This window comes from Chroicocephalus ridibundus, chromosome Z (assembly GCF_963924245.1).
Source record: "Chroicocephalus ridibundus chromosome Z, bChrRid1.1, whole genome shotgun sequence".
Lineage (NCBI taxonomy): Eukaryota > Metazoa > Chordata > Aves > Charadriiformes > Laridae > Chroicocephalus > Chroicocephalus ridibundus.
In genome coordinates, this window is record NC_086316.1 from 63,732,460 (window position 1) to 63,876,638 (window position 144,179).

The 144,179-nt window shown below is 40.1% G+C and overlaps 2 protein-coding genes and 1 long non-coding RNA gene across 4 annotated transcripts; 1 reads left to right on the forward strand and 2 right to left on the reverse strand.

Annotated features, from left to right (window-relative positions):
- Window positions 1-10,706: 10,706 nt before the first annotated feature.
- On the reverse strand, window positions 10,707-86,219 carry RNF180 (ring finger protein 180). Of its 2 annotated transcripts, none has more exons than XM_063321063.1 (7): window positions 85,897-86,219; window positions 79,039-79,174; window positions 76,676-76,771; window positions 73,175-74,125; window positions 34,985-35,210; window positions 27,808-27,933; window positions 10,707-13,847 (listed from the first exon to the last, which is right to left on the reverse strand). In XM_063321063.1, exons 2-7 carry the CDS (start codon window positions 79,138-79,140, stop codon window positions 13,648-13,650), a joined length of 1,701 nt encoding a protein of 566 aa, XP_063177133.1. In that variant the 5' UTR covers window positions 79,141-79,174; window positions 85,897-86,219; the 3' UTR covers window positions 10,707-13,647. The 2 variants fall into 2 exon arrangements, with proteins under 2 accessions (XP_063177133.1, XP_063177132.1); XM_063321062.1 differs by having other exon boundaries at window positions 10,707-13,850.
- Window positions 86,220-118,530: 32,311 nt separating this feature from the next.
- Window positions 118,531-128,199, reverse strand: LOC134508852 (uncharacterized). The gene is made up of 3 exons (XR_010069159.1): window positions 126,152-128,199; window positions 124,917-125,087; window positions 118,531-119,168 (listed from the first exon to the last, which is right to left on the reverse strand). It is a non-coding gene; the product is annotated as an uncharacterized LOC134508852 (long non-coding RNA).
- An 11,209-nt stretch (window positions 128,200-139,408) lies between these two features.
- HTR1A (5-hydroxytryptamine receptor 1A) lies at window positions 139,409-142,930 on the forward strand. Its single transcript, XM_063320974.1, has one exon. The coding sequence runs from the start codon at window positions 139,755-139,757 to the stop codon at window positions 140,994-140,996; it is 1,242 nt and encodes a 413-aa protein (XP_063177044.1). The 5' UTR covers window positions 139,409-139,754; the 3' UTR covers window positions 140,997-142,930.
- Window positions 142,931-144,179: the final 1,249 nt, after the last annotated feature.

The window sequence follows — 144,179 nt, forward strand, 5'->3', positions numbered from 1 at the left end:
GTTAAAACCATTACCCCTTGTCCCATTACTACACTCCCTGATAACGAGTCCCTCCCCATCTTTCCTGTAGGCCCCCTTTAGGTACTGGAAGGTCGCTATAAAGTCTCCCCGAAGCCTTCTCTTGTCCAGGCTGAACAACCCCAACTCTCTCAGCCTGTCCTTATAGGAGAGGTTCTCCAGCTCTCTGATCATCTTCGTGGCCCTCCTTTGGACCCACTCCAACAGGTCCGTCTTTCCTGTGCTGAGGGCTCCAGAGCTGGACGCAGCACTCCAAGTAGAATCTTACGAGAGTGGAGCAGAGGGGCACAATCATCTCCCTTGACCTGCTGGCCACCCTTCTTTTGATGCAGCCAAGGACGTGGTTGGCTTTCTGGGCTATGAGCACACATTGCCTGCTCATGTCCAGCTTTTCATCCACCAGTACCTCCAGTTCCTTCCCCGCAGGGCTGCTCTCAACACACTCATCATCCCAATATTTTTCCTTTTGACTAGTTAAAAGAGAAGTATCTCCAGAGTTTTGATCAGGCATTTACTTTGATATACTGCGGTTTAATATGATTAGTACTATAATTATACCTTCTCCCTATATATAGCAACATAGAAAAAAACCTAGTAAGCACAGTCATATCTACTATTTAATTAATTAAATATCAATTAAATATTAAGAGGTTTTGAATAGACAGTGGTTTTGGCTGCATTTAACTCTATTTCATTTTTATAGGACCCCATGGAATGTACTGAGGTCCTGAAGCTGTTGCTACTTTTATAACATTGAAAGTTTGGTATTTTTTTTCAGAAGTACAAACAGCTGTTTTCTAGGAGCTGGATTCATAAAGGATCATGACTAAAAAGGGCTCAAGTTATCAACATATTCAGATCTTCAAGTCAGGCATTTACCAAAGGAACTGAAATTCAAAATAGGACTTAGATAGAATTTCCTCTATCTAGAGTAGAGAAGATTAGATGCAGGGAATGGGATTCACAGTAGTCATATGCTGACTGGGGGAAACAGCCCCTAAAATGTGAAAGGCATATCCAAGACTACTATTTGCCTCTTTTCCCCTTCTCCTATATACCCCAGTCTAAAGCATGTAACTTAAAGAATACATTTCTGTGAAACAGGAACTTTGAAACTCCATCTTCTGCACTTAATGTATTTAAATTCCGATAGAAGCATAGATTCATTTAGGTTGCAATAGAGCTTTAATATCGAGTCCAACTGTAATATAGTATTTTTCTTTCACCTGACAGTTAAGCATTGCTGTCCCCTCACATGCCTACATAATCACAGAGCGCTTAGGGCATTTGCTGTGGACAAGGAAGATTTGGTTCCAGGAGGATATGTTTAAATCTTTTTCCCAGCAGCACTCTGGCCGCTAAACTGTAGAAAAAGATTACTGTGATCCGTGATAAGCACACGTACCATTATACACAGCAGATACTGCTATTCTAAGGGGAGTTAGGTGTCCAGGACCTTTGGACAGTATAGGGCTAATTCATTCTATGATACAGATCTTTCCTGGGAATAAAGGACAAACATTTGGAGAGACGCAGCTACCCAATTTCCACTTTTTTCACAGTCACCTGTTCTGGCAGTGCACGGGCAGTTTGCAGTGTCATCTGACCATGCTCCCTGCCATCTGTATGATTTCCTAATGCCAAGCGGTACTGCATACAGCCAGCTACGCTGGCTCTAGTCCATGTGAGGATTCCTGCACTAAAAGAGGCGTAGAGCACAGCAATTTCAGGTGCAGTATGGCTGTTGCAGTGATACAGAGAAAGGACTAGTGACAGGCTGGATTTGTGCATAACAGTAGTCTAAAAACAAGGGGCTGGTGGACGACTTTCACTGCTGAATAACGACTTCATCCTTACCTGTTTGGAACACTGTATTTTCTAGGACTTGACATTTCCTCCTTCAAGTCCTTTATTTTAGTTGGATTATAACTCGGTTACTGTGCAGTGGCTGGAATCGCTACTTTACCTTTCAGGAAGAAACATAAATGAATAACAGCTGTTGATGCATTTGAAGATTTAAAAAAAATACTATACCATACATTATGTTTGAAATTATTTGTTACCCTGCCTTTGAAATATACCTATTATTAATGTCTAAAAAGTAAGTAATTTCAATACATTTTCAATGATTTTTTTTTTATTCACAATATACAACAATTGCACTGTTTTTCTAATGTAATGCTTATATTATGCATTATAGTGTTTTTGAAAGAGACAGCTCAACAGTCTTTACAAGCAACCTTTTGTACAAAAAAGTTGTATGACTGCTATGATCACATTGCTGACCACTGATGCTGCTGACAATGGAAAGGTTTCTTGCCTCTGAGGTTTATGCAATAACTACTGGATTGCTTTACCTATTGGTTAAAAAGCCTAGACGTGAAATAAACTACTTTCTTCTGAGTAAAAAAACAGAAAAATGTTTAATAAATCACATTGTGATTTATATTTTGTTGCCTGAAGCAACTTGCTATCTGCTCCACTTAAAGGTCTAGGCATTTTCGCCTTTTCCTGCTGAGGGCACCTAGCTAAGCAGTACATGGAGGCTAGTGGGAAACTTCCAGAGATCTCCTTCTTCCCAATGGGTCACAGACAAATCCTGCAAAACATTTAATGCCAAACTTCCTGTAAAGCAGTACATGCTGTAAAGCATACTGCTTTTTGCCTCAGTCTCACACAGTCTCTCAGTTTCCCACACCTCTCAAGTGGGTGGCCTGCAAGGCTGGGACTGGGGCAGCAAAGTCCCTCCCACTGTAGGAGAAGATCAGGTTCGAGACCACCTGAGGGACCTGAACATACAGAGGTCTACAGGACCTGGTGAGATGCACACCAGAGACCTGAGGGAACTGGCTGATGTAGTTGCCAAGCCACTTCCCATGATATTTGAAAAGTCATGGCAGTCAGGGGAAGTCGCCGGTGACTGGAAAAAGGGAAAGGTTGCAGGGGAGAAAGGAGGACCCTGGGAAGTACTGACCTGTCAGCCTCACCTGTGTGCCTGGGCAGATCATGGAACTGATCCTCCTAGAAGCTATGCTGAGGCACACGGCGGACAGGGAGGTGATTTGAGAAAGCCGGCACGGCTTCACTGAGGGCAAGTCCTGCCTGACCAACCTGCTGGCCTTCTATGATGCAGTGACTCCATCAGTGGACAAAGGAAGAACTACAGATGCTGTCTATCTGGACTTCTGTAAGGACTTTGACCCACAACATCCTTCTCTCAAAATTGGAGGGACATGGATTTCATGGTGGACTGTTTGGTGGATGAGGAATTGCTTGAATGGTTCCATCCAGAAGGTAGTGGTCAACGGCTCAATGTCCAGATGGAAATCAGTAATGAGTGGTGTCCCCCGGAGTCCATACTGGGACGAGTACTGTTCAGTATCTTCATCAATGATGTAGTGGGATCGAGTGCACCCTCAGCAAGTTTGCAGATGACACCAAGCTGAGTGGTGTGGTTGACATGCCAGAGGGACAAGACACCATCCAGAGGGACCTGCACAGGCTTGGGAAGTGGGCCCATGTGAACCTCATGACGCTCAACAAGGCCAAGTGCAGGGTCCTGCATGTGGGTTGGGGCAACCCTCATTATCAATACAGGCTGGGTGATGACGGGATTGAGAGCAGCCCTGCCAAGAATGACTTCGGTGTACTGCTGGCTGAAAAGCTGGGCATAAGCCAACAATGTGTGCTTACAGCCCAGAAAGCCAACTGCATGCTGGGCTGCATCAAAAGAAGTGTGGCCAGCAGGTCAAGGGAGGTCAGGGGAGGTGATTCTGCCCCTCTACTCTGCTCTCGTGAGACTCCACCTGGAGTACTGTGTCCAGCTCTGGAGGCCTCAGCACAGGAAAGACATGGACCTGTTGGAGTGAGTCCAGAGGAGGGCCACAAAGATGATCAGAGGGCTGGAGCACCTCTCCTGTGAGGACAGGCTGAGAGAGTTGGGGTTGTTCAACCTCAAGAAGAGGAGGCTCTGGGAGACCTTATTGAGGCCTTTCAGTACTTAAAGGGGACTTATACAAAAGATGAGGACAAACTTTTTAGCAGAGCCTGTTGTGATAGGACAAGGGGTTTTAAACTAAAAAAGGTAGATTCAGACTAGATACAAGGAAGAAATTTTTTACTCTGAGGGTGATGAAACAGTGGAACAGGTTGCCCAGAGAGGTGGTAGATGCCCCATCCCTGGAAACATTCAAGGTCAAGTTGGACGGGACTCTGAGCAGCCTGATGTAGCCGAAGATGTCCCTGCCCATTGCAGGGGGGTTGGATGAGATGACCTTTAAAGGTCCGCTCCTACCCAAATTATTCTATGATTCTAAACCAGCTTTATTATTTATTTTTTTTTAAAGTCAATAAAGAATTTACTTAGTAGCTGCACAAGCCACGCATATATAATTTGTCTGTCCCTTGATTTAAATTATGATAATAATGATAATTTAGTTACTGTTGCCAAAGTATGTGCTAACCTGTTGGATTAACACTGTAATACTTGCATTTACATACCATCTTGTTCCTGTAAAAGTGCCTTTCACTTGAAAAGCTCTAAGTGCTTTACACATTGAGCATCATTGCTACTAGAGTCTGCATGGAAAATGTAAGTTCTGAAGAACTTGCTTCTAGAGTTTAAAAATAATGAGAATTTGACCTGCAAATCACTCTGAAAATAACACTCTTTAGTTCCTAATGCACTTAGGAAAGAGAAGGGTATCTCGATTTATGGTATTCTTATCATTACACTATATTCCCCTCTTAAGCAGAATTAAAGAAAAATACCAGTACAGCTTGGTAATTTAATGCCATTATGTCATTTTTTGGTAGTTTAGAATTTAAGTCACAGTCTACGTGACAAATAAAAGTGAGATTGTGAGCCTTAACTCCTAGGTGACTATAATACAAAACTATCAGACAATTTTGTAGGTCATGCAATTGCTGTCATGTAAAATTGCACTATATTCACTGGAAAAATCTGTGACCATACAGCTAATTATTAACTACTATGTTCATTTAATTCACAAGTCTTTAAAAAGATAAAAAGTGGGGTCCAGTTCTTTAAGACGGAACCAGATCCGGCTATAAATTGCCTGTAACGTTAACTTCTTGCAAGCATTCTCTCTCATAGCTTGATAAGCTATAAAATAAAATTACCATATTCTTTCTCCCCTGAAGTCTAATTCAAATTATTTTAAAACTAGTTTAACTTCTGACAGCTGAAATGCATACATTAGCTAGCTAGAGCCATCTGCAAGGCAAACACACTCTTACTTCATATGCTTCTAATTGGAACGAGTTGTCTTTCAGGCACCATCGGATGCCATGCTGTGACTGGTAACGAATTCTGGAATCATGTACATTCCCAAGCATTTATAATCTGCATGGATTAAGGACAGGCTTTTGTGAATTTCAGTTATTTTCACACTTTGGTTCTAAGTCTAAACAATATTTCTTGGGTAGCACCCTAACTACATGAAGAGTTAATACTCCCAAACCAGGGATTACTCTAGGGAGATTGCGATTACATAGGATTCATTAAAGTATTATTTTTCACTTTTCATTGAACAAGATCATCACCTAGATTTTTATGTCAATACGTAGCATCTTTTATTTTATACAGGTAATACAGTGAGGCTACAAAAGACTTCCCTTCTGAATTTCATTCTCCAGCTCAGAAACAGCGGAGTACATTATATGATTAGCATTTTAATAATCCTTTTTTTTTTTTTACAACAGAGTAAAAAGGATTTAGAATAATTAATTTTTAATGCTTGCATCAATATCAAATGACTTACCATGATCTTTTTATTGGTGGCATTTACTTTTTCTTCATTGTCTTGTTTGAGGATACAAGATTAGATGTGGGGTATATTTTAAGTGATTGCCTGATTACATTTTAATACCTTACCAGAAATGTTGAAATATTTTAATGAAATGTTGAAAATGTTTGATGGAAAATGAAATAGATTATGATTAAGTTAAAATGATATCTAGTGAAAAGTCAAGATATAATTACTGCAGTTTTCTCATCCTAAAACCAAACTGCAAATTTAAATAAGACATCACTAATGCAGTATCACAGTGATATGCATTGCTTGTATAACATCAACCTATAAATCATGGGAACAGTTTAATTTCACTTGTAAATTAGTATTGATATGTACAGGCCATGAAGCTGAAGGAGTCTTTCCAAATTTTGTAAACTAGATGGGACATTAAAAAATGTGGCTGAGGGAAGGCAGCACTGCTGATGGGTGCCAGAGGAGTATCTGGTTAGGGTATGCTGTAGCACTGAGGTCTAAATAGTCTTCAAACTCAAAACCTACCAAGTTAAGCACAGGATGCTGACCGCTGCTGCAATACTGAAGGAAGTATTTGAAATGTCAAACAATCCCATGGGGATTTTTTCAGCAGCAATATTTTTCATGTACGATGAGCAACCTTGAATGAAGGTGCATGCTTTCCTGCCCAAGGATTAATGTGTAAAGGCCTTATGCCTCTGAGAGCCCTTAGGAAACCAGGTCCAGGCAGGCTGAGCCAGGACCTTGAGGCCTTTCATCTCCACAGATACAATGGGCAAATAGGTTCATAAGCCACTTTTCTGTTCCTGTTCTCATTTCCTGTCAGCCTTGAACAACGCTGAGGGAATAGTCACCTGTCTTCCAGGAAGTGGTCAGTGAAATAGCTTTGTGCTCTTGACACCCACCTTCCTTTTTCTAGGCCAGACTGAAAGGCATCCAGTACCTGCCACTGCCACCCAGTACTGCTACCCAGTACCTCCCTGGCAGCGGCTGCTTTGCTGTCCTTTGCTTACCTGCAAGAACCAAACACGCTCTGTCTCCTGGAATCCCTTATAGAGAACTATAGAGAACTGGGACCCAGAAGTCACTTTGAAAAGATCTTGAGGTTTTGTTTATATTGAGTGCTACAAAGCGTTTCATGCACTTCTTTGGCAGGGTGTATCTTTTCCTTCTGTTTATGTTTGCCACAATTTTCATTAAAGGCTGTAAAATAAATTAGGTCACAGATTCTTCCCTGGGTATAAATTTGGCGTTTCACGGGGATATGCCATGCCTCAGCACATCAAATAACTGAAGTGCAAGAGCAGCCCTAAAGGGCAAAAATTAATGAAAAGTAACAGCACATCATCTCTTCTCCTTTGGGTAGAATTCAGCAGTCAGAGGTAAAGCAGGAAATCTTAAGAAAACTGGTAATATTCACAAATGTTTTAATGGAGAAGAAAAGACAAAGCAACGTCTGCCATCAGATGCCCATGTTAATTCCCAAGGTCTTGCATGGGCCACCTGTGCATTAGAAGACAAAAGCCGACCCTAAAGTGCCAGTGGAGACGGTGTATCTGAAGATGTAGAGTGCTCTGTGCAGCATTCAAAGGGCAAGGAAAACCATTTGGTCTTCTACATAACTCTGTCCTGCTGAGAGCCTTTCCTTGAGAAGGGAGCCCTGGGCTTTTTGTCCTACAGTGTCAATCTGACTTGCCCAGAAGTATTCCTGAGATCAAATGTGTCGGCTTATTCACAATATTGTCTCTAGTGTGGATCAGAGATGAAGTTTGTCCTGTAGGATCTGTCTGCAATAATTCTAGTGAAATCACAATACGCAATTACACATACCTTCAGTCTTCTTTTAGGAACTTTTTTTTTTTCAAATAAGAAATCACTTATCTGTAAAAATATAATCAAGCGAAAAGTGAAATGTCCTAAATTAGACATTACATTTTACAGTTAAACTTCCACAGCATAACACTGGAGAGTACTTTCAAATAGGATTACATTTTAGTGCCTTACCGGAAATGTAGAATTATTTCAATGAAAGAAAATGTTCAATGGAACACGAAACAGATTATTATTAAGTTATTTTTAACTTAACTTATTTTAAACTAAGTAATTTTATTAAGTTAATTTTGACAGATGTATTTTCCAGGATTGCGTCACAACAACAAAGAAATCCTAACATGTCTAAGACACTGGAGGTTTAGTTTACTTTCAATCATAGGGTAATCAAATGTGATTAAATATAACATTTGCACTTGCTTGTGCCACAAGAACTTCTGAAAACTCTTTCCAGAAATTCCATCAGAATATTTGTTACAGTGATGGAAAACGTTTGTAAGACAAAAATTCAGTTGCAGGTATATATGAGAAATGAGATCTTTACAATGATGGCTCCCATTGATTCTGCTGGGATCTGTATTACTGCTGAAGTTCATCATAAATAGGTGATTTTAAAGTTTATTGGGCTTTGGATCCCAACATAAGAAATCCTAAAGAACCTATTTCAGAGGAAGATGATCTTCAGTTCTGTATCAGGTCCCCTTAGACAAGAAGGCTTCACGTTGCAAATGCCAAACTGAGGCACCCAAAATTAGGAGGTACTTTTTGAAATTTGAATTCAAACCTTTACATGTAAAAAATCAGATTTTAGACTTTAAAATTTAAATAATAAATTCTGAATATCTATTTCTGACAGTGAGATGACTCATACTGAAATAATACAACTTGTGATTCCTTCCTTGGTCGTCTTCTGAACTTGACCATTAGAGGACTGCAACAAACACAGCTTTCAATAAGTAGGAGGAAAGATAACCCATTAAAGTTTGAACTGGTACTCAAAGGGAGATTGGTTGCATTGGCTCAAGATACCAGTGAGTGAAAAAAAATTATAATGAATTCTTCCAGACAATTATAGATATGTGTAGAAAAAACAGAAACGGACATAAGTGTGGGCCAAGTTCTTCCAGCATTGTACTGTTTTGTGTTGATAAGGGAAACCATGATAAGGGAAACTCAGAACTTTTTGGTTTGTTTGCCCATTATTGAAGGATCCACTTTGTCTAGTCCTCAACGTGTTAAGTGTTGTCATATGAGAGTTGCTCCAGCCCCTTAATCATCTTAGTGGCCCTTTGCTGGACTTTCTCTAGTAGCTCTGCACCTCTGTTGTACGGGGGAGTCCAGAACTGGACATAGCACTCCCAGTGCTAAGTAGAAGGGAAGGATCACCTCCCTTGACCTGCTGCAGCCCAGGATAACATTAGCCTTCTTGATGCAAGGGTGCATTGTGTGGTCATATTCAATCTCGTGTCCACCAGGACCCCCTGGTTCTTTTCTGCAGAGCTGCTTTCCAGCATGTATTGGGGTATGGGGCTGTTCCCAGGTGCAAGACTTTGCACTTCCTGTTGAACTTCATGAGGTTCCTTTCAGTCCATTTCTCCAGCCTGTTGAGGTCCCACTGGACGGCAGCACAACCCTCTGGTATACCAGCCACTCCTCCCCGTTTGTCCTCTGCAAGTTGCTAAGGGTACACTCTGACCCATCATACAGATCATTACTGAAGACCATGAACAGGATACGACCCAATTTTGACCCCTGGGGTAGCACTAGTTACTTGGGTCCAGGTAGACTTTGTGCCACTGATCAAAATTCTCTGAGCTTGGCTGTTCAGCTAGTTTTAAGTCTACCTCACCACCTCACTGTCTGCTATTACTGTCTGTCTTAGCACTTTCTGTTAAGTAAGGTGTACTTGGAGTGAGAGCTTATTGTCTTGCTCCACATCTAGCCCAGGGCCATCCACAGCATATCTTGCCTCCTTTCACAGAATCACAGAATGGTAGGGTTTGGAAGGGGCCTTTGGAGATCATCTAGCCCAACCTCCCTGCCTTCTCTCAGCATCTGCCTGGGTGTGGGGCTGAACACCAGCAGAATGCTCTTGATGTCCTACCTTTGTCTGTTCCGTCTGCCTGTGACTCCCCGTGTACAGGCTTGGAATTCCCCAGGGGAGACTGTGCATCCCACAGTTACGAAGTGTTCAGAATTGCCAAGGACAAAAGATGCTGAAAGCACATCCACAAAAGCGACGCTACACACCATCAAGATAGTTACTTGTCACATGATAGCTACAATACCTACTCTTCCTCCTAGAGGCTCATGTTATCAGCACTACTTTTCTCTAAAAATGACAAAATAAACCCCAACTCTGCTTCTTCATCATCTTTTTCCATCGGTGGTAATGCTGTTGTTGACGTATGGTAAATATTTCAGGTGTGTATGTGGTGTACCAGCAAAGGCTTAACATAGATTTCAGCTTCTGTGGGCAGGCACGCAGCTCTGAAAGAATCCGACGTGCTTCACAGCAGCTGCTCCATGTGCAGCTGTTGCTTGGGAATTTTTTATTTTTTTAAATTGCGTGAGGTAAGCAAGATGAGTGGACCTTTAGCAGGTAGGAGAGCTACAAACGTACCCACTGCTACGCAAGAAACTCATACACTTCAGAGTGTGCACAAAGTCCCTTTGCCCGATAAGGCCAAACTTAGTCTTGTCCTGGATTTATGCTGCCTTCAACAGTTAATTGGTCTGGATTAACAGCACAAGCACTTTGTCTTCTTCATTACCAGAATATGTTAAAATCCACACCTTGCCCCAGGATGATTTCTGACAAAAGCTGACCATTTCCTGGAAAGTACTGAAACAAATAAAAGGCTGCTAGTATGAAAAGAGTTAATCACAGTAGCAAAAAATTCACCAATCCCTAGATGCACCCCAAGCAGAAACAAAGCAGACTGGATAACAAACAAGATGTTGATTGAAAAAAATATTAAAATTTAATTCCACTGAGCAAAGTCTAGTGAAATGACTGCAAAATATTAAAAACAACTCATATTTTATTGCAAAAAATTTAATACTATTGTAGATAAGAAAGACAAGCTTACAGAGCTGGATCAATTTACTCAGAAAATTGCTTACAAAGGACTTGCTCTTGCTGCCACAGATATCAAAAGCGTTTTACAGGCAGACTTCAAAGAAAACCAAATTTGAGCCTTTGAATTGTTATTGTATTTTTATAAAAGTATGTATCTCAAAAAAGCAATACAGGACAAAAAAAGTGCCTCCACTCTATGCTGTTAGTGTTTTCCTATGGAGAATGTCTCTCAGAGTTGCATCAGTCCTCATTATGTACATTTGTAATCTTTTAAAACTAATTATCCCCTTGAATTAAAAACAACCAATATAAAATAAAACAATATAGCCCAAGAAACACTTAATTGTTTAGGCCTTGAAGAAAGGTTGAGTTACACAGTTAGAAATGCTATACAAGATTGTCACTCCTACTAAATTTAGGAAAATGCAGCAAACCATCAGTTCTTGCTGTACAAAAGAGGCCAATATTACACTGGATTTTTTACTCTCCTTTGTTGCCTTTTTCAGAATAAAACCATGGTAACATGCTATTAAAAATGATGTAAGTAACTCTTTCTCATATAATTAGTTAGTACCTATATTATGTTTCTTATGTCTCAATATATTTTTGATTATTTACTTAGGGATATTGCTTTAGCAGATATCCTAGTTAAATAATTTTAAATTACATTATTACTGGAATTTCAGACTACGTCAGCTAATTTAAAGTAATTTTTCATGACATCTTTTTATTTTAGTACTTTGTGGTAGAAGCAATTTTGGCTTAGCAGGTGAATCAGTCCCTCTCGTTGCTGAGATAGGAGCAGTAAATTCTTAAGATTAGAGAGACAAACAAAAATTGCAGCTAGAATCCCTGTCCTGGCATAGGTAAGAAAAATGTTTTAAATTATTGACCATAACACATCTACATATAGCAAAACATAAGCCTATGACCTAGCTTTTAAAAGACTTCACTGTATGAACCGAAAGACGAAAATTCACCAAGTGCTTTACTAAAACCTTAAAGCTTTTAAAACGTTATGCCTAATGCCACTAGTAATAGAACCAATCACCTTTAGGTAGCGACAAAGTAACTAGATATACTCTAATTACAGAAAATGCATTTCTGTCACAACCATGACTATGTGGTGATGGTGAATTTCAATTATTATATCCCCTTAAACTTGCATATATTAAAAAAAGATGGCAAAAGTTATTTAGTCCAATCAGTGTAGTTAGACTAATTGTAATTTTTAATTTACACATATATTCTCAAAGAGATTATTTTACGCAGCCTGTAAGAAAACCAAATATTAGTAGCTGATTTACTGCTGTTTTTCAGATTAAGTGAAAGTTTCTAGTCTTGGTCACTTTATAGCCTATAAGGGACTGACCAAGCTGGCCCTGCTCCAGTAAAGATGCAGAAGCACACGCTTAATAAAACCCCTGAATTCATTCTATTCCATCGCATTTGGCAGATGGCACCTTCCACAACACATTTCTCCTTGTTCTCCGCTAGAACAGGGGAGTACACCACCTACTGAAAAACCACAGGTCTCCCACACAAATCCCGATACCAGAGGGACTACATATATATATATACTCACATGCTTTTCTAGATGAAACCACAGTGTACTTTGCAGGGTCATGCCCTTAGAAATAAAAAATTCCTTGTACTTTCCTGAAAAGTAAGCCCCTGAACTACCTTGTACCATTCTTCGGCACCTGATTCCCACAGTAGTTCCTGACCTCCATTTTGCAATTTAATAGATGCTCTTTCACTTTCATTTGAAAATACTGTATAAAGCAGCAAGTATGGAACGATTGCTGAACTGGCTGCAGTTTGGTACTGTAGCTCCGCAATCTATATACAGGGTAACTATAAAGTGCTTTAGAATTGTTTCACATGAAAGGTGCAAATAAATACTGTGTCCTCTTACGTGATCTCCCTGGAGATGGGAGATGGTGAGCCCACGCTTGAGAGTATCCTAAAATTGTTACAGAAATTTAATAATGATACTGATTTCTTACACTGGAGAATACTTCTTTCTCCAATATTTACTGGGGTTAGCGTCTCAGCATCATAGCCAGCAGGCCTGCTGCTTGCCCTTCATTAGCTGTCTTGCTGGATCCAAACACACTCATCTGGATGGTTAAGAAAAGGTACAGTGCTACTCTGGGAATCTGCACATAAATGGTCCCTTTAATGTGCAGAACCTGGGGTTGTTACTTGATTCCTTCTGATTGCCATTTGCTGAAAAGATGAACTGTCAGCACACTGTGCAGTATCATTTCTCTTTTTGGTTAATAGGCTCAAAAGTTCAGGCACTGAGTACAGCACATCTCCACAGCAGAATGCTGACAGGTCTATCAATTGTCAAAATTTTCCAGGATTTGGATTAAAACATTCAAATAGCTCTAATGAATCCCTATAAAACTCATGGCGCAGCACTGCAGTGCTTATAATCTTCTGTTCCCAGAAGATCTGACTGTAAATGGGAAGCATCTTTATTGCTTTTATGTACGAGGAATTGAAGCACCAATGACTGAGCAAAGTGTGTCAACATAGAGTCAAACCCCAGAATGACTCTACGGATCATATTCTGTTGTAGTGCACAGAACTCCCCTACGAACAAGTAGTAGTCTACTTCTACACAGTAATTATTTTATACATTGGAGATAAACCCTGTTCCCACCAAAATCAAGGCTCAACTCCCACTGAAAGAAGTATGATCTGCATTTCACATATTTGGAACCAAACTCAAGTACTTTGTCACACATAGCAGAGGTATCAAATAGCCTCGCAGCATGCTTGATCACATTTCATTGTCTATTACAATTTTGAATTATAAAAACACATTATCAAACATTTCGCCTTCTTCAAGTCTTTTCTTTTCATGTTATTGTCGTTCACAGGACTGCTGTTTTCCTTAACTGTGATTACTACAGGCTAAAAAGGGAAAAAGAAGTAACAAAGAAAACAGAACACAATAAATCCTATTACCCAGTTGACTGAATAAATGTAGATTATCACCATGTCCATATCAAACCGCCATCCACGGCTATCATCCTCAAAGTCCATGTAGTCCATCCTGTGAGCAGCATGTGGGAAATGCCTCCTTGTTACAGTATGTGAGCGTCTTTGAAAACCTGCTGAAAAACACAGTAGGAGACAGAAATCTTTACAAAAGCAACCAGACTGAGTTAAAAAAAAAAAAGGTTAAAAAAAAAAAAAGGTTTAACCCTCCTTCCCCCAATTATTTACACAACAAATGGAAGCAGGAAATCTCACACCTCACTGCCAGGTTTCCTTGCTTTGTTGGGCAGGAAGCTCTCTGTGGACTTAATTTTGAAAGATTTAAAAAGTAACTGCCTCCCATGTCTGGAAAATAATACGTTTATTTGTTTGGATTTGGCACTCTTTACTATAGGAAAGTAATGCTATCTGCTTAGGTTATCCAGACTTACAAACAGCTCTCTTTTGCTGCCTTCCACTGAATTTGATTCAGTGATCTAGAATTGAAAGGCTGCATATCTGCAATTAACCTCGTGAGTAACTAATCTCTGGATTCCCTAAGTCTATTCATCTGAATTCTTCAGTAAATGAGACACATCCATATGTGTACACATATAGTTCAATAGTGCAAATACATCTGAATTTCTATTTCTAGTATATGAATTTTGTTCAAAACACTCTTCTAAATAAATCCTGCTTGCTTTAATATTAGGTCTCTATATGATACATACCAGGTTAAAATTTGATTTTTAAATTACTGTTTGTATGCTGATAGTACCTTAAAAGTATATAGGCAGATGCAAACACAGCCTTTCAAGTGGGTAAAAATCCTGTGACTCCAAGAATGGCCTGAGCTTGGGGTCCTGCCAAAAGGTCCTTCTTCTTCCTTCCTCCCCTGACCTCTCTATGTATAGGAGCATAGTTCTTGCATATGTCAAGATACGAGGTTAGAGGAGTCTCTGTGCAGCTGTGTTAGAGAGCAGGTTGTGCACAGGAAAGTCCGGGAGCTGCGCTGCAAAGGCGGAAGATCTGTTCCATTCTGATGAAGGACAAGGAGGGAATGCAGTTTTACTTGTCTGGTAAACTCTCAGGTTTTCAGGTAACTCTCAATTTTTATGGTGCATTCTATGATTTTGGAAATCAGGTCTTTGCTGAGCTTCCCAGACTCTTCTCTGCACTGACATCATGGCTTTTGGGGTCTCAAGGTGGGTAGGCAGTGTTCCCTTCAGTGGGCACCACCGCACACCAGTTTGCCTCAGTGTGCTTTCCTCAGTTTTAAACTACTACTGTGCTGTCTTCTAGTCCAGCTTAACTAAGCCTCCTTGAAGTTCTTCAGTCCTCTGTTTTTGACTAATATAAATAGTTGTGTATAATTGGTGTTCATGTGCCAATAATTTTCATTTTAACATTCTCAGACCTTATTCAAGATAATTGAGAAATATATTTTTAAAAGTGCCCCAATACAGAACTTTGTTGGAATTTCAATGTTTTTCCTTTTCAATGGTGGATATTGAGTGTTTCTTTGTATTTTTTCTGAATTAATATTTTGCCCAGAACTTTTACAGCACAATTGTTTCCACGCCTTCCAAATAAAAGTATTTTCTCTCTTTGGTAACCTTTTCTAAGATAGTTCATCAGAGACCTTTTGACTCCAAATTACATAGGTAAACTGGTCCTCCTCTATGTGTTTAATGTCTGCTTTACTTAGGAATTTGACTAGACTACTGAGTCACAGAAATTCTTCCTTTCATCCTGGTATGATTGCATTTCTTTTTACTTTTTATTTTTAATGACAATTTGTATTGGTTTGTCATGTACAGATACTAAGTTTCTAGATCTGTATACATCAGAATCTCTCTAACATTATTTATCTTATTTTGGAAACTATACATGAAATCTCCATGCTGGTTAAGAGAGTGGTCATGGTTTTGAGTGACTCCAAGTGGGCTCAGATTTGTCCCACAGCTAAATATGCTACACTGACTCTAGAAAAAAAAGAAGTAAAAATTCCAAGGATTTACTTTTAAAGATTTTTAGATTACAATACCACAAAATTTTATCCAAGTGTATGAGCTGAACATCTGCTTAAGGATGCTGAAGATCTGTTTAAAGTGTGATATGGACTTCCTTGTTCTTTATGTTATGCTTTAGATTATCTTAATTTAAAATTATGTTAATTTAAAACAGTATCTTTGATTACTGAAAAATAACATTAGTAATTCAGTAACAAAATTCTTAAAATATGTCTTCTTTAAGGAACTTACTTGAAAAATGCTCATTTAAAAACTTACCTCAATTTCAAACCTGTATCTTTCTTAATTTCTTTTCTAACACTTTATAAACATTATAGTCAAACAGAAACCTAAATCTATGCTGTTAAGTTCTACTTTTTAAATTTAATTTGCAAGTGACATAAAGTTTTGTCACTAGTGGTATATGATTCGCTTTGCCTTTTAAACATGAATTTTAGTGTCTATTATCCACTCTGGAGGGTCTTAGTGGAGACTTCTACCTGTGCTTTCTTTTTATTTATTTCTACACTTAAAGTAAATATAACACAAAATGCTAGAGGCTGGTTTTGGAGCAACAGGGATAATCAAGAAATTTTGCAAACATGTAGTTACATTAGTTTTAACTTGTTACTCCTTGTCTTCTAGAGGATTTGGGCAAATATTATCCTTGATTTGTATGTCTGCGCAGCTCACCTTAAGCAAACCTGCACTGAATTTATCACATATTCGACTTTGCAATGTAATCATTCCACATTCAAGACCAGCAGTTTCAGTATAGGAAACTGGCTATTCTCTAATTGGTCTTCCTACAGAAACCCACAGAAAAATTGTTGGTGCTGTATTAAACGTAAGTATACAATCAGGAACTGCTTACTATACATGATGTGTAGTCCCTGCGGCTTTCCTGAGTGTAGTAAAGCTATTGAAAGCTGACAGCCAGTTTTGTGGAAGAGATTTCAATTCCATTGCTGAAATAATCTCTTTTCAACCATCTGTAAATTGATTAAGCTTCAGCTGAAGTTGTCAATAGTACAACTATTATGTAAAATGAATTCTAGGACTTAACAGAGTCTAACAAAGAATGAGAACTGTTTCTTTTCCCTGAAGTATAGTACCAAGTAAACTTGCATACAGTAGTGAAACCAAGGATCAGATTTAGAAGCCCTCCATAATCATGCACAAAAGTTACTGCAGACTCTATGATCTGTACTGTGACTACTGTCTTTAGAAAATTCTGACATGAAAAGTACCTTCAGATGTCTATCTCTCCAGCTAGAGTGGGAATAAGCCATGTCTCTGCATCTGATTCTAGCCATCTGCAGATAAAAACTCAGAGCTGTTGAGTTCCTCAAAAACTGTACAGCAATATGGAGTAGGGGTTTGAATTATGAAACAGAAAAGCTGAGGGAGCTTCAAATCACATCTAATGTATTTGCTTCTTTTTTAAAAAGAAATCCTATTTTATCTGATGAATACAGTCCCTAAACAATTTCTACACAGGCACGTATTTGTTAAAACATATATTTTACTCAACTTTTTTGTGCATGCCTGTGTTGCTATACACTGAACAAGAACTTCCACTCAAATCATATGAATATGCATGCACAGTGCCCGTGGAGTCTGGCAGACTGTTAGTGGAAACCTGCTACTAGATAACAAAAACAATGTTGTGTGCAAATCACACTTTTATACCCACCAGAGCATGCAAATCAAAAAGGACTTTCACCAGAGCATCGACACACACATCTGTTGCATGTGTACCCGCCAAAGATTTTGCAAGCTCCTGATGAGGTACGAGAATACTCAAAATAAGACTACAAACAATTTAAAATATTCTCCCAATTTTATAAATTGACTGACCTCATTTTGCTATGACTAAAGAATATAAGATATGAGATGGAAAATTTTACTCTATAAGTGCGCTGAAATGAGTAATATGCAATCTGTAATAGCCATTTACATTACAAGTGCTCATGTAAAAATTAAATTACCTAAGAACAAGTGTTCTTAGGTAATCAGATGTACCAAGGTCACTTTGACGCTGTCTCTTCTTTCTGATCATGAGCTGCAACAGACAGATAGACCTACTGAAAGACTATAAGAAAAAAGGCAAGTACAGACTGACACCTTCACATATGTGCCCTTGCAACAACCAGCAGCTTAGGACAGCAGTGCTTTGGAAGCTGTGCTCAGAACAGTGCATTAAGACAGCATTTCTTTCCTTACATGTGTCTGTGCATACTTTTGAACCAGATCCCACACTGCCTCCACTTACTGCGCTTTGTGTCCCTTGGTGGAGTAGTCTTAGAGCAAATAAACTGATTTCCTTTCAGGTGAAAGTAAACCAGAAGATGAGCTCCAAGAGCTCTGATGTGTTCCCATAAGATGCTTCAACCACTAATGGGCATTCAGCCCTTGAGACTGGAAGTTGCTCCTGTTCCCTAAAATGCAAATGTGGACATCTGGCCCTCAGCGCCAATTGTTTTGCCCTATCTATTATGGCTGATATAATTGCTAATGAGATAATTGCTAATTGTTCACTGAGAGACAGTGAACAATCTTTCCTAAAACATCTTTATGCCATCCATAATTTTACGGACCTCTTCTATCTGTCTTCCGTAATATCCTTTCCAAACAAAAAAACCCTTTTAAATTTCTTTTGTATGGAAAATCTTCCATACTTCAGATCATCCTTTCTCCAATATGTTTCACCTGCTTTATCCTTTGAGATGATGTAATCTAAAATTATATGCAAAATTGGACAATGTGACATAATTGTTTCAGTTTTGTTATGATCCTAATAATTCCTTCTTACCTTTTGACTATGATTGTGCATTGAATGTTTTCAGAAAACTAATAGCTGTAATACCCAGCTCTCTTTTCTTAAGCGGCAATAGCTAATTTACAGCTCATTATAGTGAATATTATGTATTGCGGAAGTTGCATAGCTTCTGTGGGGAACTGCTCCACCACTTGACTGTCCTCCCAGTGAAAGTGTTTTTCTTACTTGGAGTCTGAACCTCTCATATCCATCATTGCTCATCCTCCTGCTGCACACCACTGTAAATAGCTGGTCCGTCCTCTTGGTGGTCTCCTGATAGGTACGGTGAGGCTGCCTGGAGATCCTCCCCAAAGCCTACCCTTCTCCAGACTAAACAAGCCAGTTCCCTCAGCCTCTCCTCACAGGTCAGGTGCTCCAAGCCCCTGAGCGTCCTGATGTCCCTTCGCTAAACCTGCCCTAATTTACTGCTGTCTTTTCTGTATTGGGGGGGGTGGAAACATGACAAAATGGCAGTATTTTAGATGTGGTCTGCTGAGTAGCAGGGGATAAAAACTTCCCTCATCTACTGCTGTTCACACATCATGCTCCTATTCATAAAGCCGAGGGTGTTGTTGGCCTTCTTTGCTGCCAGGGCAGAGTGCCAGCTCACGCACAGCTTGCTCTCCATCAGGACGCCCAGGTCCTTTCCAGAGGGCTGCTGCCCAGGCTGTCAGTGCCCAACCTGTCTCATTGCCAGGGGCTCTTCCTTCCCAGGTGCAGGGCTCAGCATTTGTTCTTGCTGAATTTCACAAGGTTCCTTTCAGCACGTTTCTCCAGCCTGTCTAGGTCTCTCTGAACAGCAGCCCTGGTGCTGAAGCTATCAACCTGTCCTCCAATTTGTTGTCCTCTGCAGACCTGATGAGAGTGCATTCTGTTGCCTCCTTGAGGTCGCTGATCAAGAGAACTGTTAGCTTTCAAGTTCGTATTTACTATCATCAGTGAACTGAATAATTTAGTATCACTAATAAACTTTATCAGCTGTATATGTATCACTTTTCCAAATGAATGTTCTGAACTACACAGACTGCTGTGGGATTCCAACAACAACCCAATGTAGTTTGCTAGATGCTCTTTTACATCATATTTTCCATCTTCTGCCTTGGTCTGGTTTTCTTTTTATGTGCCCTGCTGAAAGGGACTTTATCTGCCAACGCACCTGCTTCACTGTTTCAGTGCATTTCTCCAGCCTGTCTTTTTCTCTCTGAATAGCAGACCTGCCATTGAGGCTACGAACCAGTCCACCAATTTGCTGTCACCTGCAGACCTGATGACAGCATGGAGAAATGGGCCAAAAATTCCCAGCCTTCTATACTTTTTTGAAGGATACAGTGTTTTTATACTGCTTTCACAAATGAGGTATCATCCCAAACTTCTTGCATAAACACCAGCCTTCTCCCATATGCACATCACGTGGCATCATATTCTGCTTATAGTAATATAATAGCTAAATGGCAAGATTTGCTAGTTAAAATGGGCTATGAGATCTTTATTTCAAGAAAGAAGCTAGTATATCTTATCACAGAATCAGGTTATTGGAAAAGAAAAGAAGAGAAAGCTTTGAAAATGAATGATAAAATGCAAAAAGTCACATTAAATGCATGCATACATGTTTTACACTGAGTATTTTGCATAACCAACATTTTGATAATTTATTAAATATGAAATCTATTTACCAATTTTATGAAAATATTCAATGACTACTGTGCCCAGTCCCTCTGATAAATTGAAAGCAAAACTAGAACAACTCGTGTTTTCTATCTTGGGCTGTTTAATTCCCTGGAAGTAAATGAATCAAGAAGCAAGAGGACTGTGGGAGGGCAGAATACGCTTAGAAAACATATTCTGTCCAAACATTTGTGATTATTCTATAATTATCAATACTCACAAATACAAGCTAATTGGCTAGTTTAAGTGCTAGGAAGCATACTAAAGCAAGAGTAAGAAATCTCACATTTCACAATGTAAAAGTCATTTGACCATGGAAACCATGAAGAAATTTTGATAGCCAGCCTGCAAGAAGGGTTTTTTTAGGTAACCAAGCGAATTATTTTTTTGCTTTTCCTTTCTTCCTGTAAACCATAACACACAAAGTACGAAACAGGCAGGACATCATAGAACAGCTTTTTAAAAAGATTTATAGCAAAACCTACTCTCCTACTTTAAAACCACTTTATTTCAAAATTCAATTAAGGGTGACGAAATAAAAATATTATACAGATGAAATAAAAATAATATAAAGTAATTGAAATGCATGGCCTTATTTTTCAGGGTGTAAACTAGATCTGTGAACAAATGAAACATTTGCTTTTTAGCTGCCCTCCCCTTCACCATACCTGTTCTGACTGCAATCCACAGTCTTGATGACTGATACCAAGGAATGACACTGCCTGGTCTCCCCATGAGATCATGTCATGGATCTAAATGGACAGTTTGCATACATTCTAGACCACAGAATGTTTTCCTTTAACTTTAAAGGTAAGTTTTTTAAAGATAAGTTTTTGACACTGATGACATACATATTATAGTTATGATAATTTTCATACATTTACCTTTAAGATGGGGATTTGTAATCACTTTTGTTCTCATTTGCATGTAGGTAAACTTAACAGTGAATTTAACCTGTGGACAACTTTTCTCCTTGCCATGACAGTGCAGAAAATGAAAGTCAGGGAATCTCAAACAGCAACCTGAAGTATTTAACTTTCCATGGCATGTGCACCAATAATCTATATGAAAAAATTTTTAAAAGTATTCAGAATATTCTGACTCCATGAATTTTCTTATTAATTTTGTATCTATTTTCCATTTCTCTTCCACTGTCTCTTCACTAAATCGTGAACTCTATTCATCATCACCCTCTTCTGTTGTTCTTACTTATTATCACTGAACATTTCTAAAAGTCATGCTGCACGTTTATATTTTCTTTATATTTGTCATCTCCCCAGTTGATCAAATACTGTATTTCACTGCTAGCAACACTTGCTAAATTACCATCATAAGACCCTTCACCCTCTTGTACCATATTGCTGTAATGGTATCAGCTCCTGGTAGGTTTATTCTCCTCTACAACTCTTGCCTAACTTACATCCCTTCAGGCTCCATTTGTTCGGACTGCTACTAGACAAAATACGTAGAGGCAAAAGCCATTGATATTTATAGGTAGGCTTAATATATTAGCTCAAGATGACTGAATAAGTATAAAATAGCATTAAAAAGTATTTCATACCGTTGCTTGTCTCTAGTGGGAATGCTATTTCGTATCATGCTCAATTCTCTTTAGTTGCTTATTTCTTGATTTGCATGATCACTATATTTTGTTAAAAAAATAATATTAATTTAATACTAAGGATCATTTAACAAAAACTTTTCAGATTTTTGTTATACACTGCTGCCTACAGGCCTTTCAGTGCTTAAAGCTTTAATGTTTTAAGCCAATTTTAGTGGAACGTCGCAAGGTAACAGTAATGCAAATAGTTTCTTAAAACGACTTACTTAAAACTAGCATTATGAATTGGCTCAACTTGTCTTAAGACAGGGTCAGTCTGACAGCAAAGGTCAGAGCGAAAACACAAGACAGGCATGCCACGGCCTCACCACACCCCTCCGTAAGACATGGCTGTATGTATTTACACAAAGCATTTAGTCTATTTGCAAATCTAGCTGTCTGGCAACATGCCTCCCTTAATTCCTCCAGAGAAACTGGTGAATGACCTATCTTGGAGCCATGCCATCATCTTTGAGCAAATTCATATTTAGCTTTAGCTAATGGCAACCCCAAAAATTTCTACTTCCCCTCTGAGCAAAATATTAATTCCTCCAGAGAATGAAAAATAAAAAGCAGAAGACCATATCTTGAGAAAGGTGGCACAGTTTTTCTGAACTAAAAGTTTTCTGATGCTGACAGTACTTAACAAGTTTTTAGGAAGATGACCAAGGTTCTATGGAAAGAGCTGTCTGAAAAGCCTTCATATATGTTCAACAGAAAACTAAAAATAAATTTTCACAAAGAAAAGTTACTTAAAAGGTTATCAAGAAAGAAGCTATTTAAAATTTAAAAAATATGTTTATGAACTGTAAAAAAATCCGTCCTTTATCCTTCATTAAATGTGTAATTGTGGTTATCTCTGACTTTTTCTGATGCCATTTCAAACGTCCATCTTTATCTACTCAGCTTAGATATTCACCAAAAGTCTCCTGGCTTTACTCTGCTCTTTGCTCATCTCTTGCTCCTTTGAGAAGGTACGCTTAATCTGGCTCTGGTCTAATAAAAATACAATAACCTTTACTTGTTTATTATTCTCACATGTCACCTTGAGTGCTTTCAGGCTTCCTCTTTTGTCCTTCATCAAATTCAAATTTCAGCTTTTGTTTTCACTTTTAAGGGTCTCCAAAACTCTGCCTTGCCCAAAAAATGTTGCCTCAGTTTTTGTAATTATGCTATGCAAGTACCATACTCCTCCAGAAACCTTAGCAGTTCATGTCCAAATTTTGCAATGGCATGGAACTGTCTGTATCACTGGTATGAAACAGAAATCGTGGGCATGTTAAGAAGCAGAAACAATGTACAAGTTCATCCTACTTTCTTCTCTATTAACTCATTGATAGTGATGAAGCCAACTGATCTCTCTACAATCCATTCTCAGCCCAAAATACTTTATTATTCTTATAGCAAATGGCATCTCTATGAAGCATTGAATCAAACAACTGAACACCGGGCAAACTTAACTTTCAACGTAAGATGTGTTTACACCAGCAGAGTGGAGACTTCAGGGGCTACTTCAGTACAAACTGCTCTCCTATGCAGTGCATTTCAGTGCTAAGTGGATCGGGGAATTGTGCTGGGGAAGTGCGTCTGACAAAATGTTTACTAAACATAATTAGTTCATAGATAATTAGGAAAATAATTTTACTGGTCATTGCTCAGTGGACATGATCTATCTTTTTGCCATTCTAGTCGGCATAGCTGGCAAGGATCATTCCCCACTTCCACTAGAACACATAGAAAGATACTTGCTAATTGCTGCCAGTGATGAAGACCGAAAGTATCTTGGCTTCCACTTGTTCACAAAGACCCGTCGTAACTTGAACTAGTGTCTGCAGAATCTTACACAAAACATAAAAAATTGAGACCAAGAGATATTTTAGGCTCTAAATGGATTCTGTGACGAAAGACTACCACTTTAAAAGGCTAGTAATTCAAAGTTTACCTAGGGTGGTTTAACTATGATTATGTATTGTTCTCAGTTGTCTTTAGAGGGCAAATAATAAATACTTATGTAATCTTCTTTCATAAATACACGAAATCTTTTTACAATGCCTAAGTTAAAATTGTAATGGAAGACACGATTGTCATCAAATTGTAGGATATTTCATAAGGACAGGTATACAAAGAGTAGACTAAAGGTCTTCCTACTCTATCATTCTTTCTCTGACAAGGTCAAACAATGAGGAATTGGTGAATGGCAAGGAAAGAACATAAGAACAGGGCAAGCACATTGCAATACTTTTCCTGGTGCTCTCTCTGTTCCCAGGGACTTGCAGTTCAAGGATCTTCGCAGGTAAATGGGGTCTCTTTGCGTTTAGTATACTTTACTCCATTTTTCTTCCAAGAATTTGCTGTTATTTGAACCCATGCTCTGGGGTAATGACAATTTTATTTTATGTCCTCTACTTCTTTTATTATGAGACAGTGAGTAACAGCAGCCCATTCACTTTTGCCATGCCTCTCATGATTTTAATTACCTCTATCATCTTCCCTCTTTAGTCATCTCTTGTTTTGGCTGAAGCATTCTAGCCTATTTACATATTCCTCATCAGGAACTAATTTAAAACTGACATTCTTATTTATCTTCTCTGTACCCTTCCAGTTTACTACCTCCATTTGCACTGAAAGGAAAAATATGTAAACACTGCTAAAGATCACTCAGTACCACAAGTCTTCTGCCACTTCTTGCACTTGGCTTTCATTTTTATTATTCTGAATATTTCACTACTGTAAACAAACATTATGACCTCTGTTTCTAGTAATAAATACGCTGGATAGTACAAACTGTACCATATAACGCTCTAGGACCAGACTGCTAACGTCCCTCTGGTGAGAAAAATGAATCATTTATTTCCATTCTTTGTTTGGTATCTTTTAAACATCTATTAACGGATGAGAGGATTTTCCCTCCTATCCTGAACACAGCTATGCTTTTTCAAGCATCTTCAGAAAGGAACCTTCTCCAAAGACTTTTGGAATTTCTAAGCTGCGGGGTTAAAAACGTGATACCTCTAATTCCCCTACAAGTTCATTTGGATCCCTCCAGCATAGCTGTGGGACCGTGTCTGCGTAAGAGGTCTAAAATATTCCTAGTTTGTCTTACCAGCCAGTATGAACACTTGGTTCTCTAAGCAGAACTAAAGATGCCAATCTAACATCTATTCAGGGATATGTCAAGAAATACATGGGAAAAGGCTACAGAATGCTTTTTTTGCCATGGCCATTCTATCATAATCCTTGGTGTTGCATAATTATAGCTATCAATATTCCTGGTACACCAGTCTTATCACAGCTAAATGGAAACAAGCAATCCTGATGACACATACAGATTAGCTAGAATTTTATTCCCTTCAATGCACGGATGAACCAATAGAGATGACTGAGCAGCCATAATTTCTGAGAGTTACTTCACTCTCCCCTACACAGGCTAGCTCTGGATGCAGTCCTCAGCACTGGGAAAAGGCTAGAAAATATCTTTTCCAGTGGGACTGTGGCTATGAAGAAGTCTCTAAAGAACAGCCTCTGCAAAACAGCTTAAAAGATAAACAAGGCTATTGATACTTACACAACACTTTGTACTAATGCTGTTGGCAAAACAGCAGGGACAGAAAGTGGCAGTGATAACACAGCTGAAGCTTAAGACATCTCTGTACCTTAAATTTTCCATTCCATTTTATTTTATTTTTTTTCAGATACGCTTTTGCATGGTGAGGTGCAGAAGTGAAGGCTTGAAGGCTACCTGGAGCACAGCTGCTCCGTGGGACCCATGTGGGACCTTGGAATCAAGAAACCAGTCATGTGTTTCTTACGAGTGACCTGTTGGAGCTGAAAGCACTTGTGGGCAAGGAAAACATGTGCAAGTGTTAGGCTCCACGTGCTGACAAATCAGCAAAACGACAAAGCCGCCACCAGTGTGACCTAAGACACACACAATCATCAGTGCTTGGATTCCATGCTTTCTGTCTTAATATACTACAGGCATAACAGATGCTCAAAGGCAACACTTCCCAGTAATGTGTGTCTCCTTGAGGCAGAAAATTCACTGTGAATTCTTCACAGCAAAGACTGTAGACTGTAAAAGCATCTTGTGGGAAATGCATGTGTGCAAATTAGCTTTTTGTGGTTCCATAAGCTATACTGAAGAATCTGATGGATCCTGGCTGAAAAAGGAAAGTGCCTAGTGAAGAACCATTGCATGGTCACACAACTGCAGTCTTGAGTAGTATGACAAAGGAACTTAAAGAAAAGCAATGAGGAAGTAAGGAAACTAACTGAAAGAAAAAAATGCAGTAAGGAAGGACGGAACAGTAGGACTTGGGAAAAATAGCTCAATATAAGGATTATTCTGAGAGACTTATACTCTGGCATTATTCTTTACAGCTAATATCAATGCTGCACCTTCTATTTTCGGTGACACCTCTCGTTTCCCTTCTCAGTAGATCAGAGCATTAGAAACTTGAAAACCAGTATCAGTTTTTTCTTCTTTTTAAAAACAGAAGTATGAACTTAAAACGTAGTTGACGTAATTTTATAGTTGTAAATTTTCACAGCTGTTAACGTCTTTCATTTATTGCCTATCTGACTGAAATCACGGTAACAAGAATCTTGAATCAAGAAAGTAGATTTTAAAGTGTTGTATCCTAATTTAGAGACAGAGAGATACAAAAACGTACCAACATGCATTATTAAAAGCTTTCAAAACATTATTATTTTTTTTTAAGTATGTAGGAAATTGCACACCCTTTTCTTTAGATAATGGTTACATAAGAGGACATGGCAGATGTGACATACTGAGGTGGTGGGAATTTCCACTGCTATTAGCAGGCATTGAAAACACTGTATCTTGCAATCCCTGACTAATGCAGAAGTCAATAGCTTTTTATTAAGTCACTAAACAGATGAGATCAGTAAAGAACTGCACAGATTTCACTGTATGCAACATTAGTGCAATGTTTTCTAGATTAAGCATTAAAAAATAAACAGATAAAAAAGAATTGCTATATTTCTAAATAGGGTCACCCATTTTCAATTTAATCAGTATATTTTAAATAAAAACGTTAGCATGAAAACAATTGGAGGAAATTTCCTATTAGTCTAGGAATAATTATATCTTGAAATAGTCACCAAGGGCTGTAACTCAGAGGTTTCATAATCCCTCTCTTTCACTCTGAACACCTATCTATGTACTTATCTTCAGGCATATCTACAATCTTTACATGCAGACAGCCAGCACCCTTTTACAACGTTACCATCTGACTACTCTATTCTGTATCTCTGGTCTGTTCAGTGTATTTCTATCTCAGATTTATGCACAAGCTTTTCTGCCCAGAGTACTGTCTGTCTCAGTCTGTTTTTTAATTCCTGCATTTGACTACACCAAAGTCACTGCCAAATTAAGTATTGTATTTTTAATTTAAATGATCTTTATCACCTTTTTTAGTCCACATTGTGGTATCAAATTGCTTTTTGAGACTTACCCTTAGTTTGTGAAATTTCTGTGACTGTACGGTGCTTATAGAATGCAACTCCAATTTAATGGCATGCATGTGTTACACGTACAATGTTATTAAACTATAAATACATGATAACACAATCCAATCAATATGAATTCATTCATAAAAGAATGATTCTGATTTTTTTTTGGAGACATCTTTATTGACCACACTCATAACTAATAACTTTTTTCCTTGACTATTTTTCCTTTATTCCCTTATGCAGACACAATTTTTCCAAACAGGAAACTACACATTATTAGCCTGATGATGTGCACAAAAATAAAGATTTAAGAATAAATAAACAGGTAAACACATAAATTGTCTTTTTGCAATTTGCAGTTTATCTTTAGATTCAGAGCACTGTGTATGAGTCACCCAGAAGAATTTAACTAATCTCTAATAATCATCCATCTCTGATTTTCTATGGCATGTATAGCTAGAGACTGATTTTCAAATGTACTCAAGACTGAGTGAAGTTTAGGGAAAAATTAAAAAACTTACCTTCAAAAACTCTGAAGGCTTTCTTGCAGCTTGGTAGAGGCCATTTTGCAGAATTTGATTTTTGAAAATTTTCTTTTAACTTCAAATATTCCATAGGGAAAAAAGATTTGGTAGAGTTGTTCAGTTCTACAATAGTTAATACGAAAAGAATGTATACATCAATGCTGTAAATATGGTAATAATTTGCACACATTTATACTATAAAATAAAAAGGCCTTATCTATTGTGTAATCCTTTTTCTGATTATAACATCTCTCAAATTGTTTTAAAATCATATAAACCCAAGCACTTCCAGATATGCAAGAACAAGTCTTAAACATGCGGTTTTGATTCTATTCCTTTGAAAAAAAGCATTTAGGAAAGACAGTGTCAAATTCTAGCAAAATGAAATACATAACGAATCAGGCACTTTAACTTACAAAACTATGATGAGGTCTATGAATGAAAATGGCATCTATCAAACTGACTGTGGTATTAATTCTCAGTTCATATTGTATTTTGTTTAACACCATCAAATAGGAACAGTAATGCAAGGACAGGGGAATCGTCTGAAAATTTTTTTGGAGATTTTTTAAATGTTTTGGATTAACAGGAATTAAGAACGCATTTGTAGAATGATTAACAACACATTGTAAGACTTGACATAATTTACTAATCTCAAGAAATCACCAGCTTCTTGGGATATAATTTGAGGAAATATCTATATGGACTGCAACTCAAAACCGTCAAAACTAAACTATCCATAGCAATACACCAATGAAAAACAATTTAAAAATAACCGTATTTTCCTACAACAGAAAAGTGATCTGCTGGTAACAGTTAGAGTTGCCAAGTTAGTAGTTAATGGAAAACTTTCACAGATCTTTGAAAAGGCTTATGTATTATTACTTTACGTGGTCCATTGCAAGTGTATATACTTTTTCAATAATCAATTTTTTATGAAAGGATCAAATATTTTTCTCTGGCAAATTTGAGAAAGCTAAGCTTTTTGCGAGCAGGCTCCACAAAGAAGAAAAAATTCCAAATGCCCTTTGGTCGCAGTAGCTTTTTCTATGTAAGAGGAAGGCCTTAGCAGATTTGAAGCAAAAAAATCCCCAAAATGCCGGTCTTATTCTAAAAATTATCCTGTGTTTCACTGAGTCAGAACGCAGGTGGAATGAGGCTACACAACACATGCAGAGTACAGAAATCTCCAAATCCTTCTATCTCGTTATGTGAGAAAAGTGTTACTACACCCATAAACATCTGTCAGCGAAGGGAAAGAGGCCATTTTCTCTCCTAAATGTAAAAGGATCAAGCTGTGTATTTTTCAATACTGGTTTTTAATTTTTATATAAGAGCTTTATATGCTACTGAACATATTTGGATTAAGTGCTCTTCGGATTCACAGAAATAGCCTCTCACAGCATCAACTGAGAATATTTTAGTTTCCTTCTACAGGCCACAAAAATCGACTCAGTTCTGTAAACTTTATTGTCCAAATTTAAACACTGAAACCTCTGGTGAGGCATCTAATTCCTCCTGCTTTTCAGAAAAGGCAGTGGTGACACCTCTTACTGGGTTTTAGAAGGTTGTTTGGTTAGCCTTTTAATAAAGGACCCTTTCAGGCTGCCCAGGACACCTGTCTTTCTGCATGTATGTGACCCTTTCCCTGCCACGTGCCTGGACCTCCTGTGCACAACCACTACACTGAGTCTGTGTTTCTCCGAAGTGGTGGATTTATTGTGCATAAGTGCCAGATCTGGCCCTTCTTGGAAACACTCAAAATAAATGAAATTTTGTACAAATGAAAGCATAGAAGCCAATTCCCGGCTCACTCTTTCCCCTGACAGAAGAGGCATTTAAAACACAAAGTTACTTGAAATGGGTTGCTGCAATCAGATCAAAAGCTGTTGTCTTAGGTGTGTCCTGGGCATCCTATCAATTGACCAGATGTGAGCTTATCCTGATGGGAGAAGGGTTTTAAGGAAGACTGAGAAAGACAGGAATGCAAGGCAGACACCATGAGAGCAACCTATCTGGACTGGAACTCACTCTCATGGAAACCAGTGGAAAAGGCTCACTTGATGAAGGCAACAGGGCAGAGGAAGCACCCTTGTGGGTCACATCCAGCTTTGTAGCTCTGGGTTAAGTACTCTTTTTCTTCACAATTGGTGGATAATTGACCTGTTAGCCTCCATCTTTTTGTACATGTTACATGCATCCTTCCGTTGCAGTGATGTTCAGTTTGCAAAACTGTACAATTTAAAAAGTGAACTTCTGAATATATCCTTATATGTTTTCTTTTTGAGATATCCTTGTAAGATAAAATGCAATTATCCAAGAGGAAAGCTCCAGAAAATATCCACAATAAATTATTGAGGGAAATAAGACATCCCAGCTGTACTGTCAGAGAAATACGTAAGAATGCTAGCAACTTTGCTTTGTTGGATACACAAACCTATAGCAGCAGTAACTTTAGCATAATTTTTAAAAGGCTTACCAAATCTGAGTAAAAAAAAATATTTACTACCCTTTACATTGGTCTGGCACCAGTCATGCTCCTTTAGTTCACATTAGTGTTGATTTTACTAATTTCACTACGGCTATGATATCATCATCAGTATTTCTTGGTTGATTAAAAAGCTGCTCAATATGTTATGCACTGAGAAATTACAACTGAATTACAAGCTGAACTTGGCAAGTGATGCAAAGAATAATAAAAAGGGCTTCTACAGGTATGTCAGCTAGAAAAGGAAGGTCAAAGAAAGTATACCCCTCCTGACGGCAAACTCGTAACAATAGATGAGGAGAAGGCCAAGGTACTCAACAACTTTTTTGCCTCAGTCTTCACTGGCAATCTGTCTTCCCACTCCTCTTGAGTGGGTGGCCCGCAAGGCTGGGACTGGGGCAGCAAAGTCCCTCCCACTAGAAGAGAAGATCAGCCTCAAGACCACTTGAGCAACCTGAACAAACAGAAGTCTATGGACCTGACAAGATGCATCCCAGAGACCTGAGGGAATTACGTGATGTAGTTGCCAAGCCACTCTCCATGGTATTTGAAAAGTCATGGCAGTCAGGGGAAGTCCTTGGTGACTGGAAAAAGGGAAACATTGCACCCATTTCTAAAAAGGGTAGAAAGGAGAACCCTGGGAATTATGGACCTGTCAGCCTCACCTCTGTGCCTGGGAAGATCATGGAACAGATCCTCCTAGAAGGTATTCTAAGGCACATGGAGGACAGGGAGGTGATTTGAGAAAGCCAGCATGGCTTCACCAAGGGCAAGTCCTACTGGCCTACTATGATGCAGTGACTCCATCAGTGGACAAAGGAAGAACTACAGATGCCATTTTCTGGACTTCTGTAAGGACTTTGACATGGTCCCCCACAGCTTCCTTCCCTCAAAATTGGAGAGACATGGATTTGATGGGTGGACTATTTGGTGGATGAGGAATTGCTTGAATGGTTGCATCCAGAAGGCAGTGGTCAACGGCTCGATGTCCAGATGGAAATCAGTGATGAGTGGTGTCCCCAGGGGTCCATACTGGGACGAGTACTGTTCAGTATCTTCATCAATGATGTAGTGGGATCGAGTGCACCCTCAGCAAGTTTGCAGATGACACCAAGCTGAGTGGTGCAGTTGACACACCTGAGGGATGAGATGCCATCCAGAGGAACCTGGACAAGCCAAAGATGTGGGCCTGTGTGAACCTCATGACGTTCAACAAGGCCAAGTGCAGGGTCCTGCACGTGGGTTCGGGCAACCCTCATTGTGCATCAAGAAGAGTGTGGCCAGCAGGTCGAGGGAGGTCATCCTCCCCCTCTACTCTGCCCTGCTGAAACCGCACCTGGAGTACTGTGTCCAGTTCTGGGCTCCCCAGTTCAAGAAGGACTGGGAACTGCTGGAGAGGGTGCAGCAAAGGGCTACAAAGATGATTAGGGGACTGGAGCATCTCTCTTACGAGGAAAGGCTGAGGGATTTGGGTCTCTTCAGTCTGGAAAAAAGATGGCTGAGGGGGGACCTTATGAACGCTTATAAATACTTAAAGGGTGGGTGTCAGGAGGATGGGGCCAGGCTCTTTTCAGTGGTGCCCAGCGACAGGACAAGAGGTAATGGGCACAAACTTGAGCATAGGAAGTTCCACCTAAACGTGAGGAAGAACTTCTTTACCCTGAGGTTGGCAGAGCCCTGGAACAGGCAGCCCAGGGAGGTGGTGGAGTCTCCGTCTCTGGAGACATTCAAAACCCACCTGGACGCGTTCCTACACGACCTGCTCTAGGTGACCCTGCTCCAGCAGGGGGAGTTGGACTAGATGATCTCCAGACGTCCCTTCCAACCCTATGATTCTATGATTATGAATAAAGGCTGGGGGATTAAGGGATTGAGAGCAGCCCTGCGGAAAAGGACTTGGGTGTACTGTTCGATGAAAAGCTGGACATGAGATGACACTGCGCACTCACAGCCCAGAATGCCAACCAGATCCTGGGCTGCATCGAAAGAAACATGGCCAGCAGGTCGAGGGAGGTGATTCTGTCCCTCTACTCTGCTCTCATAAGATTCCACCTAGAGTACTGCATCCAGCTCTGGGGCTCCCAGCATAAGACAGACATGGACCTGTTGGAGTAGGTCCAGAGGAAGGCTGAAACACCCCTCCTGGGAGGACAGGCTGAGAAAGTTGTTCAAGTTGGAGAAGAGAAGGCTCTGGGGAGACCTTGTTGTGGCCTTTCCTTACTTAAAGGAGGCTTATACGAAAGATGGTGACAAACTTTTTAGCAGAGCCTATAGTGATAGAACAAGGGGTAATGGTTTTAAACTAAAAGAACAAAGATTTAGACTAGCCATAAAGAAAAAATTTTTTACAAGGAGAGTGGTGAAACAGTGGAAGAGGTTTCCCAGAGAGGTGGTAGATGCCCCATCCCTGGAAACATTCAAGGTCAGGTTGGATGGAGCTCTGAGCAACCTGATGTAGTTGAAGATGTCCCTGCTCATTGCAGGGGAGTTGGACGAGATGACCTTTAAACGTCCCTTCCAATTCAAACTCTTCTATAATTTTACGATTCTGTTAAAATATTTTTCTAAATATATGTATAATAAAACAAAGTAGATTTAGTGTATCTATTTTCAAAAATATATTGCTAAGCCAAGCATGTTTTGCTATATACTGTATAGCAATACACAAGTAGCTGCTGTAAGGTCATACGGATTTCTCTCATCTGAAGCTGTTAATACTAAACACATCTCATATACTGTTATGGCTTTCTATTTGTAGACTCTCCATTTACATACTCATGACACTATATTTACACTTTAGCCACACAAACCCTTCTCCTCACCACTACATATCTTTGTAATATTTTCACAGAATGGGTTATGCTGCAAGGGATGTCTTGAGATCAACTAGTCCAATCCACCCTGCTCAAGCAGAGTCAGCTACAGCAGGTTGCCCAGGAGTGTGTGTGGTTGGGTTTTGAGTGTCTCCACAGATGGAGACTCCACAGCCTTTCTGGGCAACCTGTTGACCACCCTCACAGGAAAAAAGTATTTTCTTGTATTCAGATGGAATTTCACGTGTTTCTATTTGTGCTCACTGTCTCTTATCTTGTCAGTGGGCACCACTGAGAAAACTCCAGCTCCCTCTTCTTCATTCCCTCCCATCAGATATGTTTACATTGTAAGTACTCAAAGGCTACAAGTAATCCTGGTAATATTTCACTTAAGTGACAGTACTTTAGATGTGTTGAAAAGTTTTGCAAATACATTTTAGCAAGCATCTGTATTCTCTATTCGTGCTCTCCCAGTAGTGTTTTACTGCAGCAAATCTGCTAAATAGCTTTTTTAAAATTTAAATAGCCCTAAAACATCTAGAAGTAATTATCTATTGGTGAAACGCACTTGATCTGTACATCAAATCCAAAGAAGCATCAAACATTAAGAATATGAAATGAGAACAGCTTGAAACCTCTGTACGCGAGCCAGGCAGGGTGCTGAGAGTGCTCAGGCTGCAGCTTTCCATCCATTTTCTCTGCTGACATAGTCAGTCCCTATCCCTGGCCACCAGCAGGTCCCCACTGAACCATCGTGGGGCAGTTTGTTTGTCTCCTTCCCACCAAAATGAGTTCTTATCTAACCCAGTCAGCTCCTCAAACCGGGCTGCCATCAAATTATGCAAAGCTGTGCCTGTGCAGAGGAAGAGTCTGTGCAAAACCAGAAATAGAAGCTAGGCAGCTCTGCTGATCAATGTGAAATCATACTTTAATCTGCATCCCCAACCTGTCATCATCACAGCACTCTCCCAGTTTAAAGAGGATCGTTGCAAGATCTCTGCAGCGTGCAAAAATAAACAAACTCTCCTACATGGCTGAGTCATTTCCATTACTTTGTGACCTGTCTATGCAGTGTTTCAAGTACTGTAAAGGGCCTAAATCCAGACATCATTGTGCAATTTTATCCATGGTGCTTGAATTTACCTTTTTAAGCTCCAGGCATAAAAGACTGGCTCATGCTGTTCCAGGTATCCCATCTACAGCACTACTTACCCTCTTCTATCCCTGTACCAATTCTGACATCAAACACCCCTTACCCACCATGTTTTACTTCTGCTAAAAGTCAGGAACACTAGAGATAAGGGTGTAAGAGGCCACGAAGGGAGAACTTAAAAACAAGATTAATTAGGAGGATTCTATAGTTCTGCCAGCATTTATTTTCACTTGTAGCTAAATTAAAGCCATAAAATCAAGAAAAGAGCATTTTTGTTTTGTGTCATTAAGTTAGCAATTTTAAAAATGCTCTTCTGGTAGGATATTTTGAGAAAATGTTTATTATATTTGGAGTTTGTGATTATTTAGCAAGAGGAAACCAAATAAATGCAAAATATCAGAACCTCACTTCAAAATCAGAAAGTCTTAAAACAGGCGTGCAGAAACAGCTTCTTGCCACTGAAGAAAGCCTGCATGGAATATCCGAGGAAGAGTTAAATGCAAAGAAAACTTCACAGTGGATTAGCATCAACAAATTCTGCTCTGCATGCATTTTGGATGTGGCCCATTGCATATTATTCTTTCTTTCTTTCTTCTTTTTATGACTATATTTGGTTAGCAGTGTTTTACTCTTCTTTTAACTACATATTTATTCAGGCCTGAAATACAGGAAGAAAGTTACAAATATTTTTCTGTATCATAAAAATTTCCATTTTTATACCTGCTTGGAAAAAGACTCTGGCAATTGTAGTGCGACACAGTGGACATGGAGTGCTGGCTGGATTGTCTTTGGCAAGCATCCTTAAGCAAGGTTCACAAAAGATGTGGTGGCATGGATAGCACATGTAAGGATTGAAATAAACATCCAGGCACACTGCACAGAGATAGTTTTCTTTATCCCTTCTGAGTTCGTGCTCATCGTCTGTATGCAGGTTATCATTTGCAGTCTGCAAGAAGAAAAAGAAAACATCTTTTCACTGCTCATTTCATAACTATTTTGGATAAACCAATCATCAGGAAGGTGACTTTAAATAATGCTTAAGAAGTTGGTACACACTGGTGATATTCTTAATTTTTAATACAGGTTACTTTTAACGAAGTGATAAAACGTACTGATAAGACAGGAATGTCACAACAAGCACTCTGTGGGAAAGGAGAACAAAAACCATGAGAAACAGTAAAAGAAGGAAATAACAAAACCAAAACGGCTGAGTAAAACTCTACTATGATCTGATTTCTTATTTCAAAATGAATTTTAGCAATTTCTTTGTAACTTTCTTACCAAAATACCTGGTTACTTCTCCAAGAAAGGCAAAACAAAAGTCTCTAAAAATAACCTGTGGATTGTTCTCCCTTTAAAAGGCAATTTGTGAATGGCATGTTTCAGCAACAATAATGACTCAGAGTTTGAAGCAAGCCACAATTTTATTACGATAATGCAGAATCTAAACCTTAGACTAGAAAGTGTAGGAACCCCTAATATCCTTGGTAACTGATTGTTTTTGCCAGAATGTATGCCCAAAATTTCCTTGCATTGGTATATTTGTAGGGCAGCATAGCTGGACTTCCCAAGTGGTGTTCTCTTGTAAGATATACCTTTCCATGTAATCTGAAGATCTCATACTGATGGCATCCAGGGCTTTGGATTAAAGAAAGAAAAATATTGTTTTTTCATCTCTATGGGAGCCACTCAAGAGACACTGACTTTGCTCTAGCTCCTCTGTCCACCCTGTCTGTTTCACAGCTATCAGAACCCAACGTAACCCAATATCCAAGAGACCCACCAGGAAAGAACCAAGACAGCAGGTGTCAGACATTGCTGAGTGTCAAAACTCTTCTCTCATGCCCCTTGTTTTAAACTCCCAATCCTTGCCTAATGATCTCAGTTTACGTGTCTTAATTGTAGTAGCTTTGTAGTCTCAGTGCTTGTAGCCACCTTGTAGTACCACCAGTGACTTCTTGCAAGCTCCAGTATCCATACTTAATACTCTCATAACTCTTGCTCAACCACCGCTCTGTACCTACCTCTTTTTCTGGTCCTCCAACACCAGCCCTGCAAGTCCTTCCAGACACCTATTATTGACATTAGGCACACCTGTTGATGCATTTCTACCCAATAAATACTACTCTGTGCTAGGGCAGCTGCTTGATTTGCATCTAATTTGCATACTCACCAGCTGTATAATATACAGGCCTCTTGACACTCACAGGCCATGGCAGACAACTACTGCCTGATACTGGTACACCAAATATTAATGACAATTGTTATTTTGTGTCTACTGTAGAGATGGGATTCTCTAGATCTGTTTCAGAGACGATTACATGTACGGCTTACTGGCTTGGATTTCTGTTGTCTCTCATTATAGTCAGTCCTCTTCTACCTGGGATACTGAGCACTGCAAATAATGAATAAGCTCTAACAGTATGGGTACTGTGGAATGCATTTAAATACACAGAGCAGAAGTATTTACCCAGAATTTATCAGTTCTGGATAAGCACTTATCCAGTCAGCCTTTCCAGAATACCAGGTGCCAAGGGCCTTATAAATTCTGGCTTGCTGTGACACAAATGCATGGAGACAGTCTGTGTTTAACACTGTGTCCTAACGCAAGCTCTTGTGCAACCCTCAGCATCAGTAACTGTGTGACTCTTGTAGCACTTACCTCAGCAGTTATTACTCCAGCTTGATTTTCTCCATGCCAGACTTGAGATGGGCCCAGAAAGGTTCAGTGTGTACTGAAATTTACTGTAGAGGCAACTAGGCTGTCCTGACAAGCAGCTGCCATAGGTCTGCCTGGGACTGGATTCTAGCTTCTCTACCATCTATAGAAGCTGGTCCCAGACAGAAACAACTGGGACTATTACTTCTAACTCCATGCTCTAGGAAACAGCAGCACTGTACTACAACTGATCAGTAACACTGTTTGACCAGGCTTTTCTACACTTACAGCACAGACAACCCAGACCAGATTGGAATGGCAAAAATTAACTGAGAGTTGATTATACCTAGAATGAAGCTTAGAATGAAGGAAGCCTCATAATACCATTACTTTGACAAAAAGTGGAAAATAATTTTGCACAGAAAGTGAGGAAAGTAGTCTGAGCATGACAGAGATGACAGCAGAAGAAATTAGGAAATACTAATACATTCTGACAATAACAACCTCCTCCAACCCAGACACATGGACTTGGCAGTGTTAGGTTAATGGCTGGACTTGATGACCTGAAAGGTGTTTTCCAATCTAAATGATTCTATGACTCTATGCAAGGCCAAAATCATGATTAAAAGCTAGCATAAACCTAAAAAGATGGCTGGTGGTGGGGGGAGGGAAAGAAGCAAGCTTTTGCTGACTGGTTTTGATGAGCACTGATTGGAAAGAAAATACACACTGTCTATAGAGGAGCTGCCTGTCTCATTGGCTGCAAGTTAAACATCTTGTATGAGCCAATTAAGTAAATGAGGGAGCTAGAGGCAAAATGGCTGAGGACTCAAGGATAATGGTTGGTTCTGAGATAGGTTTGTAATCACTGTAAGATGCACAGGCAGGAGAATCTCAGACCCAATTGCAATTAGAAAGAAGATCAAAATCATTCTAATGTGCAAACCAGACTCTAGTTAACAGTAATTTGCTTAGTGGATCACAGGAAGAGCTGTTTTTTCTACAGCTTTATACCCCTCCTCAAAAGACCTACCTAGGCACCATTTAGTACCGCAAAGCTAAAATCAGAGCAGCTTCCTTGTGCAAGAAGCTAATGCGCAATAATTAAACAGGCATTATTTTTCATTTGCAATTAAGCAGTGCCTATATGTTCCAACTAGAGCCAGAGCTTTGGTGTTTGAGAGCTTTACAAACATAAACCAGAATATTGTTCTTGCAGAATTATAGTACAGACAAAATCGAGAAAGGCCATGTAGACACCAAAGACAGTCATGGGAGTAAAAGATTGCCAAATACTAATAGGAAAACCTTGAAAGCAAAATGATTACTCCTAAGAAATCAAAGGAAGGTAAGAGCCTCCAAAACCTTCCTAAGTTACTTTGGAACTGCTAATACTGACTGTATCACCTGATGGTAACCCCCGATATTTCACAATCTGGACGGCCAAAGGATGTTAACAAAAAAAGAAAGAGAGGAACAGAGGATCAACTTTTGCTTGAAAAGCCTATAAAGAATGTTAATTAACAGGAAGTCTAGCGCAGTTTGGCTGGACTACCTGAAAGTATCTGATTCAGTCTCACATTCACAGAAAACACATGCACCAACGAATAGCATGATATTTAATGTAAGATTTACCTGTAATCATGTGAAAGATCTAGAACTAGTGGATGTAGACACTAACAAGAAAAGATTCTATATGTATGCTACCAGTAAGAGGAGGTTCAGAGTAAAATCTGGAAGTATGATCAGAACAGTGATAAAACTAAATAAAGCACATAACATTTTCCCCAAGATGCCAAACTACGAAAAACACCTGGCAAACCCCTTCATTTTAAACTGATGAATTTAGAATGCTTTGTAAGCTCAAAAATGCCCACAGTTAAAGGAAATGATGACCAAGAAAAACATCAATTCTATACTTCACATGATTATCTTGCAAAGATAATTGCCTGAAATAAAACTTGGAAAAAATACATAAAAGTGTATTTCATAGAAATATTAACCCAGAAAAGATTAATGATCAAAGGTGGAATTTTTTAAAGGCTTTAAAGTTAAGTAAACATTAGAGAAAGTTTTCCGTATATTTCACTTCTTAAACAGAAGAATGGAAGCCTAAAGATACCTGTGTATGCTTTGTCAACGCAAACACAACTCCAAGTTAATTAGTAGTTGACTTACTACTAGTGCATAGTAATTGTGCCAATAAATTGCCCTGAAATTACACCAGAACAATAATCTAAATGCCTTGTAGGTCTACATTCTTCTACTAACCAAGAGTTAAAAAAGAATGACATGGATTCTCCCCATCTAATTGAAATTAGTGTGAGAGCAAAGTCAGGGACAAGCCATTCGGCACAGACATGCCATTTTCAGGGGAGTGCTTTGCAGTGTTGTGGTACCAAGAATGAGAAATAATCTGTATAATCTGGGATGGGATGTGCTAAGCAGCAGAGTGCTGTGCAGTACAGAGGCCTAGAGAAACACCTAGCAGTGTGAGATGCTGGCCTGAGTACTAACGAACACTCTGGAATGGCTGGGCATTAAATAGCACATGACAATGCAGAAAATTGTGTAAGAGTGATGGAGAGCCCTGTGGAACAGAAACTGGGGAAACAAGACAGAGGCATTACACCAAAATACATCCGAAGTTATTCATCCTTGCCATAAAACTGTGGAGATCCCATTCCAGACTGCACTTGTAATGTAACAGTGACTACATGTTCCACTGGACAATGATAATCTTTTTCAGTAATTCCTTACTAAAAGATAGTGACATATGTGGCAATTGGAATACATGTTCCATTAGATATTACATAGACTGGTTAGGAGGTGAAAAAATTTCTTTCTGTCCTTGTATGCTTAATGTAAAGGTGGAGAGGCAACTCCTTCACTGTTTTCTTACATGAACAGTACCTCAAACAGTACCTCAAAAGGGGAACAGTGGTGTGGGAGGCTCAAGAAGCCACATTTTCACCCTTAACAAACCCAGAGGAAGACCTGATTTGCTGCATATTGGCATACCTCACATTTTGAAAAGGCACAGTATGCGTATTCTCCTTTGTTCTCTTGGAAGCTGCCTCTTGGTAATTTGTTCCATGCTATTCATAAACTGTACATAAAAAAATCTACAATGATTTGCAGCTCTAAAATAGACTTTAAGTCTTCAGTCTTCAGAATCATACACCCCAGGTCTGAAAAAGTTTGAAAGAATGAATATAGATCCTGTTTTGTACAGAAATGGATCAAAAAGGAACAAATACTCTCGGTTACTGCTGGAGAAAAATAACCAGTTGGTTTAGCCTGATTTCCAACAGAAATGCAGCTTATGGGAGTGCCACGTCTATACATCTGTCAGGTGGTCCCACAACAGCTTTTGAACCCATTAGTCAATTGTAACCAAACCTGACACAGGGTTGTGACCTCAGATACATTTCCTTCATGAAAATTTCATGAAAATTGACAGCTAGATTGAGTAGAGAGACTGAAATGAGTGTGATCACTATAGGAAAGTCTGCAGGTGCTTTGTTGTTTTGAATAGAATTTATCTAACCTAATTTCTGCAGTCTAGATTGGTGACTTTTAATGGAATTTCAAAAGCAAACAAAAGAAAACAAATTCAAGTCGAATTTTAAAATGTAGGAAAAACCCTACCAAAAATCTGAACTAGAAGAAGTTCTTACAAATCAGGCCATAAGGCCCACCAGGGTTTGTATGCCTTTGAGCATTCTGTTTTGGTTGACTGGTATGATGAATGCAAAAGGGCATCTTTCAGGTGTCTGGCAAACCTAAGCTTGAAACATACAAATCACAACAGGGCAGACATGCCAATGCCTATGGCTTAAATACCTGTACAAATCAATAATTCAGTCTGAAGTCCCTGAACGCCACATTTCTCCCTGTGCAACATTTCAGAAAAATCCAAAGGCAAACCAAAAACTTCAAAGCAGAGCAAAGCAGCCTAAGCATCTCTCTGGAGCTACCTACTGCCACGTCCTCCGTTCAACCCTCTCTGCTGCATTTGGGTTGGAAAAAATGCTCAAGGGGAAACAACTGAAGGGCATTTTCTTCTTTCTTCTTCTAGGGAAGTTTGTTTAAAGCTAAAAGTGTATTTTTTTTTTTTTTAAATTCTGCATCATTTAGAAGTAGCTTTAGGCAGTGGAGTTGTTCATCTTGTGTGATTATGTGCTTTACAGATCAAGGATTTTGAGGCAACTACTGACAGGACACCTATACTTTTTGCATATGGTGCTCTAAAGAGACAACAATAAATGAATATAATAAACAATGAAAGTGAAAATAAGAATATTCTCAACAGATATTTGCGCTCTAACCTCTAGTTAGCCTCTTCCATGTTCCAGAAAAAATAAACTACCTATCTTCTTGCTTGTCTGAGAAGATATGCTCCTTAACAGTCTAATGCCCTTTCCCTCTCTATTTGAGTTACCAAAGGTTGTTCTGAGGTCATGTTTATTCACGAGGGCTACTGCTTTTCAGACCTGAAAAGAATTTTTGACCCTCCAAACTTTGTTTTTTTCCACACTCGAGCAGTTTGCCTAATCAAATATGCTTTATTTGATTTGTTTAATTAAATATATGTACACGTACTAACTAACTTCTCTCTATCAATCTTGAATTGTTTCTATCTTTAGGTAATGATGGTATTACTACAATCTTTTCTTAATCCTGAATGATCTCATAGTGAAAAACATAGGCTAGTTAAAGTTTACTGAATTATTTTGCATAGGCCATAATTGAGAAAATTAAGTATCAGGTTTTTAATGTTTACTGTATTCAAACATTACACATGCTACAAACACAGCCAGGTCAATAACTCTATGAGTTTATCATACTCCTGCTGAAGATAATTATCCGGTCTATTATTTTAGTATCTGAGCATTTCAGGAGTACAACTCATCACAATTTGTCTGGTTAGCTCAATCAGTTTCTCTAATATGCATTAAAGTTTCCTGTCCTTGCCTGCTGTGACTTTGTACTATTGCCAACCTACTCAGCTATGATAAACTCGTGAAGTTCTGCACAGTGGTGCTTGGACGTGACTAGGCGACTGCCTTCGCACAAATCACTGGTGCGTCATTAGAAGGTCCAAGTCTGTTAGCCGCAAATTAAAATGCATGCAGAAAAATTGGATAGCATACAGAAAAGATACTAGAGATTAAACCAGTGAGCTATTGGCCTGAAGATGAGATGCTCATAAAGAGCAAACGATGCTTGTTAGTTATGAACCATAATCTGTGAACTGGCACTAGTACTGTTTTCTTTTGTTCACATGCAAGAAGACACAGTTCAGAGGAGGGATCAAAGGTGCTGACAAGGCTCTGCATAGTCAATAAATCTTTAAGAATTGCTCTGAGTTCATTACTTTCCTCAAGAGTTGAAAGACTTGAAAGTTGTGCACCCTGAAATATAAATAAGTCTTCTTATATGCTGGCCTGTAAAAGTTAGCTTGAAGATATTGTTGAAGCACAAAGAAGGAGGTAGGAAAGGAGACAATTTCTTTGGTACCAGATGGAAGCACTTGGGCTAAGTGGGAACTGGGAACTGAGCAAAGGATATGCATGGACACAGAGCCTTGCTTCTGTGCTTACAAACACTGCCTGGGGCAGCCGTACTGGAAACTATTCCTTATGACTAGTAAGCAGAAGTCAAGTGTCCAGAGCCAAGAAACTATGCATTTCATTTAACTCATGTATGTTGCCCCTTTGATGAGGCCATTCACATTATCAGCAGAGCAGAGGCCTCACTAATGGAAGATATAGGAAAATGGAAAACCTGACAATTCTGTGGAGCCTTTTAAGGCAAAAAAATTCTTCAAGTATTGAATGTCAGGTCACCTTCACAACCACAGGGTAAATGTGGGTATAAAAAAAGTTGGAAGAATGTAGTTTGCACTTGCTCTCTTGCTGCCTTACATAAACTGCTTTTAAAGGCCTTCCTGAAGTTCTGTACAGGTTGTTACTGAGATGTCTTCTAGAATAACATATCCAAGGGAGAACATCTACAGTTTAAAATTAATATTGAAAACCAGACGGGGCACAATAAAAACATATAAAAGCCAAAAATTCTTCCTACAACAGAAGGCAAAAGAATTCAATCAACTTGATTTTTAAAAATTTACCATAAAAGGAATAACAAGGTGCCACATGCTAAAGATGTGACTAACACTTCAAACTGAAAATAAGCCACAAACTGGAAGTAAGAACAATAACAATTCAGATGGATTATCAATGTGATAAACTCTCTGAGAGTTACAGGCTACCTATGCAGACTATTTATTTTCAAAATACCTTATCCCAAGGCCTGTAAATGAATGGAGCAGGTATAAGACACTAAGTGCAAAGCCTATAAGAGGCTATTTAACAGTGTGTAACTATTACAACCCAGCTGCAGGCAGAAATTTACTCAGAAACAGTACTAGCACTGAAATGGCTGGATTAATTCAGCACTCGATGGAGCATAAAGTGCCCTTGCACATGGGTGCTTCACTAGAGTCTAAGTAGTTTCAGCCTGTGTTTTTCTTTTCTGGAGAAGCAGTTATATTTAAAAAATATCAAGGCAATCTGACAATATCTGACTTTCATAGACCTAAAACTATTACAAAGAAGCAACAATAAACATAACTTACTCAGAATGAATTTAAAGTTTTACTGGGTATATTTATTTAAATCTGATTGCTCAAGGAACCATGTCCTTTTTACACACTTCATTAATTAACAAATGAATTAATGACTATTATTTAGAACATTTTTTAAACTTCCAGTTAGAGATTCATTGAGAGTTACAGAACTGTAATAACCTCAGTAGCCTGTTAACAACAAAGATTATTTAACATTAGTTAAATGCATTGTTAATATGATTTCTTTAAAGAGAAAGGACAATTTGAGGACATAACTGGAGTACCTTAAGAAAAATAAATTTATAAAATGCCTTGATACATAGCAAGTTAATCAATTTGTCTCACTGAAATATTCTTAACTTCAGCAGATCTTTAATCTTATTTATGTCAGGAGATAAAGGCTTATTTTGTGGAAGAAGTGAAAAACAAAACTCAGAAAAACAGATAAAGGAGAAGAAAATTATTTAATATCTTTTCTTTTTATTCTTGTACACACTTCGCAGAACTAGAATAATGAATATTTTATTATATTACCGACTCATACTGTTTTAATCGGTTTGAAACAGGCCACGTAGATCTGAATATCCCTTGTGCAAGATGTTGTACATAGGTATTATGTACATATCCCCTTTCTTTCCAAGCATCTTATATAATACGTTTCAGTTTCTTGTTATGATGGATTTGAAATTATTTAAGCATTTTTTGTTATGCAATTTGGTTAATCTCTCCAGTTCCTCCTGTGGAGTAATTGAGCCTTTAAGCTTTAGGATATGCATCTAAACTGGCAGCTCTAGAAATTATTACCCCCTTGGAAATTTCTCTTAGGAGAATCATATTTATTGTTTAAGGAATATCTGTTAACACAGCATTTATGAACATCTCTTGAACATCATGGCAACTACTTCATTGACTTATCATAAAGAATTATTCATTTTAAAATAATTTAATTATCAAGATGAATTCAGAGACAGGCCACTAGAATAAATACTACTCAAATTACTTGAACCCCAATCATCATAATGCTTTAATATTTATACCCACCCCTAAATGAGGACATAAGAAATGAGTGCCAAGTTACAAGCCTACCTTCGTTTTCATTTTGATTTTGCATTTAATAAAACATACACATTATTTACTCAGGCATTTGAGAAAATGATGTGAGCATTATAGCTAGAGTTGGTAACTGAAGCTTCACGCCAAAAATAAATATGCAGAGTAGAGCATCTAGGCACAGCTATTAGTGTCAGTACACCTAACAATAAAGCAAATATTAATAATAATTAATCTATATTGTAACCATTATTTCAAAAAAGAGGAGGAAAATTAATTTGCAGAGGCCTGCAGAAACTTCTATGAATCTCCTAGAGCCTTGATGCAATGCCTAAATAACAGATAAGAGGTTGTATTGGCCCTTGTGGTGTGAATTCTATGCAGAGAAAACATTTTCTTTTTTTACAACTTCTTTTTTTTTTTTTCCAGAAGTTGTAGGGGAAAAAACGTGATTAATATTGCTCCGGTTCCTCCTTTTGGTATTAGAGATCTCCTTTGCATTTGAAATGATGTAGAACTGGCAGTAACACGTGTGCTAAACATACTGCTGAAGTTTACAGACATATTTGGACTGGAGGGTTAAATGATAGTCCTGAAGAAGTAAACAAGCCGCAAGCACAAAGATTGCCTTCTGTTAGTTAGATCAAAGCAGTTGCTATCTACATCTGAAGAGTCCTCCTCTCCAATATGACGAGAATACAACTGCTCTCTAGTACAACCTAGTAGTTGTGCTGGTAAATGGTAAAAAGACAGAATCCTGTCAATTCACATACATCAAGAGCTAGAGAATCAGTAAAATATTTCTGTTGAAATATTAATGTTATACCTGTAAGAATAGTGTATCTGTTAATTTTAACAAAGTGATTTGCAGCACTGAAATAACAATTGGATGCATTTATTTTTCCATTCTACTTCTAGACTTTGCGTGAATCTATGTGTAGTATTACTCTGTTAGGGAAAATACTTGTAACAAAATGTCTGTAAAAGAACGTCTGGAACAGTGCTGCTATATTTTGGCAGCTTTGCATAAATATAGTCATAGTATATCAAACAACCCATCTGAAATTCTTCTTGTCAGTCAGCATAAATTTAAGCAAATTACAGTGATGCATGACACAATTTGAGTTAATAGATATCACAGAAAAGGCTCTTTAGTGCAGAACACCTACTCTTACCATTAAAATAGGGCTCTTCCCCAGCACTATACAACAGAAAGTGGAGCAGATGACATGGGGAGAGTGCTGGTCAGAGATGGAGGTCCACTCCTGTTCTGAATAGTATTTACAAACTGTTTATAACTCAATGTATCCGGAACACTTCTGGAACACAGCTTTATAAATAACATCACTCTACAGACTTTATGTCTCCTACCAAAGCCTCATTGTTCCTGGGATTTTCCAGCTCCAAGTTACAGTTCTCTCTGCTCATAAAGTCTAGAGCAACTGCACAGATTTGTCTGCTAGCAGTTATCACAAGATCAACACAATGAGAGTTACACAGAGTTTCTTGCTGCTAGATATGGTTATAGAAGACGGACTACTGTTTCAGTTTGCTGAACTTAACTGTCACCATAAGATTTTTCAAAAATGTCTTTAAATAAATTTTACACAAATTCCTTGTTAGCCTTATGCAAGCATGACCTTCATTTCAGTCGTTAATTGTGGTGACTACATGATGATTCAAATTTATTAATACAATAATAACACAGATTTCCAACACAGGCTGGGGCAGAAGTGAGAAAGTTCTTGCCTTTTGTTCATCAGAGAGAAGAGAATTTAGGTGAGAACCATCACAACTATGACTCAAAAGAGGTATTTAACCCAGATAAATTAACTGTGCGTCTACCTGTGTTTACCTGGATGCACATTACGGTATGCCCAACCCTGACCCTTCAGCTGGGCACTTGTCAAATGTGACATCCTTCCACCTGAGCTGGGTGCCCACAGTGCCCTTTTCATTGGGCTGGGTACATGCCTACCTCCCACCCCAAAATCAAGATACAAAGAGGACACCCTAGATTTACGAATCTGCAAGTACCCTCTGTTTCCACAAGCGAGGCATAGTTTGTGACATATTACAGTAAAAGAAGAATTCACCTAGTGAGGTGAATTGCTTTAAAACATGCTGCCCTAAAATTAGGAACCTAAAGCTGTATTTAGGCAAATAAATGATTGTCCCAGTTTTCAAAAGCTTCCTTCTCTGGGTGGGGCAACTGGGTGATCATCTTGCTCAGAACAATCAGGCCACCTATTTAAAGTGCAGAGTTCCTAAAACTCAATTTAATTATTGATGACATAAATAGAATCTACCTCTAAACAGTGATCAAAATACAATGTTCACTTACACTAAAGGAAAATAAAGACAAGTAAAGGGTTTCAAAAAAGAACATACCTGAAAAACTTAGGGAAAAGGTAATCAGATTTCATCACTGTTGCTTAATTTTTTTATACCTAGTCAGATCACTACTGAATCCTAACTTCATCAGAATCAAACCTGTGAATTCACTTCTTATACAATTCTGGGATCACCTGAAAAGATCATACACAGTTTTTCTTTAAAATGGAAAAAAGCAAATCACTGAAATACATACATACATACATGTCTTTACTTCAAAAAATCAGGAAAACAATGGTAGATTTTCCATTAATACAAATTTGCAAGAAGTCCAAATCTGTTTGATTCCCCATATAACTTCTATTGCCTTTCTGGAGATTTTCTCTAAGTGGACACTTTGGAAATAAAAAAATAATTTAAGGTTAAGACTCTAGGAGTCATCAACAACAAGAAGCAAAATATTTTTCTCCATTTTGATTAGATAGTTACTCTGACTCAGTAAAACTTGTAATCCATCTGTAGTAGAAATTGTAATGCAAAATTAAAACAATAAACCAACAAAATACCAAAGCGTTTCAGACGTCTTCATGTAGCAATAGGAAAAAAAAAAAGTCCCCTTTGTTTCTTCTTTTCATGCAGCCTTTGGAGAGTGACTCTGAAATTTGATCCTGTGCTGTTTAAAAAAAATCCATGTGGATCTGCAGTAACAAAATACAATCCAACTGTTCCATATATTGCTTTTCCGACAAATAATATCTAGATGCTCTATTAGATTAACCAATCTCTCCTCAATTCTTATTCTTCATGATATTTTATCACAAAATTTATCAGAAATTTTATCACAAATTACAGTTCTGTCATGGCAGCTGTCAGCAATAAACACTACATTCTTTCCTCGGTATTTTATTCAGTCATACCGAAAGTCATCCAAACTGTGCCAAAGCTTGTTTTCCTCAAATTTAACCATTAGATGCCTCAGTCTGAAAGTGCTCAACATGGATGGCTTCAAAGGGGTCAACTGTCAGTATAATGATACCTAAATAAATCCTCTTTCCAGATACTTGATTTAAGCTGCTATTATCCAAATCTTTTCTGTCTGATAAACAGAGCAGAAATTATTGCTTATTTTTTATTTCACAGGATAAGTGCAAAATCTTGTATGCATGTTTGTATAATAACTAGTAATTTCATATACACTTCCACAAATATTTCCTTTCATACAGAGCAAATTACATTCCCTGAACAGGTATTACAACATTCAGACTTTATTTCATGCAAGATGACTTTTCCGTGTTGTATAAGCAGCATATTGCATCCTACTTCATTTTCCCCAGAAGTTATTTATGAAGATGGTAAGGCCATTTTAAATTTTAAGGTGGCAACATTTCTCGAGAGCCTTCATACAAAAACCTTGAGGGGTCTGAATAATGACCACTGATGATTTCAATCTTTTCTCTCTGCTACAGTTTAATAATGCAGATTTCCCCTCTAGTGAAGGCTCTCACAAAGCTTCTCAGAAACCGAATATGAAAATCCGCACCCCCTGCAGCCCCCCGCCACCCCCGAAATATTAAAAAATATCAGTGTTTAAAGTTTTCCTTTGACAGGATACTGAAATAGAAAAATCAAGCTGAACATCTGCTATTTCACATTTCTCTGCCAGGATTAAAAAAGTAGGATGCAACTATTAATGTTGGTGCAACATACTCACCAACAGAAAGATTTAAGAATTACTGTGCTAAAGTCTATAAATGATTATAAATAGGATTAGTAGCAATAAGAAAGCAACCTCAAAGTAAACAGTAACTGTGTAAGAGAGAGAATATGGATTAAAAAAATCACAGACCATAACCTTGACCTTCGCTTCTCAAACACCATTTCCTTTGAAATAACTTGTTTAAATCATAAACTTTACATAGGGTCTAGATGGTCCAAAAATTGAAGCTTTATTAATTTTAAGCAGCAGACTGATGAAAAGATCTTTTGACAAGCCCTGCCAGCTGTGCCCTTCTCTTGTACAGAAATTTCTTCACTGTTTAGCAGTGGGCTAGGCATCCTATGTGGCACCTCTTTAACTGGTATAAAGTTGTTATAACACAGTTATATTTATGATACACATGCTACTCTGCTAATTATTATGCCATAAGTTTCTGTTTAAATAAGATGTTGCTACGAAAATAGACCTTGGGATTAAAAAAAAAATCAAAAGAACAGTGATGCTACAGGATTTTATTTTCTGCTTACATTGCTGATGAAATTTTATTAGCAAAGGGAACAAGCGCTTCACTACATTTGCACAGGAATTTAATTCAAATTTTTTCTTGTCTTTGTGTAAAAAGAATATAGCCCCGTAGATGACGCAGAAGTGGCAGAAAAAGTTTTGCAAAGAATGAGCAGGATGAAGAAGTAACAAAACCTGTCTTCTGCTCAGCTGTTTAGGATACTCTGATATTGGCGATATTTAGGAGGTAGAATTAGACTTATCCTTTCTTAGAACATCTTGGACAATGAACTTCCAGAGGAAGCCTCATTGCCAGTTACTAAGCTGTGATCCATTGCTTGTAACATTACAGTTTCATTCTTGACAAGATCCACTGCTATAAGCTGATGTCGACTGAACATAATTTGTCTTCTGCGACTCAGAGGGTATGGGACAAGGGACCTGCCTCAAGACAGGCTCCTATGTCTCTCTCTTCAGAGGGGATGTGAGGTGCAAAGACAAGGGCCACCATGGAGCACTGCCGTTGCAATGCACAACACAAGAAGATTACTTTTTTGGTGAGACGGTGGAGCTGAATTGGTCTTCTTGCTCTAACAAAATTACTCCACATTTTGATTATCTGTGTAGGACAGTGGAAACAAATATTTCCTTATTTTTGATAAAATGTGCTTAGCAGTAAGTTATGATTCTGCTATCATGGCTGTTGTTTCATTCAGGTATATTTTGTGCCTTTCTTGTAACAATTACATTCATACTACACACTGACCTGGAACTTATCTTTCCATTATGAGCAAAATACAAACCAGCAACATATTTCATTAATGAAGGGATCTGTACAGAAATGCTCTTTGTGTTCTCATTTTCACCTACAAATTATTCTTTTGATAAAATAATGTTTCTGTAAGAAAATGTGCTTCAAACCTTGTGAATTGATTATACTGTAACAGAAACTTTATTACCGTATTCTAATCACATCATCTCCAGAAACTGAAGCAACCCCAACACATTCTGTTACAATTGAAGAATTCCAATTTCTGGTTAATTTTATGTGGCGAATACATTTCATCTATGTTCATCTATGTTCATCTCCAAATAGAGCTCCAACTAACTTACTTCCCATTTTGCTTACATGCACAAATAATTAAAACGATACAGCTTCCTTACAAAAAGAACAAAAATAATTGGCAAATGACAGTGAGTAATAAAAGATCACCTATGAAAAGGTTAGAAAAACCTCAACGGACAAATTCAGTCCTAAAATAGTGACAATCTCTATAGCTAATTAAATCTTCATAAAGGACACTACTTCCTACCTTGCATCTAGTAAAACTGTGGAGGGGAAAAAAAAGGAGAAACTATCAAAATAAACTTACTAGACTTCAGCAGTGGACAGATCTTGCACGAGAGCATCCCGCATAGTTCAGGACTCTCAAGTGAGGTCTTGGAAACTTTCCGATGTTAGCTACTAATTTTAATTTCCTTAATGTGGGCAGCATCCTACGTCCTAGTTTAGCACAATGGAAAAAGTCTTTTCTAATGCGAAAACATAACAGGCAAAGACAAAAGACCCAATACAGTAAAGCACACAAAGTGAACCAATGTCATTTAGTTTGATTGTGCTGGGTTGGTTGCCTCCTTAATGTAAGTTTTTAGCTGACAAACTGATCATTTTTAGATGTATTATTTATATCAGTTCTTCAGGCAAAAGCAGGGCACGTTCGGAGCAATGAAGCTCACTTTTAAATTGTTCGAAGACCTGCTTATCTAAAAAAGAATAAAAGTTGTTAGGCTACATACTTCTCATTTTATGGCTTTCACAGTGCATTCAGTGGGAGGCTAGGACTTTATTTTGGGTCTTAAAGGATGCAAGCTAAAGCCCTCAAGCAGAAGATCTGACATAAAGCCTTTGTGAAGGGTAAGACCAGTACAAATACTTACAAGTGCACACGACGAGTTCAAATCCTCTAGCACCCAACATTTTGTTACTAAAGAGAAGTTTTTAGCCCTCATTCTGCAGAAAAACCTTCAAAAGTAATAAAATTTAACTGGTGGAGACAACCTGAAAGAAAAACTCAGTGATGCGAACTCTGCCCTTCTTAAGCCTGAGTGCAGCCTTAGCTCTGAAGTCCATCACTGTCAACTTTAGTCACTTAACCACGGATCATTTAGTGGATACATAGGGTATGAAATGGCAGCGAAACAGACTCAGCTGGGAACTGGAGATGCTGCTGGGAAGAAAGTGCAGAGAAAAGCATGAACATGTGTCAAAAAACACCTACCAATAAGAGAAAGAAGAAAATTTCTTTCTAGAAGTCCGTATGTGGCTGTGCTTTGTATTTGTGGCCAAAACAGTGCTGATAACACACCAGTGTTTTGGGCATTGCTGAACAGTGCTTGCACACTGTCAATGCTTCCTCTCCCCCCACCACTGCGAGTAAGCTGTTGGTGGGCTTCATGTTGTGATGTTGGGAGTGGATATAGCCAAGAGAGCTGACCCACACCACAGGATGTCACTCTCAGCAATAAATCCTCAGGGAGATGAGGAGGAAAGTGGGACGTTTGCAGTTATGACGTTTCTCTGTGTAAGTAACCATTATGTGTGCTAAGGCCCTGCTTCCCAGGAGGTGGCGGGACATCTGCCTGCTGACAGGAAGAAGTGAATAAATTCCTCCTTTTGCTTTGCTTGCACATACAGCTTTTACTTTCCCTATTAAACTGTCACTATCTTGATCCGTGAATCTTGTTGCCTTCCTTCTATTTGTCCCACAACGCTGTGGGAGAGAGGGGTGAGTGGGAGGCTGGGTGGGTGTTTGGCTGCTGGCTGTTGTCAGCCCACCACAGCCCTGAAGGTATTGAGCAGATATTAATAAATAAATGCTTAGTTATTCTTCCAAAGACCATATCTTGTCAGGAATAAAGAGGAATACAGATCACAAAATAATTTTCCTTCGAAAACAATAAAAACCTCAAACAAAAAAGTCACCTGTTACATAGTTGTCGAAGATAATTATACAATTAAGGAATATAAGAAAGCATTATATTTTTTGCTCTGTGTACTAAAGCAAATGATGTACACAAGTTTTTAATAGTTCTTCAGTCTGCAATCACGGTGCATTCACACAGTGCCCCTTACATTAGTATATATAAACCTTGAGTTTCAACTGCTATTTTTAAAATGCCAGAAGAGACCACTTCATATTAAGCACTTTAAAATATTATTTTAAAAGATCTTGTAAGAATCCCAAACCAATACTAAAATATAATAAAATACAGTTAGATCTTACCCCTATAATTTTTATATGAGATGTCATCATAAGTTGCCCTTTAAAAACAAGAAATTGTGAAAACCATTCTTTAGCACAATATTTGCACAGCTGCAGCAGAAACCTACAGAGTTAAACTGTACTTCCACATCCTGGGAAAAGCAGACTGAAATGACATACTATACACTACAAATGCAATTTTCATAAATGTAGAAAGAAGCATATGTTAACTCCTGAGTATAAAGAATGCTCTATCATTTCCTAGTATTTCTAAAATAATATTCAGAGTAGTTGGAACTATATATCAACTGAGTATTAGTTTGCTAAACAAAATTAAGTCCATATAACATCTCACTATACAATGTGTGTTCCTGTTTCAAAATATACAAACTTACTAGATAGGGCTTTATATAATCAATATAAAATGCCAGCATACAGATGCCAACAAACAACATTCACGTTAGTTTTTTAAAAGATGAGACAGCATCTAAGAAAGTTAATCGAAGAATACAAAATCAGTTTAATTTGCAAAATCAAAATAATACTTCTAAGTTATTACCAGTTATAAAAAGGCCAAAGTAATTGATACTGTCCCACACAACACACTTGCCTCTAAAATTAAGACATGGATTTAACAGCTGGACCACTGGGTGGATAAGGAATTGGCTGGGTGGTCACACTCAAAGAGCTGCAGTCAATGGCTCGATGTGCGAGTGGAGACCAGTGACGAGTGAGGTCCCTCAGGGGTCTGTACTGGGACCAGTATTATTTAATGTCTTTGCCGGGGACATGGACAGTGGGGTTCAGTGCACGCTCAGCAAGTTTGCAGACAACACCAAGCTGAGTGGTGTGGCAGATACTCTATAGAGGGAACAGATGCCATCCAGAGGGACCTTGACAGGCTAGACAGATGGGCCCATGTGAACCTCATGAGGTTCAATAATACCAAGTGCAAGGTCAGGGCAATCTCAAACATGCATACAGGCTGGGCAATGAGTGGAGAGCAGTCCTGCAGAGAAGGACTTGGGGGTGCTGGTGGATGAAAACCTGAATGTGTGCTGGCAATGTGTGCTTGCAGCCCCGAAAGCCAACTGCATCCTAGGCTGCATCTAAAAAAGCGTGGCCAGCAGGTCGAGGTGATTCTGCCCCTCTACTCCGCTCTTGTGAGATTCCACCTGGAGCTAAAGACATGAACCTGTTGGAACGGGTCCAGAGGAGGGCCAGAAAGATGATCAGAGTGATGGAACACCTCTCCTATGAAGACAGGTTGAGAGAGTTGGGGTTGTTCAGCCTGGAGAAGAGAAGGCTCCGGGGAGACTTTATTGCAGCCTTCCAGTACTTAAAGCGGCCTACAGGAAAGATGGGGAGAGACTCTATATCAGAGAGTGTAGTAATAGGATGAGGGGTAATGGTTTTAAACCATAAGATGGTAGATTTAGACTGCATACTAGGAAGAAATTCTTTACTGTGAGGGTGGTGAAACACTGGAACAGGTTTCCTGGAGAAGTTGTAGATGCCCCATCCCTGGAGGTGTTCAAGATCAGATTGGATGAGGCTTTGAACAACCTGGTGTAGTGGAAGGTGTCCCTGCCCATAGCAGGGGGGTTGGAACTAGATGTTCTTTAACGTTCCTTCCAACACAAACCATTCTATGATTCTATGAAATGATATTGTATCTTATACATGTGACAAGTGCTTAGAAGCACTGCATTCTGAATACTTATATTTACTATGCTAGAAACTACTTTACAGGTAGGGGAACATATAGTAATCGAGAATAGTTAACAGAAAAAAACATTTTTGCAGGACGAACTGTGGTATATAGGAAAGGGGAGAATGACACATCTTCCTTTATACAACTACAGCTTTTGCATCCCAAATATCACCCCACATGCTCAGACCATACTCTTAGACACGCAATACCTACGCATAGTTTCATGCTGCAAAAACCACCACACTGATACACTGTAGCATATATAGCCACTTTGACCTGATAAAGGAGACATCCAAGACCTGATTACATCTTCAGACTGCAGGGCACCATCTGGGGCTCTGACCCACACACAAGTGACCTGCACGATGGACACAACAAGTATGCTCTGTGGGGAGTGAACTCTAAGCAGAGTGACAGGACCAGGGCCACCAGGCTTCAGGCCAGAGGATGACTCCTTGGTCCTCTTTCAGCAATTACAGACATACCTAGTATGTCTAAGTGCCTGACTTATTTGAACTTAAAACTTGAAATCTATCACCTGAACTACAGCCTCTTAAGTACTTCCAATTTTTATAAGACTATTTTCACAGAACTGTCCTTTTGTCAAGTATGTATTTCTGGTTCCAGATTATGCTTTGTTTTAAGCATAATTTATACATACTCAGCAATAAATATTCATTAATATCTTTAAAATGCAGATAACAGCTCTGTGAAACCATATATCATCTTTTATAACATCATCAATTAAAAACTATTTTACCTGCCAAATGAAACTAAATTAATAATTCAGACTACTCCATAATACCACAATCGATGCAGCAGCTTTTAACCCAACTGAGGAAAATACTTCATAAGACTATGATCTTTCAAATCGGAGATGATTTGCGGTTTGCACCAGGCATATACTTACATATATACATACATATTTATATAGAAAAGAAAACCTTTGCAATTGGGTATGATGGTCATGTAACAAAACGAAGAATACCGTAAATGCCCTGCTAAGCAAACATATCATTGCTTCTTGAAATTTAACCTTTTGTAACACTGGAAATATCTTGTGAAAAATCACTAGCCACTGTCTGCTGCCATTCTGATATGGACTAATCTCGCATTCTGCATGGGCAACTATCTGTTTCTGGGATGTCTATTTGGGTTGTGATTAACTGTCAACAAAGCAAAGACAACTGGCTCTTTGTACAGCCATTTTTATCTAGCAGGTCTCATAGGACATATCCAGAATCACATGAAAGCTGATCTTAAGCTTTCAGCACCAGTTAGATACATGAGCAGTCTAGTCACTTTCACATGGTGTGAAGAAATAAATTTAGCATATCAGAGACGCTTCTGTGCAATGTTAGCTCAAATACTTCTGCATGATGAACCCAGAAAGAGGAATGTATGCTGAAGACCCCTGAGTGAGCCTGCCTGGATTCAGGATGATTCATACAGAAGCTCTCAGATGGTCCTGCATTGTGCTCTTTCTCGACGGTGTAAACCATGGAATCGACTTGAATGTAGCCCTCAGCGCATTCACATCAATCGTCCTGTGATGTTGAAGAGGACAGCAAAAGAACGCAGGAGCACCTGCAGAATTCAGCTTGCTCCCTGACACAGGCATATCGGACATGAGTTCAGCACTGGCCAGGCCAGACCCAGAACGATTATACATGCAACAAACAACGTGCCTTTACAGCATGGTTGGAGAATCCATTTTACTTGTGTTTTTCATCATTTCCATCCCTTGAAATACCCCAGGATTCCTCGTGCTCCAGATGAAGTACCTATGCTGTGCTCAGTATTCACAAAGAAAAACCTCTACCTGGAAGACATGACATGCTTTGTTTTGCATCAGATCAAATTTAAATTTGAATTAGTATATCTAATCTATCTTATCTCACAGTCCCTGGTCTGTCGGTGTTTCTAGCCTCACCATATCATGCTTTTTTCTCCCACAAGCCTCCAATAGTTTTTTCTCCCGCAGTAACCTCCCTGAACTGTCTAACCATTAGTCTCCACAGCATCTATTTCAGTCACAGTGAGTAAAGAAAACACTATTTATTTCTAATTTTGTTAATTATATTCAGTTGGTCACGTGCTTCTTCATACACAAGGTGTTGTTGAGCATTTGATTTTATTTCTCCAATTTTCATGCTTTACTTCAGCTGATCTTCACCTTTCAAGTTGGCTGTTTTCTTCCACTGAAGCATTACTGAAAGTAAACTGCATGCCCTTGAGGCAGGGATTATTGAGTTTACCTACACTGAAAAGCATCTAACACTTCTGAAGTTCTCTGAAACAGATGCTAGGATACACTACTTCCTAAAGATTTAATTGGAAATGCTACAAATCACTTCTACAGAAAAGCTACACACTAAACAAAATGTTGCTTACAAACCAAATGGTTTGGTATGAATTTAGCAATATTTAAAACAAACGATATAGCAATTTTTATGGGGAGCTCTTACAGCTTCTTAGGCACCATCACTGTGTATTTAGTGTGACTGCAACTGTACACTGGTACACTTCTACATTTAACTTCATTTCTGTCCTTCCAGAATGTGATGTCCTTTTTTCCAATTTGTGACTAGCATAAGCAAGCTTACGTACCTCAACAAGTAATACAATTTGTAGGCTACAAATCATCTGTGATGATGGCTATTGTTTAGATATAAAGCAGTCTTTTCCAAAACAACACTAGTGGAAAAAAAAAATGAAATAATGTTCATAGGCTTTGGAACAAATATTTAATGCAGTATGATGAAGCTAAGCTAAACCAAGCCCTCCTCATGGACAGAATGAATCAAGCACAAGAATTAGCCTTAATATATTGCCAGACTTTTTACTTTCAACTGTGCAATTGTTGGTATCCACATATTTGACATCATAATTTAGCATTACAGCTATAGCAATATTCTATAGCAACTCTGCAGCATTGAAATAAGATTGCTGTATACCTTTTGCTAATTTTTCAATGCACTTACTGCAGTGGACCGTGTTTCGTAATTCTTCTATTCCTAAGAAAAAAACAACAACAGGAAAATACTTTCATTGCTTGACAAAATACAAGAGAGCATGCTACTATGTAATATAATTGTTATCAATTAGGCAGTGCAATAGTTAAAGCTATGCTTGTATTGCCAGAACTCACTCACTTTTTCAGAGCATATTTCTAATTTTCAGAAATACTGACTTGGCATTAAAATTTTTCTACAGGGATAAAATTAAAATGCCACTGACTGAAGTTCTCTAAATGTTGTCTATCTGGACTTTGGTAAGGCCTTTGACATTGTCCCCCATAGCGTTCTCCTGGAGAAGCTGGAGAATCATGGCACAGACAAGTGTACTCTTCACTGGGTTAAAAACTGGCTGGATGGCCGTGCCCAGAGAGTTGTGATTAATGGGGTGAAATACTCTTGGCGGCTGGTCACTAGTGGTGTCCCTCAGGGCTCAGTTTTGAGGCCAGTTTTTTTTAATATCTTTATCAATGATCTGGATGAGGGGATTGAGGGCACCCTCAGTAAGTTTGCAGATGACACCAAGCTAGGTGGGAGTGTTGATCTGCTTGAGGGTAGGAAGGCTCTACAGAGGGACCTGGACAGGCTGGATCGATGGGCCAAGGCCAACTGTATGAGGTTTAATAAGGCCAAGTGCCGGGTCCTGCATTTTGGTCAAAACAACCCCAAGCAACGCTACAGGCTTGGGGAAGAGTGACTGGAAAGCTGCCCAGCAGAAAAGGACCTGGGAGTGCTGGTGGATGGCCAGCTTAACATGAGCCAGCAGTGTGCCCAGGTGGCCAAGAAGGCCAACAGCATTCTGGCTTGTATCAGGAATAGCGTGGCCAGCAGGAGCAGGGAAGTGATCGTGCCTCTGTACTTGGCACTGGTGAGGCCTTACCTCAAGTACTGTGTTCAGTTCTGGGCCCCTCTGTACAAGAAGGACATTGAAGTGCTGGATTGTGTCCAGAGGAGAGCTCCCAGGCTGGTGAGGGGTCTGGAGACCAGGTCATATGAGGAGAGGCTGAGGGAGCTGGGCATGTTTAGTTCGGAGAAGAGGAGGCTGAGGGGAGACCCCATTGCCCTCTACAACTACCTGAAAGGAGGCTGTAGAGAGGTGGGGGTTGGCCTCTTCTCCCAAGTGAATAATGACAGGAGCAGAGGAAATGGTCTGAAGCTGCAGCAGGGGAGGTTTAGATTAGATATTAGGAAGAATTACTTTACTGAAAGAGTGGTCAGGCACTGGAACAGCCTGCCTAGGGAGGTGGTTGAGTCACCATCCCTAGAGGTATTTAAGAAACGTCTAGATGTGGCACTTCAGGGCATGCTCTCGTGGCAGAGATTGTAGGGTTTTTTCTGTGTGTGTGTATGGTTGGACTCCATGATCTCAAAGGTCCCTTCCAACCATGAAGAGTCTATGATTCTATTAAAACATGGGTGGACATTTTTTCTTCTATCAAATGATAAAAATATAATAACTTCTGTAATTTCAGATTAATTTCAAAAATACTTGTAGAGAGTAGTTAATTATAACTATGTTTATGATGTACTGTCATGTCCATTCAGGCTACACTTAGCACAAAAGTAAGGGGCCAAACATGAGAGTGAAAATTTGTCTTTTCTTGAATCAGTTAACCTCAGGGTACATCTTCAGACTTTGGTTACCTGATGTTATCAGCATGCAGGTCACCCAGGCACAATTACTAGATAGGATGTTCCTATTCATTGTTCTTGCATTACTGGGCGGATATTAAAGTGTACCACACAGAATTAGACCCGTTAGTTTCTTTGGAAACACTGGAATCACCAGATACATAGTTTGTATTGTACTTTTCATATTTTTTAACCCAAGAATATGCTCAGTGTCTTGTGGAAAGAGGGTTGTACATAAGTAGATAGGCAGGCTGTTCTTAGTGCCTAAGAAGTGCTCCGTAAAATGATCACTGTCAATTACTTTTCATTACACAAGTGGAACAGACAGCTGGAACTGGGGTTTCAAATTTGACCATTTGGAATTAAACAAATAAATATTTCTATTAATATCTCTTACAAATACCCCTACATGAATGGTACTGCATAGTTACTGAAGCTGATCTTAATTAAATAAGAATCAATACATGCTTCTTTTCCATGGTACTTGACCTCCCCATCCCAGCCCCCCCCCCAATATTTTAAGATCTTGTATACCACAGAGGAGAACATTTACCTTCAGAGTTCTTAATTTTTTGAATAACATTTCAGATTCTGCTGTTGAAAAAGTAGTCCTTCTCAAAAAAAAAACCCTAAACCCCGTAATTTTTATAGCAGTATAAAAAATTCTAAGAGCCAAAAGACAAACTCCCTGACTATACTGCAAAGCAATGTATCAGTGGACATGCTAGGTTAGAATAATTCATTATTTAGGTATGAGTTATTAAATACATTAAGTACGTAAGGCTACAAAAGCTACAAAGCAGATACAAAAGCTCATCTTAAAAATTTATGAAGATAAAGATGGATCAGGTTTTATAGTCACATTATAGAGTCAGAGTATCAATATACTGTGATTACGCATTAGCCCTCAATTCCCTTAGCAGCAAATCAGTTCTGGATAATGTGTCATACATTTCCACTGAGAATAATTACATTGCTATAGCTATCATAAGAAACATCTATCAAGTGAAGATTTGCTGATAGGAAACCATATGACTGCAAACAACCAGAACTCTAACATTGGCACATTTTCTAGTGGGATTATTAGAACATGAAACAAATGAATAGTTAGCAAAAATAATAAGCATATAAAGGCATGCTTTCATGTTACAGCTCGGCTGACCTATCAACTAACATTTCTTTACCTCCAATCACACAGTTCCAACTATACTCTTATGCTGGCTGTAGAAACTTACTGAACCCAGCATGAGCTGACATGGCAGAAAAATCAATAAGAGAACTATTTAGTTTTTGCCTTTTTATCCTCTCTGAATCAGAGTACTGTGGAGTCATATGAAACAAGAGTAGTAGACAGCTGTGGCCAGAATTGTATGGAGATTCCTTTTCACCCACAGTAAAATGAAACCACTGCCTACATTGCCTACTCACGCTATCATTTAAACTAAAGAGATAATTAGATATTGGCATATTTTGGCACTGCCAAGTTGTTCTGAATATGTTGGTACTTTGAACAAAGAACTGTGCAAATTGCCTAGAAAGTCATTCATAAAACTACGTTGCAATAGCAAATCACTGGCACAGTGAGTCATATACCTTCCTTGCAAAAGCCAAACAAAACTCCTGAAAAGTTCTGATTCAGTCAGAAATCCACTGTGCCAGGCCACCATTCTGACAGGCTGGCATTCTTCACACAGCCTAAACAAAGTTGCTAGTAGGAACCCTGCAGAAGGGCACAAGATTCAGGAGAGTACAAGTATCACACCTTTTGCTCTGTCTTGTGCCAAAAAATATAACTTCATTAGTAAACTTGTCAAAAGGACAAGCTGTAAAGTAGCAGGGGCGCTGAACTCCTAGTGAGCTTCCAGAAGAATGTCCCATAGAAGGTGGATCTTGCACCAACAGGCTCAAAAACAGGAAAGGAAAGCTACTGGCATTGTTAAGAAGTTTGTACTTCAGCACAAATTTGTGCTGAAATAAAATTTTGACAAAGCATTGGGTTTTTCTGAATAAATTTGACGCTAAACACAAAAATTTCATAAAATCAAAGAAATTCAACGTTATTGCTCTACACTAAACTAGGAGGGTTTCCTTAGAGAAATTCATAAGATTATAGGAAAATACAGAGGATGTTCTTGGACAAACCACGGAAATGGACACAATTTGCTTTTTACTAATATGTCTTAAATTACCTTTTTCTTAAAAGTAGAAACATAGACCCAAGTGAATAAAAGACACTACACTGTCCATTCTGTGTATTCCACATGCCCCCACAAGCTCGTGGCCTCTTTCCTCAACATCCAAATATAAGTGTGAGTTGACAGGCACCACTCTTTGTCTCTATTTTCTACTTCTTAGATTTGACTTGTGTGTACGTAAGATGTCATAGCCTCCAGAGAGCCTGCTCCGCTTCACCCCACTCTGCTTTCTTCTTTATAGTCCAGCTTCAAAACAAAGCACACTAGAAGCAGGAAAAGTACATGCATTTGCACTCCAGCTCCACTACCTTTTGTTCTTCTACGACCTCCAGCTGTAGTCCTACCCAACACAGCAGGTGCATGACAAGAGACAGCTGAAGAAAAAAACCTGTATTTCCTCTACTTTCTTAGGCTACTCTTGGACTCAAGATTCACAGCGAACTTCCAGCTAGCTCTGTCTGTGCCAGGTCTCTTCTGTCTCCACACACAAAGGACCTCTTACAAACTAGTATCAGGGCTACAATGGAGTGCAGAAGGTGACATGAGCTACATTTGGGCCATAGTTTACTAGTTGAGGGGTCCTGCTCTAGAGGTTTCAATACCTATGGTACTAAAATGTACTATTTTAGTGCACATTATGGATGTTATAGAATCATAGAATGGTTCAAGTTGGAAGTGACCTTAAAGATCACCTAGTTCCAACCCCCTGCCAGGGGCAGGGACACCTCCCACTAGACCAGGCTCCTCAAAGCCCCATCCAACCTGGCCTTGAACACCTCCAGGGGTGGGGAATTAACAGCTTCCCTGGGCAACCTGTTCCAGTGCCTCACCATCCTCACAGTAAAGAATTTCTTCCTGATATACAATCTAAATCTACCCTCTTTCAGCTTGAAACCGTTACCCCTTGTCCTATCATTACACTCCCTGATAACGAGTCCCTCCCCATCCTTCCTGTAGGCCCCCTTTAGGTACTGGAAGGTCGCTATGAGGTCTCCCTGAAGCCTTCTCTTATCCAGGCTGAACAACCCCAACTCCCTCAGCCTGTCCTCATAGCATAGGTGCTCCAGACCTCTGATCATCTTTGTGGCCCTTCGCTGGACCCATTCCAACAGGTCCATGTCCTTCTTGTGCTAAGGACTTCAGAGCTGGACGCAGTACTCCATGTGGGGTCTCATGAGAGCGGAGTAGAGGGGCAGAATCACCTCCCTCGACCTGCTGGCCACGCTTCTTTTGACGCAGTCCAGGATGCGGTTGGCTTTCTGGGCTGCAAGTGCGTATTGCCAGCTCATGTTGAGCTTCTCATGCACCAGCACCCCCAAGTCCTTCTCAGCAGGGCTGCTTTCAATCCATTCTCTGCCCAACCTATATTTGTGCCTGGGATTGCCATGACCCAGGTGCAGGACCTTGCACTTGGCCTGGCTGAACTTCATGAGGTTCGCACAGGCCCACGTCTCAAGCCTGTCCAGGTCCCTCTGGAGGGCATCCCTTCCCTCATCTATATGGCTAGGAAAATACTGACAAACATTTTTTACGATATCCATTTTGAAGTGTAAGATTTTTCCACTGTGCTCAAAATCACACTTTCTGCCTGCTTTTCACGAAGAATTACTTGAACAATTGAACTTTACCTGCAATAAATGATGAAAAAAGCATACTGCATGCAAAAATACAGCGAGTCTTCTCCCACAGAACCTGAACACCCATATTCGAAAAATGACAGAAGAAGGAAAAAAACTTGTCTTAAAATAAGAAATGAAAGACAAGATGATGCGAAAATGCACATGAGATTTCAAAAAAGCAACTGCAGCAGTCCTAAGATTTTTGATAGGCACCACATGTAGGTCAAGGAAGGGCAAAAAGAGACAAACTGCTGCCAAAAGCACAGGATAAACAGATACCCTCAATCTCATCTCACCAGATCACTGGAGTTGTTGAGATTCAAAACTCTGAACAAAATCTGTGTTAGAAGCAAGAGAAAAATGTACCTTTGTAGCTGAAGGTGATGAAAGAGTAGTATGGATAAAGTGAAACAGAGAGTAATATAACATGCTGGTAGAGAAAAAATTCGTTAAGATCTTCCACTGCTAACTGAGGCAGGTTTCACAGAAGTTCATGAGGAGAACAACTGGGAGACCATCTCATCACTCTGGCTGAGCAACCACCTCCTACGGCGGCTGTCCATTAAAAAGTGAGATTGTATTTTACTAACAGTGGATCAAGTTAATCCCAGGAAATCCTCATCACATCTGTTGCTGCTGTTGTCGGTCACATATTTTACTTTTCAGCTTATGTCTCTAAAATTCATCACTGCTCACAGTCATATAAAAAAAGTTTCAGTGCAGTAGTCAATGCTACATTTATACTCAAGCTAAAGGGAATTGGGATACTTTTTGAACAAAAGAAATCCAAAGGACAGACATCCACACAGTGGTTAATACCATTCTAAATACAGATATATTCCATAGATTAACAGATTTCAATGCAGAAAGATTCATCTAGTAGTAATTCCAATGCATTATTTATATCCTCCTAAAACAGCTTACTTTTAGAAACCAGATTGGTCTGCTGTGCTGTGCTGCAGAGGGAAACAACATATTGCCACAGCAACCACAAAAATGGTGTTCTGCTTTTCAGTTTAGTAGCTCCCTGTAGAAGAGATTTGATCATCCAGAAGAAATCTGTTTCTGTTCAGCATTTTTTCTAATGCATAAAATCAAAATTCATTTTGCTAGTACACCAAAATCACTATTCCTCTTTACTGTAACATAATTAACATTCTAATTTCAGTCTGGATTTTGGACTCACCTACAAGTAGGGAGTACTACTTACCAGTACAAGCTGTGTCATTATGCAGGCAAGAGGAACTGCCCGGTCTGCCTGTATCTAATCTTCAAACAATCTCTTTACATATCTTTTCATACAACCTTGCCTGTTTTGTAGCAAGTGAGATTGAGCCCCGAACCCACTTAAGACCTGGGAAAAATGCAAATTATAAGAATTGTATACAATTGTCCACATGCAATGCTACGCTTCTTTGCTATTCTAGAATCCTACTTTTCCAATCTTGTCAATAAAACAAACAAGTAGTTCTCTAAACCCCAACTCTACTGCTAACAGGGAGGAATATACTTAATAGCTTCTGTAAGATGCAAGATTAAGTCTTTGTGATCTTTACAGGTATAATAAGTTAAGTATATCTGCTGTGCACCAGACTTGAGGAATATAAGGAAATTAACCTGACTGAAGAACAGCAGGTCCTATCTAGGACTGGATGTGCCAGTGCTGGCAGGTCTGCTACCACAGTGCTTGGTTTCTACAGACTTTTGTTTTATGAGTGGTATTTTTTCCTTTTGCAATGTTCATGTACAGCATTTCCCAAATTAGAGCACTTAAGAGTCTCCTACGTTTACCCAACTTCCTTAAATTTCCTAAATACGAGCAGTTATTCCAAGATGAAACTTACTACACCATAAATTGTGGATGAAATGAACAAAGAGGGTAAAAAATATTGAGGAAACACAGAAAAATGAAGAATGTAAGTTTATTTCCATATGAATGACTGGCACTGAGTTTTTACTCAGCATAACCTCAGGACTAATGTTTCATTCTAATCATACGTGCCTTTTTTTTTTTTTTTTTTTTTTTACAACAAACCTTCTGTTATATCCAATTGGAAAACAGTCAGAATGCTCCAAAATCACCTACTCTTTCCAATTCAGGGAGCCCACTGAATGTAGCACTTCACATTGCACAGTTTCTTTCACTATTTAATGCTTTTTCATCCTTCACTATGCCTGTGAAGTCAAGCCCTTTTTCATGTTTTAATGAATGTTCTTTGCTCTGTTATGAATTAAATAGCTTTCTATGACTTATTTTCTTAACCCATGGATTGCTTTGCATGAGAATGATGGGAATAATAGTTGGGCAAGCACACGGTTGGAGTTTTGTTTTTCCATTAAAATGCATTCCAGAGTTGCACTGTAATTCTAGCACTCCTCTTCCTGAGACATACTAATTTTCATCTGCAAATGGAAGCTGAGATATTATAAATTAGATCTACTTGGACCTTCTGATTTTAACTTTAAAAAAAGGCCATGGAATTGCTTTTTCTTCCCCCCTTTTTTTGTTAGACATTTCTTCACTTTCTATACAGCTTTTACTAAACCGTGAATTAAAATTCTTGTAATTAGGGAAGAGTTACAGACTCATCTTTCTTCACCAGTTGCTTCCTCTCAGTTTCCCTTAGCTAAGACCACATTTTAGTTCTCAAGCTGCTAGCTAATTACCCGCAATTTGCTTCAGAATCTGTATTAGCAGTGCACTTTAGCAAAAAGTCTAAATCATAATCAAAACTCAAAATGGCTTTTAAAAGCTATTGAACAAAATATAAATGAAATAGATAATGCCATTAAAAGTTGGGAGAAGCATCAAATGATTTATTTCTTTGAGTAAGTGTTCATAACGTCAAATATTTATTTGATTGTACATACTTTTACTAATCATACAAAATTGATTAGTGAAAGTAGGGCAAGCTCTCCTTACTCTCTACATAGAGGAAAATGAGATATACAAAATATGAAAATAAGACCACTTAAAATTTTTCAACTTTTTGAGCTACAGAGGATTAAGATTTGGTTAACCTTTTGTCAAACTGTTGTATTTCTTTTATAAAGAATATGGGGAGGACGCCTTACTTAATGAAGACGAATATGCCTCTTTCTGACTGATGGCATTTTAAAAAATGTGAGATCATTACTGAATACGAATGTTTCTTTTCTGCATGTTCACTATGGCCAAACGTTTTCTTGTTCATACTGCAATCTCCAGTCTTTAGAAACAACACATCAAATGTCCTACTGCTCAAATGAAAGGTGAAATAATTTTAATTAGAAACTTCATTGCAAATTACTAATAATGGGAACTGACAGATTTCTAGCATCTTCACAAAAAGCATATATACTCTTGAAAGAAAATAAAAAAAACCCACCACACATTCTGTCCCCCATAATTCTAAATTGTATTAAATATGAAGCATGTTTTTAGCCAAGTCATCTATAAAGGAAACCTTTCCCTTCTGATATATGATCACTTTAATTTAGGTGTTGATATAAAGCATTAGGGAAGCACATGATATCAGAAGAAGAATTGTACCAAATAAAATCAGCAATAGCTAGCTTTAAAAAATACATGTTGTCACAGCTTTAAAGCCATAAGGGTGTTAGATTATAACACAGGAAACTTTAAAATAAGTTTTATTTAACTTGCTGGTATAAGTTTATACTTTGGATATGAAAAAGGCATTCATATGCCCAAAAGACTACCAACTTCTTCACTTCAACACGAGGAAAAAAAAACACCATAAAATTTAAAAAGAGGTCATGGATGAGACACATTCATAGATAGATTGACCACTACAAAGCATGAAGAAATAGTTCTTTAAAAAAAAGATGGGGAGCTTTAATTCTCCTATGTTAGGAATACCTTTTTTCCTGAAAAAATTATTTTTGAATTTGAAGAACTAAACCCCACCCTCTACTGAAATCTCCATGCAAGCAACATTTAGTTTACCTCAGTTTGTATGTATTATTCAGAGAGTTTAGTACCATGAAAACCAATTAGAAATATAAAACTTACTCAAATTCTTAGTCACTGCATCAGTAACAATTTGTAGCAGTGAAGGACTACCGGCCTGGGGCACAAAATTCTATAAAATTTTAAGTTCTTTTCATATGCAAAGTCTCATCTTAAACTCTCTCCTTACTCTGTATCTGATGTGGTCCTTCTGGTAATACACAGTAAAACTCATAAATATGAAAATACTCTTGTATTTTTGTTCATACCATTGTTGGACTTTGATTTTTATCTGCTACAAGTAATCTTATATAACTGCAATGTAGTCTGCTCTTCACTCTATCTGTGTAATAAGAATTCACGCTGTAATTATGGGATGCACCTAACGACACACCACTGCAACCCACCTCCATGAACGGGTTATTGCCTGTCTTAGCTGAGGGACAGCATATCTCATAAATTGTTATGATCTACGCTGGCCGTGCACCTCTAGGAAACCTAAAATAATAATTCCTAATACTTACAGTTTATACAAGAAAAAAGGATACAGTATTTCTATAGTTCTAGCCTGCTCATCAAGATTTTCTTGGACTAGCAATCAATATAACCTTGGAACAGCAGCAATGATCCGTATGCTCTTTATTAAAACAACCCACTTTTTTGACAGTCAACAATAAAATACATAACTCACTTAACTGGGCTTAGTTTCTTTCCTGTGTTGCTTTTGTCCAGCAAGATACAATGCCTGGGAAGATGGATCAGGATCTTATCCATGCCATGGCACATCACCCCAGCTGTTGATTCTTAGGGTTGTAGCACTAGTGGTAAAACATTACTATTTCAGGTAGAGGTGACTGCATTTGCAGACTTTGTGTGTCTCTCTTCAGAAAAACTACACATTACCAAGGATGCTGGAAAAGTACAAAAAGGTCAGTGAAAAGCATTGCCTCTTCTTAGCATACTAACAACCAACGTTGGCCTGACACATGAAGAAGCAGATGATCTCCCCTTCGCAAGACAGGCACTTAATGCACAAGAGCTCAGGCTTCTGCTATGCTGAGATTATTCTATAGTATTTATACATTCTGAAAGTATCTTATAGACAAGCAGCTTGTTCTTATATATTTCACTTAAATGAAGGAATACATTCACAGCACAGCCAGCTATTTTGGTCTTCGGTAAAGGTATATTATGACAGTGTAGGTACAGTATATTCTAGTCTATATATTGTAGCTTCAAGACAATCAGAAAAAACTTTAGTTTACAGAGATACACTGAGACAATCCTGATATGCTACATTTATCCAGTAGTAGTGCCCTGAGTAATTTTCCCTCTTTTCCACCGTATGAGTGAAGTGTTAAGTAGTTTACAATACAATCCATGAAAGAAGGCAAGCAGAGCTTCTTCCTGACCAATTCCTGGCAAGTTTGCATGACTCTCTATCCCACTGGTTATTATTAATACCAAATTGTGTAAAAGACATATCAAACAGTAGAAGAGGTCAGGTCAGACAACGGCCTCAAAAGCTGCAATCACACATAACCGCACGAAAAGACTGCAGCTAAAAGTAATTAAATTCTAAAGAGTTGGGGTCTAAAGGTTTGGAACAGGAGCTCCAGATGCATCTCAGAAACCAGCAGATTTTACGTGCTATTTCCCTCAGATACAACCTCCATAGAGACCACAACTGCAATTCAACAAAAGTAAGTCATGCATTTGAGCACGAATCCATCATTGTTAATACCTTCTTGTTAATCCAGTTTATAATCAGTGACAGAATTAATCTCCTAATTACAGAAGTCGCCATGTAGTAACAATAGTTACAATCAAAGAAAAAGCAATGATAGACAAGCCTTGGCTCAGAAGCTGCTCATGCCCAGAATTTCTCCCCTCCTTCTATCAGCTAGTTAAAAAAGATGCTGCTTCTTACTTGTAACCACGTAGCCCTGTAATGCAGTATTGCTGCTAGGAACAGCCACAAGCTTTGTACTGAACTTGGGAGTCCTGGGGCCCAGCCCTGGGGCCCGAGGGTGGCCATGCTTCTCTGGCTGAACTTCCCTTGCCCTGCCTCCCACTTGGTTTTACGTGATCTAGCTGCGAAAGCAATTTCTCTAACTGATCAGACGCCTGGGGCTAACTTGTTTTACTTTTGTTATCTTTGTATGGTACAACCACTGACAGAGGATATTCTATGTAGAATGAGATATTTACAACTCTGATATAATGATGAAGTGTAAAGAAATACAGGCCTGCTAAAGACAGTGGAGGTCTTGAGAAACAGAGACCCAGGATGCACAATGGAGGAGTACTGGCATGGAGCCACATGAGATGGGGCACTGGGTTGGCACTGGAGACCACAACAGCTATAAGCAATTTCCCAGGGGTCTGTTAAAGAAATGCAGACTTGGGCCTGGACAGAGTTGGTTTTAAGGGTGACAAACAGAACAAAGAAACGGTATCTTACATACATAAGAGTCACCACATCAGGTAATCTGGATGTAGCATGAAGCTGCAGACCACTGAAGAAAGAGCAAAGGTATAAAAGTGTGTCACCAAACATGCAAAAAATGATCTCAAGTGGATTCTGGGGTAACGAAAAAGAAACGATCAACATGAACATCATATTGCTCCCAGCGAAGGGCTCCAGATGCTGGCAAGCGGCAGTAACACCCCTCCCACCAGACCCCAAGGTCTGCTGCCACCGCCCAGCCCTGAGACGCAGTGCCATGGGCAGAACCGCAGGGACGGGGGAGGAGCAAATGAGTGCATATTATTCTTTCTTTTTTCTTTAACAGTTAAATCTGGAATAACAATAATCACACTTTTAAGATTTCAGTTATATGAAGAATAAATTCTTGGGCTTAATATACACAACATGTGTTTCTTCTTTGACCATAAACAGGATGCGCATGTAACACCCTGCAGCCTTGCTGCTCAATGTCTCTTAAACCATTAATGCCATAGCACCATCAGTGCAATACTATTATTTCAGAAAGAGTAAATCATAAATATATCAGGACAAGGACTGTGAACTCTGCAACTACAAGTTAAAACAGAAGCACTTCAGTCTTCCTTATATCAAAGTTTATTGTGCTTTAAACATAAGTTCAACCGGTTAATTATGGAACTTAAAAATCGCTATGTTATTTTGAGAATTTATGCAGAGCAGGAGTGGTTTTGAACACTGAAATCAAAGTTTCCACCTTTTCCAGGCTGGAAAGGTTTATATCAATATTTGATCTTCCCTTCTCTTACAGTCATTTGAGGAAGTGAATGTGAAAGCTGGTGCGGATTCAGTACGAGCTGCACAGTGTCAAAATGCTCTCCCACTACTGCATCCCTCAGTCTTAATCCTGAGGATTCACAGCTAGTCAGTCACTGCAACTGAACATTACTTCATATTAAAACCACTGTCTTTTGGTACAGATCTCAGGTTATGAGACTGCCCCTTTTCTCCTGTGTTTCCTTTTTCCTTACTGTAAGTAACTTCTCCAGGGCCTCGTATTTCCCTAACGAAGGTCACAATTGAGACCTTGCAGTTACTGCTTGCCTCCTCCAGCTGTGATTTCATTTCACTTCCTTCTCCTCCTGCTTCACTTTGGTACCAACACTAAATAATGCTTTTATCCCTCCAACAGCCAGATGAGGAATCCATAAGCAGAATCCATAAGCAGTCTGAGGATAACTTTTGTTATGAGTATCATCATAGAAAGAGTGACTGAAATCCAAGTACATAAACACATAACGAGACACCTGAAGCATTTACAGTTTAAATGCAAACATGACAAAGCAATAAAAAGAATTATAAACCAATGTACAGATGAAGAAGATACAAACATAGATTTAAGTGAACTAAGGTCACAAGTTATACCTTTGAAGCTGAGCACCTTCAACTACAAGACTGTCATTTGCTAGAGAACATCAGTACGGACTTGAAAACTCAAGGCTGCCGGGCAAGATAACAGCACCTGAGAGTGTGGATAAACAGTGCAGTATCTAATCCACTTGTTTATCCTGGGAGCATGAAAGCAAACTCACTTCATGAAAACTGACCACTAGTCACCTTTGTAAGACAAAACTTTCGTGTTTTAAAAAAGATACAAAAGAATTGATGTTGTGTCAAGTTATAAAATGAAGCAAAAACGACAACAATATTTTTTCCGATGGATCAGGACCATTTCCAAGAGGATATTGCAGGTTTGAAGGTGGCTACATAGTCTTCCTCTATGTAAAATGATCGTGAAGAGAAATGAAATAAAACTGGAGCAGCCACAAATGATATTTCTGTCTGAGATCCTTCAGAAAATTATTACAAGCTTCAGACATTAGCAAACAATGCAAACATACAACAAGATACACACAAAAGGGAATCTATAACAGAAATAGTTCATCTTCTTAGCTATACCCACAATAACAAGAGCCATTATCAGTACTGGCAATTCCTAGAATTAAGTAGTTATTATCATACCCTAAAAATAGACCAGAAACCTAAAAATCCCCCCACAAACACAAATGTGCAAGAGCGCGCACACACACACACACACACACACACACACACAGACAAAATGCAAGTATCCCCCTCACAGGCATTAAGAGCTTCCCCCTGCAGAGCAGACAGAGGGATCCTGGGTCCCTCTGCTGTCAGCAGCCGAGCTCGGTCCCACACCTACTCCACAGAGCCTGCATCAGGGCAGGCATCTGGGGGGCAAGCGCAGGCCAGGAGCTCACAGAATCACTCCAATTCACAATCCACGGTTTATATGCTTCAACTTAATCATAGAGAGCATTCTGCCACAACACAACTTTTATGGGCACATTTTGGCTTACTGCAAGACAGAAAAAATGTTTGACGGGTAAAGTTATCACATTGCAAAATAAACCTAGAGAAGCAGCCTATGCATTTACAAAGAAATTCCAAAGCCTGAACAGCTCTGTTCTCTCAGACTGCTCACCAGAAAAGCTTTAAAGATAAAAATGAGATGCACAGTACCTTTAACAGGCTTAGGAGATTCACCTCACATCAAGGTTCTGCTGCACTGAAATACTTCTTAAAAGAGCAGTTAAATGAAATACTTCCCATTATCATTTATCAGAACTGTTTCACTCTGTCCACTCAAAGGCTTTTTCTCTCTGCGAAGTTTTACTATCTGATTGCTTAAGCCTGTGTGGTAAGTATGCTGGAAATGGTAAAAAAGTACCACAGATCAGCTTCCTGTTATAAGTACTGCTATAATAAATGCATATTTTTACAAGGAGGGGTGTCAAGAATGATGAAGAAAAAGGACAGCAAGTGGAACTTGCAAGAAAAGGGAGGATATCTAGACTGGCACACAAGAGGGAAGCAGCCACGACAAGGAGTGCCTTGCAGAGGAGCATCCCCTTTTGCAACATATCAGAACGTACAGAAGATGCAGTTTTCCTGGGAAGATACCACAGCGATGGGAAACACAGCTGCACCAGCCACACGTGCTGCCTGACACAGCGACTGAGAAGTAGGCCTGTTTAAATACCCCATCTCATGATCACAGACTTTCACCAAGGTTAATCAATGCAAAACCAAAATATTTTCCCGTAATACTACTTTTTGAAACCAGATGATTTATTTTACATACTTATTTTTAAATTTTTTGTACTTTGTAAACTGTATGCTTACTGATTAGACATACCAGATTTAACAACTGTATATCATTTGCTCTATGAAACTTAAAAATAATGTAGGAATTGGTTAACCATCATTTAAAAAGATCCAAAAGTATATTTTTATTTCTCTGTACAACATTTCATTCTTGAAAGTAATGTCTAACAAAGATTAAAGTGTCTGGAGAAACTGCAGATGACATGACTGTGCAAAGGCTTATATATACTGTGCTTTTGCATCATAATTTCATTTAACACAAACAACTATTGGTCCTATCTATCCTATTGCATGAACTGCAAACAAATAAAAACAATTTACTATCTAACCTACGCATAGTTCATTCAAATAAGCTTAGTATTTCTCAATAAAACATAAATATTAAATTAGATTTGATTAGTATAAAATGTAAAGCAATCACATTAAAAAAAATAATCTGTGAAATAAGGTTTACATGAGCTTTACATGTCACTACACTTCACCTATGGAATATTTGAAGATTATCACAATGACATAACTACCCAAAGTGGGAACGATTTCTTGATCTGTGATGAGAGTTAGTGTGTTTGCTCTTGCTGGCCGCACAGTATTTTTTTATGATGAGAAATTTTCTTTCAAAGGCATACATATATTAGTCTTTCTACTGAATTTCAGAGCAAACAAAAACTGTTATTAATTTTAAGATATATTACTGGTCCTTCTCCCTCCCTCCCACCAAAAATTGCAAGACCATCTATGGTCTTTAATTCTGTTCTGCTTGAGACGGTTTGAAGAAGGAAACCATGGTTGTATAATTGATAAGAATATGTAACATTTCTGTTAGATTTGTGGACAAAATATTTACCTACTAAAGACTAATATTTTAAATAGCAACAATCCTTTACTCAAATAAAAATATTTGTGTTACAATAAATAATAAATACAAACATCTTACAAAAGCAAGCCAAACCACTAAAAAATAGCATAATTGATTTTAAACACCTACTTGCTTCTGTAGCCATCGTTCTCTTCTTCTTTGTTTCCTCCTCAAGCTTTTCAACTTGTTTCTTTCTCTCTTGTTCAGCTTTTGGTTGAAGGAAATACTCGTAGGCTGCACAAGACCAACAGGTGTGATGTACTGTTCCTCTTCTAGAGTACTTGTAGGTGAAGAAAGCTCCATCACAAATGGTGACCCATCAGCAATGGCACTCCCAGAAGATTGTCCAGTAGCTTCAAAATCACATTTACTTTCTGTTTCTCTATGTAGTAAGGTAGTAAAGGAAGTAACTCGAAACCTTTTTTGTAGTAGTTTGTCAGCACTCAATCTATATAGGTCCTGAAAAGAACTACTATCTTTCCTATTGGACTCCAATTGCAAGCCACTCCGTGTGTAAAGTGGATTTTCATTTTGGCCATGGTAAATTGTTCCCACGCTGCAAGTTTCATATAACACAGGTGACAAAACAAGTCTCTCTCTGATATTTAAATCCAAACTACGTGATCTTCTGTGAAAAGGTTTTACAGTGCAGGCATCATTCATAGGATAGGAAGCAGAAAGATTTCTTTTTTTATATAATGCCTTTAAGGGAAGTTTTTTACTTCTCATCTCAAATCCAGGAGCTCTTACTTCTAGACAAAGTGCTTCTGTTAATCTTTCAGTTCCATTATTATTTCTGGCCATGTATGAAATCCCTTGATTTCTGATTTTCAAAGCTGCAGTTTCCACTTCATGGGACGTACCCTTGCTAAAACCAGGCTGAATTTTGAGGAGAGGTAACTGTTTTCCTGATGGTTTTGCCAATTCAACAGAGAAAGCTGGCTGATAGTCAGTCCGAGTTTTGCAGAAATGTATATTTACTAACTGTCCACAGGAACATTTTGTGTTGCAAACAAAGTTAAAGCCCCCTAAGCAGGCCTCACAGAATGGACAGTGCAGTTTTCCAATTGTCCACTGTGCCTATTGACAAGAAAAGAAACAAAAACATCCAACACATTCATTGCAAATAAGTGATTAAGAAATCATCACTAGAGTTACTTTTCTCCTTTAATAAAAGGATTTCCTTTTTGTTTTTCAAACACAATGAAAGAGACTTCACGGCAGAAAGAAAATCCGCCATAAATAATGTTTTGGTCAAAACTCTATTTGCTGCAGTACTAACTAATTCTAAGAAATCTAGAACACACATTTCAAAATGTAGTGCCTTTGAAATATGTTTAAAATTTGTCCATAGATAGTATAATGCTGAAATACTAATGAAAACATTAGATCCTTTAAAGCAGTGAAATCAATTTACCATGTTAATCTGGAATTGGCAAGCACAGTTTCCCAGCCTAGTCTTCTGAGTGCTGATACATTTCTTGCATACTAAGTACAGTGGAAGGAGATTTCTTACAAAATGAATAGAGCTTTTTACTTCATTTACCCCACAAAAGCTTGAAATGGTACTTGTATTTTGGTGTATGTAGTATTACAACACAATTTATGTGCAGATAGCACGACAAATCCTTAATACTGTGTCTATACGGAGACAGTTATTTTCATTATTTGTAATTCTATGAATTTAATTTCAATTCTAAAGGCACTTTTTCAAACGAAAATATTTATCAAAGATCTATAAAATCCTACATATTTGCACAACTATTGGTATTTTCAGTAAATATATTCATCTGTCAGCAGAAACATTTTTGAGGATTAAAGTTACACAAGAGTTTGTAGAATCAAAGCCCAGATCAGAAACAACATTAACAACTCCAGTCACACATTACTCACTAGTGTGCCTAAAGTGGGGTTGAGCCATGAATACAGAACCTGACCAACATTTCTAGCTAAAGCCTTGCTTTCAGTTGCAAATGTCTTTCAAGGCAGTTTGGGAAGATGATTCCATGACTGATGCTTGTCTGATTGAAAGCTTCAGAAAGTTTCCCTAAAACCAATTTTGCAGTTCAGAAAAAAGACTTGTGTGGAAAAAGGATTATTTTTCACATGCAACGTGAGAAAAAAATACTTGAAACCCGTCTTTAAGAAACTTACTCCTGCCTTGCGGGTTGAAACCTCAAAATTTCACAAAGTATCAAAGATGTGTCTTTCATTACACCTATGAGAATCTGTTTAAATCTGCATATGTTTTAACTTAGAGAAAAAAATCTCAGTTTACCTATGCCCAAAGGCGTTCAAATCCCTGAAAATTCCTTGAAGAGGCACAATCTCTCTCTATTTATAAGGCTGACCAATGCGTGCATATGCCATTCCCAAAGAAGTATTAAGCTGGTTCAGAGATTTACTATAAATCTCCCACACTCCATTTCCCAGATGCCATGGGCTAGGCAGTAAAATTCAGGAAAAAGACCTTTCTAGCGTCTTTAGTGAGTCTTTCTGGCACTCAAAACACTACGGAATAGTAACCTGGATCTCTCAAATGGAGAGCAGGATTGATTCATGAAGGTTAGGGAAGAAGGCCAGGAGCCTGGCAAAAATGGGAATGCAAGAGACAGTAGGGAAGAAAGGACATCTCTGTGTCCTGTAAGCCCAGAGACTGGGAGATGAGGTACAGCACTAGGGAGTCCAGGACTGATTTAGCGTAAGTTTGGCAATGGACTGTGGAAGCATTGACTCAGTAAAAGAAGTAACAGCCTACTAGTGGAGGAGGTGGTAGGGGGAAAATCAGCAAGATCTGAAAAGGAGTTGAGGGTACACAGATTTAATGATGGACTGCACAGAGGAAAAACTGGGAAGGGTTAGTCACAGAAGCTAAAACATGTGATCAGTGATGGGGAAAAGAAAATGCAGGTCAATAAAGGTCACTAGGAGCACTAGCTAGATATTTATAATTATTGAAGATTATCTATATGCTAATGCCTGCATGAAACCCAATGAGATTGGTTAAGAACAGGGACAGATGGCAAAAAAGAACTGGCTGGGAAGCAGTGGGTTTTTACAGCCTGCAAATAGACTTTGTGCTTATGTAAAATGATTTAGGAGTCGTACAGGAGAAAATAACACACGATCACAAAATTATTCAGAGACCAGGAGGATCTGGGGATAAGTTAGAATTGTTTAAAAAACCCCACACATTTATCCATAAAGCCACAGGATATTTCCAGAGAAGTCTGAAGTGAATGAGGCAAGAGTTCCCAGGATATTAAAGGACAAAATGAATGCTAAGATACTGAAGGTTTTTATAGAGAAATGCGTTCTCTGCAATGCTGAGTAAATATGTTAAGCCTTTTCTGAGCAGTCTATAGGTTTTGTGTGAATAAACATAAATACATTCACCTATAAATGGGCACGAACAGAATTTATCACTTGTAGGTTTTGTGCATATGTTAAAAAAAATATTTAAGAGGGGAAAAAAATCTCTGGTAATGATAGAAGTTACTGAGAAAAATTCCCTCAGTTAGAAGGTCTCTGTAATATACGTGGACCTTGGCAGAAAAATGCCCTTGAAATTTGTTCCCCTTACTTTTTTCACATTTTGAATGACAAAGATGCAAGCAAAAAAAGATCTACCTTTTCAATGACACATTTCACCCACTCTGGGATGGCTTCTAAGTTCACATGCCATACATTGCAAGACTCCTGAGCAGCAGCTGAAGGTTGTGATGTCTGTTAAAAACAAGAATTATTTTATTGATATTCAGCATTCAGGTAAGCTTTTTTTGTTTGAATATAGTGAGAATTCAGCTTCCCAAATTCAGTAAATATTTTATTAACAAATGATAAAACTGAAATATATTGGTGCATTATTTAAGCTAAAAATGAGGTAGATGCTGTCAACAATTGTCTATTTATGAATCTAAGGACATTGGACAGACTCCACCGTGCGGATGGAGGCGTTTGGAGGTGGTTTTGTTTTGTTTACAGGAACAGAAAGTATGCAATTGCTGATCTTCCAAGTATATTCGGAAATTGATTTCAGAAGCACTATCAGCTGGCACAATTTTCCAGTAACAACAGGAAAATTTGAGTTCTAGTTCATATGAAGACTGTGCTCAGTACTGCACAACTATTCTAATGCTTGTCAGAATAACTAGCAGAGAAACCAGGTACTCTTAGCAACTTTTGAGTTTTTACTGCAATGATGTGACTGACTGAAGAGAAAACAAAATATAAAAAACTGTAGCATTTCACCAACTGATACTAAAATAAAAATGTTTACCTAACTACCTTTTAGTACAGAAGTGATACTAGTGCAATTAAATCTTTTAATATGGTTTAGAATGTCAGCAAAGTTACAAAGATGGATAAAAATGTAAGGAAACTCTGGCGAGTGTTAAAGTCTTAAAATCAGTTGTTAAAATTTATGAATATGGAAAATCACTGACTCCTATGTTATGAAACTCATGGGAATAAAAGTTTCATTATGCTGAAGATTGAAAGTGGGGCTATACACAGAAGACAGAACATTTTAGCAATTCTCTAAGTAATGACAACAGATAGATAGATCCGTTTCCCACGTCTACGCTATTGTCTTCCTCCTATCTGTGGAGAGTACTTGTACTTCACCTTGGATATAATTCTGATTTAAAGTGTTTATACTGCATTCATAACTTCAACATATGGTTTTAAGATTTGTTCTAAGATTTTTCTATTTTACTCATATTTCAGCTACATCTTTGACTGAAGGCCTAAAATTCAGCAGGGAAAGCCGACATACTGTTAACATTACTCTTCTCATCATAGTGCAAACTTTGCCTCCCAGTGTCTCAGGAAGTAGTGTTAAATTACACTTTTATATCTGCTATCTACATAATTAGAGAAGGAGGTACTTCAATCTTGTGCACGATGATGGTGAATCTCCACTAGCAATTAAAAGCTCCACCATGGGGCACAGACAAAGATAACCTCCTTCTTTTCACTACATTTTTTCCATGAAAGGAGTTGAAATTTCCCCCACACACACACCCAAAACCCACTCCAAACCATGCACAAAATAAAAACTCTTCAAGTATAAAGAATGAAGGCTATTCCAGAACTTCAAGCTCTGTAAGTGGACTGATCAAAATGGGGATTATTAATAATACTAATTATATCAGGATCTTTAAAAATAGTAAATTAGTTTCTACCTCGATTGGTTATACCCTTCTTCAGTGCCAAAGAGAATGTTGTTGCATTTCTAGTGCAATAATATAAAAGATCAACACCTTCCCTTCTCTTTGCTTTTTCACTTTGATTCAAGATCATAGGATGTAAACACAGACTTGGGGCATATTTCGAAAGACTCTAAGTCTTTATGATTACTAACTTCCATTATAAAGCAGCAGGAAATAACTCTGTCATTGTTTATTCCATATAATGATTTTTCTGTTTATTTTAATAAAGATTATATAAATTACTAAGAAGTATTTTAGTAACAGGCACCCCCTCCCCCCAGGGCAGGCTAATCTTCTTAATATTTTTGTGCACAGATCAGCTCCCGCTTTTTCAAAATGAAGGGCAAAAGTTTCTGATGTAGGAATATTTGACACATAGTTAACTACTGCAGTGGAAATTAGTATCAGTGTTTAAAACACACCTTAGAAACAAAGAGTTCTCTGTCAAGGCATATTAAAACAAAAAATTACTGCATTAAAACTGTCAAAAACGGAACCCATTTTTATATGACAAGTGGTAACACTATATACTCTACACAAGCTAGTAGTCAAATGTGTCATGAATACCAGCCTTCATGCTGCAGAACATAAAGGTGATCACTACCTACTCAGCTTGACTAGCACTACTGCTTACATTACTCTCTATGGAATTGTCCATATTTTAGTACTTATCACCACAAGAGATTAATTACTAAGCGATGGCAAGTCTAATACTTCTCCTTTGTTTAAAAACAATGGCACTGGAAAAAGTTACAAATTCCCTCCAGATGCTCGACTTACTTCAGATGGTTCTTTTCCATGACATTTTGCAAGGCAAACAGAATTGGCTATATATTTTCTACATCTCCAGCAACGTAGAACATCAGCCTCTTGGTTACTCATTTCAGCTTGTGATTCTTCAGCTTTTTATGTCTATCTGTAAAGACCACAAAACATATAATTCAGTCACCTGTTGAAACCACACACTTTCCTCTTGTGACCCAGAAGTCTATCAATTGTCTCTTCACTATACAGGAGACTAATATTTTATTTACAAATAATCTCTGATCTTGTATAGCATGCCACCTAGACATTTTCAGTAGCAAAGTGCAACAGTTGTTTTTATTCACAGGTTGCATACAGAACCAGAAAGCAACAACAACAACAAAACAAAACAACTTGCTCAATATTTAGACAAAATACAAGAGAACTCCAGTTTTCCCAGAATACGTCCATAGAAATAAGTGATTGCTATCCTACACATTAAATATACACACATGATGCCACATAACAAAAATGAATGCTGACATAAAACCACAGAAGACAGTTTTCTCAATGTGCCCCTGGAGGCTTGCTCCCTTCAATTATCTTCTGTGGGAGGGTCAGTGCTGCTGGTGCAACAGAGCTTTTCACAGACCTGAATCAACCTCCTCCTAAAACGGAGACCTAAATTAAGACAACCAGGACAAGACAAGTATTTTTCTCTTTGTGCCTTGATATGTTATGATGTCTCTTTGATCTTCTCTAATTTGTTTTCAAAGCCTTCCCTTTTCACCATGCTTTTTCCAAAGGTCCTCCAACTCTTCTTTCTACCTGCTTCTGTTTTTACCCCCTTGTGCTAGCTGCATGAGAAAAATAAGAAAATCTTTTACGTCTATACATTCAACCCAAGCACTATGCTAGAGTTATGCCTACCCACAGTGGTAAAGTGTACAGCTCTTACTGACAGGGAAGCTGGGGCATAAAACTTAAAACCAGTATTAAAAGAATGTCTGTTCTTCCACAGTCCAAAGATAGGATTTTGCAATTATTTCAATGATTTAATTTTTATTTAGTTTTCACTAACTAAAGAAACTCTGAGGTCCTCAGTACAGGCTGTCTGAAGAACAGTTTGACTTATTGAGCCATACAGACTTCTGCATTTTCACCTTTTTTCCCCATTTCTACCTTTCCCTTTCCTGACTTTTTTTCTAAAGTTATCAAAGCAATGAAGAACACACACAGAGGTTATTCATTATTTTTTCATTTATATCTGAGTTCTTCTTTCAGCAGATTTCCTACTTTTCTACGTATGTAAAGAATCTGAAACACAATTTGTCAAGGAAGAACAGAAACAACGTGTGCATACATTAGACTCCTAGCTGAAGTGTACATGCAGCTCTTAATAATCAGATCCACACTAAGCTTAGACAGTGAAATTAAGGCAGACATTACGCCTTTTCTTGCAATGTCACATTCAATTAAAATGAATTTTTGTTAAAATACCATTAACATATTTTAATGTAAGTTAAGATGGCCAAGCAAAAGATTATAGAAGAGGCACTAACAGAAAAGGCAGTATTTACACTAGAAACGTGTTTTGTTCATGACCAAAATGTGATGATTTAAATGCCTTGACTTTAACAGAATCTCTTGTAACTTTTTATTAACCTCACTATGTCAGTGCTGCTACTTTCTGTACCAGACACATTTTGGAAGTGCAATGTATAAGAATGATGGACCTCTCTATGAATGACTTTTTTTTTTTTTTTTAAAAAAAAAGTAAATTCAGGCTCTGAAAGATTTTTACAAGCAGCGTGTATCACTTTGCGGTGATAAATGCAGCAATAGACTTCACAGGGTATTGAAAGAATGATTACAAGTTATCATAGAGTAATGGAATCATAGAATACGATGTTGGAAGGGATCACAAGGATCATCTGGTCCAACCCTTCTTGGCAAAAGCACAGTCTAGACAAGATGGCCCACCACCCTGTCCAGCTGAACCTTAAGTGTCCAGTGTTGGGGAATCCACCACTTCCCTGGAGAGATAATTCCAATGACTGATTGTTCTCATTGTGGAAAATTTTCCTGTTGTGTCCAATCAGAATCTCCCCAGGAGTCTCCATCGTCTTCGTAGCCATCCTTTGTGGCCCCTCTCCGGACCCTCTCCAGCCTATCCATATTTTTTTTGTATAGCAGGGACCAAAACTGAACATGGTATTGCAGGTGTGGCCTGACAAACACTGTTTAGAGTGGGATAATGACTTCTTTATCTCTGCTGGTGATGCCCTTGTTGATGCAACCCAGCATCCTGTTGGCTTTCTCTGCTGCAACAGCACACTGCTCACTCAAATTGAGCTTGTCGTCCACCAGGACCCCCAGCTCCCCTTCCACAGAGCTGCTCCACATCAGGTAGATCCCGGTCTGTGCTTCACTCCTGGATTATGTTTTCCCAGGTGTAAATCCTTACATTTGCTCTTGTTGAAGTTCATAAGGTTCTTGTTCACCCACTTTTCCAGCCTATTCAGGTCTTCCTGCAGGGCTGCTCTCCCTTCCAAAGTGTCCGCTTCCCCACTCAGTTTGGTATCATCTGCAAACTTCATCAGGGTACACTTGAGCCCATCATCCACATCAGTTAATGAAGGTATTAAACAGCATTGGGCCCATGATCAATCCCTGGGGGACCCCACTTGTGACAGGCTGCCAGTTTGAAAAGGAGGTATTTACCACCAACCCCCGCCCTGGGTGCAGCCTGTCAGCCAGTTCCCCACCCACCGCATAGACCACTTGTCTAGACTGTAATGCTTCGGTTTCCCTAGGAGGTGGCTATGAGGAACTGTGTTGAAAGCCTTGGAGAAATCCAGGTAGACAATGTCCACCGCTCGCCCCCCATCAACCGTGCAGGTTACTTTGACACAGAAGGTGATCAGGTTTGTCAAGTGCAATTTTCCCTTGGTGAATCCATGCTGGCTTTTCACAGTCATGTGCTTCATTTGACTTGTGATAGCCCCCAGGAGGATTCCTTCCATAACTTTCCCAGAAACTGACGTGACACTGACGGGCTTATAATTTCCTTTAAGCCCTTCTTGTAGATGGGGGTGACATTAGCCTTATTCCAGTCTTCTGGAATGCCCCAGCCCTCCATGACTTCTCAAAGATTATGGAGGGCAGCCTCACAATGACGTCAGCCATCTCTCTTAACACCTTCGGGTGGATAGCGTCAGGGCCCATCGATTTGTAGGGGCCAAGCTCCTGTAATGGTTCACATACCAGCTCTTCCTTCACTGATGGTGGGTCTGTGTGTGTATCAACCTGGATTGCTGTCCTGAAGGCCTGGGGCCCAACAGTGCTGGTAAAGGCAGGTGAAGAAATTGTTGAGAACCACCTCTGCTTTTTTCTGCTTTTTCAGCATTGTTGGTGACTAATTCACCTCTCCTGTTTAACAGTGGGCCAATATTTTCCTTCTGTTTCTGCTTGTACCTGAAGGGCCCTTTCTTGAACTTTTTGACATCTCTTGCCAATTTCAACTTAAGGTGAGCTTTTGCTTTTGTAACTGCTTCTCTGCATGCCCTGTCAATGTCCTTGTAGTTCTCAATGAGTATTCATCTGCTTTCTATCTCTGGTATGCTTCTCTCTTGGTTTTGAACTCAGAAGCTTGCAGTTAAGCCAAGGAGGTCTCTTGCTCCACCTACTTCCCTGACCTTTAAAGACGATGAACTGTTTTTGTGCTTCCTGGAGAGGGTTCTTGAAAAACTCCCAGCACTTGCTAGCTCCTTTATCCTCCATGGAATCCCTCCCAGCTGAGCTCTGTGCAAGCTGAAGTTTGCCCTTCTAAAATCTAAAACCTTTGTCTTTGTACTAACCTTCAGTGGGCTCAGCAGGATACCAAACTCCACAATATTGTGATCACTGCAGCCAAGACTATTGCTAACAAAGCAGGTTTTCTTGGTTTGTGAGTAGTAAGTCCAGCAATGCCTCATTCCTGGTTGGCACATCTAACATTTGTAGGAGGAAGCAGTCCTCTATGCACTCCAGGAACTTGATGGACGACATGTAAGCTGTTGTATTGTTCTTCAAACAAATATCTGGGTAGTTGAAGTCACCCATAAGAACCACATTGTGTTGACCCAAATACTCCTTTGTTCGCCTTTTCGTCTTGGTTTGGAGATCAGTAGCAGATGCCTACTGTAAGATCCCCCTTGGAGAGGACCCCTCTGATCTTGACGCAGAGGCATTTGACAGGGCTTTCACAATCGCTGTAGTTGACTTCTATATATTCAAGGTTCTCCTTAACTTAGGGCGTGACTCATTCTCTGTTTCTTCCCTGCTTGTCTTTACAAAACAGCCTATAGCCATCCACCATGATCCTCCAGTCATGTGAGTTGTCCCATCATGTTTCAGCTATTCGTATTATATCATAACTTTGTGACTGGGTGCAGAGCTCCAGTTCCTCCTGTTTGCTCCCCAGGCTGCGTGCATTGGTATGCATACACTTGAGGTGGCTGGTCTTCTGGTTCACATCTTGGGAGGCAGCTAAGGAACATTTGTCACTGCTCCTGTTGGTCTGGCTTTTCCCTAGTTGGTTGCAGTGGCATGAGTGTTGCCTCTTTGGACTCTGTTCCCTGTATCCTTCGGTTTAAAGCCCACATCAGCAAGTTACCCAGCCTGCTGCCAAATATTCCCCTGTCTCTTCTAGACAGGTGGATCCCATCCCTCCTTAGCAGGCTATAGTCATTGAAGAATGTCCCGTTGTCATAGAAGCCGAAGTTATGAATTTGTTTGTATCACTGAAACACCTTAAAGCTGCTCTAATTAATTTATTCTTCACAAATTCATAACACATTTCTAGAATGTATTTAATCTTACAATAGCTCAGTGAGAACCTCAAATGCTGCAAAATTAAATAACTCCCAGCAGCAAACAATTTTTAAGTAATTTCAGCATGATATCCTTAAGACTTTCAGATTCATACATGCTCATCAATATGTTAAGGGAAGAGGAAACAGGAATTGTATTTTTTCCCTTCCTCCCACTCTGTCTGGAAAACCCAGAAAGCTGGAAACACCACAGAAAGGCAGCGAAACTATTCACAAAGAAAACAACAAAAAATAGGTGAAGGATCAAGCAGCAGACATAGCAGCCAGAGAAATGGTACAAAGCAGATCAGCTTCCTGTTTATTCATCACTCCTTGAATGGGACACTTTTCCTTCTGGAATCCCTTCACTAGTAGTAAGTCCTCTTTGATATTTATATCTAAGTTTCTTATACAATCTTAATTGTATAATGTATTAAGCTTTGTCCATTTCTTCTTCAAAAAGATTGCTAGAAAACATGAAGTAAAACCCCAAGAAAAAATTCTCAAATGTTCAATATGAAGAACTAAACACAAACCACTGAATTTCTGTTGAAAACCTAGTTTAGAATTTCTTTTCAACTAGCTTGCCCTTCATCCCCAAATGCCTAACAATAAGCAAATGAGTACAGCAGGGCAAGTGGTTCTCAATGCTTTTTTTTTTTCAAAAGTCACCTGTGTTCCTTTCAGAACACTGCAGCCATGAAGACTGCAACAATAATTAGGCTGCAGTGAAAAATTAGGGCACAGAAACTTGAGCGTTAGTTACCAGGAGTCTTGAAAAAAATATCAGATGAGTAGCAGCTTTGAAGGAGGATGACAGAGAGAAGCTAGATGAGCTGTCCTAGCCAACAAGTATCTATACCAGAAGTTCCTGCTCCCAGAAAGGGAGGAGCTGACACTTTGCTGGACGGAGAAACAATTATGGAAGGCATTCAGGTACACATAATAACTTGCTGCTAGCTTCTGGTTTCCAATGTATTTCTGCTTAAAGAGGCACTCTTAAAAGCATACTTAACCAGTGTTTCTCAATAAAGTAGCACTTAGATGTGAAGACAGAAAAGAAAGTTTAAAGAACTGACTCCAGGCTGCCAGAGAAGCAAAACTGCAAGATGTGCGAGGAGCTGTGCCATCTGCTCCTCTGCCAGCTCCTGCTTGATTACGAACTGTTCTACCAGTTCAGCTATTGTTGTGTGTTCAGCTTCCACACCATGGACCGCTGGTTGATGAGAGAGGGTGGCCAGCCTGTGATAACTCCCTTATAGGAAGAGTAACCCACATAATTAAAAGGCAGTTAATGTAAAAACGGGAAAGAATGTTACTTGCAATGCGTTACTTAACTTGCTGAAGAATCCTACTGCATGTGCTGAAGTCAACAGGTCTACCAGACACCGCAAGGGAATGTGGAACGTTTAAATCCCTTTGACAGGGCACAGACCTAAGAGGTCCGTGGAAACCATGGATCGGCGCGTCACCTCTTCCTTGCATGACATCCCGCAGACCAGTACTGCCTGTTCCATGCGCTTGCAAGTACAGACATTAGCCGTTGCACATAATAAAGGACCAAACGAGCAGGAATACGGTGCCCACGTCCCCTGGGCTCCTGACCGCAGGCCACCAGGCAGCACGGCGGCAGCGGCCCCGCTGTGGGCCCGGCTCGGCGGCCGGGCCTCCGGCTGGGCGGGAGGAAGCCGCGGCGCGCCCGGCAGCCGCCCCCGGAGCGGCGCAGGGAGGGCCGGGCTGGCAGCCCCGCACTCCGGTGGGCTGGCGGGGCGCTTTGGGCGCTGACAGCCGGCGGCGGCGGCGGCACCAAGTTAACTCTGAGGAGAAGTCGGGCTCCGGCGCCCCCTCAGGCAGGCGCCGGTCTCGCCCCGGGACGGGCAGCCCCCGCCGCCCCCCACAAGCTCCAGCCAGGTGTCGGCACCTCAGCGCTCACCCCGCGTCCCCAACGCCCCGCTGTCCGGCGGCCCCCAAAGGCAGGGCCCAGCTCGGCGGCGGCACCTCCCTCCCTCCGTCCCCCCCGCCCCGGCCCCGCTTGGCTTACCGGATCGCGCTGTGCCAGGCGGAGAGGGGGAGGCGACGCCGCTGGGGCGAGCGGGCGGGCGGGCGGGGAAGGGGTTGCGCAGCAGCAGCTGCTGCTCCAGCGAACGGGAAGAGACGGGAGACAAACGGCGCCGGAAAGCGCTCCGCTAGCGCGGCGCCCGCCCGGCCTGGCCGGCCGTGGAAGTCAGCCCGGGGCAGGCGAGGCCTCTCGGGCGGCTGCTGCCTCCCTCGTCGCCGCGGGAGGCCGGGCCCATGGCCGGCTGCGGGGCCAGCCCCTGCTATCGCCGGGGAAGGGGGCAGCGGCCTCACCCGAGGCCTGAGGGTGGCACGTCCTCTCGTCTCCTGACTGGCAGGGATGGAGCCGGGGTGGGGTCAGGCTGTGACAGCCGTGAAGAGGCGCGGCGGCGAGCTGCGGCGAACTAGTGGAAAACTTCTCCATAAAAATTGGGACAAAACCCATATGTTTCTCCGGGCCCGAGGAACAAGCCCAGACCCAGAGAGGTTACGGCCAAAGAGCCAGGCCGGGCAGATCAGGGGGACCCACAAGTGCTGACACGCAGTCACATAGTGGGTGTCATCAGCAACCCCTGATTATGTTAATAGGCAGCTATGGTGAGCAGTCCAAGGATCAGTGCCAAACTGACACACAGTAAATCAGAAACCAAGGAATATTTCTGACTTGCTGTTCTGAGACAAGGATACTACAGCAGGGAGACTATATAGAAGGCTATTGAAGGCATCAGTGAACACTGAAACACACTGCAGTGGTGTAGTGATTTGTGCATAGACAGTGGCACATACTGTTTTCACATCCATGGCACATGTTCACAGGTGCTCTATGAACTCTTCTAACAAGTGGTGGTGTATTCCAATAGCTACATCAGGGACATGTTTTATTTACCAGTAGCGTTGATGAAGCTGGAAAAAGTAATCCTTAGCTGCCTAGAAAAATGGATGACCTGACTTTCACTCCTGTAGAGTTCCTTTTATCAAAATACATCTTCTCCAATAGAAGAAATTACATTTTCTCCAGGTATTCAATAGTGCACTAGTGACTACCATAGGCGTTAACCCAGTTCCGTAATCCCTAGTCCTTTGACCCATTAGGCTGTCCCCATCAGCTGGGGTCATCTCCATGACCTGCATATCTATTATTTGATCACCTGTGCTGGAGGAAAGTGTCTTAGAAAATGACCAGAGAGGGAGTATTAGGAGAAATGAATGAAGAGAGGGAAGCTACTGGGTAGAACTTTTGGGACATGGTACTGAGCCCAGGAGGAAATTTATTGTTGCTGTTACCTGTTTTTTTGCACATTTGAACAGCATTTTATTAGGAGAAGCCCAATGAGCAGCACTGGCCTGTTTCACCCTTCACTGTAGGATTCATTGTTGGAAAAACTTTGGTAACACTAAGTGTTACAATAACCATAAAGCACAACATTTCACTGTAGGGAGATTATAGTCTTTTTTACGTGTTATTTTCCTTTCAAAAATACACACTTTTTCAATTTAACTTGTCATTGAAGAACTTTTCCTATTACAAAGTCAATTGTAAAAAAATGCTATTTCTTGCCCTTTCCCTTGAAGATAATAGTTTATATTTGCAGTTAAGATTCCAAATCTGATTTGTAAAGCTCATCCTACTCCTATAAGAAATCTAAAACATATACAGAATATCCATCATTTAATAAATCATTTGCTTTCCCTTTGCTTCTTTTCGAAAAACAATCAGATCAGCCTGAAATTGCTGTATTTATATAGGCTGTGTTAGAGCTAGGGTAAACATTTTTAAAGTTACTTAGGACTAGATCTTATAAAGTCATTCTTAATACCATTTTCTTAGTTTCTGGTCACTTGTTCCCTGGAATAGAATCCAAAACTGTTAAACACAGGGATCTTCTCTGTGCTTCAGAGCCCTGCTAATCTAGGAATCCTGCTATCTTGAGGTAGGATAAAAGAAAATGCGATAAAGAAGACACGTTCTGCAAATGAGTAAGGTCAATGAAGTTTATTAGACGTGTTCTGTTTATCACCTGTTGGGAACTAATTCCTAGAAGTGAAAGTACTCATACAGAAAAGAGACCTAAGGTCACTTCTTTCTACGACTTGCTTATTTATCCCGCATTTCCCATAATCTGGGAGAACACACTAGTCACCCAGCTAAAGGTAAAAACATGTTTTTTTTTCTATATGGTGGCACAGCTTCAAAGAATTTATGATCTGTGGGACTATACGGGATGGAAGAGAACATGCCTGTGCCCAAAGAATTGTAGTACTCCCATGGGAAAGGGATACTTGCTGATTAAAATGCACAGCCAACTGCAAGTACAGTTCTGGACAGGGAGTGGGGCGCAAGGTGTGCTGCTCAAAAAGAGTGCTTTTGAAGGTGGTTCTCTCACATCGGGATTTCTGCTGGTGTCTTCACCGTACCCTGCTGAGTAAGGGGTTGGTGGTGCTATTAGTGCCGTTTGGTTGATCACACCAAAACTTTCCTTCTACTGAGTCTCCATTTAACTCATGGAGTGTGAACACAAAGCTTCAACTAGAAACAAATCTTTTACATTCTTTCATTTTCACAAGAACTGACACATTTTGTGAGCAATGGATAAAAACCAAGCCATCTTTTATGTGTTACGGCATATACCACATTCTGGAGATAGTTACTGTGGGGCTGTTCAGGTTAGTGAGACCTTGTAGAGTTAAATAACTGTCTGACTCAGCTCTGCTACAGAAGAGCGCCATGGCCAGAGCAACCTGGTGGGACTCTGGGAGGACACAGCTGAGCTGAGGCTGTGGTGACTGGCACGAAACACTGATGGCAAGCAGAAGATAGAAGGTGAGGGCAGGGAGTGGAAAGGAGCATAGCGGTAGCCCCAGACATGTGTGCAGAGGCAGGATTGCCAGTGCCATAGAGAGCACTACACACGCAAGCACTGTAGGAGCAGATGGCCCACTGGGACATCACCAAGCAATGGACCATGAGCACACAGCCCTCACTGCTTGTATTTTGGTGCTGGCAAAGCCTGGCTCAGCCTGGCTCATGCCTGGACTCCTGCTGAGCATGCCTGTGATGTCTGGAGGGTTGAGTGAGGCTTTTCCTGGTGCTGGGTTGTGCTTTGGTGCTGCTGTTGGAAGGTCTTCGTGCCTGTGCCGAAAGCCATCAGCTGTATTGTCCCTGGCCCTGCCTGGTTCAGGCAGACAAGCACGCTGGGGAGTGCTTCTAGCAGCAGAGGTGAGCTGTGCAGGAAAACATCCTCCTGGGTGGCCATGGAATGGGCAATGGGGCTTGGGGAGGTCCTGGCCCCATAGACAGACCCTGTCCCAGGTTGGGTGGGGAGTGCTTGAGCAACACCCAAGCTATAGGGGCCTGGGAGGCTGTCCTTTCTGAAGGACCTGGGCATTTCTTCGTCCCCTCCCAGGGACAGCGAATGACCGTGGCCTCTCTCCATTTTGCAGCATGTGACATCCACGGCTGGCACCGTGGCACCAGCAGGGGCAGCAGCTCCTTGTCCTCAGCTCTCCCCAGCATACTGCGACAAGCAAACATGGCCACGCAGGCAGAGTGGAGCTGCCCCATCTGCCTCCTCAGGTTGCTGGCCACCAGGGTGAGCAGGGGGCTGTGGGACCAGTGCCCAGAGCTTACATGGCTGGCTTCCAGCCTGAGGTCTGGCAGGCCTTTTCTGGGACTGCTTGGAGATCCTTGAGCCCCTGCTGACCTGTCTCAACCAGGTGCTGCATGGGTCCCTCTGGTGGGAGGTAGCTTCGACACAGGGCACCATCATAGTAAGTCTGTGCTGCTGTGGGTTGGATGAGGAGGCCTTGGTCCAGGAGCTGCAGGCCCTTTCTGCAAAACCAGGTAGTAACATTTGTGCACCAGCTTATCCATGTCACCAGTGACTGGTGCAGTGAGATTCCTCAGCAGCTGGACCTCCTGGACTCCTATGCTACCGAGGAGGAGGACGACAGTCCCGTGGCCACCCCCGGCCCCGCTGCCTCCCTGGGGGGTACTCCTGCCCCCACAATCCAAGGAGCAGGAGGAGCCACACAAGGAGCTGGTGCAGGTGGTGGCAGATCCTTCCACTGCTGGCCAGGGCAGGGACTGCTCACCTGGGTGGCCCTGGTGCCCCCAGAAGAGGAGGGCCAGCAGCTTCCAGGCCTCTGCAGCCCACAAGAGGCCATGCCTCTGACAACACTGGGGTGCCCCAGAAGCAGCTGCAACATGCGCTGGCCCACAAGGGGACTTGGAGGCACTTGTTAGTAATCTAAATATTAAAGAATATAAAACTATGAAAACTTCAGGAAAATTCTTAGTCTGTCATTACAAACAGTGCAACTGGTATTGCTGTCCCCACCTGTGATGCTTTCTCCTCCTTCTTTTGGTGCTGTGCACACCTTTCCCCTCATGTGTCTGCTGCAACCTGATGTCGATGGGGCCTGTCTGGTGGGAGGGAGTACAGCTGGGCAGCCCTTTGCTGGGGTGGGGAGGTCTCCAGGTCCAATCTGTGCCCCAGTGCTCATTAGCCCAGACCTGGCCTCCTCCACGCCTCAGTCTCTGCCCTGACGTCCTGGGGCTCTGTGCTGCTGGCAGCCTTTGCTACGACCTTGGTATGGTTGCACCCAATACCTCCTTCCGTGCAGAGACACATCTTGGTGCTGGTCTTTGTGTAAAACCATGGCTGTGCCCTACCGAGGTGAGCAAGAGTGCAATGAAGGCACAGTGGCCACCTGGTCAGCAGAGAAAGTGCCATGAGAGCTCAGCCTGGTGAAATCCTAGCTCCAGGCTGGCCAGACCACATCCCAGCACAGCAAGCCTGAGCAGCTGGTGCCCTGCTGCTGGCAATGACCATGGGCTGTTCCTGGGCTACAGGGCTCAAGGGCTGGGGTGCAGGAGAACCCCTTCTGGGTATGTGGACAGGAGGAAGCTCAGGTCCCGTGAGGAGCAGTGGCACAGTCCCTGCCTTGGTGGGAGTGCCTCGAAGAAATCTCTTCCTTGGGGATCCTGTGGCTCTAGTGAAAGTGTTCTTCATTGGAAACATCTTCCTGTCATGATCTGGGTGTATTACAAGCAGCTTGGGGTGGTCTGTGTGGAGCACTTTGTGGATGTGTGGAGCACTGTGTGGATGCACTTTGCAGTGCATAAGAGAGAGCATTTCTAGCCAGGGACTTGGCAAGAGCTTCCAAACACATGGGAACTCACAGCAGCTGCAATCAGTCTGCGCTGTCTTGTCATCTCCCCAGTCTTTGAAAGTGTGTGTGGCTTTTTTTGGGGAGAGATCTGCTGTTTGTTTCCATCCTGGCTTTCAAAACCAATGTCTGCAGCCTGAAATGACATGCCTGGGGGCTTCTTCTGACCTGGCAGTGGGAAAACTGCACAGTTCACAAAAGCAATGGAAGCTGAGCTGTACTGTTGTCTGGTCTGTCCCTTGTGTCATCCCGCAGAAGTCTAATATCTCCCCTGCCTGCCTTTCTGTCAGGAGTGAGAACACAGGGAGACTGCCCTCCCTACTTTGGAGCTATCAACTGTTATATTATTTCTGGAAGCAGATGTCAAAAATCCACCTATAGATCAATAAATCAGTAAGAACTGCTGTTTTGAAACTTAAGTTGTTAAGTGGCCAAGTATGTCAGGATATAGTTGGGAACAATGTGAGCTCTTTCCTGGGATTCTTATACCCAGAGATAACTTCCAGCAGTTGCAAAGGTGGTGTAGGACTCATAATGCAGTTTGTTATCATACGTAACTTCTTTCTTTTGTCTATGTAATAAAAAATATGCCCTTGAATGGGATCATGAAACTTAAATTATGCTGAGGCTATGAACTTTGCTTAATGTCAAAATTTCTAATGAGTAACAGGACACAGAAAAAATAACTGCTATTAATAGTAGGGAAAAAATCTGCAGATAAAAGTCATTCCACGGAAGATAATGAGAATGAGATCATGCAGCACACTGTTCTTCTGTAAGATAAGTTGTCTGCAGTTTGGTTTTATTTCCATCTGCCTTCACTCCCCCGAATGCTGGTTGCTTTGCCAATCCCAAATTTAAAATGTACTTCAGCATCCTGATGTTAAATAGCTTTCATTAGCCCAGTAGAGTTGACTGTTCATATGCATCATTTATGTTCCATACTGTGATAAGTGTGCTTTCCTGTCAGTCTCTTGGGACACAGGTACTGTTGAATGAGCCCAAAATAAATAGTAGTCAGTCATAATGGTTTAAACACAAGACTTTCCAAATAAGAAAAAAATGTCAGGATTTATAGCAACCTGATCAGTCATGAATATTTGACACTGTTCCATAGAATCTTGAAAAATATGAGGTAGAAAAGCTATAGTGGTCTGAGTTTCAAGAAACCTTTCCTGTCTTTCCCCATACTGTAGGAAACTTGGCCTAATTATCGTGATTACCATAAAATAAATAAATTTTAAAAATGGAAAGGAAGAAGAAAAGAAAAGGAAAAGGAGAGGGCAAAGGAAAGGGAGAAGGAGGAGGGGAAGGAAAAGGGAAAAAGGAAAAAGAGAATAATTCCTGCAATCTTGATACAGGGTAGCAAGGCATATTCTCACATCCTGACATGTAAAACGTTTTTGTATGTGCTTTTTATGGGGACACAGAAAAATTTTTTGAACCTTGAAATGTGGAAACGGATATAAAGAGATTAACTTTGGTACAAAACAAACATCCAGGCACTCTAGCTTCCCTAACAAATTACTGTATTTCTCAAGCCTTAATAACAGAGAGATGGTCATTATTTGCACAAATAGCTTGGCTTTTACATCTGGATTTTCTACTGGAAAAAATAGGATTTAAACTCAGAGCCTTGTTCATGACAAATTTGTATTTCTGAAAAATATTTTTCACAGTAATCAGCCAAAGACCTCACTGAATTCTATCACGGGAAAACAAATCCACCAGTGAAACATGTGTTAGCATATCTTAGATAAATTAAAAATCTGAGTTCATACATACCAGGTACAAATAAAAGGTGGGAAACTGAGTATTTTCTTATTAAAAATTTGAATTTATGAAAATTATCAAGCTTAAAAGAAGAATTGTTCATTCACACGTAAGGCATTGGAGGTTAGCCTACTAATTAAAAGGAGATTTTTTTCCTTTCAATTGTTCCTGTAGTTTTTCCCTCTTAATAAATTTGCTGTTGAGTTGTCTTCTTTTCTCACAGTAGATGTTCAGTCAGTCAAGACATAGCAAAAATAGCATGAAATGCAAAATAATCACAACATAGTTGTTACAGTTAACGTGATCTGTACACTCTTTATAACAGAATAGTATATGCAGCTCCTACTTGCCACATCCACTCAGGTGGTCCACTTGCATCGCTCAAGCTGAAAATCCTCAGGACAGGTGCAGTGACTTTTTTTGGGATGTATCTTCAGGGATGAGCATGGCAGAGACTGTATCTGGCTCTTAAAAGATGGTACAATATCATGATGATATACTGATGTATAACAGTGGCAATGCAATATACAGTTGGCGTGTAATCATAATTTTATATTAAATGGCAGTCTTCAGCCAATGCTTTATCCTTTGGTCCATGATGTCACTGTTTCAGAATGTGCCAAATACTTGCTACGGCACCTCTTTTTCTCTGCTGCAGGAATCTTAGATCTGTGATTGTGTATGTTTCAGTTTTTGTTTTGATGCAATTTTTTTTCATTTGGTTAGATTAGTAATATTAATGACATATGAGGTACAATATTTGTTGATTTCTATATTAACAGTGTTATACTTTACAAGTTCCTCATGATAAGTGCAGCACAGCAAAAGCATTGTAAATTAATATGCAATTTAAATAATGAGGATTATAAGAAGATGTTATTTAATTTTAATAATGAGTAGTAAAATCCTTTTATACTTCCACAAAAATATTTAGTTCTTCTTGCCCATTGCAAGGTGAGGTGAAGTGAGAAGAGCTGTTGGTACTTTGCAAGTAAATTCAGTTTGCTACAACAGTCTCTGTCCATTTAATGGGGCTATAGAAATGCATGAAGTAACATTTTACTGTCCTTTAAAGCTGAATTCTTAAAAGTTTAATTCTTTAATAAAAAGGAGAAAGAAAATGTTTTTGTGTTATATTGAAAACAGGGATTTGTGTAAAACACTGGGAAAAATAGGTCTTTAAAGCATCTAAACAGATGGCTAAAAGAATCTAAATAATGTCAGAAGTCACCTGTGCTCTGCATGTTCTCACGGCCAGGCAACATGCTAAGGAGATGCTAAGTGATGGGTCAAAGAATCACATTCCCAACTGGAGTATTGCCTGTGTCAGGTTGGCAGTGAGAGCCTACTTGGCCTACTGCTCGGAGAGCTCCAGGACAGCTTCAGAGACTGTGGACTGGAGTTCTCCCTTCTAGGCACACAATTGCCCTTCAGTTTTCTGTTCCTGACGAGTCACTGTGTGCAGGCAGTGTATCTGCCGCTGCTCTGGATGCTTCTGAATGATCCTGGGACACAGGCAACTCCTGAAGCAACCACCTGTGGTGCGTCATAGAAGTGTCACATCACTGACCAAAAGAGCTAAAGACACTATTTCTGAGTCCGAGGGAAGGAACAACTAGTTGTCATTAGCAGACTTGTGCCCATAACCATGTTTGCATGTCTTCTAATCGGAGAAATCAGATGTGTGCTGTGGCGTATTTTTTATGTAACACTTTTTAAATAAAGTAGGAATGTCAAGAAAATTGTATTTTCAGCTATCCATAAACTTCCATGAGGTTGAAGTGTCAATGAACAGGAGTGGTACTGCTCTCATCTATACTGATGGTCATGCACAGTTACAATCCTACGCTACACAGGATACATATTTTTCTCACACTGCCTTGTAGAAAGCACATGCTTGGGGTAGCCACAAAATCCAGGTCTAGGTATCTGCCTTTGGGGTTTGTTTGTGGGGTTTTTTTTTTGTATTTCCATTTTTCTCCTAACTGCATTTTTTAATGCACTCTTTGATACCTGCTTAGCCTGTGTATTTTTTCTGTAGTAATAGTTTTAAGATATTTTCTGTGTCCCCTTTGCAATCTTTTGTATCTCTTATCTTTCAAGGTACCAATATTCTTGTGTTCTAGTTTTTATCTACCCTTTTCTTATTGGTGTTCAGTATTTTTTTTTATCTGGCACTGCTTTTCTTCTTTTATTTGTTTACCAAGTATCTGTTCTTTCCATTAAATATCCCTCTCTTAATTTTATGAGTTCAACAGAAACATGCAGACAGTATATCTTGCTCACATAAAAATATGTATGAGATTGCTTTATGTAAAGCAAAAATACTGACTGTGCTTCCAGGCAGTGGGACACCAAACAGATAGGAAAAGATAAAACCGTAGGTTGGATCCATCTGGTAAATGCTGGGTTGTGATTATAAACTGTAAAAGCAAGAGGCTCGAATGACCAGCAGAGGGAGTGATTTCCACAGTCAATACCCCTCTGTTAGGGATGCCCTGACTCCGGCCCCAAAGAGCAAGCATCACAGTGACAGCAGAGGCACAAGCATAAAGCTTGTGAGGAGATGTGTAACAAAAAGAGATGGCTAAAGCAAAATATGTAAACTACCTAAACAGAAAGCACTATCTTGAAATGGATGCAACTCTTATTTAATTAGTAAAAAGTTTGAGGAATTTAGGAGATAAGAATAAAGAAATATTCAGAGAATCATAGAATAATTTAGGTTGGAAGACGCCCTTAAGATAATTGAGTCCAACTGTAAACTTAACCCTGCCAAGTCCACCACTAAACTATGGCCCTAAGTACCAGGTCTACGTGTCTTTTAAATACCTCCAGGGATGATGACTCAACCACTTCCCTGGGCAGCCTGTTCCAATGCTTGATAACCCTTTCAGTGAAGAAATTTTCCATAATATCCATCCTAAACCTCCCTTGGCGCAGCTTGAGGCCATTTCCTCTTGTGCTATCGCTTGTCTTTTGGGAGAAGAGACCCCCACCTCTCTACAACCTCCTTTCAGGCAGCCATAGAGAGCAACAAGGTCTGCCCTCAGCCTCCTTTTCTCCAGGCTGAACAATCCCAGCTCCCTCGGCTGTTCCTCATAAGACTTGTGCTCTAGAACCCTCACCAGCTTCGTTGGTCTTCTTGGACATGCTCCAGCACCTCAATGTCTGTCTTGTAGTGAGGGGCCCAAAATTGGTTAGCTGTGTAGAAGTGTGATTACATACTGAGGAAATAATTTTAATTTATGGTGGTGACATTTATCTTCACAAATGCTACAAATCAAATATTGATGAAGTGAGATTGAGTCTTTAAGAGAGAAATTCATTTCATTACTGGAACATGTAATTTTTCAAATCAGTTCATTAATGTGTAAACTGAAATGCTACATCTTCTTGCTGAAATGCTACATCTTCTTGCTGAAATACTTATTGGTTAACAAAATTTTCACCACTAACTATGGAAATGATGTAAACAAATGATAAAACCAACTCATAAAAGCCAACCTATGTAATGAGTAATTAATTCACTGGTAGTGCCTGGAACATTATGAATCTCATTTCGATCATAATGTCGTATGCATCCTTCCGTAATTTACTGAAATTAATTTTCAGTTCTATTAAAAATAGGGCTGCTGGGAGGGGATTGCTGTGCCTCTAGATTAGAAATAAAATGAATGGGTGTGGTTATTATGAACTAAAGAATAATTACTCAAACTAATTGTGGGGAGGTAAGCATGAGGATTCAACAAAAAGTCAGTATTAGGAAAAATACCATTCAACGTGCCTTGATAATGATTCAAATAACATTTTAATTTATGGATTGGCAACGTTCTAGGATGCAATTTTAGATCAAAACATAAGATAGAAAGAAATTAAAGGATAGTGTGTAGCTTTCAGAAAGCATACTGTAACAAAGTTTATTAACCACAAGAAATACCAAATCACAACCCAAACCACACCCAATGGAGTTCTGGGTAAGTAATCCAATCTGTAATACATCACATAGTGGTTGAAACTTGGGTGACATAAGGACGCTTACTGTTGCTGATCTTTAGGTCATACCAAATGCCAAAGTAATATTTACCTAGACTGTTGTAATTAGGATGGGTAACGAAAGGGTATTTTTCTTTGTTGAGGGGGAGTTATTTTATTTTGATAGCATTTGCTCAATATATCAAAACCCTATTATAAACTGTGCACATGTATTACTCATTTAATACATGGAAATGCTTTCAGAATTCAATAAAAGAAGATGGAACAGCCCAGAAAATGCATCTGAAAATTATCAACATTGCTTAATTACTTACTGTGCATTTGTTGAGCACCTGCCACAATAGAAGTCAGCATGGCTTTGGTCATTAGGAGCTACTTTAAGGATATCTAGTAATAACATTCAAAGGGAGAATACACAAACATCTTGCTCACCATAATTAATTGCAAAATATTAAAGTAATTTCACAGTAGCTGCAGATGAGGGAGGGAGGCTTTGGTATCATATTGAGACAGAATGCTTCTCCTAAAAATCCCACCTGAAGATGGGAATCATCAATGAGCAAAATCCTACACGTATTGTCATCTAATAAAATAAAAGCATTAAATCAAGTGATGGACACCTGCGATTCTTATTTTAACAGTCTGTTGCAGTCTGAAAATAATGCTCGGAATTAGCAGTTTGATAACATCAGCCAAATTTGTATTCTCCTGGGAAAGGGAGGTGATACTAGGTAATGGTTTCATCTTAGTTTCTTTTCTTGACTAAAATACATGTAATTCAGATCTTAACAGAAAATTAAAATCTCAAAAGATAAAGGAGATTGAAGCTGTTAGCAGTGAAAAACATTAAAACTGAGGTATTAAAGGATGGCAAAGACAGTATGTACTGTCACTCTCAAAAAAACACAAAGATTAACATAAAGATTTCTACGTTATGTCATTGAGTCTGGTCAATATGTAACATCCACAAGAGCAAACTTAAATATTGGCAGGGAAATAATTGGTGGGTGACCCACTAGCTATTTTTGGCCCTAGCTGCTGTGATTATTTTGATATAGAATTAGGGAAGCCCGTGCTTGTGAATTGTTTATATAGATATGGGGCTTGAAAGACATAATATGATATTAAATATATGAAGGAGTATTTCTGACAGGCTGGGTATTTGGAAGTGTTTTGCCAGCAAGTGTCATTTTTAGGATTTTTTTTTAATTTGAGATGGTTCCTTCTATTTGCAGCGAACTAGGGAGGGCTAATAGCTTATATTTGACTGATGTGATCAGAAAAAAATCAAGCATATTTCAGAAGGCTGACCTTCTTTGAAAAGACACATCATCAGACTGCAGGCAACATCCCCATATCATGATGTAAATGGTTTAAGTATTTGTGAGAACAAGACCAAGACAGAGACTTTGTTCAGACATTTTCCTATACTCACTTACTTCATCTTCACCCACAATGGGATTTTCATCATAGGAAATTTTCATATTTCAACAGTAGGAATTTTCACTGATTTGGGGCCATCAAAAAGCATCTTCTACATGCGCCACCCCAAGGTTAATTAATTTTTAGATAATTGCCTAATGAAATTGCTTTCCTTAATGTGAGATGTATCAATGGCACTTTAATGATTTATGTTACCTCCCACCATTGTGTCACCATCAAACTGTTCCCAAAATATCCTCCAAAATACAGAGTTCACCTGGTATTATTTGTATTCTGGATATTTATTCCAAGGAAAATGCACGGTGGGAGAGACCACTAATGCAAATTGGCTAAAAAGAATATATTCAACTTTTTGTATGTTTTTGAAAGGACATCAGGTTTGCGATAACAGAACAGTCAAAATGACTGACATGTTGTTTTTTCTCTGATTTTTCTGGGTATTAATAACTTGTCATTCCGTATATGCTTTTGACATGCTTCAGAAGAGATTGGAACCTACTGAAAGAAATGGGGAAACACAGTATTTATAATTAGATCTTCCCAAGAGAACTACTACTATTAAAAATAGTCATTTTCTTTTGGCAGAGGTGTTATTTCCCTATGACTCCTCCCCAAAGAGCCTTCCTTGCTGTGGCATGCATTGTTCTAGACATTCACCTAAAGTAGCTTTGGTGCATTTGTTGTTACTATTTCTGTAGCCACCATTTTATATATGGTATAATTAGCTAGCGGCTCACTACTGGTAGTATTTACCTTGAAAAGAATTTGTCGTAGCTTAAAAAGATGAAGGTGGATGTTCTTGCTTGTTTTGTATGTGTACTTTCAACTTACAGACTTTAGTTATTGTCCAGGAGTCCACTGTTAGTAGGAATGTTACATGGTAGAATTGTGTTTGCCAAATTACAGCAATTGTGTAGTTTCTAAAAGCTCTAAGGGACCAATGTTTAAGAAAGGGAGGTCCAATATTTGAGAGAAATAATGAATGTATGAATATATGCTTAATAAGCATTTCACACACAGGTATCGGTTAAACACAAATCTTACATTCCAATGCAAAGATGTTGTAAATGTTGGCACTTGGATTTCTCCTTTTCGTAACTGGTTCAAAAAGGCATTTGTCCCTTCTTCTAGATCAGGCAGGATCTTTCACTCAGTATACTCTCCAGGTTATGCTGGGCTGCTTTTTAAAAGGCTATTAAAGATTATGACTTGCTCTAAATTACAGAGATATAACAAACCTGGGTTGAGAATCAAGGGCTATCCACTCAAAGCAGCATTGAGTTAAGAACTGATATTTACCAGGCTAAATTTAGCTTCTGCTGAGCTGTGGCTGTGGCCAGACTGTCAAAAGTTCCCAAGCTAACTTCTTTAAAGTTAATATGATTGTTGCTAGTACTGGTGCTGAATAGTGCTGTATGGGCAGACCTGTATGCTTAATGGTTTCTCAAGCATTTTTGCACTAGGCTTTCACTGTGAAATGTGGTTTCTATTTCTGTTATTGTAATTTGTTTAAAAGTTACCTTTATTTATAAAGTGCCTCGATAGAACATAACTGAACTTGAGGTGAGATCTTGTGTTTCTGACTGGTTTCTGTCACAATTTACCCTGTGGCATGGTGAGTGCTTACAGGTGTTATACTTCAAAAATATAAGAAACTTGAAGAATATCCTTCTTTTGGCATCTCTTCGTGTCTAGTGTGTCTCTTTATTTTAAATGCAAATTGTGTCAGTAATGAATGCTCAGAGTGGCGATTTACTGACTCTTATTGGCTCTGCCGGGTTTCGTGTGTAAAGTATATACAGATTTGTGTGGGCTCTGATTGCCCTCTCCAGCAAGTCTGCCATAACTTTAGTATTTATATCACAGTAAACAAACAGAACAAACAAATACACAACTCTCTGATTATTAGCTGTCCTAGGCTGTCTAGAAGTCACAGATTTTTTCCTGAATAGAAAAAGAACATGATGAGACATCAATAATGTACAATGAACTTCTTTCATTCCAGCATATTGATGAGGGAAAAAACCCCAAACAGATCTTTGTGAAGGTGGATTCCCCTTTTCCTCAACAAAACTAAACCAAATGAAAACCAGGAAAGATGATGATTTTTGTGGGTTGGCCTAAGGTGCTTTATAGCTCAACACAGGTAGCACCACAACCGTAGCTATTTTTCAAGGGCTAGTGCTGGCCATCCGTTTCCTCATTATAAAGTTATAGAGGAGAACACTGAGCCATAGGATGCCAAACAGAGCCTCTTCTCAACCTTCTAGAATTGATACTGGAATCACAGATCTCTTCTGGGCTGCTTTTATTGCAAAAATATTTCTGACTTTCGGTGAGATACACTGATCACTTATTCTGCAACCTAGTGACAGGCTCTCACTTCTTTAGGGAAATAAAGGTATATTTGACTTCATCTTTGGCTGAATGTTTTTTCCTTTTGGCAGCTCCCCTCCCATCTGTTGAAGTCAACTACCTGAAAAGAAGACAGAGACAGACAAGAAATGGATGAGGGTCTGGAGTAAAAATAGGAATAATAGTACTGCGGCTTGGAATGAAGAAACAGAGGAGACATCTGTCTATCGATCCACCAAAGCAGGCTTCTTGAAGTTGCCAACTGTCTTACGGATTTCAGTGTGTAGCTAAATGCTAATACTAATGCTAATTAATGCTAATTTAGCATTAATGTTCTTAAAAGCTCATGGTGGCCTTTAACCCCTTCTTTGAAGAATTTAAATCCCAGACTACAGCATATCAAAAAACTGGATAATTAAATCAATTTGATAATTTATTTCATGAAATTTTAACTTTTGATCTTGTACCATCTTTACATTAAGGAAGAGTACATTGCTTATTGCTCTTTTGGAACCTGACTTGGATACATTACACTGAGCCCTAATCCTTCTTGCATTCAAATAGAGTTGTATCAGTAATCAAAACAGAAGGATGGTAAAATAGAAGCAGCACATATGGTAATAAATCCCATGAAAAGAACACAGACTGTAGCATAAATCCACCATCTGCTCTAACATTTACAGACTCCCTTTTTGCTTACTAGATGACAAACAGATAGATTACCTACCCTGTTAGCCCATGCTAAAAGGGATTTTTCCACTGTCTAGTAATACAATTAGCTGGGCTGAAATTTGCCTTGTACTAGGTTTACCTGTCTGAACCTCCTCAGTGTATGGAAGAATACAAAGATGGTAGTTCTAGGAAACAACCTCCACTCCCCCAAACAGAGGTGTTAGTCAAGAGTCACTGTAACAGCTAGTGGTTTCTCAAAGCATGGTGAAAAGGAGGCGCAAACATTTCTACTAATAAGGCAGATCAGCTGTAAACCCACAGTTTAGAAAGCCAACAGAATGAGAGCACAGCACTGTCTTCTTTAGCTCTATACTTCACCTTGCCATGGCTTTTTTTTTCAACTGGGATGTCTGCACAGTGGGGCCCTTTTTTTCCAGGTGTTATCCGTCAACGTAACTTAGTTGCTTCTACGTATAGGTAAGATTCACCTCTGTGTAAAAAGAGGTCAATTCAGTGCTTTGTACTTTCCAAAACTTCAGTTAAAAGTCCTTATTTTTGAGCTGGAGTTTCACGCAGCAGAGCAAGTCTGGCAGGGAGCTATTTTCTGCCTCTGCAGAAGTGGCAGCAATTTGCTTGCCTTTTACAGAAGTGTGCTCCACACCCATGCATTTGCTGCCAGGACTACTGGAAACATGTGGAAGAATCTCAGTCTCTGTAGGAGGAATCTGAATCAGTATCTTCAAAGCTTAACTCCTCTGTTTCTACCCTCTGCTGTGATCAATTAACTGAAGCACAGGAGTCCCCAGTGGTGAGCAAGCACAATGGTGTAACATCTACACTGGCTTGAGTTCTGGAACTGGCAACTGTGCTCTTAGTGGGGATTTGTCATCCCCCTGGATTGTCCTTTCAGATTATTTTTACCCCTCTGAATTTAACATAATTGACAGTGTTGGTATTTCAGATATCTACATTTGACTCCAAAGTCAAGACCTCAGACATACAACTCTTTACTCTGAAGTCTCGTTACACATCGCTGCTCGGCATTCTGATTTGGATCACACATAGGTTTCAAGCACAGAGCCACAGCTGCAGATAGAGGAATTAGAATCTGAAAGGCACAATCTGCAAAACTGCTAAGCACACTAAATTTAAGCAAGTCCTGATAGAAATGTTTGCAACTCAGAAAACATTGGGAGAGAGAGAAGGTTTAGGTGCTATGTAAAATTTTAAGAGATCTTAAAAATGCACAGGTAGACCATTAATCTGTTTGGTTGAACTGTATTTCCATAACATTTTACGCTTCTCTTTCTTAAGAGTGTTTTCTCATTGGTTGAGTAGTTTTGTGTACTTAAAAACTGAAAGCATCTTAAGTTAGACAGTGTTTTATTTTTCTTCTGCTTCCTTGAAGGTTTCTGCTAGAAAGCTCATTTGTTCTACTTTTTCCTTGTTTTAGAATTCTCAGTATCATAAAAAACTAGAAGGTGGAGGGGAATAAAAATTTTCCATTCTGAGTACATCCTTTTCATCTTTAAGATACTTTTTTCTTAAATGCAGCTTTAGCAGTAATGCCTCAAATGCTTTTAACTTTTAGATAAGAAGCAAGGGCATTAAGACATACTTAAGTCAGTTAGTCTTCTCTGGAATCAGCCATCTTCTTCTGGTCAGAATTTCTTTGAGAATTCAGGATGCTTCAGATTAGGATTTTTTTCTCTTCTGTCTTCTGCAAATTTTGAGGACACTCGGGAGAACTTTTGCTGCATCAGAGGCTGGCTGGCTCCCTGGAACTCTCAACAAGTGTGAGTAGAAATGTTGGAAAAACCCTCTTGATGCTGTTTCCCATGTCGCTGCTATTACTGTGGCACAGAAATGACGGGGAGTTACTCACGCAAGGGTTGAAATTATATATATCACTTCCTTGAAGAGAAAAACAATGAGCAATTCAATTTTTCTTTCAGTGTGATGACTACTTGAAGTATCCCTTGCCTTAATGATTGCTATTCTTTTACAGGAAGTAGATGTAGCCATTACACTTCATGTACACAGAAACTTGCATCATTGTTGAGATTACATCAATCCTTAACCAAGCAAACTACCTCAAACAGTCCTAAGGGGCAAAGGAACCTCACTGTTATCATAAATTCTCTTTTTGAAACCTACTAGTAAATTTGAACAGTGCAAGGGAGCACTCCTGAGCACTGAAATTCAACTGTACATGCTGTGAGATTTTTAGTGCGGTTCCTAGTATATTTTTGGCCCACACAAGCTTGCAGTGTTCCAACCAATTTCCAAGCCCAGTTTGTGATACACTATGAATCATTTCCACTAGGCAGTTTGTATGTGCCCATGCTGCTGTAGAGGCTAAGGTAATTTAGTAGTGTGGAAGTGAGCTGTTCCCTCCTGGTTGGCGTCAGCAACTTGTCACAGGCACACTTAACTGAACTTATGGTATATCAAGTGACACAAGAGACATTACATCATTTTGTTCAGTGGCATAATGAAGGCCTAGGAACAGTCTCACTTTGTAAGGTTCACTTATTCCCTCTTCCAGAGTAGCCATGCAGAAACGACCTTGTCTCCTTGGCATCTGGATGAGCATCCAAAGAGCAGCTGATACATCGATTTCCTTACCTCCTTACCCCAAATCTTAACCAGAAGTGACGGTGCTCACTGTAACAAACTCTTTGCATACTAATACACAAGAAGTGTTGCCAGCTCTCAATCGCAGGATTTTCTAGCGTGAAAACATTGATCCTGCTTCTTAAAATGCATCTGCGAGTGCATTTTCTCACTCACACGAGGCAATAAAAAACAAGCTAAAAGTGCAAATGCACACCAAAAATCACAGATAAGAGAGAAATCTGAAAGACATAAACCAGGTAGAATACAAGCTATGTTTCTGAATATCACTCTAAAACAGGTGCCTGCTCAGTGTGTAACCATCCAGTTGAGGCCAATTAGATGCTAAAAGTGCAGACTACTCTGACTTAATACACTCTGAGAAGATAATTTAGCTTTACTTGAAAACAATTGCTAATATGGTGATGTAGCTCAATGAAAATGATTAACTCATATTCTCAAGGGCAATTTCCTACTTGTTTAAATATAAAGATATAAAAGAAACTTTTGAACACATAGAAGGCAAGAGATTTAGTTGTTAATCACACCTGTCTAAGTTAAATAGATTCTGCAGAAGTCTGAGATAAGTAGTGAAACATTTCATGTCCTCACTAATGAAGGAAATGGAATTCCACCTTTAAGACCAATTGAAATTTATTTTGCCTCAAATCCTAAATGTCACTGAAGCACTGACTGAAGTCTTGAGTTTCATGTCGTAATTGATAATTGTTCAGGCATCCTTTATCCATTATACTGATGTCTTCCTACATTCTGGAGCAGTCTCATTCTTCTTCCTGGCTAACACAGTGTTCTACTTGGCATGTACTATGTCTCTGGTGCTGCAGATTCTAGTGGAAAGAATCAAAGAGACAAATAATGAAGGTACAGAATCAAGAGTACCTGAACGTTTATTGGCACAAATGTGGGAAGATCTGGAAGTATTTCTGAACAGTATTTCTTACTCTTGTTTGGAAACCAGTTTTGAGGACTTCAGTAATGTCAAGAATTATCTGTGTGAAGATTTCAGTTTCAAAGCTTTCTTTCCTTCCTGCTAAAGGTCATTATTATAAGGTATAAATAAATCTTGAATGGAGGTTGCATATTAGTGTATTGTCTGTCCATTGACAATATCTGTGTTAGCTTTTAAGCTGCTTATTATTTTTAAAGCTATGCATATTTCCTGCACGCACCTTATAACTAAAGTCATGCCAAAATTGCACAGTGACATTAAAAAAACCTCTGCAGTACAATTAATTATTTGTGGATTTGATAGAACGTGAGGCAAAAATACTGCAATTCTTCTGACTGCGAGTCATGTATGCAAAAAATCACTGAACACCTCAGAAAAAGTATACAGCCACTTTTGTTAAGCAGTCTTGATTTTTTCGCAGCTGGCCTTGCAATCTTTTCTTCGTTAATCTGTCCATCATTCCCAGGCTAGTGTACCAAGAACGGAAGCTATGAGCAAAAGCAGTTGTAGTCACAGATAGGAAAGACTGTTGAGATTTGAAGCATAAGGGGAGCTCCGCGGCTCCTTCTCCTTATGTAAAGTGCGCTGCATAGCTCTGGAGTTATGTGCAGGGAGCTGACTGATCACCACAGGTTCAAAGCATTAGTAAAAAATGTAAGAATCCCCAGACTAAGAACTTTCAGTCTGAACATACAGAGAAGACAGTGCACGAGGAAAGGGAATGCAGTATGTAGTGACAAGTGCTAATTTCTGTGGATGGCGGTATGGATTATGAATTACAATAAGAAAGTTAGCAAGTTTGTCTCGCTGATGATTTTCAGTGAGGTCTTGACAGCTGATCTTGCTCATTATGGCTTTTTTGTTACTGACATCCATGGGAGTCAGGCTGTACATATTTTGTCTGTGAAGTCTAATAAAAACAAAAACAAACATCCTTCCTTACTTTTTAAATAAGGAAAAACTGTGTTAGCAGAATCCTAATCATTGTATACTCCACTCTCATACAGAGCAGCAACAAGAGCAGGCCTTCAACAACAGCAGTATTTTGATGACTATCTTGGAGTTGATCTGTGTCTTTGTGTATAAATTCTGATTTTTTAATTTTTTTATTTATGACTTCCAGAGTGGACCTTTCAGGCAGTTAAATCAAGGCACTACATTATGGCGACAAAACAAGCTGAGCAGTAGAGATACAGGCAAAACATTCTTACAAGGACATTGTTTGGAATAACAATAAAGCAGATTTTGTATTACAGCCTTGACTTGGAACTATCTGTCTGATCTAACAACTCTGTTGAAGGTCAGATTTACTAATGAAGTCACAGGTAAAAAAGAAATCCCTTCTGAACAGCTTGCTTACAGTCACAGTGTGTTGTCATTGAAGTGCCCTTTTTTAATTCCATTTAAGAGATTATCTGTGAGGACCAGAGTTCATATTTTCCAAACATTCCATCAATGTTGCTAATTTCTGACAAAGTAGCTGTGAAGGACATAGAAAGGTATTGTAGAATGAAACAAATAATTTGAATAGTCTGTAGGTGATGTAACTAGAAAAAATGGCAACCATGCAAAATGAAAAATGGTGTGAGAAACAATCAACAACTGTCAGTTTGCATCAGTTAATTATAAATGCTTCTCTGTATCAATTCCAACTTATTTTTTAATAGGAAAAGCAAAGGTAGTTGCTTCATTGTTAAACACATGCAGATTTCTCTTTATTATCCTCATCTGATGGAGTTTTTTTTCCTCTTTGATATAAAAAAGATTCAAAAGTTGTATTTCTTCACATTCCATTTAAAAAGTAGCATGTAAGAAAAGAAAGTAGCGTGTAAGCAATGAGTAAATCCTATTGGCTTTGGAGAAGTATACTTCCAAATAAAGGCAAATCCTCCTCCACTTGTTCAGGAAAGCAGTCTTCAGTAGACCTACTTCAGTAGAATTCCTTCTGTAAACAAGGCAAGCAGGATTCAATTCTTTTTAAGTGGGTATATTCTAATATAATGATACTCTGTTGATAACATTATGCACAGGGTCTCTTGCAGAAGCAATAGGAATATTGTATAAGCTACTGCGTCTGAAAAGAATTATGGCAATTGCAGCCTAGATAGATGTATCCAAGCTAGCTTTAAATGAGCTGGCTTGGATAACAATAATATTGAATATACATTTCTGTAGGCTGCTAGTAGTACAGATGGTCAGTTTGCACTGAAGCATATAAACAGTCTTCTCTGCAACCATCAGCTGAGTGAGCTACCGTTCTTAATTCAAACTTGACCTGCACTCTACCTTCACTCTATTGAATGTTCTTTCAATATATACAGATTTTCTCTTTCTGCGTCACATATGACCTCCATTTATGCAAGCTTAGCCATAAAATATTTTGCTTCTGCAGATTTCACCTGGTCTTATGGTAAAGAGCTGTAGACAATAAAGTGAGCAGCTCTTTTGGACTTTGACCATCATTCATTTCTCCCAGCTAAAGACTTTGATTGCACATGTTTTCTTCATCCTATTTTAATATCAAGTTCCTGTAAGTATAGTAAGCATAAATATACAATTAATATTTATGATTCAATGTGTGAAAATTCTGTTTCAGTAGTGGATTAGTTGTCACAGAATTGAAGAATGGCTAAGGTCAGAAGGGACCTCTAGAAGTCACCCTGTCGAGCCCCACTGCACAAGCAGGTTCTCAACCTGGGGCTGGTTGCCCTGGATCATGTCCAGACTTTTGAATAGATTCATAGAATCATTTTGTTTGGAAAACATCCTTAAGATCATTGAGTCCAACCATAAACCTAACACTGCCAAGTCCACCACTAAACCATTGTCCTAAGAGCCACGTCTACGCATCTTTTAAATACTTCCAGGGATAGTGATTCAACCACTTCCCTGGGCAGCCTGTTCCAGTGCTTGATATCCTTTCAGTGAAGAAATTTTTCCTAATATCCATCCTGAACCTCCCCTGGCACAACTTGAAGCTGTTTCCTCTCATCCTGTCACTTGTTACGTGGGAGAAGAGACTGACACCCACCTTGCTACAACCTCCTTTCTGGTAGTTGTAAAGAGCAATAAGGTCTCCCCTCAGCCTCCTTTACTCCAGGATAAACATCCCCAGTTCCCTCAGCCACTCCTGTAAGACTCATGCTCTAGACTCTTCACCAGCTTCATTGCTCTTCTTTGGACACACTCCAGCACATCAATGTCTTTCTTGTAGCGAGGGGCCCAAAACTGAAGACAATATCGGAGGTGGACTCTTGATATCTACAAGGAAGGAGGCTCCACAGCCTCTCTGGGCAACCTGTGCAAGTGCTCAGTCACCCTCACAATAAAAAAATGTTTCCTGAAGTTCAGACGGAGCCTTCTGTGCTTCTGTTTGTGCCCATGGCCTCTAGTACTGTCACTGGGCACCACTGGAAAGAGTGTGGCTCTGTCCTCTCTTCACCCTCCCTTCAGATAAATGTACGCATTGTTAAGACCCACCCTGAGCCTTCTCCTCTCCAGTCTGAACAGTTCCATTGTCATTGTAAGCCATCACATGCTTAGGGTCATGAGGGTATGTCATACAAATAAGTATTTTTTACCTTTGCTGTTTTCTGAAAATTGTTTTTGTATGGCAGGTTTAATTAGAGGAATGTAAGTTTTTGGAGAAGGCATTTATGTGTGGGATTTTTGACATCATTGATTAATCTGCTTTCTGTTGATTTCAATGTGAGCTACTACAGACCATCTATCCCTTTTCAAAAAATTATAGAATAAAAATTGCACCTCTCACAATAAAAATAATCTGTGTTTATCTTTCTTTAGAATTTTCTTTGCAACAATGTGATTGAACTCAGAGTAATAAAAATAAACAAAAATCTGATTTAAGATGCTCTCGAGTCCTCAAATATGTATTATGTGAGACCTGCTCGATATCATAATTCAACAAAAATTCCACTGGCTGGAGTAATTTTTTGAGTCAGACAGCCTGTTTGTGCCAGTTCAAGAATGTAAAGAATTACATATTTTTTCAGTCTGCTTTGCAAAGCTCATATTGCCATACAAAAATTGGATAGCAATTTTGAAATATATTATTCTTGTTGGTGGAGTCCACTGTGTTCAGTGCAATGTTATTTCAAACATCACAATGAGTTCCTAATCAGGGAAATGTCTGTAAAAATATCATCATTATTACTGTATCAAATCTGTTTATTTTACTTTTTTCCCCCCTATCTTTATATGCAGACACAACTGGGATCAGAAAATCAAAGTGTATTCTTTTCTTCCAGTATTCAGTAAAGGTGTTGTGCATAAGCCACATTTCACTGATAAGGAGTTAAATCCTTCTTTCTCCTCTATAGGTGAGCAGATCTGTTGCACCAATAGACACAGGAGAAACTTACTATCCTTTTCTTTATGTCAGATTTTCTTGTACTTCAGTGAACACAACCCTGTGCAATGAGGGCAGAATTTAGATCTCAGACTAGTAAAATTGGTGGGTTATACACATCCCACACTGAAGGACCTATGTTCTTTTATCAGTATTGAAACAATGTGAAGGGGTAAAAAACTGCAGTCTGTGTTCAATTATAGTAGTCTTCTTCCAGAATCTTTCTGCAAAGCTGCCCTGAAAGAAGACTTAGCTTTTGAAGGTTTCAGTTGTACTGGTACCATGCTCTGCCAGGCCCCTGCATGGAACCTATTTAAGGCATTGAGAATTGATTCTAGATCCAAAAATGGTGCCAGTGGTGGGTAGAGGGTACACTAGACTGCATGAAGACACTTTCTTTAATCTCCATATGTGTAAAATGGGAAAAAAAACCCAAACAAAACAACAAAAACCTGATTTGAGGACTAAGAAACAAAAAAACAGATTCACGGATCACCTAACTACAGAACATGTCTCATGGGAACTGGAGACACATTAGAATATAATCCTACTGCTTCTATACAGAACTCCAAATATATATGAAGTTAATTTTTAAATAATTTTTTTTTTTTTTACTTTTAAATAGTAGTAACATGCTTTAAGATCACAAGTTGCTATTTTAACAGTCCTGTACTAAAGCCACATTTCAATAATGGCCGTAAAGAAATACCCAAATTAAGACAAGATAACTTCTCCCAACTGAGATGGGCTCAGGCCACAACCAGACTGAGATATCTGCATGAAGAAAACTGTTGAAGACGGCTCTTGTGAGGATCTTTACTGAATAATGGAAAAAATTATGAATATTTACATCACTTATGTCTTTAGCAAGATGTATGAGCAAAATAAAAATTACCGAATTTGTCTCTTCCACTAAAATGACTATGAAATGATACGAGAGGATTGTCATGTCATCTATTCAAGTTCCCACTCTTTACAAATAGTTTTGAGGGATTTTCCTCTTTTTGATATATCAACCTGTTCTACTCAATAAAATTTATTAGAATAGATTCTGATAAAATTTCCTCTGTTACTGAACTGGTCATTCTGTCTTTGCACAGTTCCCTTCAAGAAGATGCGAAGGTGCCCAGGAGAGATAGCCAGCTCTGCAGTTGAGAATATTTCTTAATTCCATGAACTAATTTCTTAATTCATCCACATATGGGAGAGCATTTAACGATAGATTTCCCTGGCTGAGTGTACCAGTGGACATCATATACAAGTGGCTGTCTCCTGAAAATTATAACCTCTATAATTTGCCTATAAAAACATTGACCTTTCCTGCCCACTCACTTATACGACTTTGCGTAGTCTAGTCTATGCGCTTGCACATGTATTTCAATTTCCTCTTTGTGCATATCCCTTCAAACAATTGAGTCATGATTCCTTAGCTCAAACGGCAGCAATCTTGATTCTTCCAGTTACAGAATTCACCCATTTTGTCCTTGTGTGTTGAGCAAGAGGCAGCCTTTACAAAACTAAGATCCCTTTGGGTTGCCTGCATATGTAAAATGTTGCAGTAGGGTAAACCAAAGCAGCTTACATAGAGCAGCTTACAAGAGCTAAAAGAAAAAATATGCTTGATCTATTTTAATTATTTTTTAACTGAATTAACTTGAGTCAGTAAGTTATCTGGGTGACATAGACATAAACAGGAGTTCAACTAATTTAAGTGTCTTTGCAATAAGGGCTTTTTTATAGTTTAATGAGCAATAGGGGAAAATCTGAAAATGCTCCTCCTCGGAGGCTCAGAAAACAGGAGGCCAGTCAACATGATGTTAACTTTCGCTTTAGAAATGCAATTTGGGCTACTTGGCAGTAGTACAGGAGAGTAAAACATTTTCCAATGAAATTATTGTCCTTGGTTTTTTTTACAATTTGTTACCTAAAGATTACATGGTTATGTTTAAAGTTCATAGTTAAAATTAAGATTTCCCTGTGCTGATATCGTAGGCTGCACTCTGATAAACCATATAAATCACAGCTTGTTTTGACACTTACAAATGATCAATTAACTTCTGTGCAATTTGTCTAAAACACCTGTTGCAAACTATTTTATTATTGTAAAGGTCTTTGATAGAATAGGATCACAGGGCTTTTTTATATTGGTTCTCTTCTCTGTGTACACCTACCTCCAGGTAAAACCGGGATTTTTTGTTTGTTTTGTGAACACATTAATTAATATCATTAAAATAACAGTTTAAAAATCTAGCGCAGATGTATTGTATTTTGAATCTATTAGGCAGTCAAGATAAACTCTTATCTCAAGAATTTGATTCTTCCAGAGTTTCTTTTAACAAAAACTAATATGTCAGATTATAATTTGCTATTAAAAAGTGACAGATTTGAGGTGTGTTAGCCAGCACCCTGACAAAGAGGCGCTACCACTGACTCTTGTGCTCTGAGGTGGTTGTTTCATGGTTGCTTTAATCTGACCTTTTCACTACCTGCAGCCACTTGTTCCGAGACCCTTTCTTGTGCAGATCTTAGCATTGAGATGGGTAAACTGGGCCTGGGAACTGATCCAGCTGATAACAGCAAAGTAAACAAGTAGTTTAAAAGAATACTTTTCAGCTGCACCACTTTCCTGTTCTGATTCATCAAATGACCAAACAAATGTTCGTGTGTGCTGTGGATGTGCTGATGAGGGTTATGTGGATGATGTAAATCACTTCCTTCAGTAGCAACCTGCATTTATGTTGGGATTAAAGTAATATGAAACCATATTGTAAATATACCCAGCAATGGCCTTAACCAGCAATGATGGATGTCTAGTTCCATTGACAATGTTTTGGAAATGATCCTAGTTACATCTTATAATACTTTCAAGATTGTTCAGTAGATCTCAAATGACAATGTCTTAAGCAAATCCATCTGCATTATGTCCAGTCATAGCAAAGTTTTCACAGAACGATAAGAACTGCATCGCAGTTGCTGCGCTCAGAACACACTCAGGAATGAAAACCAGGGTATGAGACTAAGCAGCAAGAAGAAAATGCTGTGCATGGCTACACATAATAATTTTAAAGATTTCATTTGTCATAGACAGAGACAAACTTTCAGTGGTTTTTTTTTGGTTGTTTTTTTTTTTTTTAGTTTGGTTTGTGGGTTTTTTTGATACTGCATGCAAGAGCTGTAAGGTAAAATCACCAAATGCTATGTGTAGCACTTAAAAATAATTACACTAGATCTGCTGTTTCATTAATGTTTCAGCCTTTCTTGGCATTTTGGGACCTGCTTAACAGGAAGCAGGACCAGACCAAAGCTTTAGTGTGTGGTACATATAGCATGAGGCATGCCACCGGAGTCTGCAAATCACATGAGCATTATATAATGTGACAAACGTGGATTTTTCCATAAAAGGAAGAGATTTTGTCTTTGGCTATTCCCTCTTCAGTTTCTCCTCCCTGGTCTCTACTTTTTCCAGAACTGGCTCTGTGTCGTTTCTATTACGTTTTTACAAAATTATGGAATATGACACAGATGATTCAGCCTTGTCACATGTATTTGATCTAGTTGTTCAATGTAAACACTATGCACTGATTCTCAAAGAAATCACTGCCATAGTGATTACAAAAGCTACTAGAAATGTTGTATCTACTTTTTCACCTTGGAGGTGAAATTATCAAAAAAGGCATCCTGGTGCTGCCCTCACATTATGGTAGTTTTTCACATCATTATAATCTGTAACCACTAGGAAAAATGGTCAGTTAGCAAGTAGAACTTCTGTGCTTCCAGTACAAGTTAGCATCTCTCTAGACATTTTCTGTAAAACTCTTTTTCGAGGTTCAGGTTTTTTGAGAGATAGATTTGCCCTTGGTAGATACCACTTTTGATATGTTTTCCTTTAAAACAGTTAAGTATCTTGAGTATCTTAATGGAAAAATTATTGCACCATCGAGATTTTTAGTAATAATCCAAGAGAGTACAATTATTTGAATAAGATCCTTTTGGAGGGATGTCTTTCTTGAGTACAATTCATAGCTTGTTTGAGTAATTTCTGCAAATTTATTTTCTAATTTCTTCCTTGTAGTCTTCACTTTTGCATTCCATAGGACTTTCCCAGGGAGCTTGTGATTACTCTGAGCAACTCCCGGCATCATGAATTTGGACATCTGAATATTGAAAAACTGTTTTTTATTACAACAGATAGGAATTTCTCTGATCTAGAAGACTGTGCAACTTTAGCCAGGCTTAATGACAAGGTCAGGATTTTTTTCTCTTTTCCTTAAGCCAAAACAGAAAATATATAACATTTTTTTGAGACTTTGTGGACTCTAGATAGTACAGTTATAGATACACAGAAAATTCTCTTTATAGAGAACTGTGCTACATTATGTTTGTTGTAGGGCTCTGTGCGCAAGAAAATGGACCAATACCTTTGGGGGAATAAGTTGATTTAGATTTACCAAACTATAGTTGTCTAAAGGTGACTGGATTTTGAAGGTAACAAAACTGTGGTGAATGTTTAAAACAGAAATACTGGGGAAAAGTTTCCACAGTTGTAGTAACAGAGCAGAGAGAAATCAAAAGAAAGACCTGTTTTCAAAGGACAACCCAATCTTGCTCTGTAATTTTATGACAGTGAACAGCATAGGAGAGATCAAGTTGGATAAAATAGAGGTGAAGAAAACATCAATGTGTACCAGCCATGAATTTCAATCAAATAAAGGAAACTTGGGCAGAATCACATTTCTGTTAATGTATTTGAGAATTCTGTAATGATGGGAAAGTTCACTCATCTGTGTTGTAAATAGAATAAAATTTGGTATTGTGGATACAGATGAAAGTGTGAAAATACACATTTTCATTGCTAGGACTATAAGCAATTCCTACTTGGAGCAGAAAGTACTTAATTATCTTCGCTGCTGAGAACTGTGTACAGAGAAAAAGCAACTGTTCATTTTTTATATGTCCTTTGTATGTTTTGTCCTCTAATTTTATCTATGCTTAACTGTCCAAGTTTCAGTGCAGTTTACTGTGTTTTCTGTCTGTTCTTTCAGGCTTTGGGAAAGTATTTTCTGTACATATTTCACTGACATCTCTGTCCTTCATGCCAGACCCTTGCCCTCTTATGTACTGGTGGCACAAAAATTTACTTGTTAGCATTTGCTGATGTTACAGAATATACCTAGTTCAGTGGCAAACATTGAGAGGGAGGTCTCTTGACTGAAGGAAAAACAGACCCTGAAGTTCTCACGGGAAGAGTAGATGAAACGCATTAGCATGCAGGCATTAACTTGCTTCTTAGACCACAGACAATACTGAATAGAAGACTGTTGCACAAATATGCTTGCCTAGGTCATTGTGAATGAGAAAACTGACAAGTATGTTCAGCCTTTCAAAGTGAGTTACATTTCTTGAGTCATAATTGTATAAAGTTGACCATATGACTGTGGTAAATGTCAAAATCAAGGACACTGGCAGTAGGCTGGAAGAACATGTTGGTCCAGGGGTGGAAAGGGGAGAGTGAGCAAGCATTTTCCCACAGATTAAATGATTTAGTTTGAACTGCTGTGATTGAACATGGGACTAGCACTTGTGATAAAAGGATTTTTTCTGAAAGGGCCTTGTCACATGTGTCTGCTCTTCAGAACATATGCTAAGGAAAAGACATCCAATATGGCATCTCCAGGAGTTACTTAACCCACCTAAAATCCCCAGACACACTCTTGGGTATTGGAAGAAAAAAACAGCTGTTCAACAGGCGTGTCTATGACTTGTAAAATTCATACTCAGACTGTCTCGTAAAGATATGCTGGAGCTGCAGATTCCTTCTGAATTTACACCTGACAAATGCTAATGACCAGGGGAAGGATTCCTCCCGCAGGCCAAAGCTACTGACAACACACTGTACTGCCATTTGCCTTGTCTGGGCACATGGGAATAGGCTCTGGGAAAATGCTCGTAACAAAAGTGGAGACTTGTGTTGAATGAGTCCTGTCAAACATTTAGGTCCAACAGTCCTGAAGGAACCGCAATCCAGCTGCGGCATCAGAATGGTCCTTGTATCCTGCCCACAGAAACAGAATGGCTGCCCTGGATTGAAGGACAACACACTGCATATGGTACAGACCTACTGAGAAGGGAAGAGGAGCAGTGGAAGGGGTTTCTCCTCCCCTATAAATGGAAATGATTTCTAACAAACTTGAGGATCACTAATGGAAAGAAATTTTTATTTTTATGTGGCGTGCCAGACTCTGTGTTTACTGTGTCTCTGGCTGTATAAAGTCTATTACAGTTCTGAGAAGCTGTACCTGCCTGTTGAGTCAGAAAAATATGGGGAAACAAGAAGACAAATAAATCTTTGGTGTTGTATCTAATAGGCTTATTTGCCTTAAGTTTCAAACTTGACTAATTATTTTATTATTTTAGTGATTTCATGCATGTACAGATCGTTCCAGTAGAAAGTGATTCATCACTGAACATGATTTCCATTGCATAAACTATTGCACAATGGCTGAATAAATCTATTTTAAAGAATACACACTTCCCCCCATGTGATGCATGACATGCAGCTGTATATTATTTTTATAATCAGTAATACTGCAGGGAGACTTCTAAAAGATTAGATGCCTCTAGAAGATACTGCTGACAGCCTTTAAGTGTTGCATAGCAGGAGTGATTGACAGCGTTTAGGCAGACAGAAATTACAAACTCTGAGTGTCATTTTTTTATTCACATTTAAGAAGTAGAATCTTATTCTTTATTGTTACATTTAACATGAAGATTCGGTCCTTAAAAGAGTAATTGTCTATTACCCTGCATGATGTGGTATGCATCAAAGCAAAAGGAACATAAAATACTGTCATCTGATCTTGGCAGCATTTTAGCATTTGCTATGTATTATTGTAAAGTAGAGAATTTTACAGGTAATAAAGGAGAAAAACATCTACAAGAGGAGAAACAGGTTTTTTATAGTACAGACTTATGTGTATGAGGTAGTTAAGATTCTATGTTTACCTTTGTAATATTTGAGCACAAGTTTGTCCATTCTTCCCTGTTACACGGGGCATATATGATTTAGGTAGCATAGAGACAAAACGTAAAGGTATAGAAGCTTGTGTTCATCCTTTCAGCATTAGCAGAAGGACCCAGAAGTCCTTAGAGAGAAGCAAACAGTGTTTTAAGCTTTCACCAACTGGCCTATCTTGGAGGTGAGGTAAAACTTGGGTGCTGCTGATGTTCAAATTAGTCTTGCAGAAGACATACATATATAGACATATATGGATTTTTCAGCAAATACACTGGTTACAAAAGTCCTAATCTAATGGCTCCATATAATTGAAACTTGTAGTAGTCCTGGGCAAATTGCCGCAGTTGGCTTATCCTGGGCATAGTGAGATGTGTGTTGTCAGACCAAAACCAGAAAGCTTACTGCCCTAACCTTACTGCCCAGCCCCTTGACAGCACCGATGCCTCTGAAGCAAATCCAGCTGATCACTCATGAAGCAGCTCAGTTGTTACTGAGCCTACCAAATTAAGCCTCACACAAATGCAAGCAGATGGACAAGAGAAATAATTGCCTATGTCAGACACTATACCAGAGCATCTTACCTATCAGTCATGGAATTCTTCACCTAATTTCTAGCATAATGCATAAGTAACCCACAGACTACAGATCTATTACCTTTTGGCTGGCTTGAGATACGGGATAATATCATTTGATTTCTTAATTTTTTTTCTTCCAACACATGATCCTGAATGAATCTCATACTATTCTGAAGTGGTGGCTTGAGTCTTATTTAGGAGGAACTAATAGATAATTAGAAAAAAAAACTAGTAGGAAGTGTTTGCTAATCCGTTATATCAGAAAACTAATGGGAATGAAAATACTATTGAAGAAAATGAAAATTCCTTAAGGAACAGAAATTACGAAATAACACATAGAAACTGTTTAGATTTGCATATTCAGTAGTCATAACCATGCATGCAGAAGTAAGAGTACAAAGGCAGGTGTTAAAAAGGAATATGTGAAAGAACGTAATTAGCGAAAGAATCTTTATTGAAATCAGAGTGGCAAACTGACAAGCTGTGGAGAAAAAAAAAAGGGTAACACAAAAAGGGAGAAATATGGCTGCATCTGCTGTTATTTAATGAGCAAACAAGCACAGGTATATAACAACAAAATTAATAAGACTAACCTTGAAAGTAAATGACACAAGAAAACACCAAGAAACAGGCATTCTTCTGTAACAGAAAGGAACAGATAGGCTTATTCTGTAAAGGGGAGCAGTGTTCAGATAATCATAGGTGCAGAAAAGGATGAAACTTTCTCTCAAAGAGCCATTTATTAGCGCTTTGTTAATGAACTTTTCTTTACAAGGGTAAACAGACCATAACACAAAGGAAAATAAAGTATTTGTATATGCTGTATGACTACAGGTTGCAAGGGCTGGTGAAACTCTGGTTTGTTGAAGAAATCCTGAGCAACCTTGGAATCAATGGAGATTATCACTTTGAACCTGGAAAGGACAAGGCAAATATGACATATACCTTGAAAAAGAGCAGAGAAGGACTTGGAGAATTATATGTGTGTCAACCTAATATCAGTATCGGCTAAAGTGCTAGAACAATCAATTTTGTGAGCATCTGTGGGATAACAATGCTGATTAAAGTATCCAGTGTAGATTTGTCAAGATTATATAGCGGAAGCTAATGTAATTTCCTTTTCTAGTAGGAGAACCAGTCTAGCAAATGAGGGAGAAGCAGGTTATATGATATACTGGCTTCAGTAAGACTTTTGTCACTGTCCTGCATGACATTCTCTTTTGCAAACTACGGAAATATGGTCCAGATGAAATAAAGTAGTCATCCAGTGGGGAAACACAATGTGATTCTCAATGGTGTCCTCTCAGTCTGAGAGGTCATTTCAGGACTACTGCATAAGTCTGTCTAGGGCATGCTTCTGTTCAAGAATTTCATTAATGGCCTGGAAGGTGAAATAAAGACCATATTGAGAAAGTCTTCAGATACCACTGGACTACAACAAGTTTAAAATGCTTTGGAGGAAAGACAGGAGATTGGAATTCAGTGTGTTACTATAATAGAGTCCAAACTCTAAAGAGCATTCCATTTGTGAATCACATCCATAAAACACAGGCAAATAATATTCCCTTTGTATATGTTCTATTTTTAAAGGTTAGCTTTTTCTTTAAATTCGTAGCACGAGTGTACAGACACTAGGGGAAAATATTTTAATAAGCATTCACTGATCTTCGCAGAATTGAGTGACACTGGCATTCGCCTCACCAAAACACACAAAGTGAGGAAGTGTACGTGTTTTCTGAGGAATACATGAGTAAGATTTTCATAATTAATTGAGCAACCGATGCAATTCGGAGCTATTTAGGAACAAGCAGTCAAGCATAATCGCATATAAGATATACGAGGAAAATTCACAGAACTGAGCACTCTGAGGGGAGATAATAATGAAACATGATGGAACGTGAACAGAACCGATAGAGTACATTATTACAGAACTGCAGTAAAAAAGCAAATTTAAAAGAACAGCTAATGTCATATTGTACACAACAGGCCATATGGTTAGCGCTAGGGAGAAGATCCATAAAGACACTATCAGACTGTCTAAGCTGGCAACACCAGTTTTTACATATAGAGAACAATTTCGTCACAGCAAAACAAGATATTCCAGATACCTGCTTTTCCTTTGTGGTTTTCCTGTGTGGAAAAGGACTCCTGAAGTGGACTGTGAACTTTTCCCCAGCTGTGTTTGGTATTGCAGGCTGTTGACTTCAAAAGAAGTCAAGACAAAAGTGCTCCTCAGGCCGAGCTGTGTTAGTTTTTTGGAAATTCGTCAGTGGAGAGTCGGGCACGTCTGGCCATCTGTTGTCTGCTGTAAAATAGGGGAGTACAGTCTGCAGCAGTGTTTCATGAGGTGTGACTGTGGAGCTTTTCATGATAATAAATGTGAATGGAGCTATCCGTTTAATATTTCTAATTGTTGTTTTGTTGTTGTTTTCTGGGATGAAGGGATGAGATACTGGTGGAATCTTATGTACTTTCTTTATTGTAAGTCATTGGATTAGTAGCATCCTTGGTCCGGTCTTCCTGTGAGGGCTGTGAATAGAGTGATTTAAGACCAGGAAAGCTGTGTGGCTGGAAACCTTCCTTCAATCACTGTGCGACACTCCACTTACATGAATAATGTGAACAATAGTTATCAGAAAAAGAATACAGAATTCTTTATCACAGGACACAAAGAACTAGCGCTAGAATTTAAGTTAGTGCTAAGAGAGTGTAAAAGAGTGGAGCAGAACTTTGTCCTGCTTACACAATCCCTAACTCAAAGAAAGGTTCCAGTCTATTACACCCAATCTGTACTTGAGGAGGCAAAGGAGTGGATATTGGAAGTGTGTATGTGTATTAGGAGAAGAGGTCATATTTGACTCAACCACCACCCTGCAGTACTAAACTGTGTATACTGGGAGCTTTTTCCAGCTTTTGCTAGAAATTCACATCAGATAACAGAGTTAGAAAAATTGTGAGTTATTTGTACCATTGACACATCTTTCATGGCTGTCGTTTTGAACTGTCTCACTCCAGAGTGAGGCCATAGTTTCACAGTCATCAACAGCAAATTAACATATTATTGAATCACTCATTTATAAGAAATTGATCCAAATCAAGCATGCAGTCTATAGATGTATTTATGTTTCTTTAGCTGGAGCATACTGTGGAATTCATGGCTGGTTTTATGACAAAATCCAGATGCAGGAGTTCAGATGATAATTCTCTCATGGTACAAAGTCAGCTCATCAAGGCATGTGTGAAAACATCTCAAGTTGCAACGAATTTGAGATGGATCAGTGCTTTTGTGTCACATTAATGCAGTGATTTTGATCTGGTACTGGAAGCCCTAAAGCCAGACTCGGTGTTTCTTGGAAATACAGACTGATGGCATAGTTGCAGGTATTTTCCCAAGTATATCCCAGATGGTATAAAACATTTCCCTTCGCTTGCTTGTGGATGCATGTTCTTATTTCTACATTGTAGTTTGTCATCACCTCACTTTTGGCAGTGCCAAAATGCATGAGCTGTGCTGCACCCTGGGCCATGGGAAGGAAGCGTCCCACAAAACGTTGTTGCTTGTTTATTCTTTATTAGACTGGGTGATCTCAGTGATTCAGTCGTTTAGTTTGCAGTGGGACTCCAGTAAGCTGTGTAAAACCAGCTGAGGAGCGATGCCTTGTGTTGTGACGTAGGAATGAGTAGTCAGAGACAGGGGTCACTTGGGTTAGCTTTGTCGCTTAGGGAAATGTGCATATAACCACACACAATAAATAAAGAAGGTCTTCTGGACAAAAAAAAACGGTTTAATCTGGTAGGTGGGGGCAAAACCATATATGACAGCTAAAACCAGCACAGGAATAAAAGAGTCATTGTAACATTCTACCAAGTCTGACTGCAGCCAAATCCTCAGCTTTGCCCTGAGCTTACCAGTTCTTGAATTATCTCAAATGGCCAGCTCTCTGCAGATGACCCAAAAGCCTCTGCTTTGCAGTGGAAACAGCATAACTGAATTACTGAACATTACAGATTTTTTAAAAATATTTGAAAAAGTGCTGTGTATTAAATATGCATTTATTATACCCAGAGAGTGTGAATAAAATTTACAAGTGATGATAGCATCACAGACCGGAAGAGGCTTTGTTAAGGTTGAAAATATACTAGGTGTCAATTTTCCTTGAAAAGAAAAAATGATTTTGAATGTTTTTATTTTCAAAATGAGTGAGTGCTTTAGTATTCAATGAATCAGGGAAAGCAGCTGAGTGCTTATGAACAGATGTAGAAATACCTCCAAAACTGCTAGTAAATGTGACTCTTAAATGAAGAAGTATAGTGAAAAAATGTACCAAAAAACTTTTAAAGAGTTTTTCCAACCTGAGAGAGATGATGACTCTGAAATTTACTACAATTCTTTCAGTTTTTTATTTGAGATATCCTACAGCTAAAAACTCTCTTCTCTGTAAAGAAAAAAAACCCTAAGAAGTGCAATTGCTGTAAATTAAGTCTGGAAGCTGTATAGAGACTAATTCAAACTGGATGTTAAGCACGGGCTTTACCAATGAAGGTGTGAAATATTGGAACAAACTATCAAAGTATTTTTTTTAATGACCAAATACCTTCAAATCAAAATTGGATAATAAATTATTTGGATAAGTATAGGGGTAACTGACAGAAATAAAATGGTCCGTGCCATGTAAAAGACCAGGCTGAATGATCAGAAATTCCTTTGGGTCTTACTTTTATCAATCCATGGAAAAATTCTTTCTTTACTACTGCCAAAGCTGCCCTTTCACTAGCTGAGGGTCCTACATAACCAGCTATTGCACATTTTCTCATTTTATGGTTATTGCTAATTTCAGCAATATCACACTTCAGCAGTTCTATGCCAAAGGCTAGTAACTGCAGCCTAGTTCAGTGCCAATGTCAAACAAAATGAACAGAAGAAAATCTGGGTGTGGAAGTGAAGTGGGTTAACAAAATTCAAAATTATATGAAATTTGTATCTGTTTAGATAAAGGATCAGTCCTTCCTCTTTTAGAGTCAGGCAGTTTATCACAGCATATTCTTGAAGTGTGCAATTTTAACTGTTCAGATTTGCACATAAGTGTTTGTGTGTGTCTGAGATCAGACATCAAATTATAAAGTGCAACAATACACCTGAATTCTGCAACTACATCTACCACTGCAGTTTACAGCTTCCCAGGTTGCTGAGCAGCAGCCCAAATGTGCTCATGCACCAAAACGTGTCCCCTTGTACTGCGCGAGCTTTCCCTGCGATGCCTTCAGCTCTGGTCATTTGCAACTTCCAGTCAATCCCTGTGCCTTCTCTGGGACTGTTGCTAAAAGACATATTGCATGCAACTACCATCTTCTGGGTGCTAAGAGAGTTTGTTAGCGTAGCTGTGGGCCTTTTCACGCATTTCACTTCAGGGACCAAGAGCATTCCCATTTAATGGACTAGAACAGACAGTTTGAGCTGCCTGCCTTGCTCTTTGCTGTATATGGTTACCGAACTGGGTGCTGTCAATGGCTGATGGTCCCCAAACTGTTTAAATTATTAATAGAAAATAATAATTGAAGCATTAATTAAATATATTAAAACTTGTCCTTGTTCCATTACTGCTCTCTTTCCATTAGGGAAACATTTTCAAAGGCACTCGGTGTTAGCCAATTCTTTTTCCCCTGATGTCCATGAAATTCCCAGCCCATAAATATGCAGCATCTACAAAAATGTGTGGTTTACTTTATATCAATTGTGACCCCATATCTCAGAGTGATAAATAGTGGAAACATGTAGCTAAAAATGATCAGACATATTTCTGTCCAATTTCTGGCCATTTACCAAAGGAAGTCTGGCTTGCTGAGGGAAGATGATCCTGAAGAGCACACATACATGTAAGCTTGCTGTCCCTTGGTCCTTCCACATAGCCAGACTCTACAGTGTTTGACCCCTATGCCTGTGGGAATGAGAAATGTGGGAATGAGAAATGAGGAGTTTCTGGATGAGAGATTGCTAAATGGCTGTGATTTTTCTGCTTTTCCCTCACAAGCTCCAATGCTTGCATATGTACTATATGACCGTTATAACCTAGATAGAGTCATTCCATCATTTCCCTTTAAAGGAAGGATTGTTCTTTAAACTACCACTCTCTTTGATGGTGGTTTATATTCATTCCAGCCAATAATTTTTATTGTACTTCTTTCAACTCTAGCTATAAAAAGCATATAACATAAAACCTTGACCAGGGTATTAAAAGTTGAGCTACCCATAATTTAGTGGCAGAGTTCTCCCCAACTTTGTTCTGTTATGCTACAAAGACTTCTTTGCATAAGAGATTCATATTATAATAGCTGCTATTTGTCTGTTCATTCATTTTTTTCAGCATTTCCACCCTGTGTATATGAGGAACATTTTGCAGTTTCCCAGCTAAATGACGACGTTTAGCAGCTTGAGTCAGCCGGGACACTGACTTGTTTCTTTCAAGTGCTGACAAATTGTTTCTACTACAATGTGAAAACTGTTCTTGTTCTTTCTATTGTCTTTGCACAATTGACTTCCTGAGGTCTGCTATGTTGGTTATGTTCCTCTTTCAACATTTACTAACCTAAATTCCCCTGGTCCCATATGCATTACTTACAAATATATTTGTAACTTCATCACCAGAAAAATCCCCCCCAAGTCCCAAACAAGCAAAGGTCCCTGGAGAATATGATATAAAATGAGCTAATTTAATGTTTAGAGCTATTGAATGTATTTCATGGGTACTGCATTGCTTGGATCCCTTCTGTTAAAACTGAAGCAGTATGTGAAATTTCTCACATCAATTTCAACCCCTTTCGGTGTTTTCAGGTGAGCATGAGGGTACTGGCAGCATTTCTGGCTATTCTTTATACCTCACTGCAGCCCGGGTAGCAGCTGAGATCTGTTTTAATTTTAGGATTGCTAACCTGAACTGGAATGACGACTGAGAGGCAGCAAGCTTTATAGGAAGCTTATAAAATGCTATTTGCCAGGCTCAAAATTGAGTGGTTTCATCCTAGAACTGCTGAGGATTATGCATTACATACTAGAAGGCTTCTTACATTTTACCTATTGATTCCTAATCACAGGTGGCTGAGAGAAAAATTTAGATACCTGTCTGGAGTACCATCACATGCTGGTTCATTCTGACCACTGCTTGTACACATATATGTAAAGGGCATTCCCACCTACCCATGATTTAAGACTGTGTGCTTTAGTAATTCCCTCTTGTGTCCATATTACCATTTAATGTGTTGATCTGATTTAGAGATTTGACAGATTTATCTGCTTCCCTGAAGCAGAAACACCACTGAAATAAGTAAAGAGTACTGACCCGTGTCCTAAAGCAAACATGCAGCTATGTGATTTCAATCAGGAGCACTGAAGAATGTAAATGCCTGCTAGTTTCAACATTTTTTCAAGTATTTTGCTGAATCAGGAGTTATCTCTAAGCATACAGATAGCCTCACTAAGGTCCCTGGAATCACTAGAAGTTAAAGGATGTGCCTTGCTACTGTAATTGTGGGGTTTAAACTCTTCACAAAAAGACATGCCAAAAGCAGAACATTTACAAGTCCACTTTAATCTGCACCTTATCTCTTTTTGATAAGAACTGGTATAGCTTTTGCTGCTGCTTTGCTCTTTTTCGTACCTATTAGCTGACTCCTGAATGGAATTCTCAAAATTTGGATTGCCTTCTTGCAGCTGAGTTACATTTAAAAATCAGTCAGACTGGCAGTTTCTGATTGCCAGCTAAAATACATTTAAGCACAGTTTCATTTAATTTCAAAAGATGGATTTTTTTTTTCTTCCAGCTAGTTACTGAATACATTCCACCAACCCAGTTTCTTTCCAGCAAGTGAAATATATTTTATCTTTCTAAATATATGCATTGATCTGACTTACAGTATACATGTTTGAAATCTTGCCTGGCTCTGACTAGGAGATCTGCCCACATCTGTATTTGGTGCAGAATTTTCACGTGGTCTAAGTGGATGGGAACTTTGAATTTTGGGGGAACCAGGATTTTATGTACAAGTTTCATACTCTTACCTATGAGATTTCTTTTATTTTCATGCTTCTAAGTCCTTTTTTTGTTTCCTTTCTCCGACTTTTCCAGATAGTTCATCTCAAGTGGTATCTACATCTTCATATGCAATTGTGTGTTGGCAATTGTTTGTCAGATGATGTCTTCGCAGAAAAAAATATCTCAACATTGTGGTCCTGGGCAACAAATAAGACATTTAGTCAGCTATAGAAACTATGATGGCAGAGCTGGCAGGGCTTGCCACATTGTAGTTGTACATTTTAAACTGCTGAATGCTTCCTGCCAGTTAAACCATCAATGCAGAACACCGTTGTCATTGACAGTGATTTGTAAATTACATGGGGATGGTCTTTTTTTAGGAAAAGAAACAGCAATGAAAGAACTTTAATCTAAACAGTGGTCCTCAAAGTGGGGTGTGCGCACCCCAGGGGATGCACTAGACAATCTGTTCGGGTATGGAAAGAAAATATTTTTTGTTTCACTGATAAATAAAATAAAAGAATATTTTAAAATGTCTTTATTTCATCTTAATCTTACACTTTTTTCATTTCTGTTTTTATGTGCATTTTAGAATGTACATATATAACGTGTATAATTTATAAATAAATAAATAAATAAAACACAAACAAACATATATTGGGGTTGTACTATCAAAAACGTTTGTAGACGACAACTTCGTGACAGAATCCTAGATGGATGTCAGAATAGCATGCAGATGATCATACAGCTGATTTTGCTTTCACTTTTTTCAATTTTAAACCAATGTGGTTCTAATTGAATTATTTCTGATTTATTCCAGTACCAGATCATTGGTCTGACATTTGTAATTGGAAAAGTGGGGGCTAAATGTAAATGGAAACACTATCTCAGCTGCAGGTTTGCAACTGCTGAATCACGTATAGAAATGCCTTAGATCTCTGCAGCATGCTGCGAGCTTGGTTTTCATCACCTTGTTGTAATCTAGGAGAAAGTGCATTGAATTATACTGGAGTAAATCTGGTGCATAGGAAAGAAGCAAATGCTGGGTCACTCTTAGGCTACCTATGGCTGAAAGCCGCTAGAGACTTGCTCTTAGGAATTCATTTTTGGGACTGAGAATTTATAGGACAAGCTATGGGCTGCAGCTTTTGGGACTGAGAATTTATAGGACAAGCGATGGGCTGCAGCTTGATTTTTTGAAAAATCCGTATCCAGGTACAGTTAGTATCCAGTGCACAGATAAAGAGCTATGACCACATACCTGCACTTAGGGAGTATTAGCCATTTGGTCCAATTAAGGATCCTGTTGTGAAAGAAGAAGATCCAGCCTGCAGGTATCCAAAGCTTCTGGTCTCTCAGACAACTCACAGTTTGCCAGTCTAAAATCATAGATGTGGAGACAAGTGCTCATCCTTGGCCTTTGTAACCAGGCTGTTACTGTGACAAATTCAGAGAGAGATGTTGAAGTACCAAATATGCAACCAAATCTGAGGCTGCCAAGTAGGAAATATGTGTCTAGCCTGGATTATTCTAGATTTTTGGGAAAACTCCCTCCTGATGCAAAAATACAATTGACTGATTAATCCAGAGCCTAAAAAGATACCTCCAATCTGAGTTCAGCAACTAGGAATCTGGCCTTGAAAGATGTTACACTGCTTGATAGTAAAATAAAAGGCCATAAAGTTGTATGAGATCCATGGCTATCAAAATAACAGTTATTACCCATGGCTACTGCTTTTAGCTATTATCTGTGAAACTACTGATTTTTTTCAGATTGAAAACCTGCTTTGCTGTTAGGCTAGAACTTGTTAGGGTTACAATTTAAAGGAGTTGGATTTCCATTACAGTCTAACTCCAGTCTTCAGTAAACTCTCCCAGACACCAAGACTAAAGAATGAGACATTGGAGGAAAAAATATTGACGCCAAGAGTAATTTTGTTCCAGGATACATGCACAAATTTAGGACTAATGTCTGTAGAAAGGACAGTACTATTTAGATTAAATTACTTTTCCTCAGAAAAGGCCTGAAACTGAGAGATATCTTCTCATAAGTGACAGCTGGATCATTAGGATACATCCCTAAGGTCTTGAACATGTGTACTGAAGTCCTCCAAACTCTGTTTGATTTGTGGGAGAGACTTGAATTTAGGTCTTCTCCATGCCCAGAAGGCATGCTGGCCATGAGGCTACTGGATATGCTGAAGTAAGGCACTTTTCATCTTGTGGTGGAGATATTCAGCAGCTTGTTAGAGCTGTGCTGCTTTGTATAAACAATTAATTTGTCACAGTGATAGAGATCTTATGGCTGTATGCACGCAACCACTGAATCATTCTCCCCGGGGACTAATGGATATTTATTTATTTAGAGAAAGTAAAATAGTTTTAATCAAGAGAGAATTAGAGAGACAAATACTGAATCTATACTTTCCCTTGACACCTTTCTACCGTTTAGGAAATGAACAATCAACAATACATTAACAGAAGCATCATTATTTGAATTAGGATAACTATTGGGTTTCATCTTCTTTTAGTTTTAGTCAAATGTGTGATTTGCTGTAAATATTAGCCATTAACACTAATTTTTGTTAAACATTTTTGAAGTGGGGATTTTGATGTTCTGGGAAAATAAAAGAGAATCTGTTCCAAGATATGATAAACATGAAAATTAATTGTTGAAAGAAAGCCTATCCTCACTGAAGACAATGGAAAGAACTTCAATACACAAAAAAAAAAAAAAAAATTGCTTTTAACATAGCCAGAGATTCATCTGTTGTTTCCCCCAAATTCTGAATATTTGTGGGGTAGTTGACTTGCCCATATATGTCAGTGGGACATACCCTTTCAAACAGACCTATATGTTTGCTAAGCATGGCATATGTTCTTAAAATACTTTGCAAAACCTGCACTCTCAACTTTCTCTGGCTGAAATGAATTCAAGTTGGAAAAAATTTTTTGTCTGAACAAAGGCTCTTGTTCCAAGAGACCATTTATGGGTGGATTTTTGCTTGCCAGAGTCGTTATTTTCATGTAGTTTTAAAGAAAAATTTTGTTAATTGTTTGGTATTGTGAATTTTGTTAATTTTGTTGGTATTGTGAAGCTGTCCATATATACTTGGTAAACCTGTAGCCCTTATGATTGCAGAACTTCATTAAAATCAGTGGGGACTTTCCTGATGCATGAGACTTAGGACTGTCTTCATCCCGTGTCCATTCTGTGAACATCATCCTATGAAGAATTGGAATATCCACCTCAGGTATGAAGAAAACCAGGATCCTAGTATAGCCATAGAAGAAAGAAGATGATAAAGATCCATCTTCAGTGAACCTCAACAGAAGACAAATAAAAAATGGAAAAAGGAGTTAGAAAAAAGTGACATGTACATACCAGAACTCTAAAGGTGGTTTTCATTACAATGACCCCAATACAGCAGGCAAATGGAACTGCTATATGGAATAGGTAACAACTATTATAGAGAAAGCATTTGTTAAAGGCTGATCAGAATGACATGATAACCATTACAGCAAAAACTGGCAGATACCCAAAGTCAGGAATGTAGCCCCAACAGCAGTGATCCTGTGGATGAAGATTGGTGGGTGCAGGATTACAGTCATCATGCAGCGGAGCAGATATTCCAGCATTGTCTCAGTTTGCAGTTATTTTCACAGTCTTGGATGTCTGTATTTCCATAATGCCTGTATATTAAAGGAATGACACATTTGCATCCAGTTTCTTGCATCTGATAATATCACCCTCATTTGCATCTGATTAAGAAAGGTGGGACATCTTTTATTAGGTGAAAAAGGTGCAACTATTATTGTGGTTCAGAGTAACCAAGAAACAATTTCATTTCAACTGAAAATTTTTCAGCCCACTTTCTTTCTTCCATTGAACTACCTTAAAAACATGGAATAATGGAGCATTATTAACAGCAGTCAAAATCTTTAACCTACACTTGGTGACCAAGTGTGATGGAAACCAGAGTTAATTTTTGTCTGTGCTCATGTGACAGAGGATATTCTATTTTATCTGTCACAAATGTCTTTGAGTCTTACTAGGTTCTCAGTTTTTGTTATAATTTATGGCTATTGATAATTACATTTTGATTAAACTATCCTGATTTACAGCAGCTGGGAAATCAAACCCACATCTCTTAGTAATGACATTTATTCTAACCAATTTCCACTGTTCTTTATCCAGGAAATTTCTTTAGACTTTTTAATTTAAATACTGATTATTAATTTCTGTCTGCACTCACGATAAGTAATATGGACAATGCTATTACTTATTGAAAAAGCTTGAAATCTTTATCTAACCATCAGAAAAATGGATGCAAGAGAAACAAAATACTATACAGGAGTTTGTTCCAAACTATATATGCATTGAGTAAGGTAGTTCAAGGAGAGAGAAGAGCTGCTTATCGAACTAGTTACTGATAACACTCTTCTGAAGATTGAGACTAGAAGCAATAACTAAATTACTTTCTCAGGTGAAAATTTCACATTTGCCGAAGTGAAATGTGAAAAAGGAAAAGGAACTTTATAGGCTCTCTTGTCCTGGGACAATGCTTCCAAGAGACACAACAGGCACTCTACTTTTGAGAAGAGCTTAGACAGATAGAAAAGCTTCCCTGTGATGTGAAAAGACTGGGTTAATTCTGTTCAGACAGAACTTACTAGAAATATATATAAGAGCTAGATAAAATAAGGATATAGAAGGTATTTCAGGCTTTTCTCAACACACAAATAGAAAACTCTCTAATAAAAATGTAAAACCCCATTTATAATCCTTTACGCAACATATAATTAAACTATTCAACTCATTGCCAAATGTGAAATAAAGGCCAAGTGCAAAATGTGCTTTCTTTTTGAACCTGATATTTTTATGACCTTAATTATATTAGGGTAAAAAAGTATGTAAAGAGATATGAATAGATTCTCTCCTGTTTTTCAGTATACATTAATCATTAACTGCGTGGGACTGCAAAATCTTTCAGTAATTTCTCCAATAGGTATATTGTGCGTAATTGTCCTCTGAAACTCCAGTTTATGGCCACTGACGGATAAAGATGCATCGCTTTTCTCAATGAGTGGAGCTTCTCCCAGCTGCAGGTTGCACGGGATCTACAGGGACTTCAGAGTAAGAGGGATGAAGCCAAATCTCCCTCTGAGAAAGCCCCTTAGACTTCAGTAATTTCAATCCAATTGACTTGACTTTTTGTAGATTAACAGGAAAAAAAAATGTACTTAAGTACTGGAAAGGGCCAGAAACGGTGCCACAGACTTAAAAGGCAGGATTTCTGGTGACAGAAATGAAGGACAGGCATTTCTCCCCCTTTGAACCTTATGTATTTACCTACCACTTCAAGAATGGTCAGATAGAAGCCCCTCAGAGGAAGATGCAGCCACAGTTTAAAATATGAACCCCTAAAGGAACATCCAGGATTTGATCTGTGTAAGGAATAGAATGGGTAATCATTTTTTCCCTGTGATTCTCTCTTGTGTTGTTTAAAGCCAGATAGATTATTAACTTGAGTGATATTGCAGACACAGAGAGTCATAAATACCATCTTCCTCAGCTCTGCTCTGTCTCATTGTCTTGTAATAATCAAATACAAGTAAATCTATCCCCATGATGACAATGTTACTCTGACATCGAGATAAACAAAAACAGATATGTGCATTTATGCAGAAAACAATTTACTCCCTTTTTTGTTTGAAAAGCCTTAGCCAGCATAATTACTTGCCAAAGTCCTGCTGAAACAGAAATGGAGAATAAGCAAAATGCAATTGAATTCGAGGGTGATATCATAATATTGATTTCTTACTAAAAATAGAATATGATGCAGAAGAGGACTGATACAAAGGGAACAGATACATGAAGTATATGTATGGCCGCAGTGTTAATTTTCATAGAACTGTCTTTAGAAAAATAACTTTATTCGATTAGTGAATAAACTATGTTTTTTCTTGGTTCACATAATCAGAGTGTTGGATGGGGAAAAGAATGCCCCGCAGATGTTCAGATAGTGAGGAAGAAGAGGCTTTTGACATACTCCTTTTTCTTCTGAAGGAGATCGATGGAAACAGGTAACAACTGGTAGTTTACCCTCCCCTTTGGACACGTGGAGTGAAGGAAATTAATTGCTCCTCTCAGAGGCATAATTCTACGCTTCTTTACAGTAATGCAATTATATATTGCACCAGAGTACAGGTGAAAGAAAGGTTATATAGCATTTCATGACTAACATAAAACATGTCTTAGCAAGAAAAACAGTGAAGACTACTTTGACTACTTAAAACACATTGTGACTTTTGTATGAACAGTCATGAAGATTATTGGAGAGAATGGAGAGGAAGGTCTGTTTATTAGAATTTTCGTAACACCTCATTCTCAGATTTTGTTCTGCAGTGGTAAAGATACTGGTGCTACAATGCTGAGCTTTTGCATGTAGGTAATTGGAGACAGCACCTAACAGAAGTAGTAAGGGCTAGGTTTTCAACTAAGCTCATTATTGCAACACGTGCCTGTGGGCAGAATTCTGCTTCTCACAAAGCCTACTTGTAGATGAATATTCATAAAAGTTTTAGTAGGACACTGTGCACTGCAATTACACTTTACAGCCTCCATGGTTGCAATGAGACATTTAGATAGTTTTGAGGGCCTCAAAATCTCATCCCATGTGGTCAGATGAGATTAAAAATGGGGAAGTGATAACAAGGTGATCACAGGCCAAAAAAAAAGCCCTTTTGTACTTATTTTGAACCTAATTGAATAATGACAGAAACTGCTAAGAGGGAGTTCAGATGGCAGTTGCAACTATAAAGGGAATGTCGAGTGTCTGTGGCAGATGTGATGAAGCTCCTGAGAGCACAGAAATTTTGCCTAGCACGTAGGAGCTTATAAGGATTGATTAACAGGATAGGAGAGCAGAGAAGAAAAAAAAGAACACTGGGAAAGAACTAATGTCATCAAGGCACCCAAGAAATAACACAAACACCCTCGTATTCTTACAGTGATGTTTAAGATCTGATCAAATCTCACTTAGCTGTAGCTTTGTTAGTTTTGTTTCTTTGTAGCAGCGAAGGTCTGTTTGGCTTGTCTTGGTAGTAAACTCATGCATTAGATTACACAATGTGTTAGTCTCTGTGTTTCTAAATGCCATGGTTAGCCAAAATATTTGCCCTCACTGTATGTTTTCCCTTGCTGGCCTCCTTTTAGAATCACCTGGTGAAAGCGAGGTGTGGGGCAGTGGCCCGCACTGCTCGTCTGTGTCTTGGACTTCTCCACTGGTCTGTTTTCCACTGGTGACTTCCCTGGTCAAATTAAGAAAGCCCACATTGTTGCTGCAGTGAATGCGCAGAACTGTTCTTTTCCTGCTCCCATCTAAGCTCCAGCTGGATTCACAGACTGTGACGTCTGTCCAGCAGGTTTATTTTGAACAGGCCTAATCCCATACAAACATAACCAAGAGGAGATAGTAGTGATGCCTCCCATCACCTTATACCCAAAACCGCAGGATTTTTTAAACTATTTGAAAATAGCAGCTTCCTGAGGTTTCTAGTTCTGCCGATGGAATTAGGTATCTGAACTACTTTGGTGACAACAGGCTAAATAACACTCTTCTCCTTAGCACTTACTATTGGAAGGATTAAGAGGCTGTATGTTCAATGTGCTAACTTTTGTGGATCTGTTTTCTCGGGATCTTTGAACTTCATTTGTTACATAGTAATCCTGGGTGATTAACTCAACCTGAACCCTGCTAGTTAGTAAGACACTTAAAAGTTAATGACCAGCAATAACGAGTGAACCCTTATAAATTGATACCAAGGATGCTGCGAAAAGGGATGTTTCTGCATTACACCATATCCTTGGCCATATACTTTAGCTGCCTCAAGCACTAGCGTTTGTGCATGGTACAGTGATTGCACTAGGAAAACTCATAAAGAAAAAGAAGGGGGTTGCAACTGAGTAATTCCTCAAGAGCATACTTACTTCCAGCAGGAAAACAAGACCACCTTCCTCCATGAACCAGGTCCCAGGTTCCTGGGAAGACGTGGTGGTTTAGTACTGTGCCAACTAATGCCCTGGGTAAGGGAGATTAATAGATAAAGAAAGACAATATCCTCATGGCCTTTGTCAAGGTCACTCTAAAAGCAGAGTCTGTATGACTAAATGTGGCTCCTCTCTGCTTAGATAAAATAAATTGTTTTCCATTTAAAAGGATAAAGTTAGTCTGCAAAGAAAAGACCTTCCTAAAATTTAATGTCTAGACATCACTCCTGCTTTTTCCAAATTGTATTATTTTTAATAATAATAATATTGTCTTCATTTTAATGTAAGGAAATTAAAATTAAATCATAATAACATCTTTTGAAAAATGCACTTGGATTAATATACTATTGAACTGCAGTCAATACTGTTGAGCTCCAGTCAGCATGCATCAAAAAGGAGAGTTTATATCCTTTATAAGCCATGATGTTGGAACTCTACCTGCCATCTTTATTGATTAAGGAGACAATAATGCTACGTAATTTACTTTTAATCTCTAGTGCAGTATTGAAGCTCTGACATGATAAAAGCAGAGGAGTTCATCAGTTGCTGCACCTGCAACTCAACTGTAATATTCAAACACCTTAACTTTATTTCAGAAAATATTGATAAACTCATTTATATTGGCCTGATATTTAAAGCTAAGGCCTGTAGAACTTTAGCTAGAGAAATCAGATGTTTTTTCATAACTTGCTGTTATTCAAGAATAATTTGCCTCTTACTTTGTCTCCTCTGAAGTGAAAACATATGTATATAAAAGCATCAAAAACAGCCCTTGTAATAAAAATGCATAGATCTCCTTAAGCTAAATTTTATTTTAAAGTCTTTTAATGCTCATTGTATAAAATTACTTCTTATGTAGAAACTAGGCCTTTTTTGGGGGGCGGGTGGCGAGAACAAAACAAAAAGAGTTTGAATATGTCCATTAAAACGTATCCACAAATAAAATAAATAATAACAGAAAAAATAAAAATGCTTGCAAAGCTTGGAATATATTGGCAGTCCTTGTTTAAAGAATCATGCAAATATTGTTTAATACTTGGAAAAATTGCTTAAGATGTAGAATACTACTTGAGTCTGGTATGTATTGTCAGAAAGTGTTTTAAGCCAGTTGTGTATTTTGCTACAAGATGAATGTGAATGTTCAATACATAGATAGAATAATCTTAATTAACTACAAGAAAAAGCCTGATTTAACCAAGAAGCTGCTCAGTGCTAGTCAGCAATTTTAAAATTGTGTAGTGGATGTTATTAAGATGATTTATTTTGCAAACTCTGGTTAAGAAAAAAATTAGTTGTGAGCAAGTACTTTTAATTAAATTACAAATATCAGATTACAGTTTTTAAGAAACTGTTTCGCTGTATTTTGGATTCTTGGGACTGCATTGCACCACCCAGGTGATTCTTAACCAGCTGCAAAGTCCTTCTTTACAGGGACCAGCTCCTAATGCACCAGCTCTGCGTGTTGCTCTCCCTTGCCTCTGACATGGGAGATGTGCTGATAAAAACCTCAGCATAACTGGAACATTGCTTTGTTCTCCACAGCATGATTTGAGTCGACTAAGTAGATTGTCACAGAGTTTCTCTGGGATCAAATCTGTGCTCAGCAGCTTAAGTATCGAGAAAATGCACAAATGGTTAAGAGACAATCTTCCAGCTCTTCCTTCATCACAGCCGCGCTGCATATGGAAAGGGCAACACAGAAAATTGAGCCTAAAGTTGAGTTTTCCCAGAATGTCAAAATTCTGAGAAGTTTCTATGAACTTATGAAAACTTATGTTTGAACAAATATGCTTGAATGTGTCTTTCCTTCACAGAGAATAATATTAAAGTAAACATATTTCAATATTAATCTTAGATTTCTAGAATTGCATAAAAGCTGCCCCATGATTTTGATAGCAGGTATCACTAGTAACAGTTTCACTTCAATGATGCCGCTTGAATATACATAATATTTATTCATTTTGGATGAAATATTTACCTATTCTTCTATTACTTCTAAGAGGGTGAGGTGGAATGAATTATCCCTTTTTCTGGGTTATGCTGAGTTATGCTACAATTTTAGTTACTGCTGTAAGCTCTTGGCAGAGAAAGGCAGAAGTAGCAAATAAAAACTTGTGTATCTAACTAGTTTGTTTCTGGCCTTAATAAAAATGATGAACAGGAGAGTTACAGTAAGGCAGCCGAACAGAATGAGAATTGGGCAGTGAAACTTGCAGTCAGCTCAACATTGTCTCGGATGATAGTACATGGCCAAAAACATGGGAAACATATCAGACAGGGCTCCAGCGTTCTGCGACGGTGGTTATTCCCGCATCTTCCAGGTTATTCCTCTGGGTTATCAGACCCAGATTATTGATCTGGTTCTAACTGGTCCTAACTATGCAATGAAGAGGGAACAGAAATCTGACTGGGTTCGGTGCAGAGCCACCAGAAGCTGAATTAACAGCGTGTGAACTCAACTGTACCACTGCCAAGACCTGTTAAAGCCATGGAGCAGCACTGCTGCTTTGGCATGACTGGCACCAGAGCCAGCAGATCTTTCCAAGCCTGACCTGGGGTGTCACTGTTCTGTGTTTGCAGAACATGGAGTGTTAAGGAACAGGTTGAGAGACATCTCAGTACCTTAGCAGGACTTAACTCAGCCCTGAAGCTGAGTGCTGTGCTGATGCTGTTATCTCAGACCCGAGCTGATTCTTGCAGAGCTACTGAAACATCTCAGCACTGCGTAGCTCCTAGTGGGCCACAGCTAGCCAGGTCTGAGCTGGCTGCACAGGGCTGCATTGAGAACTAGCCAGCCCCACCTCCATGCCCCAAAAGGGGAAAAATACTGAGATGGCACAAAGGTGATCTGGAAGTTGGAAATTTACGCTTCCTTATTGTGCTATTGCACTGTATTTGTGGTGTATTGATTCTGAGCAGACTAATTATAGGATTCAAGAGGGATTTTTTTCCCCTCTTTATGTATATGAGTTGGATGTGCAGGGCTTCACAAAATGGCCATAGCTAGAGATAGGACATGGGGAACAGTTCTGCTACTGGTACTGAAAGTTACTTAGTTTCCTAGCTGGTTCGTTTTGTCCACAAAGTCAGGACTAAACAGATTGCCAAATTTGGACTCATTTTCATCCAGAGCAGTTTGGCTGAGAGCTATGCAGCTACAACAGTAGCAATGGCCTTAAAATTTTCTGTTCCCTTCTTACAGCTTTTGGTCTCTTACAGTACAGAGCTTAAATTTGTTGAAGTACTGTGAAACATTTTGCTCTTTATGAAAGGTGAGAGCAGGTATCCTCAAGTGGATCTCATAGTGAAATGTGTATGCTTGTGTGAAAGAGAGGAGTTTCAATGATACAGTCGCTTCAGCCATGAAATTCTTGTTTGCTTTTCTGTATTTTAAAGTTACAGCTGTTCTTCAGAAAGTTTCAAACAGTGTGGAGTAGTGCTAATTCCTGTTGGCTGTATTTCCAAAATACCTAACAAGAACATTCAAGAAGGCTGTAGTTGGTAGGTTGTCTCCTGGCATATCTTTCCTTCCACCTGCTTGGAACTTTTTTCACAGAAGACTGCACATACTGGATCAGTGAATTTGTTAATTTCCTTAGGTCCCTAGTGAAGCCCATTCATTTTGAAACCATTATTAGAACATAATATCTTGAATAAAACAAATGCTGGATTTTATCCTGGTGAATAGTAAAAAAAAGAAACCCAAGACCTAAATCCTTTTCAAACCAAAGTGTAATATGCAACATCATGAACAAAATGCTGTGATCAAATTGTAGCATTTCAGTTTTAATTTGGCAAATATATAATACAGTCATAATCTGGAGCATCAAGAATACATAGCTCTCCCTTTCTTTGGAATGTGCAGAATGAAGTTGCTCAGGAAAGCATCTTCTGCCACAGTTGTTAATGCTTTTTCTTTTTGTACTTACCGAGGAACCTCTTGCTTGCTGCAGCTGTGTCATAACTGAATAACATTAATATTTTAATTGGAATTTTTAAGGTTGTGTGGCGTTGTGGTTTCATTTACTCTCAAGTCAGGGTGGATTTTATGAGACTATGGCTTTCCTTAAAGAATTTCCCTAGTTTCTTCACCTAGGTTATCTAAAGACATTAGCACGTCATTTAATTGCTTGAAAGTTTAACCAGCATTTTGCTGTTTAAAGGCTTAGTAGGATTAGAGACACTATCACATCAAAACAGTGAGTTTTCCCTTCGTCTACATCTTCCACCTCCTACTCCCTCCCCTTCCTCCATGGTCGCCTAAATTGCTTCTCAATTTAATTCAGAGTGAAATGACTTTCAGTCCCTAAACAAAACATAAATTCAAAAAGTAAAGCCAATTTAGAAGATTTCAGTTGAAAAAGGACCCTGTCGACTTTCCCCCACTAGAATGACTCGGCAAAGAGTGGCCGTGTCAGTGCAAAACAGCTCTGGAAACAGTTTCCCCAGGAGTCCTTCGTGGACTCTTAAAATCCGCGTTCCCCGTGGCTTTGAAACGCTAATTTCAGGCTAATCTAATTAGGCTAATGACTTGCCCACCACCATGTAAGAAAGCTGGGACAATCTCTCAGAGATTTTCCTGCCTCCCAGACTTGCACTTTCTTCGTTGCATCAGGCTGGCTCTAAGCAGCAGGAAGCACAAACTTTGATTTCATTGAAGGGAAAGGGTGTCTAAATAGACGGCTGCTCAAGTGCCGTGCATTTGAGGAGACATTAAAAAGAAAATAGGTTTTGGTAGTGAAGCAGCAAAGTACACTTAAATATCGATTACGTTTTGTTTTGTCTGTGTCTCAACAGTGTTAATCTTCATTCGATAGGGCATAGAGCACGTAAATGTTAGTACGATCTGTTAACAAAACTGGCATGCGGGGATACAGCTTTGCTCCGCTTATCCAGCGCGTCTCTGCGCCTTGCTCGTTTATAGCAAATACAGCAAGCCTAGAGGCGGAGAAGCGTAGCCTGGACCCCCCGTAAAGAGGAACTGGCCGGAATCTGTCCAAATGCTGTAAAGTTGTGAACGCAGCCTTATTTTTAAGTGCTGACTGAGAGAAGATGAGGAAACCTGAGCGTGTGCAAGCCAGGCTGTGTGATCCTCATCTGAAGTTCGATTAAGTTAGAATCTGGCAACTCTTCCTGTTAAGCAATTACTTATTTGGCATTCTGAGTTTTTTGAGCTTGCATGGCACAATTACAAAGCAGAGTGAAACATCTTATATCGCTAAAAAGCCGCAAGATAGTGGAAAGCCTGCCACAGAAGTTATGCCAGAGGACTTTCTTTTACGTTTCACGGACAGTTGGAGTTAAGACTGTAAATACCACTTTTTTTTTTCTTCCCTTTGTGTGGCAGATGTTTGCCAGGTTTGCGATTGTTTGTTCTATATACTAGATTTTAATGGATTTGTTTATGATGTATCTATCTGACGCTCTTTTTTATTCAAGATTGTTCCCAGAGGTATTTTTCTAATTTCATTTTCAGACTCAGCCTTTCCCCTTCCTACTGGGAGGAACTGCAACGTTTTGGGCTTTTTTCCCTTTTTGTTGTTGTTGCTGTTGTTTTTTTGAGAGGACAGTGATTTCAATAGTGTGTTGCACTGTAATTCCCGGCTCGGGGGCGCCGGGGGTCAATGCCATCTTTCGGGGAGCTGGACGGCGGGGGGCCGCGCAGTGTCGCGGAACCCCCGACGGCAGGACGCTGGGGCGAGGACATGAATCACCACGAATGGGACTTTCATCGCTACCAGCACTCGAAAGCGACAGAGCGGGAGCCCTGCCCGCCTCTGGGCTGTACAGCAATCCTTCCCGAGACACCCACGCGACATTGCTGCCCGTGCTCTTTCTGTCCCCGCACCCGCGGCGGCATGGCTGGTGCTGCTCCCCGGGCAACGCAGCACCGCGCCCGCTGCGGCCGGAGCGGCGGCCGGGCAGGAGGCGAGGGTGCAGACGGCAGAAAGCCCCGCCGGCCCCGCGGCCAGGGGGGCCCGGCCAGGTCCCCCCCGCGCGCCGCGCCCTCGGGCCGCTGCCGCCTGCCTGCAGGTGGCGATAAGCACCCCCGTAGCCACCCGCCCTGGCTCCCGCTTCCCCGTCCGCAGGCAGCGCTGGGGTGTGCGGTGTCCCCCGGCCCAGGCGACAACGCCCGACCACAGAAAGCCTCTCCCCGCCTCGCATACCCCGCACAAGCCTCGGCGCAGTTCCCGAGGGGAAGCCCAGAGCCCCCGCTGCCCGGGGCGGAGCTGCGGGGAGGAGATTTGGAGGGGGCGGCGGTGAGGGGGAGTGGTGGTGGGTTTCTCAGCGGTGTACCCCCCAGCGGGAAGGGGGCGGCGGCGACTGACGCGCCCCCGCGCCCTCCCGCCCGGTCCGCCGGCGGCGCCGGAGGACGATGGCGACCCAGCGAGACCCCCCCCGCGGAAGGGCGGGATGGAGTGGGGGGGACGGAAGGGGAGGGGAAGGAGGGAGGGAGAAAGCGAGGGGAGAGCGGAGAGGCAGAGCAGGAAGGAGCGGCGCGGGAGAGCGGCGGAGCGAGGGGCAGCAGCTCGGCGAGCGGCGGCGGGAGAGCCGCCCCCGCCGCCCGGGGCTGCGCGCTGGGCAGAGGCGGCGGGGATGGGCGGGCGCGGGGCGGCTCCGCCAGCCGCCGTCCTCCGAGCCTCGGCCGCCTCCCGCCGCGCTATATAGGGGAGGGAGGGGTGGCGGAGGGTGGGGGGGCTGCCCGGCGTGGCCAAAGCGGACGGGGCGGCGATGCCTCCTGCCAGGGGAGCGCACAAGTGACCGGCGCCTCTTCCCATGCCCGTCTCCTGAAGCGACCCCCCCGCCCGGCATGGATGTGGCCAACAACACTACCTCCCCAGAGCGCTCCCCCGAGGGGTCAGGCGGCGCCGGCCTCGCCGAGGTGACCCTAGGCTACCAGCTGCTCACCTCCCTGCTCCTGGGCACGCTTATCCTGTGCGCCGTGAGCGGCAACGCCTGCGTGATCGCGGCCATCGCCCTGGAGCGCTCCCTGCAAACCGTGGCCAACTATCTCATCGGCTCGCTGGCCGTCACCGACCTCATGGTGTCCGTGCTGGTGCTGCCCATGGCGGCCCTCTACCAGGTGCTGAACAAGTGGACGCTGGGGCAAGTCACCTGCGACATCTTCATCTCGCTGGACGTGCTGTGCTGCACCTCTTCCATCCTGCACCTATGCGCCATCGCCTTGGACAGGTACTGGGCCATCACGGACCCCATCGACTATGTCAACAAGCGGACTCCCCGGCGGGCCGCCGTGCTTATCAGTCTGACCTGGCTCATCGGCTTCTTGATATCCATCCCACCCATGCTGGGCTGGAGGACGCCCGAGGACCGCTCGAACCCCGATGCCTGCACCATCAGCAAGGACCACGGGTACACAATCTACTCCACCTTCGGCGCCTTCTACATCCCGCTCCTCCTCATGCTGGTGCTCTACGGCCGCATCTTCAAGGCGGCCCGCTTCAGGATCCGCAAGACTGTCAAGAAAGCGGAGAAGAAGAAGATCGCCGACACTTGCCTCACCCTCTCTCCAGCCACCCTGCAGAAGAAAAGCAACGGGGAGCCCGGCAAGGGCTGGCGGCGGACTGTGGAGCCCAAGCCCGGTGCGTGTGTCAACGGCGCGGTGCGGCAGGGCGAGGACGGGGCCGCCCTGGAGATCATCGAGGTCCAGCGCTGCAACAGCTCCTCCAAGACTCACCTGCCGCTGCCCAGCGAGGCGTGCGGCTCCCCGCCGCCCCCCTCCTTCGAGAGGCGCAACGAGAAGAACACTGAGGCCAAGCGGAGGATGGCTCTGTCCCGGGAGAGGAAGACTGTCAAGACCCTGGGCATCATTATGGGCACCTTCATCCTCTGCTGGCTGCCGTTCTTCATCGTGGCGCTGGTCCTGCCCTTTTGTGACAGTAAGTGCTACATGCCCGAGTGGCTGGGGGCAGTCATCAACTGGCTGGGCTACTCCAACTCCCTCCTCAACCCCATCATCTATGCCTATTTCAACAAAGACTTCCAAAGTGCTTTTAAGAAAATTATCAAGTGCAAATTTTGCCGGCAGTGAAGCCCGCCGCGCCGGGACGGGGCAGCGGAGGCTCCTGCCACTGGCTCCATCCGCCTGTCCTCCGCCACAGTGTGCCCCCCGCCTAGCCCCTCTGCAGCGCCGGCGTAAGGGCGGGGGGCTCCGGGACCCCGCTCCGCAGCGTGCCCGGGTCCTCGGCTCCTCCGCCCGTCGGACAAGCCCCGCGGGGCAGGGAACGGCAGGGCAGGGCAGGGCTCCACCGGGGGCGGCGGGGGGGGATGCCCGGCTCGGGAGGGCTCCGCTGCCGCCCTCGCCTCGCCTGGCCTCGCCGGGACTCCGCTGCTGGGCGCCGGCGCTCCCCCCTCCCTCCCTCCCGCTCTCCCTTCCTCCCCTCCATCAGTCTGGGTAGACTTCAGGTTTGCAGGTCGTTGCTTGTGGTTGCTGTAAACCACAGTGTCTGCCCGAGTAGCATTGGTAAAAATAAACCATCCTATGCAGAAACCCGCCGTTTCGGGGATTTTTCTTGGATTTACGAGAAGACGGCGCGGGGCTTCAGCGTCGGATCTCGGTCTGGCAGTGTGAGTACGGAGGCTGAAGACGACTCCCCGGGCGGAGGAAGGGGCTTTCGGCTCGTCGCTTCCCGGACTGTGAAACCACTAAGTGGATTTTCTTGGGGGAAAAGTGTTTTGTAACCTTGCAAGGTACTTAGAGCAACATCCCCGTCTGCGTTAACGTGTGTCTAACAGCTCTCCTTCTATGCTAGGACCTTCCAGTTCATCGTGCTTCCCTTCGTTACAGCGCAGGGAGGTGATGGGGCTTAAACCCCAACCGCTCCCCTCATTATATGGAGATATTTTTTCTTAAATGCCTTTGACCGAGGGTTTCCCACCAAGGAAAGGCTTGGCGCTGTGCGACTGTCCCTGAGTTCACCGCGTACGCAGCGGCACAGGGAGTTTAAGCAGAGTTTAAGCAGCCTGCGAAGTAGCGTTTCTTTTTCTAATTTTTTTTTTTTTAAGCTGTTTGAAACTTTCTCCGGAGACGTTCCGGTTGCTTCGGACGCAGCCAGCTGCGGCACATTTTGCTCGGGGAAAAACAAAACAAAAAAACGCAAACAAAAAACTAAGAAACAAACAAACTACAAACAGACAACAACAAACTGAACCAAACCGATCAACCAAAACATTGCCATGTGCTCCGTGGCACCAGGGGAGGGGCCGAGAGCAGCCGCCGCCGGCAGCCGCAGAGGGAGAGAGCAGCGCCTCGGCTCAGGCTGGGAAGGGGCAGGGTCTCCCCTCACCCGGGCCAGCCCCGGCGGGGGTAAGCACGACCCTTCCCGCAAGCTGAGAGCTACGGCCAGAAGCAGAGAGTGTCACTGCGATGCCAAGGACAGAGAGAGCCAAACCTGGCCTGGCTGCTCCGCGCGGCGGCTCCACAAAGCCCCCCCCCCCGCACGTTGGGGATACCCCCTCTCCCTTTCACCCCACCTGCTTGGCCCCGGGAAACCCGGGGTTTTTCCCCTTCCCCCGCCTGGACCGGGATTGGAGGAGGGCGGCAGGACAGCCTTGCTCGCCGCACAGTCCCTTTGCCCGCCCTGACTCCTTTCCCTGCCGTGTCCCCGGCTGCGGCCGGGTCCCGGGGCCGCTCTCGGGCCGGGGGCGGGGTGGGGGTGGGGGGATGGCGTCGGGCCGGGTACTGGCGCTGGGCCGGCTGCGGCGGGCTGCCTGAAATGAATGCTTGACCAAATATATATATATATATATATATTTTCCTGTTTATTTTTGTGTAATCTGTGTTACCTGTAGGTAAAAGGGAATGTTAAATCTGTGCGTCACGTGAATGTAAGTGTCCAGTCATTTCTGAACTTCAGCCGCTTACATTAAATGACAATAGTGCTTTCAACAGCCTCAGATATATAGCTGATTTTCTGAAAATCTTATTTGACCTCATTTTCGCAATTAAAGTGATCTTTGATCTTATCTCCTCTTTGATCACTCCTAACCACGTGTGTCCTAGATATTCCTTAAGTGCCGGAGTGTCGGAAGACTCAGCCTGCAGCGATTAGGGAGCCGAAACTTCTCCGGCGTGCTCGGGTACCCTGTGACTTTGGGACAACTCCCCCCACCCCCGGCCTGGGGTGCGGGCCGGGCCGGGCCGGGCGGCGGGGCGCCCCGGGGCAGGGTGGGGAGCGGGACCGGGAGCGCACGGCCAGGGCGGCGGGGGACGGCGCGTCTCGGGGTTCCCTCCTCTCGCCGCCTTCTTACCCGAGTCCTGCCGACTCCGGCAAGTGCGTTTGGGCACATTTTGACCTTTTTAAAAAAGGTTTTTTTTTCTTTTTTTCTTCGCAGACCTTCCTGCAAACTCGTCGGTAACGATCCCAAAGCGTGCCCCCCCCCCCCCCCCCGCCGCGTCGGGCCCCGCACGACTTCCCGCGCCCCGGGGTCTGGAGCCCGACTGCGGGACGGGGGCCGTCCAACTCCGCCGAGAGCCCCGGTAGCTGGAGGCAGGGCCCACCCGGAGCCGCATCAGGCAGGGCGGTAGGAGGGGTGCAACTCCTGTGCCCCCTTCATCTGCCTCCCACCGCGGCGCTGCAGGGCGAGGGGTGGGGGGAGCCCGGGCACAGCCCCCGAAACCCCGCCGGCGGTTGCGAGATGCCCCAGCCACCCTGCGTCACTGCCGGCTGGGGCGGGAGCGGGGGGAATTTGGGAGTTCGGGAGAGCAGATGCCTCCGGCTGGCGCAGGGAGGCGAGAGGCGCCTTTCCCCATCCGGCTTTTCCACCTGTCTCCCGGTGCGGGCGCCCGCTCCTCGCACGGACAGCAGGCGGGGGGAGCGGACCCGGACCCCTGCTACCCCCTTTCCAGGCGGATGGTTGGCGGCAGCCTCCCCCCTCGCCGGGGAAAAGAGCTGCTCGGCGGCTCTCCTGCCTGCGGCGGGGCCAAACGGGCCGGACCCCGCAGGCGCCCACGCCGGGCCGGCAGCCACGGTGCCGCGGGGTGTCTTACTGCATCCCCCAGACCGGGATGCTCCCTGCCTCATGCATCGGCCGCCGCAGAAATACCGCTCCGACCTCAGTGGGGACAGTGTTTCTCTGAGCAGTTTTACATTTCTGACTCCCTCTGTTGTCTTTTTTTCTCCTTTGTATTGAATCTTTAATGTGGAGGAAACGGCCTGCTTGAAAAGATGGGGCTTTTTGTTTCCGTGCTGTATTTTTCGAATTCCTCATTTGA

Excerpts from the sequence above, each read along its gene's own strand:
- RNF180 (XM_063321062.1), bottom strand. The coding sequence starts at position 79,140 with ATGAGTAACCAAGAGGCTGATGTTCTACGTTGCTGGAGATGTAGAAAA. Across the intron at positions 27,934-34,984 it reads CAGAGTCTTTTTCCAAGCAG|AACTGAACAACTCTACCAAA; the intron begins GTATAAAAATGG and ends TAACTATTGTAG. Across the intron at positions 13,851-27,807 it reads AGCCTTCAGAGTTTTTGAAG|CAGGTTTTCAAAGACGCTCA; the intron begins GTAAGTTTTTTA and ends TGTGTTTTTCAG.
- HTR1A (XM_063320974.1), top strand. The coding sequence starts at position 139,755 with ATGGATGTGGCCAACAACACTACCTCCCCAGAGCGCTCCCCCGAGGGG.